Consider the following 144179-nt stretch of genomic DNA (forward strand, 5'->3'; position numbering starts at 1 on the left):
ATTTTTCATTGATATTATTGAAACCAATCACAACAATGATCAAGCATTTTGTAAATTGCTTATTGGTTCAGAAAACAAGTCTATCAAATTCAAATTAGATACTGGTTACAAGTTCAACATACTACCAAAGAATGTTTTTGACTCGGTGAATTTGACCCTTGCATATAATCTGATACAAACTGATCAAAAGTTGTCTGCCTACAATGGTAACTCCTTATGTTCACTTGGTTGCCTAGAGCTTCCTTGTACCTACAAAGGTCAATCACTGAACCTTACATTTCATGTTGTCGAGACTACCTCCCCTTCCATTTTAGGGATGCGAACATGTTTAGATTTTAGTCCTATCAAACTTGTATATTCCTGCAACTTGGATACAGTTGATAAGCAAGCTATTTGTGGTAAGCCCGTGAATGTTAGTCAGGTTTTGTCAGAGTTCTCAGAAGTATTTGAAGGTATTGATCTTTCCCCAGGGGATTGTACAATACATACTGACCCTGATGTACACCCAGTAGTACACCCACCCCGGAGGGTACCTTTGGCCCTTCAAGAATAATTAAGAGCTGAGTTAGAGAGAATGGAATCTCAGAGTATTATTTGCAAGGTTACTAAGCCTACTCAGTGGGTTAGTTCACTTGTTCTTGTTGAAAAGCCCAACGGCAAACTCCGTGTTTGCCTCGATCCAAAGGACCTTAATAAGGCAATTCTTAGACCCAATCATCCAGTGAAAACGGTTAGAGCGTCTGCTCTAGAGTCGTGGAGTAAGGAGTTGATCCTTACGTTGCGGGTTCGAATCCCACTGTGGGACGTGGAGACCGGTCCTTCGGATGAGACCGTATAAACCGAGGTCCCGTGTCGCAGTAGGTGCTGGCACGAAAAAGATCCCTCACTGCTCAATGGCCGTAAGTGCCGAGTATAAGTCAGAATTTGTAGCCCTCCATCGGCAAGTGGTGGCGTCTCAATATGAGTGAAAAATTCTCGAGAGGGACGTTAAACAACAAGCAATCAATCAATCAATCCAGTGAAAACCCTAGAGGATGTCCTTCCCCAGCTCTCGAAAGCCAAATTCTTCACCAAGTTAGATGCTAGAAGTTGGTATTGGACCATTAAGTTGTCAGATGCATCGTCTTACCTCACTACGTTCAATACGCCATTTGATCGTTACAGGTATCTCAGACTCCCTTTTGGACTAAAGTCCTCACAAGATGAGTTTCAGAGAAAGATAGATGAATGTTATGAAGGTCTTGATGGTGTCGTAGCTCTAGTTGACGATATTTTTGTGTTTGGTCAAACTAGAGAAGAGCACGACAGGAATTTGTGTCAAGTTTTTACAAGGTCAAAAGAGAAAGGTGTTAAGCTAAACAAAGATAAAATAGAGGTCGGGTCACAAAGGTCAAGTATTTTGGTCATTTACTTACTTCAGATGGTGTGGGTCCAGACTCTAATAAAGTCTCTGCTATGCGAGACATGAAACCCCCAAAGGAAAAGTCTGAAATAACAAGTCCTCTTAGGATGCTACTTGCCAAAGATGTGATTTTTTCATTGGGATAGTGCCCAAATTGAAGCATTTTACAAGGTCAAGGACCTGATCACTAATAGTCCAAGTCCTGTATTAGCTTACTTTGACCCTCATAAGGTCACCACACTGCAGAGTAATACATCAAAATACGGTCTCGGTGCAACTTTAATGCAAGAAGGCAAACCCATAGCGTTTGCATCTAAGAGCCTCACACAGAGTGAAGTGCAGTACGCTCAGATAGAGAAGGAAATGTCACGCAATTTTGTAGATGAAACATTCCCATGTCTTTCTAAAGACATGGAAGCCCATGTGCACTCGGTACTGACAAACCTCCCTATCAGCGACAGAAAGCTGAACGAGATTGAGAGAGAATCAGATGCTGATGAACAATTTCAGTTACTTAAACACACCATACTTAATGGTTGGCCTGAATGCCATAGAGACTGCCCCCCCCCCCCCTCAAATTATAGAATTTTGGAATCACAGGGATGAACTCACCATCACAGATGGTATCTTGCTTAAAGGTAGAAAATTTTGATTCCCCGCTCCTTTAGAGCTAAAATTCTATAATGTATTCACATAGGTCGTATTGAGAAATCACTTAAAGCTGAACACTACTCGTAAAAGGCATTGTCCGCCATATTTCTATTTCATCGGCGCTATCCCAACAACTCCTATATAAGCCACAGACCTCTTAGCAGTTCAAAGTATTACGCTGTAGAGGTCTCACCTGAAAAGACGTACATCTTATATTGCCGTGTTACTCGGTCGCGATGAAATTTTCAAATTTTACACATTTTTTTTCGAGCCAGGAGAAAAGTAACATCAAATATACAAGTCAATGCATTATTTACAAACAGAAAATGCACATAAAACAAGGAGTAAACTAAAAAAAAATCTAAGACCATGAAATGAATACTACATGTCGGCCACAAGTTTCAAGTGTGCAATCGGGTGTAACGAAATCGAAGGGTTTATATACCTGTGTGACTGTGCCTATTTATGAGTAGTTTTCAGCTTTAAGAGGGCAGGTACGTCAGTATTTTGGCCCACAATTTTGTCTGATATCACTGACTAAGTGTCAAATTGTGATGTTTGTTTGAAAAACAGATACTCAAACCCCAAGCAACCCCTCCAACCACACCCAGTGCTCGATTATCCCTGGCAGATTGTTGCCACAGATTTGTTCTTGTGGGACAACAAAGATTTCCTAATTGTTACCGACTACTACAGTCGACACTTTGAAGTCGTCCAGCTTCAAGATACAAAGAGCAGAACAATTATAATATATGAAGCTTAAAAGTATGTTTGCTAGGTTAGGCATCTCCCAAAAAATAGTGTCTGACAATGGCCCCCAATATTCCTCTCAAGAATTTTTAAGTTTTTTCAAGAGATAATGACTGTATTCATGCAACTTCCTGCGCAAGGCATCCTCAGTCAAACGGTTTAGCTGAGAAGTCAGTGCAAATTGCTAAACGTATTTTTGAGAAAGCTAAACTTGATGACGGTGACCCATACTGAAGTATTCTTGAATATCGAACTACACCATTAGAAGTTGGTAATGCCCCATCAGAGTTCCTCCAAAGTAGACAGTTACGCTCAATTGTACCAACTCTTATTGATCAACTTATACCAAAGGTCATTGACCACCTAAAGTCAAGGTCATGTTAACCGAAAACCATGAACACCAAAAGCAGTATTTTGACAAAGTCAAAACCACTTACCCCTATTGAAGTAGGAGATAGTATTAGATTTGAACAGGATGACAAAACTTGGAAGTCTGCTACTGTGCTTTCAAAAGTGGATGATAGGTTATACGTCATCAATGCCCCTAATGGAGGTACTTACCGTAGGAATAGGCGCCATCTCATGAAAACAAATAAACCTACTTGCAGTTTTGGTGCTAATTTGCCTATTCTGCCAGAGGCTCAAACAGATGACTCAGAGTTAAGTCTCATTAAACACTCGCTAGACAAATCATCATCCCCTTCCCCACATGTTCCAAATTTTGAAAATATGTCAAAAAGGAAAACAAACCCTATATTACATGTACACGCCCAGGTAGAGTTTGTTTCCAAAAATAAAACCATCAATATAAGTTGTGAATGTATGTTAATGAAATTTTAATGAGATTTCTTTACATCAAATCATTCTTCAAACTTTATATTTTATTTCTGATATTTCATATGAATTACAAAAACATCGAAGAAAAGGGAGATGAAACATTATACGTACGAGCTATCTTAGTTCGTTTTATATAATGTTTGTAGTTCGTTTTTGAGTGAATAAAAACGTGGAGACACGCAACTGGTGTTCCTTAATATTTAGTGTTCTATAGGCGGACCTACTGTATGAACATTGAACAAACAACAATAATACAAGAACGACTTCAAAATGAACAAGGTTGTATAATATAAATCTCAAAGAACAAGGACACTTTAGATTGGCATTCGGCAGGAATCTGGGCGCACTCGAAAAGTGAAAATTTTATCTATCTGTCACATGAAATTTTAGCATTCTTTTGACGTATCGGTTCCTGTGAAATAGGAAAGGGAAATATTTTCCTGAAATTGTGTTTTAATTTGCTAAAAAAGAATAACTCAAATTTGGTAGACGAGTCATTTTGTACAAAATGTTACATTTGTAAACACGTTTTTCTTAACATTTGCTATCTCTGGGTCATCTCTCAATAGAAAATGAACTTTTTCGAAAAAAAAATTTCCAATGTGTAAATGTGGTGCTACATTGTTGTTTTAAAATTTCCATCGTGTGTGTAGCGATGATAGTTCAGTACTATGCGTTATCCATCTACTGCAATGGAATCGAAAAACTTTTGGTTCGATATTTACATGAAGTGTTAATTTTTTTTATGCAAGCAATCATTTCTTTTATTAGTTGAATTTTATGTACTGTTATATTTTAAAATGGGTAAATTCTGTTTCTGTTGCACCGAGAGCGAAACTTATTGTTTCACTCTACTGATACTTTAATATACAAATGTAGTTGTAATTGCATTTAACAATACCCTTATAATCTTATAGGTGTTTATTATTTATGTGAACCATTACTGTGTTATACAGTACACATTTAGTAATCATTAAGATACGTGAGCTCAAACAATTTGACAATAAATTAATTGCAAACTAATATTAATAATATTCTCCTATGTGCGTAACTTTGGAAAGTCTGTCCAGTTGTGGTCAGCCCCACAAATCGTGGACAACTAGATTATATACAAATGTTTCGTACAGATGATTCCTGCAGGGGAGTTAACAATGTTTACCCCTCCCTTTATTTCTGGAATAAACATTGCTCGGTACACTTATAATGAATGATATTAAATCTAAAGCTAGTGTGGTCATAAATTTTATAACGTGTATGTGTATTTGAATTGTCCATGTTTACCATTCTCCTAATTTATATAGATGAAACCATAACGTACTTGTAGGGACCTATATACTAATAGAAATTTAATATATACGCGCTGTAAAATTGCACGTATCCCTTTGTATGAATACTTTAAATAACAGAGAAAATATATAGTAAAGATTTGTCCCGAAGGGGCACTTGCTTCCGAGAATTTGAATCTTTGATCCACTCCCCCAAAATTCTATATGGCGTTTCAAGAAGTGACGTTTACAAATAAAAAGTTTTGTTCAGGCTGACTGTAAATGTGATGAATTACATGAAGATTGCAGAGACATTTTACTTGTATGGTGGGTGAAATGGGGTACTGCGCCGTGTTGGTCTTTGGATGTCACCCCTCACCAACTCCACCAGCTGCAACTTGTATTGTAGGGTAGCCTATCCCTCTCTCTGATTTCCCCATCAATCAGGTAATCCAGCAGGTTTCATCTATCTGTAAGCATCCGTGGTTTTCTCTGGAAATTTTCCTTGTCCTCACACTCACTTGAAATAAGAAATATGACGCCATGTTTTTAAAAGATTTTTTTTACCATAGCAACAATATTTGCGACTTACGACAGACAACCCTCTAGCAGTCCCAACCTTGCGACCAACTTTGGTTTAAGTCGCAAGTTGTCTCCAAATCTTGTCGACCAAATCTTGCGACCTTTTGTAAAACGCTACTCAGAGTTTTACATAGGAATACATTGGAAAAAAAATCTTTAAAAATTCTTCTGCTCAAGAACAAAGGTATTATTAGTAATAATAATATGAAAGCATCGTGAGGTAGTGTTAATTATATACCCCCCCCCCCCCCTTGCGAAAACTTTTCAATGCTGAACTGATTTTTGCGTTTTTCCTAACCATTGTGCTCAGGTGAGCGATGTGGCCCATATGCCTCTTGTTTGAATGGGTGGACAGGTTGAAGTTTTTGGAGCAGGTCCATCCCCAAATATCTCTTAGTCCTAACTTGAATTTATATTAATCTCGTGATGCACACTAGCTAGGAAAAAAAATAGTACGAGATTTGCCTTAATTAAAATTACATCTTTCCAAGTGAGTTTCGTAATCTTTAATAACCTCTGTTTAATTTAATGATTTAAAACTGTCACTGTCATCGATAGTATAATCGACAGGTTAACTGAGCTAACTGAGTTAACTCACAAGCGACGGTGCATAATTGTATTTAGACAAACGTGCCTGCTTATTTGGCCTCTTTATTTTAACCAGCGGTTATTTATTTTTTTACTTTGCAAAAAGTTTTCTGGGATTGATTTCGTCTTTAATTACGGATGCCCCTATGTCAGGCGTTTGCACGATAAAGATCCCTCACTGCTCAATGGGCCTGAGTGCCGATTAAAGGTAAAAATTTGAAGCCCTTCACCGGTATATCGTGAAGTCTCTGTATGAGTGAAAAATTCTCGAATGGGACGTAATCAACAAACCATCAATTAATCAATCAAGCTGGAAGTTCCCAAACCAGTTTCACGGTGACAGAATTGCGTAGGAAAGATCTCATCTCCCCGAGTGATTCGGTCTAGCTATGATCTCTGACCCCCTAATAAGTTCATACAGAATTGATAGAATCTTCAATAGCTTCATCTAATAAAAATATTTGCAAATGTTAAATATATATTGAATTTCTTTCTCTTAACTAAATGAGGAGAGTTAATATTATCAACGGCTTAAACGTTGCTTTAATATCACTTCCTTTACTATTTCACCGTTCACGGTAGCTCAGTCGGTAGAGCGCTCTCTTCGTGATGGGGAGGGCGTGAGTTCGAATCTCGGCCAAGACTGACCTACGTCGATACAAAATGGGTAGCAACTGTTCCTTCGCCATGCGCTCGGCACTTTGAAGTGAAAATTGCGTGTCCTTCGGATGAGACCTTAAAAACCGAGGTCCTGCGTCACGGCAGGCGTTAGCACGATAAAGATCCCTCACTGCTCAATGGCCCTAAGTGCCGATTAAAGGTTAAGATTTGAAGCCCTTCACCGGTATATGATGAGGTCTCTATATGAGTGAAAAATTCTCGAATGGGACTTAAAACAACATTCAATCAATCAATCTTTTACTATTTCTAGTCAACTAAAATCATTTAAGAAGATCGTTGCAAAGCCTCTCAAGCTTGATCGATAGAGAATGATTGTTCCTAATGACACTGGGCATATGATCATCTGGACACAATAAAATACCTGATATACATGTATAAACATATAAGCATGGTTTTGCAACCTTGATCTAAATATTAACACCCTGCCATCGAATGAAAAAGGCATTTTCAAAAGGAAAAAAAATACATAAAAACGTTACTCGGAAGGAATAAAATAAATTAATAAAATACGTTTCAAAACATTTTTTTTTCTTTTGCATAAATTCAATTGTTGTTTTTTCTTTTTTCAATCCCTCAAGATATCTTTTTGAAAAGTTAACAAACTTTGAAGTGGTAATCAAGGGCATGATCTGTCTTACAATGATGAATCACTTTTATCAATGAATGATAACTCTTACCCCCCCCCCCCCTTTTTTTTAAATTTATTTTATTATCAAAATGTGACAATAAAAATTTTAAAAAAAATGAAATAACTGTAAGTTTAATTTTCATAGAAGAATGGTTAGATTTAAGATTAGTGCAAATACATATCCTCTGAGTATAATGACGCCGCGCATGGAATCGGGGCCCATTTTGTAAAGTCAAAATAGCGTCATTCAAACGCTTAAAGTGTACTGAAACATTCTAATCAGAAATGCTGACTTTTTTTGCGAGAATCTTTTCTTTCTTTTTTTTTTTTTTGGATTATCTTGTCTTCTTTCATTCTTTTTACACTAATAAATATTTTATTCTGTTGATGACATATTTGTATTTTCCTTAAAAATGGCACATTTGCAAGTAAAACTATTTTTGACGTTACGTTGTCTAAACATGAAAACGTTAAAGCAATATGAGCTGCATTTTTTGAGAATTTTATTCTGTTAAAATGTGATCTTTATGATAAATCAGTATGTAACTTAAAACTTTATGATCAATTAATCTAAAATAATGTATTAAATTGTTTCAGAAGAAAAATTTCTGTACACTGGAATGTATAGTATTGTATAAGAAATCAATATTGTACAGGACGACAATAATGTAATTTTGCTTTAATCAAAGCTTAAAATTAGTTCTTTCTTCACGAATATAAAAAAATAAAAGTTTATAAGTTTCTTCTTTCTGTCATTGAAATAGTTAATTACAAAACTGCAGCAAAAATTTCCGACATCAAATTTGCAGCTCATATTGCTTTAAAAATTGAATGCGTAACAAATAACACTAAGCATCAAATTTTTGCACTGTTTTCTTTGAAAAGGTTTAACTTCTTTCTATTTTCTTACATTAAAATTTATTTATTTGCACATTTTGAAAATAAGATTTTTATCGATAACAAGGCTTCCTCTTTAAACAGAAAAGAGCTCACATCTTTGATATACGTCTTGTGAAATAAAATAATACGCTTATTTTTGTCATATTAACAAAACCGACTAGACACCAAAGTCACTCTACCATCTCTTCAAATACTTGCTTATACCTTTTTCAAACAAACATATGTCTACTTGATTTTCACACTTTATTTCTCCCTTCAGTTTTACCAAAAGAAATTGTTATATGGGAAAATATATTTCCCAAACATTCCATTTCTCCTTGTTACATGTCAAAATCACGGCATATTACGGAATGCTATTATTTTTATAAACACGTCGGAATCGGTCAGTATTGGAAATTTATTAATGAATTTTGTATGACATCATCACAGAACATTGTAGAAGCTTTGTGCAAATTGGCGGAAAGATCCATGTGGCCAAAACGAAAAAATTACTAGCGCCCGTCTTTTTGTGTTACAAGTTACGCAATTACGTTACTCAGTACTATGCGCGACGTCTTTATAGTTTATTATAAAGCACAGACACTCAAAGATATGTAATACACATATTGTATTCAATCATTGCACATTTACCCGCCTTACAAATCCTTTATTATTTAAAAACAAGTTTAAAATTTCCTCGTCAGTAGTAAAGAGATATAATGAGAGATGGAAATACTTTTTCAACTAGCAATATTTTTCATGGAAATAATTCTTTCGACTGGATTCGGTAAGTACATAAAACTTAATTTATCACAAATAAGGAGCCTGATCAAATGCATTTCTTTTCATTGATGAAATTTCTCCTGGTTTACATGTGTTTGACATTCATTTTGACAGCTCAGAAGAAAAAGAAGTGTAATATGTAATTAATGAATTTTTCCCACATATAACAAAACAGTTGCATTTATCCTTTTTTTCCAAACAAAGAGGTAATTATTTGGTAGAGTTAGAGATTGAAGTTTAAACATCACTTCTTTAAAATATATATATATATATATATATATATATATATATATATATATATATATATATATATATGTTAAACAAATAACTGAACTGTTTCAGTTGTGAATATTTAAAGTAAAAGTGATGAAAAAATAGAATTGTCATACCATATTCCACTTGGAAAGTATACACATTCAAACACATGAGTATATCAGCCTTTTTTACAGGTTTATTGAAGAATTTAAAGCCGACACGGTAAAATCATTGCTCAGTTTCCAATCACAAACTTCTCCCAAAACAATGTTTTTATGGCATTATCCACAAACATCTACTATTTTAAGGAATATTTTCTTATAGAAATTTTCATTATGTGAGAAATAAAACGAATTTCGATAGGGTAATTGTTATCATAATTTTATGACAACAACGGTTCTCCTCCGCGTGTGTTCTTTAAAGTACAAATCAATTGAATTTCAAAGAAAATAAATTCATGTAAAAGACATTTAAGTAACTCTACTCGTTCTACCAATTGTTACTAGCAGACCATATGCTTGATACAAAAGCCATCACAGTAAATAAAATATAATGTTAAGTCGTTTGCTTACTGGCGTTTATCATACATTTTTTACACATTGAATTGTCTATGAATTTTTCCGTTTGTCCGATCATGACAGAAAGCACACTATGGGTGTGACCGGTTGAAGGATTCTTACTCCTCCATGGCACGTGATCCTACCACCGATGTGTTTAGAGACTAAGTTTTCTCTGCTCCCGAGTTTAATTGATTTAGTGTGCTTTTGAGCTTTATAACTGTTCGTCATCTTCATATTTTAGTTTATACATGTTAGTACGAAGCATAGAAAATTGAGCTATTTTTTACGCAATGATAAAGGACTCATAACTATGGCAAAGAACACACAGGTTATAGTTATCATACAAAGGTTTTTTTTTTTTTAAATGTCCAGTTAGCGTGTGGTTTTCAACATCTATGGGCAGTGTTCCCACAAGTACTTTTTTTTTTACATTTAAATAAGTCTTTCTGCAAGATTATCATACGAAATATTAATGCATGACCAATTTGGTCTAACCATTAGACCTTGCGCAGCTGTGTTAAAGCTTCCCGAAGCTTTAAAATGCGTTCAAACCAAAATATAGTATTGCAAGGTCGGATTTAATCTTAATTTCAAGTTATGTATTTAAGGTTTCCTCGGCTATATTTTAACTATTTGTTATGATATTACATGAAAGTTGATCACGTAACGGTCGTTTATAATTTTTGATTGATTAACTGTTTATTGTTTTACGTCCCTTTCGAGAATTTTTCACTCATATAGAGACGTCACCATATACCGGTAAAGGGCTTTAAATTTAGACTTCACTCGGCTCTCAGGGCCATTGAGCAGTGAGGGCTATTTATCTTGCCAACGCCTACCGTGACACGGGGCCTCGGTTTTTAAGGTCTCATCCAAAAGACCCGGAACTTTCACTTCAAAGTGCCAAGCGCGTGGCGAAGGAACGGTTGCTGCCTATTTTTTTTTTTTTTTATCGACGTAGGTCAGTCGCGACAGTGATTCGAACGCACAACCATCCGATCACGCAGCAAGCACTACCCCGACTGAGCTACCGTGACTATTATTTTTGAAGTGGTTCACATAAATCGCTTTAGTGCAGCCGATTAACACGACAAACCTTTTTCTCAATTATTGTCTAAAATCAATAATATTATATTTTTGTAAGTATTTTGAATACGCGAAGTTTCAAAAAATCTTTATTGATTTGGGAACTGAGAGTCAAAATATAATCGCCATCCCAGTCACGGAAACATCGGCAGCCAGTTTTGGAACTAAAATATGGCCAACTACTGTTCGTAAACAGCGTTGATTCCGTATATTGGAACCCTAGAGAAATAGCACATGGTTTCCATAATAATTGTCGAAGGCTAATTAATTGGTCCTTTTATTCATGCATATACTTTGCTTGCCAGCAAAAATGTAATAAAATATGTCAAATAATTAAATAAATGACCAACTTTGCATCACTCTGGGTATGAATATTGGAGCCAGTGGTTATATTTTTCAAAGAACTGGGTACGTTACGTATAACAGGGCGGCCCTGTCTCCAACTTTGATTTCAGTTTTTTACGAACATGCCTACGATGTGTCCTTTCAAAATCATTTTATTTTTTTTTTAAATTATCACAAACCCTTTTACTGTCAGTGGTCTCTAAAATGGGGAGTTTTCTTTAGAAATTACAAATTTTGGTGTGAAAACGTCATCACGGCGTTACTGATTTTAACGTTACGTTAAAAAAAAATCTGTAAATTCTCTGAACCGGAAACTATTTACTTTAACCTGCCTTTTGTTCCAGAAAACAATTTTGAACTTTTATTTCACACAATCACTTTTTATGTTAAAACCACAAGAGGAGACCGGTTATAAGACTCATAATTGATGAGGCCATTCCAAGTTTTTTCTTTGTTTAACGTCCATCCTAAATTCGAAAACCTATCTTCCTATCCGAGAAAACACATAAACCAAAAGGGGAAAACACAACATATTCAGAACATTACTAGAATTTCTTATTATCATTTGAGACATCTCCTCTCCATAAAACTAAGTTAAACTACTAGTTTATTGAAACAAAAAAAAATTTAATACACCACCTAAAAAAGAGAGATGTCAATCCCAAAAGAGTAAAATGCATTTCAGAGATTCTTATTTGTTGATTTTAATTTGAGTTAACTTTGTGTTTGCGTTTCAAAGCTTTGTATTGATCAATTTTAATTTGTGTTTGTTTTTAATTTCTTAACCTCAAAACCAAATCGTCCGCGTACGCTGCACATAGAAAAAAAAGCTTGGAATGGCCTTATCATAACATAATCGTTACAGAGCTTGGAAAAATTTGCTTCAAATAAAAACCGTGAATCTCCGAAGGCTTTTAAAGAAGGGTGTGCGATTTGTTTAGATCATTTTTCGATGCACAAACTATTTTATATAGCCAATGCTAATAATTTAATTTTAAAGACAAACACACTACTTTGCATGTACATACTCATTATTTGATTAACAAAATCGAAAATTACGTGCCTAAATCTGCGTAGTGAATTCGACAGGAAGGGATTCAGAAGCCTGTAGTACACTCTAACGGGCATAATTCCCTAAAACTAAAAGTAAAAAAAAAATATAAAGATATGATATTGTGTGTATGATTTACATATGGAGTTTATCCACGTCAGCTATGGAAATCTGCGCGTGTCGTCTTTAAAGCAATGCAGCATGAAGCGGCAGACACTTGCATTAATATCGATCAGTAAAAGATCGATCAACGGTCACAGTCGAGTTGGGAGCCAAACGAAATTGGAAAGGGATGTATTTAGTTTTAAATCAAATTTTTGATATAATTTTTTATTGGTACTCATTACAGTACATGTATAACTTGATTATCAGTAACCCCCCCCCCTCCCCCACATTTCTATTTACATAGAGACAAAATACAAATATCGAAATGCAGAATAACAGAACACTCAGATAGAAGAATCAAAATTCACTTTCACGTCCCTTTTTATAAGCTACATAGAGAATTTATTTCTAGTTCAGTTATCAAATTATACGAAATCTGATGTTATTTTGTTACTTGTGAAAACAATAGCAAAACACGTCGCAGTGCTTTTTATAGATTTATCCTTGTCATTCCCGGATTATAACACTTAGTCTAGCTTGATTATGTTTCTTTTTCAGTCTAGTGTCTGATTAAAAAAAAATCTTTAGAAATATATCTAAAAAACTGCTGACATGAATTGCGAGACGATACATCTAGTCATCTACTAAGACTAAAACTGCATAGAAATAGATAAAGATTTTCTTTAGAACTCCTCCCTATGTTTACATTTTACACAACCATAGGTAAGATATTTGATATATTTCGGTGACAATTATAATTTTATCACTTCCTTTGGATACATTAACTCTCTGGGGCATTTCCTTCGCAATTCTGTGCATTTGTCCTTGTAGTAACGATAAAATACTTTTAATTTTTTTTTCTGGAACGGATTATCATCATATAGACGGACGTTGAATCTTTAAAATTCAGAGATAATGTGCACCGTTTTCACAGAGGCGATATTTTAAAGGATGCTCCTCCAGCCCCGATGAACATTGGAATACTGAACATATTTCCTATGAAATATATTATTATTATTTCATGGATAATCTGGATAAAGTCCTTTAAAAAAAACTCGCTTACTTCAAGATTAACAATAATGTACATGTAGTTAATATGTACATTTGGTTTTTATACAGATAAATAGGGATGGGTATCGGCACAAATTTCGTATCGTGATATATCACGATTTTTTCCCAAAAATATCACGATAAATCGTGATATTTTTACACGCATTTTTTAATACAATTTCAAATGAATTTCCATAATATTTCTTAAAAATATGCTATAAAAACATAACTTTACTTTTTAAATTTTCATTTATTTAATATAAAGCATGTTTTGATGCCGTTGTTTAACTGTTTTCAACATTTTTTACACTTCCTCTTATTGTCATTCAATAAATGAATAATTTATAGTTATGTACCAAATACCGGTATTTTAGTCTCCGCATCACGATACGTACATGTATCACGCAATAAAAAATCGCGATATACCGGTATACCGATAAAATCGCGCATCCCTACAGATAAATATCTATGGAGTAATCTTTTTGTTTTCATTTCAAGACTTTGGAATGCCTTAAAAATATATTAGGAAAATAATTTCTGAAAAAAAAATAATCGAGTTAAACCATCGATTATGGAGCGGAAAGGGGGGGGGGGTGTCTTGTCCACAAGTAATGCAAGATTGTTTTTGTATTTCTTACAGAACTGAGAAAGATAATCTTTATTTATAGACAATAAAAAAGGTTGATTGTATCATGTTTCACTTAAATTTTCGTAGAAAATGCCGAAATCGTACGTCACTGTATACGTTTTTTAAAGTCTTATAAACTCGATAATCTAAAATTCGTTGTAAATTATTAATTAAACCCGATTTTACTTTAAAACACTGATGTCAATATTCCGATCAGCATGATAAATTTATATATAATTAATAAGTGTAAATACATGTAAGAACTTTTCCATTCCCAGCTGCTGAACTTCAATAAGTAAATGTAGGTCGGCAGTGGCATATTTAGAAGTATTTAGTCACATATAAAACACTAGCTGATTATGCGATTAAACACTAGAATCCTTTCTGACATAATTAATTTTGTCAAATAAAAATCTGCAACAATACAGTGACAAGGATAACAAGTTTTGAAAAGAAATGTTCAAATGGTGACTGCTATACGCCAAGCTTCCCATCTACCTCCCCCTTTCCCCGCCCCAATCATTAGCTATTGTCTTTTGATATTCATGAATCCCAGACATATAAAAAATGAAAACGAATAAAACTACTTAAGAAAGCTGCTGATTTTCAAAAAAAAAAATCTTTTCTTGAAGTCAAATAAAGTCAGTGTCCACTATGAAGACGCCCGTTTTAATTTGAGGTACATGGAGGATTAAATGTAAATTAATTGTCTGAACCATCCCAACTTATGTCGTTAAATTACTTTTTCACGCTGTAAATATTGATTGAATATTTATCATAGTTGCGAAGACTAAAGAATTTGTTTCAAGTCCATATTTTCAACATGACTGCTCTTTGTGACGTCATTTTTTAAATGCATTGCGTCATTAATTTACATGTAATGTCCTATATATAATAAATTTCTCTGAGAAAGGTTTATATGATTTGCATATAAAATTGTTTTAAATTAATTTTTTTCAAATACAGAATTGAACTTAAAAGACAATAAAAAATTAATAAAGCCTTGCCTTCAGATATAGAATTAAACAATTAATTTCTTTAAAAATATAAATTTTATTGTGGAGAAAAGGTGACGTCTATCCAAAAATGCAGTATTTTTTACTTCATTTTTTTTTTGTAAACACGGATGTGGCCGCATTTTTGTAAGGTTATTTTTTCTCTTTAATATTACAAATAGTAGTATATTTGTTCTTTCTGCAAACATTTCGCATCCATACTCGAATGCGGCCATATCGAAATATAGACTTGAAGAGGAGGAAAACGTCCAAAATAGGGAATATTAGACCGGTTTTGAACGTTATATAAATGAAAGGGCACGTGAGTTGAGAAAAGTTTATTCCTATTTCACACACGGGGAAACCTTAAAAGTTTATTGACACAATTGATAAAATGTAATCGTGCGTTTAATTTTTGCCGATTTTACAGGGCCGAAAATCGGTCTTAACGTACCCAGTTCTTTTGCTAGAAGTGGCAATGAACTGTAAAAAATTAATTCATGACAATTACACCCTTCTTCACGATAAGTCTGGTCCACACACTTTAGACATGTATGACCTATTATTAGAACAGAGGTTTTGGTTTTTGTTCCCTACATACCAATAATTTAATCATGAAATATATGGAGATAACGAGCAGTAATCTGAGCTGACTATATGGAGAAATGGTGTACATTATGCTTATTTTCATAGCTAACATATTGTATTTAACATGGCGGTTTCTAATCAATGCACTATACAAAGAAAAAAAATTAAAAACAGAGAAAGAAATGTCATCAATTCGGAATAACTTCTTCCTCATATCGTTCTATCTTTTATTGTGTCCTGGGCCAAAATGCACTCTTTTGTTTACAAAATGACATAAAGGTAATATTGTTCCTTTTTTTTGGCTTTTGAAAATCTGAAGCGAATCTTCATTACATTGATATAGAAAATGTGAACTTGGGACGCTTTTTTCAAGTTAATTTAAAAATATTTCTTATTTTCGGACAAAGTTCTTCCTCATATGACATGATGTTGTGTAAGTTGTACTTTTGGTTTCCGAAAATAAATCATTAGATTAAAAATAATAAGATAGATCCCTTTGAACTTGAAAATCACATCTAGGCCAAAAGAACAAGGTACGGTTTCAATACAAATCTTACCCTGTGTTTTTCTTAAAAATAAAAGTGATGTAAAAAATTAAAACTTGTGCTTTTTGAATTATTGAAATTCCATGCAGAAAGATCATACAAATCTTTTTTCTCACATGACCTTCCAAATGCTAATTGTGACGTCATAAACTTGTGCATTTTCCCGTATTTTCTTAAAAAGTTGCAGAAGACACCAATTTTCAATCGAATTTTCTTTCAGATAATATTGTCCACAGGCATCGTCCACAAAGATTTTGAGATATGTGATTTTTCAACGAATTTTACACAACATATCTAAAAATTAACGTGGGCGACGGCTGTGGACACTATTTTCTTAAGGAAAATAACCCTTGAATGGGTCATTTTGAGGCTTTTTTCTGTTTAAAATAGAGAAATGCATCAAATTAATGACGTCATATATCCAGAATGGTACTCCATCATGCTATATTCTTTCCTGATTTATTACAGTCATATACTCAAACTAATATTTAAGCCAGTTTCAAAACTTTTTGAAAACATTAAATTTTTAGGGCACAATAAAGCTAAAACCATACCTTCTTCTTTAGTGAATGAGCCTCCAAATGGGGGAAATGCAGTTGTTTATGGCCTGGGAAAAGATTACACTTGACTGTTGACATAGCGTGAAGACAATATGATCAAATTTAATATATGTTTTATTTTAATCTTCAAAAAAAGTTAATAATTTAATTATGTGGATTTTTAGAACTATCACAATAGTATTGAATATTAATTAGTAAGGTCACGTGATCATTAATTCATGAATAACGTGTACAGCAGTTTTCTATATGCAGTTCAATAATATTTTTTGATCACAAGTTATCCGTCTACCGTCCGTCCATCTGTCTGACTATCTGTAAACTTTTCCGATTTTCAACTTCCTATCAAATACAAATGGACTTATTTTAATCAAAGTTTGAACAAAGCATCCTTTGGTAAATGGGAATTTAAATTGTTAAAATGGAGGGATAAGCTCGTTTTCAAGGAGAGATAATTAAGAAAAGAGTAAAAGTATGGTGGAGTCATCTTGTCAAGAATCACAGAGAAGGTGAAACTAATATGGAAGCTTTCTGAAGAAGTGTAGATTCTTATTTGTCCAAATCATGGCCTTCAGGCGTACGATTGGAGAACAATAAAGATTGATGTTTTGTTTGCTTATTGTTTAACGTTCCTCGAGAGAATTTTTCACTCATATGGAGACGCCACCACTTGCCGGTGGAGAGCTGAAAATTTTTGACCTTTACTCGGCACTTAGGGCGATTGAGCACTGAGGAATCTTTTTCGTGCCAACACCTACTGCGACACGGGACCTCGGTTTATACGGTCTCATCCGAAGGACCGGTCTCCACGTCCCACAGTGGGAGAGATTGAAATATATAAGGAAAATCTTAATAAATACTCTTCTCAAAAACCATTAGACCACAAAGTTCAAACTTATATGGAAAGTTTGTGAGGTTGGAAAAAATATTTTATATGTCTTGTTTTCTAGAATCACTAGGCCAGAAAAAGTGAAACATTCGAAATCATTCTGAGGTAGTAAAGATTCTAAATTGATAAAATCATGGTCCTCGGCGCGCTAGGGGGTGGGGGTCGGGGGTAGGGCTTGGCCACAACAGAAAACTACCTATCAATGAAATATTTTATAGAAATCTTTAAAAATCTCCGTGTCAAACACCAGAAACCCTTGACAACCAGAAAAAAAAAAATGAAAATTACATGAAATAATTCCTGTGGTTGAAGGATGAGGGGTTGGGGACAAAATGTATATGTGATGCACTGCAGTGCCCCCGTACATCACGGTGAAGAAAAAAAATTATCATGAAATCAAGTCATGATCAAGCTTCAGGGTCAAGAGATAAACACTTGTTGATAAGAAAGCCCTAGCACCATCCATTCAAAAGATAAGCAAAAAACTTTTTTAAAAATTAGGTAAATTTTTCAGGTCAAGATCAAAAATATTTGTACCCAAGAAAACAATTTGTCTAAAGAAATGCATATGAGATACTTCTGACCATTCAAAAGTTATGGCTAAATTTAAAGTTTTTCAAAAGGTGGCCAATTTCAAAAGTCAATTGCAAGGACAAAGGATCAAAAGTATTTGCTTCATGAATATTCTTGTCATTATTAATACGGATGTGAAGTATAAATGCCCTAGCAAAAACCGTTCAAAAGTTAAAAAGTAGGTTAGAGTTTGGAAAAATTTTGAATAGTGGATCGATCTGCAATGTCGAAGACGAGAAAGTACGTGTAAATTTGTTTTTTACCCAATTAAAATTCTCAAGGAATATACACCTATAAACTATGAAAACCTTAGCTTCAACCATTCAGAAGTTATGATCAAGGTTAAAGTTTTTGCGATAAAAACAGACAGTCAGACGGAAAGACAGATTTACAGGGAAAAAGCTATATTCTTCAGAAGTTTAGATAACGGGGACATTAAAAACGAGAGACCCACGGGCCGTATAGGTCAACTGAGTATCATATAACAACTTTTGCACAATTGAATTTGGTTTGTGTTGACGTAGAGGCTATGAAATTCAACATTTTGAAAGAGGCACCATTGTTCATCTTAATTATATACTTAGCATGCTTAGTTTGATTACTTAATACCCAGAGGCAGAGCAGAGGAACAAAGAAAAAATGCATCTCCACTATAGAATCTGTAGTGCCCAACCCCACAGAACCCCCTGACCCTTGGGTCACACATTTAACAATTTAGAGAAGGCACCTTGCACATCATTAATGTTTGTTTAATATCAAAGAGCAGATTTCCAAGCATTAATTCATTTTCAGTGTATAATCATTAGAGCCCCCCCCCCCCACCACCACCACCACCACCAACACCACCCCGTACCTTTGACCCAAGGGCCTTGAAATTCACAATTCTGGAAGAAGCACCCTAGTCCATTATAACTATATACTTCGATCATCAGTATAATACTCTGGAACAGAGGAGATTTTCAAAGGATTAATGCCTTTTCACTATATAATCAATACAGCCCCGCTCTAAGCCTAGAACCCCTGAGCCAGGGTCCACGAAATTCACGATTTTGGAAAAGTCACCTTTGCTAATCGTAACTCTGCACTTAGTTTATTAGCTTAATACGCAGGAGCAGAGGAGAAGATTTTAAAGGAAATAATGCATTTTCACTATATATTCAACAGAGCCCCACCCTAGCACCAGAACCCCTAACCCTGGGGCCATGAATTTCACAATTTATCTAGAAGGACCAATGCTTATTACAATCATTGCTTGGTATTCAGGAGTAAAGAAGAAGATTTTTAAAGATTGCATTAATTTTGATGGTTTTAGCCCCACCCCTCAGCCCCCCCCCCGGGGGGGGGGAGGGGGCAGGGTAATGAATTTCACTTTTTTTTCTTTTTTACCCATAGATGCTTTATATCAAAGTTGGTTGAAATTGGTTTAGCCCTTTCAGAGAAGAAGCTGAAAAAGTACAATTAATGTTAACGCACGACGACAGACGAAAAAAGATAGCAATAGGTAACCTGAGTGACTCAGGTGACCTAAAACCCCTAAAAATCAGTAACAAGCATATAAAAAGAAAAACACTCTAGAATAAAATTCAATTAAGCACATTTTAATTTCCTTAAATCCATTACCGGCAGAGCGCTCTCTTCGTAATCGGGAGGTCTTGAGTTCGAATCTAGGTCGCGACTGACCTAAGTCGATAAAAAATGGGTAGCAACTGTTCCTTCGCCATGCGCTCGGCATGTTGAAGTGAAAGTTGCGGGTCCTTCGGATGAGTCCTTAAGAACAGAGGTCTTGTGTCTCGGTAAGCGTTGGCATGATAAAGATCCCTCACTGCTCAATGGCCCTGAGTGCCGAATAAAGGTCAAAATTTGAAGCCCTTCAATGGTATATGGTGAGGTCTCTATATGAGTGAAAAATTCTCAAAGGGGACGTAAAACATACAATCAATCAATCAACAATAAATCCATTACCGTCGGAGGATTGGATTACGCTGCAGCAAAACATTGGATGAGCAGCTGCCCTTTTATTGAAAATTTTCATAATTTTTTAAAGAAAAAAAACATTAAGGTTAAGAAAAAAAGTTGAGTAGTGGTCTTCCCCTTTCCACTTTTCCCACTGATACTACATGTCTAAACCCACTTTCAATTCGTCTATCATATTTTGAAATCGTCAAAAAGAGAACTTATTTGTTTACATAATTGTCTTGTTTGTCCGAACGAATAGTACATTTTTTTTCAAAAAAAATATTAAATTCATCTAAACAAATATATATATATATACAATGTATATATATATATATATATATATATATATATATATATATATATATATATATATATATATATATATATATATTTGCTTCAAGGACATTTTTTTCCAATTTATAAAAAATTCCCAATTTATAAAATTAATGATCGTCGTAGATTTCTGTTAATTTTTAAGTTTTCAAGACTCCAAAACTGCAAAATGTCTAGTCGTACAACATAAAAAATGCAATAAAATGTATTTGCTTAAAATGAAATTTTGCTGTATATAAAAACTAAAGTAGATTGTTTATATGTTAACCCAAACTACATTTAATTACTGAAAATAAAGCTATCTCTGAAAAATTATCTAAATTGATGCTTATTCCAAATTAAATATATATACAAATAGTAAGTAGGTGTATTCCGTTAATATATTTTTATTAATTCAATCTCCTATGAAAGAATACTTTGTCCTTCATAGATAAGTTATCAGAAGGTAAAAGAGCCACACAGTCCACAACAGCACCATGTTATCCTCCCTGTGGTGCAGATAAAGCTGTTGATGGCGACAGAAACACGTGTATGAAGGACACCGCTATAGGCAAAAGATCTCCAGAAAAATCCGTATGGTGGACCGTAGACCTCGGTGGAAATCACAGTATTTACAGCATCAGTATAGATTTCAAAGACTATGGAGTCTACGGTATAGTTTCTTTTGTATATTTACGTTTCTTACAGGCTCATCGTTATTATCCCGCCACCCAAGCTGCATGAAACAATGTCTTAGCCAGAGGACACAGGTTTTGTTTGTTTGTTGTTTAACGTCCCTCTCGAAAATTTTTCACTCATATGGAGACGCCACCACTTGCCGGTGAAGGACTGCAAATTTATACCTATGCTCGGCACTCAGGGCCATTGAGCAATGAGGGATCTTTTTCGCCAACACCTACTGCGAAACGGGACCTCGGTTTACACGGTCTCATCCGAAAGAGCTGTCTCCACGTCCCGCAGTGGATTCGAAGCCACGACGTAAGGATCAACTCCTTACTTCGCGACTCTAGAGCAGACCCTCTAACCACTGCGCTACGCGGGCGACGAGGACACAGGGAAAGATTACTGAAACAATATGTGTGGACCCTAGTTCCTAAACAGGCCCTTAGTATTCATTGTTTTACAGAAGTATGCCGTCTCTTAGATTTTTTTTACAGTGACCTAAAGGACATGAATATTTAAATTGATTTTTTGAAAGAAATATTAATTAGCCATTTATATAACCTTTTATTAGAAAAAAAATCTATTCATAGATAACAGGTTGTCGACATGCACTTTGGCGTTTGCTGACCACATGAAGTGGGAAGAGGTTCTTATGCAAGAGTAATGCCGAACAAAGATTATAATCTTCAAAAAATAAAAAAAATCCAAGTGAATATATATAAAGTGATTATAAAAACGTACATATTTTACTATAATTAAAAATAAAATACTTATGCGTTTAGTTAAGAGAATTTTTTCTACATTTATGTATATGCCACCCACATTCTTCTGAAGCAAATTCACTTTTAGAAATATTCTGATTTCCGAAAATTATCTGATTGGGTTTAATGTGAAGCCAATACAGCACATATCTTTGGATTAAGGTTTTGCCAAAGGTCAACATGTCCAAAAATTTATTTTTACAATAGCTCAAAAACTATGTGGTTTATAGTTAAAACTTTTACAGATTATAATTTTATCATTGATTAACAGATAGAAAGATTGCCTTTGCTGAAAAGGTCATTGTATCGGACATAGAACTTTCGAAATGATGACTTTAAACTAGATTGCCGATATTCTTGTTTCATCAACTTGTTTGTCAATAACTTACCTCGTTTTAGAAATTGCTCACACCTAGAGCATGCAATGGCGTATCGAATTAACTGAGAGATATAAACCCCGTATACAGGTGATAGGGATATATTGCTGCATAAGTAAGGGAAGTTGACGTTTGAAAAGTTAAAGTCATCACGGTTATCATAAAGCTTTGTTGTTAGATTGCCATTAACGTCTTTTTCTGTCGCCCGCGTGGCGCAGTGGTTAGAGCGTCTGCTCTAGAGTCGCGAAGTAAGGAGTTGATCCTTACGTTGCGGGTTCGAATCCCACTGTGTGACGTGGAGACCGGTCCTTCGGACGAGACCGTATAAACCGAGGTCCCGTGTGCAGTAGGTGCTGGCACGAAAAAGATCCCTCACTGCTCAATGGCCGTAAGTGCCGAGTATATCACAAAATTTGCAGCTCTCCACCGGCAAATGGTGGCGTCTCCATGAGTGAAAAGGACGTAAAACAACATACAAACAAACAAAAAACGTGTTTTTCTGATAAAATATCCAGATAGGAAACAGATGTGTCAGACTCTCTGTGGTATCTCAAGTCCACTGGGATATATCGTGTCGATATAAGAATGGGAATAACCATTGTTAGTTGACAATACATCATCGATATATGTAAAAGTCGAGTTGAAGGCCACAGCAAGTGTTTTCTTCTCTTCACGTAAAAGATTTTGAACAAATTCTGCTTCATATGAATACAAAATAGTTCGGCTAATAACGGGGCGCAATTGGTACCCATGGGAATTCCAACAGATTAATGAAAGACCTGCATGGTCTCCAAAAACCACAAACATGCCAAAAACCAAAGTCTCGACCTCCCTTGAGGGGAAAGAAAAATAAGAGCAATAAATTTCATCACATCTCCTCCCTTTCCTTTCACCACATAAAATTTTGAATTAGTATAATTACTAAGATTGAGTCTACATGTAATGTGTTGTCTTCTCTTGCAAAATTCAATCAGCACACTTGACAAGTACACGTACAAGCATAATATATCAATTTATCAGGTCGGAATGTTCAAGGTTCACAAACTATAAACAATAGCCTGTAAATACCCTCCAAATATCTATTGCTTTACTTGTACAATTGCAGAAATAAATCTTACAATTATCACTAGCAAAAATGTCCTCATCGACCGTTTCGGGTATTTTTGTCTACTTTCTGTTTCAGCTTGCAAGCAATCAGCCTCATGTTAATATTTAGATTTAAAAAAGTCGCTTCAGTCTATAATCGACAGCAGAATTGACATGCTGGTGATGTTAATGGAGTCACGAGTTTCCTAACTTTCCTGTGGACCATTATAACTACCTGCGTGTTGTAATGTCTGCCTGTTATGCCCGAAACCTGAACTAGGGACAACACGTGTGTTCAGTTTCACAACTTTAATAGTAATCATATAATGTATCACGAACCCGATCAAATAAGCATCAAATAATCATATGTTACATCTCCCTTTCTTTAGAAAGATTAATTAATACAAAAATGAAATCAAAATTCAATTCAAATACATACATGAAATGAAATTTGACTTATCAAATAGAAATTCAGTTAATCGTCAATGTTCAATAAGACAATTTCTGAAATAATTAAAATAATTAATTCCAATAGATAAACCTAATAACTGAGTTCACAAATGTCAATACACAGTACTTCAGAGGTCTAAGCGGTTTGGTTTCTTCACAACACGACCGTAAGAAGTAACGACAGGTTTAGGTGAATCCGCAACTATGGCAGCTTTGGGAGAATGTTTGTTCAGAGTGTTTGGAGGTTCATGAGTATCAATCTCAGAATCGCTTCCTGTATCCGGTTCTTGTTCCAGATCCGGTACATGGTTAGCATTAGCGTTTGTTCGTCTGAGGTGTTTTCGGTTACGTCTTAGTCTTTGATTGTTGCTAAACTCAACGACATAGGATCTCGGCTGTTTATGTTGCTCAACTACTGTTGCAGGTTTCCATTCCTTACTGTTTGAGTTTTCAGGGGGTGCAACTCTTACTGGATCACCAATATCTAAGCGTGGTAACTCTTTCACATACCTCCTATCATGATAGAACTTCTGCTTCTCTTTGATATCTTTCATTTGTTGATTTAGGTTTGGTCCTGTGTTTCTGGGCTTAAGCAGCTCTGTGCGGGTTGGTAAGTTGTTCCGTGGTCTACGACCCATTAAGAGTTGTGCCGGTGATAGGTTGACAGATTCCAACGGTGTTGTGCGGTAGTTCAACAAGCTGAGATATTTATCATCTGACTTTCTCCATAGTTTCTTAACTGTCTGTATTGCTCTCTCCGCTTCTCCATTGGAACTTTGGAAATGCGGACTTGACGTGATGTGTTGTATTCCATATTGGTCACAAAACAAATGGAATTCTCGTGAATTAAATGGAGGCCCATTGTCTGACCGCAGTTTCATTGGAATCCCGTGACAACTAAACGTAGCTTTCATAGCATTAACAACCGCTGATGTTGTTGTGGATTTCAGTTCAATCGTGTCAAAGTATCTGGAATGGTAGTCCACTATCATAAGATACTTCTTCTGTTCAAAGTCAAACAAATCACATCCAACTTCCCCATAAGGAATCTCAGGTGTATTTGTTGGCTTAAGTGGTTCACGACTCTGTTTGTTTTGGTACATGGCACATTTTGAACAATTCCTGACTTCCTCCTCAATGGCTGTATTCATGGCAGGCCAATACATGACTTCTCTTGCCCTCTGTTTGCACTTGACAATTCCTAAATGTGACTCATGAATTATTTTCAGCATGTGGCTTCGTAGACTTGGAGGTATAACGATCCTCAATCCTTTGTAGACTATGCCATCTGTGACTGATAACAAATCCCTAGAATCCCAGTACTCTCTGACGCTAAGAGGTGTCTCGGATTTAATGTCTGGCCACCCATGTACTATCATGCTACAAAGGTCTGACAATTCTATTCTGGTACGATGGGCTATGTCCAAGTAGCGATCTGGAGTGACATCTAACATGTCGAACATATTGATGTTTTCTAGAGTCTCTATCTCCGGATCAGCCTCGGGTAAATACTCTCTGGATAGAGCATCAGCAACTGTCATATCCTTTCCTTTACGGTAACGAACTTTTACGTTATACCACTGAAGCCTCAGCAGCATTTTCTGCAACCTCATTGGTGTGGATGCTAGTGGCTTCTGGAAGATCATTTCCAGTGGCTTATGGTCATTATAGACAATAGTTTCTTTTCCAAATATATAACAATGGAACTTTGTTGCTGCATGAACAATGGACAACATCTCTTTTTCTATCTGCGCATAGCGCTTCTCTGTGTCTGTGAGCGAGCGAGATGAGTATGCGACCGGGCATCCCGCTTGGATTAGCACTGCTCCAAGTCCATCCTTTGATGCATCACACTGAATCTCCACTGGCTTGTTGACGTCATAAAATGCAAGCACAGGTTGTCTACTACAAAGTCTTTTGAGTTCACTGAAGCAGTTTTCTTGCTCATGATGCCACGTAAATTCAGTTTCTGACTTCACTAGTACTCTGAGTGGTGCATCAACTTGACTCAAATTTGGTATAAATTTGGCTAAATACTGAACCAGACCTAAGAAACGTCTTACTCCTTCCTTATCCTTTGGCCTTGGCATGTCAACTAGAGCTCGGACTTTGTTCGGGTCTGGCTTAATACCATTCTCTGTAATCAAGTGTCCTACATATGAAACCTGCGGTTGTCTGATTTCACATTTGTCATAATTAAGCTTCAGGTTATACTGTGTAGCTCTCTCAATGACTCTTCTGAATATCTGATCATGCTGTTCTACATCTCTTCCACCTATAAGTATGTCATCCATCACTGCTGCTGCACCTTCTATCCCTTCAAGCATCTGATCCATGATATGCTGAAAGATTTCAGGAGCGGATTTAATGCCAAATGGAAGACGCAGCCATCTGTACCTTCCTATTGGAGTATTGAAGGTTGTTAGGTATGATGATTTCTCATTCAGCTTAATTTGGAGGAATCCTGACTTAGCATCCAGCTTTGAGAAAACACGGGCATTTGATATGTTTGAAACGATATCCTCGACTGTTTTCATGGGGTGGTGAGCTCTCTTTACAACTTTGTTCAGGTCGGATGGATCCAGACAGATTCGAATCTTATCGTTTCTCATTGACACGACCATCGAACTGACCCATTCAGTTGGAGTATCTACCTTTACAATGTAGCCATTCTGTTTCATCTCCTTAAGCTTTTCTATGATCCTTGGTTTCAGTGATGCTGGCTGTCTACGAGGTGCATGAATAACTCCCTCAGCGTCTGGATCTATTTCAATGTTGTGTTCTCCAGGTAGAGTTCCAGAAGTTTTAATCAACTCGGGAAAGTCTTTGAACTTGTATTCTGGATGATTATCAATCCCGTTATCCAGTTTCTGAATCCTTTCAATCAGATTTAGTTTTTATGCGACATCACCACTGATAATGTTCTCTTGTTCCAACTCTACAATTTCAAATTGTGTATTCACTTGTCTCCCCTTAGGTTTGATTGGAAGGTTAACACTATATAAGGGACGGATCCTATGATTAGTGTAGGACTTTAAAACTTTAGTGCTCTTGTAAGTAGGTGCATGAGATCCTAGAGAGTCGAACACTGATTTGACAATGATTGAAGACTTTGCCCCAGTGTCTATCCTGAATTTAACAGGCTTACTGTTAATGGTTGCTTTTACTACCCACTTATCATTAGTCTTGGAACTGTCATCCTGTGCACTGTATATGTGAAGTACATCTTCATCTGAAGAATTGGTTTCACTATCTGTCTCCTGTAGTGCATTAACTCCTTTTGTACGTTTTCTGCACACGGCTATCCAATGGTCTTTCTTGTGACAGTATTTGCACGTTGATCCGATTGCCAGACACTGACCTGATTTTGCATGGCCTTCTGTCGGGTCAAGCCCACATCTACTACACTTTTCCTTTTTTGCTTTGGGTTTGTAAGGCTGTCTCTTGTGTCTTTTTGTTTTGTGATGAGGTTTATACTGATATACCTTTTTCTGTACAGCGTACACTTGTGAGACCTGTTGAGTAACTGCCTGATCCTCACATCCTCGAATGAGTTTGAGCTGTTTCTGCGAGTTTTCATACTGACGACCAATACTGAGAGCTTTTGCAAGTGTAAGATCACTACCTTGATCCAAAAGTCTTTCTTGTACCTTAACATGTCTGACTCCTGCTATTATAGCGTCTATCAGGACGTCATCTGGATTTGTATATTCACAGTCCATAATGATAAGCTTTAAGTCTTTGACAAAGTTATCAAATGGCTCACTCTCACCTTGTTTTCTCTGTTTCACTTTGAATCGTGCTGCCCGTTTATTTTTCCTTGGGCGGACGTATGCCTCGAATTTGTCGAGAATTTTGTCGGGTTTGTCCTCGTCTCCAGACTCCCACTCAAATGTCTTGTACACTTCACGTCCTTGTTTACCGACCCAGATTCCCAGCCATCCTGCTCGATCTTTGTCCTTAGCAGATGTAAGTGGTCCTTTGAATACAAACTGTACGTGCTGTTTAAAGCGACAAAATTCTTGATACATGTCTGGTGCTTCCCAGTCTAAGCGCGGCGGGTCGAACTGTGCAGCGGCGGCCATCTTGAAATTTCACATACACTGACTGACCTGATAATCCGAAGTATTTTGAAAATGCTAACAGTGGTTTCTCTTGAAACGGCAATAAACTTATGCAAAAGGTCCTGATTGACTGCCCTGACACATCTAGCACTTCTGACACCATGTAATGTCTGCCTGTTATGCCCGAAACCTGAACTAGGGACAACACGTGTGTTCAGTTTCACAACTTTAATAGTAATCATATAATGTATCACGAACCCGATCAAATAAGCATCAAATAATCATATGTTACACGTGTAAAAAAAAATATCCAAGTAAAGAATACAGGTTTTAGATTTAATGATATTTTCCTTACATTTTCGTATAAATAATTCACACATGTGTTTTAAGTAAGTAAACAAACTGATATAACACACTCCATATGTTCAAGTATGCACTTGGAAAAAAGTATAATTATTTATCAAATATGAATGTAACAATTCTTTCAAAAGAAAAAAAAAGCATTAAACCGCAATAAATTATAAAATTAATCTCTTTTTCCATGAAAGTTTCTTAATTTGTTGAGTGTTAACTTGAAGACAATATTGAATTTCATCCATAGTTAATCTATCGTACAACTTCCATACTGAACGCACCAATTTAGCAGCTGTGTAATATATGTTTCTGTGACGTATTTTTTTGGCTTTGGAGAGAAGTATGGTTGGCATTTTGTCGTTTTGTTATGATCTCTGTACATATATGTAAGTACAAGTTATGGATAAGCTTGTTTTGCGTCTTTTAGTTTTAATGTTTCGAATTGAAGCATTTTCCCCGTTCCACACACAGAACCAGGTTTTATGCCCCTGTATCGAAGATTCAGGGGGTATATAGTTTTTGTCCTGTCCGTCCGTCCGTCTGTTTGTCTGTGTATCTGTTTGTCCGCAAAAACTTTAACATTGCTCATTACTTTTGATTGGTTGGAGCTATAGCTTTCATATTTCAGATGAGTATTCCTTTTGACAAGACCTTTTTTGGGTACCATCATATTTGACCTTTTGACCTTGGAGTTTGACCCAATTTTACAAAATTTTATCCATTTTTTACCTTGGCCATAACTTTTGATCAGTTGGTGCTAGGACTTTCAAACCTCACATGTGTAATCCTTGTGACAAGACCTTTCTTTGGATACTAACAACTTTGACCCTGACCTAGGAGTTTGACCTACTTTTGAAAAACTTTAACCTTGGCCATAACTTTTGAACACTTGGTGTTAGGGCTTTCAAACTTTACATGTGTAATCCTTGTGACAAGACCTTCATTCGGATACCAACTACTTTGACCCTTTGACCTTGGAGTTTGACCCACTTTTGAAAAACTTTAAACTTGGCCACGTCTTTTGAATGGTTGGTGCTAGGGCTTTCATATTTACATGTGTATTTCTTGTGAGAAGGCCTTTTTTTGGGCACCATTAATTTTGACTATTTGACCTTGACCTTTATGTTTGACTTACTTTTGAAAAACTTTAACCTTTTCAATATCTTTTCATTGGTTGCTGCTAGGACTTTCATATTTCACATTTATATTCCCTCGGGACAAGACCTTACTCTGGGTATCAACATATTTCATTTGCATTTGAGAAAGTATAAGCATCGCTATAAGTTGCCATACGGTTGCATCAGTGTTTCACAAACACATCTTGTTTTTTTTTCTTTTTTTCTTTTCTTTTTTTCTTTTTTGGCTTAAGGTACACTGTGTAGACGTTTTGAGAAGTGAAAGATGCTTTTTCAAAGGGCGAAAGGTAAAATTTCGATTGTATAGTATTAATGTATTATCAAATCAATATTTGTAAAATGATCAGCGGAAAAATAGGTGACCAGCATACTCCATACAGTGTCAACTCTATGGGACTACAATGATATCGAGTTTTATGTAATATTTTTCTCCAATAATTTTGGATTTAGATATAGAGTATACTACGTGGATATAGATTATGATACATATTTAATTATTATCACTCAATGTTTTAGAATAAGACGATTGATCAAAAGAATATATGATTTCCATTAATAATTAATCCTCAACATTGTTCAAGATAACTAACTGCTGATGCAAATCAAGATCTGAATTGGACTGGATCGAGACAATTTTCATAATATCTGTCCTTGGTCTTCTTTATTAGACCAAGTATTAATAATTATGCTTTTGACTTTTTTTAAGTGTTGATCAAGAATTCAAAAATTTCATATTCTATATAATGTAATTATACATATACAAAACATCAGAGACAGCCATGAACATATTTTTGTATGATTTGTCGTATAGAATTTATGGAGTTACCACTTCACAGGAATCCAGTACCTAAAAATTTCTTATTTCTCCACTTTTTAATGATCTTGCAAAGGTAAATGATTCTTCATTAATAAAAGTGTTTCATTGTATTGTCTGTAAACATTTTTTTTTAATTTTTCGTTTTCAAAATGCTACTCCTTCCTTTAAAGTTTCCGTAGGAAATTGGCACATTTTTTAGTTGAATTTTTAAAGACAGATGGTCACGAGAAAATTCAAATAATTTAGTTTCACCAGCATTAGATAATTATTTTTTTACTTTAATATTTTAAGAGCCATTCTCTGTAATGACTTGAACTTTTATATTGGAGCTGTGGCACGCATAGTCTCAGAATTTCTCCAAACTTTCTATGATAAAAGTCTTTGATACCGTAAACTCAAATAGGGCAAAAATTGGTTGCTACGTGTCATGGTTACAATAGCAACATGTCCATAAGTTTGAAAAATGGCATTTTTCAACATGTTCAGAGTCTTACATTTAACGTTTGGAGCAAGCAAACAAATGGCAATGAATGTTTCTGAAAGTTGAAGGTCTGATGATTAAATGCATGATAAACATGTTTGGTAAATTAACTGTTACATACGTAACTATGGAAACAAATTATTCAAAAGTAATAATTTTATATAGTCATACACGTAAGAATAAAAACAATTATAGGATGAAATGCAAGCAAATAATAGACAAGAGATCCTTGTAACAAATTAGATATTTCTTATAGTTTGGCAATGGTTGCCATGGTTTTAATAACACGAAGGGATTTTAAATTTACTCATTTACTCTCATAGTGTTTTCATCTTATCCTATCTTTTTAAAAAGCACATTTCTATATAACTGATGATCAATTTTTAAAGGCGTTGGTGTGACCCTAATTTTCATATTTCAAAAAAAATTCAAATTCAATTCTTTAAATAGAGCGTTGCTATGGAAATAAGCCAAAATATGCATTAAAATCTGAAAAATATTCTGTTTCCTTGGATACGTTCCCTTCTATGTAAATTCCAAAAAAACTTTTATGATTGATATTTATGAACAACTAACCTGACTTTCAATTTTGACTACCACCCAATCTCTAACTGGATGCAAAAAGCTGGAACATTTTCCTTCTTGGTAACCATAGCAACAGTGTTGTATTATCAACAAACTTTATCAATATATGATATTCAACTTTTGTTCTACCAGATAAGTATTATTCAAGGTGAGTCAAATAATATGTTTATAGATTAAGAATTAAATAAATTCCTGAGGCAGCAAAAAAAAAAAATATCACTTTAAACAACTGGTACTTTGTTTCCAGGGTTACACTGCAAAGTAACAATTAACTCAATTTTTCTTTGTTGTCGGTGTTGCAAGGTCCTAAGGATGTATATGTGCCAGTCATAAATTTTATTATTTTTCCTCAAGTTAGTAGCATTAACCCAATCTTAGCAACTGTTTTTGGATGGTTACACTGTGTTACCATGGCAACCATGAAAGTTATTTTTAGAATAATATTGCCAATACCTAATTACTTAAGGTCAAATATTTTTATTGTTTTTCTTAAGTTTTTGATTGAGTTTGATCATGTAACACCTATCATTAGTGAATATTCAGCGTTTTTCAGCATTTTCGGCATCTAAAATGTATTCCAAATGTACCCTTGGTTACCACTTACTTAGAGATAAATTCTAAATAGTTTTTTATTGCATAAGTGGCAACAAGGTGTCATGTTTTTGTGAGAATGGTTTGTTTGTTTTCTTAGTCTTTATTAAGGTTTAATAAAGATTCAAAGTAGCTGAAAATCTCAATTTTTCCAACTTTTCTGGCTGTTTCCATGGCAACCAGGACACATAGGAACGGAAATTTATTTGATATACGTTTCTGTTGTAAGTTGTAATAACGGGCAAAGTTTCATCAAAATCGGTGACCATGCGTGGCAAAGAAGTTTAAGTGATTAAGAGAATCGCTATTAAATGTTATTGTTTATACAAACTCAAAATGATCTTACAAGGCTCTAGTCATTGGCTGAGACTTAATCTCATTGTTTATAACTTTCACTCATGGGACTCATTTTTGTATGATACTGTCTGATTTTTTGCTCTGTAGAAATCTTCAAATCCATCAGTTTGATGATGCAATAATTCAAATATTTTACAAACTAAATGAGATGTAGGAGACATTAGTATATAGGGAACTAAACCTGCATTGCTATTGAGCTATCTTTATTGTTGTTGTGGTAGAGTCTCCCTCAATTTCAGGCAAGTCAAGCTGTGGTGACCTTTGGATGGGTGACCGCTTTACATTACACAATCATATATAAAATAGAGAGACTCAATTTAAAAAAAGGTTGAGTCTATAATAGTGTCTGTGTACACTCGCATGTGACATCTGACAACAAGAATTTTCCTTAAACCAAATTAATCAATGATTTGATATACACCACTTAAAAAGTGGAAACTGGTCATGGTCCATGTTGGATCAATGAAAAATGCTTAGATTATTTGTCAAACTATTTTTTTTACTCACTTTATAAAATAACTTGATTTCTTATTACTTTGTTCATGATTTAAGGATTTCTATACTACTCTGGGGATTTTAAGAGATCATTGGCAAGGTTATTGTGATATCTTTCAGATGATACATGTATTATGTATTGTAAAAAGCCAGCAATTAGAAAACTTAAATAACTTACTGTATTACTTAAAGGCTTGACAGGCTATATACCAGATCATTTTTTTCTCAACAGAATAATGCATTAAGGCGGGATTCCTCTCATATTTTAGTATTTAAAAATCAATGAATTTTTCACAGAATTAAGAAAACAATAGCACTAAGTGATGGTATCATTTAGATTAAATTTGCCCGTATTATATTAGAGGGAAGGTCAGGTCAAGGTCATTACCTTTTCCCTGGACATTAAGAATAAAAAAAAGTACTGTTGCCTACTTCTATTTCAAAATATTAAATGTTTTTCTTTTTGCATAAAGAGATATTACCATCTAGGGTCTATAGGATGATATTACCAAATAGACATAAATAATTTCACTAAAATGGATATTGGCTAATCCGAATTTTCTCTATTTTTCTTAAAGAACTATATACGGTAAGGGCGTATTCCTGCCCCCATAATAGTCAAATTTTGAAAATCTCTTGAAATGAGAAAAAGTGCATATATTGTATAAAATAATCCAAATTAAGACAATATATTATGAAATTGGAAAAATTAGTTGGCTTTTCTTGTCTCTGTGACGTCACAAACTATTTGGATTTTCGTTATTTTTAAAATAGAGGCCAAAATGCACAGAGTTTGTTCAAATTTGACTATAGTATTTATAGAGCGCAAGCTTGCTCAGGTACCATATTCACATATTTCATTGATATTATCATTCTACACATTATATCAAAAGATCTAGTCTGAGCAGACCTGCGCTCGATAATTTCCAATCAAAATACCGACGTAAAATACACTATTTTCTCTCAAAATCATTGCAATTTGGAATTTACGTCATTTTATTGACGTCATATCTAACTAATGATGTCATAGTTGATAAAAATATGTAATGCTTTGAAGTCTGCAAATATCCACCTGGTTTAAAACATAATTAAAGATTTCTCCATTAAAGTTTTATTTTGGGGGCAGATACTGGCCACTACAGAATATAGTCCTTTTCAGGATATTTTAGTTATTTTTATATGCTTCCTATATTAATTTTTCTTCAAGTCTTTGATTGTGTAAAATTTAAAACTAAGTTCATTGGTCTATAATATTTTTGAGAGGCAGAAAAGAAGATATTTTCATACGCCATTCCGCCAAAAATATAGTCCCTTCTAGATTTCAGTTTACCATTCCTATTTAAAGTTGTACAATTGTGATGAGGAAAGAAAAATATGATCTTTTAAATCTCGTACATCTAAATATATAAAGCATATAAGCAGATATACTTTGAATATTTCATATAGTCAGAAACCAGACAAGAATCCCTCCTTAATGTACATCTCCCATTCAAAGAAGTGGGACACATTTCTTGAATGATTAATGGGTAAAGCAATTGTTTAAAAGCTCAAAAGGTCAAAGGTCATCTGATTCACTACTATATTCAACTTTTATTGCCTCCAGCAAATATCTCGAAAAGTTGCTTTTGATAGTCTTTTAGTATTTTAATACCTTAATAAAAATGATACATGTATAACAAACAACTAACTTTTAGATCAAAGGATGAATGTCATTGACAAGTAGTATTCGGCTGTACTGCTAACTAAAATGATATAATTAAGAATGGTATACTTTACAGTAATTAAAATTGAAAGACAGGTTAATCTGTAATAATTTAATGACCCTCATTAGTGATTTTCAGGACAAAGCTCAGCAGGTTCTCTGCTACATTAGCAATTCCATATGATGCCCCAGTAGTATCTCAAGAACCTCTTGCTTGACATTTATTTGCAGAGGCAGGTTTTGACTAATATTTAATACTCTTTACATTATAAATGGCTAAGGTTTAAGCATTTTTTCAGCATTTTAAAGTAGCACATGCCCCTCAACAAGTTTTTTTTTTAAAAAGTTAATCAACCTATTTAGCAATCCATTCAAAATTAGGATGCAAAATAAAATTGTCTTGCAGTAGTATGTAGCAGTAGAAATGGTCAACTGTGAAATGATATTGTTTTGTACGTAATATTATACATATATTTACTACTGTGTTCAAACTAATTCCATACAGATAACCTTTTAAATTGACTTTAAACATCAGGAATTGTTTAATAAAGATAAAGTATGTTTTTCAGCCACATTAATGATGTTTCTTTATGATTCTTTCTCTGATACAAAATATTTTATACTGGTAAGAATTAATGGCTACAGTCGAACAAATGTATTAAACAAATTCATGTAGGAGAAGAAACAATCCTAAAGGAATTTGAAATTTTCTACAGGACATTTTTCTCCCCGGAAACGAAAGTTTTACACATATGTATGAATTTTTGACCTTGACTTTTGACCTTTTTCCTCAAAATCAATAGGGGGTCTTCCTTGCGCCATAGGGAATTGTGTTATAAATTTTTTTTGCAAAAACTCAAAGGCTTCTCGGGGTGTCCCTCGGAAACGAAAGTTTTCAAACAGACATACTTTATGAATTTATGACCTTGACCTTTGACCTCAAAATTAATAGGGGTCTTCTTTAAGCCATAAAAGGAACAAAAGAGTTACAGACAGACAGAAAAACAGCTAGGCGGACGGACAGAAAGACCTAAATTAAAATTGCCTACTTTCAGTGAAAGCTGGGGACAAAAAGATATCACTATTTTTTTTAATTTGAATTAGGATGTACCCTTTCGATATTTAAATTTGTTCATGAACTCCATGCAGTACATATACGTGATTGTTGAAGCAGCTGACCAAGTTATACTCAATACAGAACGGGAAATAAACTGTTTATTTAAATCGATATTAAGTCTTTCGATATAATAATAAATTTACAAAATTGAATTTAATTTTCATAAGGTTTATATTTGTACCCTTCTATATGCCATTGATTTTCTCATAGTACGCTGCGAATCTCACCAGTCAAGATGAACAGAAATAATTACAGCTCCAGCATTGGCACCTGCAATCTCATCTTCTTTCTTCCTCTTGCTTCCATACTACATGCTAAGTAACAATATTAAAAAAAATGGTCATAGCTGGTACGTTGTGACATAAGTACCCAGCCAACATAATCAACATAATTAAAAACAAACTGCGTTTCAATTATTTAAATTATCCTAAAAATAAAGTGAAAGAAAAAACCAGGTTACGTATAGGATTCTAAAATAAGAGGAAAGAAATGTAAAAGAAAAACCCTATCAACATAATCAAAAACAACTGCATTTCAGTAATGCGGCTATCCAAAAGAAAACGCGTAATAAAGGAAGAAACGAGAGTCTCATAAAAAATTCTAAAACAGAAAAAGAAAAATGAAAAGAAAACAAGGCCAACAAAATTAAAAACAAGTTACATTTGAGCTGTATATGTACCTAAATTAACAAAAAAAAGTCTAGTTAAAGAAGAAACCATTGTCTCATAAAGGAATTCTGCTTGGGCGAAAGAAATTAGCAATTACAGGTGCTGTATTTTTTCAAGAAATTTGGTAATAAAAGTGATCTGAATCATTCCATTGTGGTTTAAATTATTTCATATTATCCCAACATAATGCAGAGAGAAAAATACTTAGTCAGATAAATCACTACATTTCTATAGTGAAAACAGTAATTTGAGAAATCAAATAAATGCGACTATCTACAATTTTCTTTTTGCGGGTGAACATTGCATGTCGTTATTTTTCAAGAAAAGGATATGCGTTAATTATTGAAATTTTATTCATTGCATTTAAAGAATTTTAGATAGTTTGTACAATTGATATACAGTTATACACATAAATTATTTTTATTCAGAAAAAAAAAATCAACATAATTCAAAAGTTTGTTTTATGTAAAACAATTAGCATTTCCTGAAGAAAACAATGAGATGTTGTTTTACAATGCTTTGAATTTTGAAATATTTTCAGAGAATAGACAAAGAAGCCGCTTTGCTGGATTTTCTATCTATATATCCAACACACCTAGTAGAGAGGGCAGTAGCCTCTGTTACAAGAACACACTTCCATTACCTCCCTTAGTGTTTAATACAACATGTATTGGATATGGTCGTTACGTCATCTATTACAATGAAAGACTGGACGGAGTTACATACCCTGAAGAATACGAAATTTTAGCTGCTATTACTGAGTTGTGTGAAGTTAAAGTACAAGGTAGTTTGAAATTTAATTTAGTAGTACATGTATCGAATAGTTTACTTTACAACCCCCCCCCTCCCCCAACCAATTACAATCTTTAGCATTAAAAACCTATCTGAGCTAATGCATATGAATTCTTTTCTGTGCTTGTTTTGAGTGTTTCTATTTCCCATTATTATATACAACTAGATGAAATCCCGCGCAAGCGCGGGTAATTGAATTTATACCACTACCGACAGAAAATATATTGTAGTTTCTACTGACAGTGTACAGGCTTATAGCAGGAAGAAATACTTTGTTCAAAATCCCGCATGCACGTCTCCAACCCCCTCCCCCCATCCCCTTTTGTAAAAACTTGAAAAAATAACAATTTCATTAGTTGAAGTTTCTTGTGAAACTGTTATACTATGTTATGGATATTGTTCTTCAGATGCTCTTATTTCATTCAGGATAAAAGCAGCGAATATGCACATTTTACTAAATAATTGATTGGGGTTTTTTTGGGGGGGAGGGGGGAGGGGTTAAAAATTCACAGGTACTTGGGTCTTGTTTTACAAATATTTATGTACCTTATTGATATGTAAAAAATGTACTTTACCTTTTTACAAATCAATAAGGTACATACATATATATAAACCAAGACGCAAGTACCCGTGTAAAAATTAGCTTTTAACGCCCTATGAATAGGCCGAGTATTTGATACAAAAGACTGTATTTAGAAAAAAAAACTGAAATGTATTGATTAAAGCACAAAACTTTACAGCTTTAATTGTATTTGAGCAATATCTTATTCATTAATTTTCTCTTTTCATGTAAGCAATTTTATTACGAAGTAGAAATTGTGCCTCGGGTTTGTTGCCACGATACTCTCAGTGAGGAATATATACACATTTTACCGATAAATTTATTAGGAAAACCTAATACATATATGTAATAATCTTTCGATATATAAATATATGCAAAACTTATAGTGTTATCAATGATTTACCATCATTTAAAAGATCATGCGCAAATAAGCTTTTTTATGTTCCTGCAGCTATGATCAAATCGTTTTTTCTTTTTAACATCGGGCTCGATGCTATATGATGTTCTAGAAGCTTCCGTCAATATTAAGATCAGTGAATGACAAAAATAATTTGCACATTTCCCTTTTTAATCGGTTATCACAACTTGTTTCTTTTATGTCATTTAAATCAAGTTTTGCTTGAATAATTCAGTGATGACGTCTTATGAAATAAATAAACGATTGATTGTTGTCAGTTTCATTGAAAATTGCCAGAAACTGAGATCCGCCAACCGGAAAGGCCACCGTACTCACGTTTTGCTATTTCATGGCTGTTTATAGAAAATAAAAGTAGACTTTTAATTTAATGTACGATACTTACAATGCGAGTGAAATCTATATATAGTTTACGGACATATTGTATCTAGTGTATTCTTAGAGGAGTAAGTAAAATCTCTGGTGCATCCGTTTCGGAGTTTATTTGTAAAATTTATTAATTTATAAGTATAGATAAAAGGCAAAATGAAAGGGACGAGTTAATTTTCTTCGTTAAACATATTATTTATGTAACAAATTTTTAAGAAGCTTTTAAAACTACAGGGAATAAATGCATACATGTACCACTTCATTAAATTCAGTGAAAACTTTTGTTGTGACCGTACTTTACTTAAGTCTCAATTATGATATGTAAAGAATTGTAAAAAATAAGTTTTTAGCCCCTTTTCAATATTACTTAGTCAACAAAATAAACTGGTGTGCGCCATTTGCACACAATTTCTAAAATATTCTACAAGAAATTAGAATTTCTCAACCCATCCCCCTGCATCTTTGCTGTCATACACTATAAATGGAATACATCTTAGCATTTTTTCTGAACGATCCCTAATAGAAAAGATAAACCAACAAGACACTGCGTTTTTAAAGTCTTTGCGGGATCTTCTGCCTTGATTGAAAACAAATGTAGGATCTTAAAATTGATAAATTGAAAGTTTGTTTAAATCTAGCGCCCTTCTTTGTTACGGTAATAGACTAATCACCTAGTCATAATATTCAAATAAATTTCTTACCTAAAAATACGAAGATTTGGAAAATTCGTTTCCACTGATAAAAAGTATATCATTCTTAAAGTGCATGTCTCTTATATCGTTTCTTTCTTAGAAAAGTACTAAAAAATGAAGTCTTTCTTCGAAGATACATAAACAATTCTTCATATTCAGGAATTTCCATGAGAAGTTTCGGGTTTGATTTCAAATTCAATTTATTCTTACAAGTCCGAAGCCAAGTCAAATGAGCTAGATTTTTTGACAAGGTTAGACAAAATAATAGCAGCAGTGACAGTGAATAAAATGTCATTTAAGCAAGTAAAGGACGAAAAGGAAAATACACAAAGTTATGAGGTCGGAAAAAAACTAGCAAAAACTTTTAAAGAACACATAAAATCTTTGTCATTAGGTTATGCAGACTGACCCCCTTAACAGGTTCGCTCCTGAGCTTTTGAGCAAATTTTTGTATTAACCTATATTTCAAAAATTCTGCATAATGTTTTACTTCTTACAATAAATTTCGATTCTACAATATCAAGTATTTAAAGTATGTTAAGTTTGGATTCATATTTTTCCATGCAGCTTGCACACAAAGTTATTCTAGGCCGTGAACTGTTTTCTGCTGGTCCTATATTATATATTAATATACTATTATGAATTTTATCATCATATTTGATAAATATTGCAAATATATTGCGAAATCAAAAAAAAAAAAAAAAAAAAAAAAAAAAAAAGCTTTAACTTAAGCGTAAAATTAGCACTATTTTAGTAATATCTAAAAATAAACATCACAGACCCCACTTTTAATTTTCTTTTCTGAATATATTTTTAACCATTCTTCTTAAATTCAGTAAAATGACATTATTTTTAAATGATTTTATTGCTTGTTAAAATTTTTAATGCCAGAAAATTGATATTTTTGAGTGTAAAAAAATCAAATAATTGAACATGCGAAGTAATTTGAAAATTTTTGGTTGTCACAAATTTTAATGTGTCTATTCAAGATTAAGTAAGACTGTGTTTGTTCCCATAATTTATTTGAATAGAAAATATTGGAGGAAAAAACTCTGATGTTTTGGAGGTCCGTGTTTGCTCTGCACCTATTTTGTAATGTTTAATGGACTTTTGAGCTTGAATACTGTTCATTATCTCCATATATTCCACTTAAAAACTGATTTATGTGTAAGACATATTTACAGTGCAAAAAGGTCAAACTCAATGCTCCGTAGCGCAAAAACAAGCGCATTGACCCCCATTTTTTGTTTTGATTTTTAATTAAGCTATATGTGTAGATTCTAAGAATATACTTGATAAAAAATTCTCATTACTTTTGATGACAGGATCCAAACTCCTTAAGTTTAACAATCCATAATTCAAACGCTGATATGCCTGCCATAAAATAGGAGGGATAAATCAAAATAAATTTCAAGATAAATGCAAAATATCAACACTGTATGTATAACAATAAAAAAAAGAAAGTTGGATGGAGGGTTTTTCTAACGAAATTTTCCCTTGCAATTCAGCATGGCTTTCTCCTGTGGTAAATAAACACCAATCATGGTAACGTGACTAGGAGAAGCCACGCTGATTGGCTGTAAATTTAGACAATCGTGACATAGATTAAAAAAGACAATTGATCCCAGGATAAATAGTCTTTAAAAAACACAAAAAACACAGCAATTACCAAAATGCAATCATGTCACATAACGAATATTATAAAAAATAAAACAGATACTTATTCTTTCTCTCACATAAAGGATATTAATATTTGTAAATACTAATGATTTATTTGATACTCTTAATAAAACATGCTATGAGTTTTCAAATAGTAAGTCAATGGTTATGTCTCGACAAGAATGGTTTTAGAAAAGAAAGCCAAAGAGGTTTTAATTGACTCATTAATAAAACATTTGCATTGCAAAGATTTAAAACATGCTAAATTTCTGATTCGAACAGGTTGTTCAAAAGTAGGAGTTTATGGAAGTAACTGTAGCACACCTTGTCCAATCAATTGTCAAGATGGGAGTTGTAACATTGTCAACGGATCATGCCTGGGGTGTGCGCCTGGATACATCGGACAAAATTGCAAAGACGGTACGAGAATTGCGATAACGAACATGTGTAGTATAACATTATATTAATGCATAATTAATTAAAAAAATATATTTGAAAAAAAACAGAATGTGTATGGGGTCGCCACGGCACAGATTGTAAAAGACATTGCTCAGGACATTGTAAAGGAAACATTTCATGTAACCATGTGACCGGAATTTGTGATGGAGGGTGTGCAGCTGGATGGATGGGGAAGCAGTGCGATCAACGTAAATATTATAGGAAAAGTTCCCCACTCCTTCATTCAATAGCCAATGTTTCCTTAGTATTTTTTCTCATGCGCGGATCTAAAGGGGATTGGGGGACCCACTAAAATTTGCAGAGTTTTAAAAAGTATATATATACTGAAGCAAATAAAAAATTACTTTGGACCCTCCCTAGAAAACGTGGACCCCACCATCACAACCACGAAATAGGAAAATGGATTTCCCCCTTTTTTTGCTTAAGAAATTTTTGGGTTAGAATTTTTTTTTACTGGGATGGAACCCGCCCCCCCCCTCCCGGGGGGGGGGGGATTCTTGGATCCGCGCCTGTTTCGGTCTTAGAAATTTCGTTATTATTCAATTTAAAATGGGAATTTTTTATTTAAATGTTTAAACTTCAGCAATATTTGAACTTTGGTTGTATTTGCAATGATACCAGTAAGGAAAAACTCATATATACCTATTACATGTAACACGCGCACATTGATGAAAAAATGTATAATTTGCACATATTTAAAAATAAGATAAATAATATTTCTTGTTTCAATCGATACTTACATGAAAAGAACATTTCAACTTTTAATATAAATACTGTACAAAAACAAAGGGAAAAGGTAATAAAACCACTGATTCTACAGATATGTCATAAAGCTTTTTCCAATATATATATATATATATATATATATATATATATATATATATATATATATATATATATATATATATATATATATATATATAAAAGCACTTCTGCATATTTTATCTGTATGACAAAGATTTCGAAATGTTTAAATTAATCTCTGAATAAACCCATCATAGAATGTAACAATGGAACCTTTGGTCCTGGATGTATTCATAACTGCAGTGGACACTGTTTGAATGGCACCTATTGCGAAAGAGAATATGGTTTTTGTGAAATGGGTTGTAATGCCGGATACGCTGGAAATCTCTGTTATGAATGTAAGTATTTGTTTTCAAATTTAGGGGTTCTTTTTGTGTTTGGTTTACGGTTTTTATTTTTTTTAACAGATTGTCTCAAGGGATTCTTCGGACAAAAGTGCGAGGAACATTGTAGTACAAATTGTATCAATAGAATATGTGACCATATAACTGGGGCCTGTGTCAAAGGATGTTTAAAAGGTTACACCGGAATGAGATGTTCCAACTGTAAGAAAATTAAAAGATAATTAATTATGTCTTTAATTTTAATTCATGCAAATTCTTTTCGAAGTTTATTGTTTTAAAAATATGTTTAAAAAAGAATGTTATTGATAATTCTACAACAGTTATTGTCGAGATCAAAGGAATGTCGCGGACATTTTTCTCCAATAAATCACGAACGTCATCCAAAAAAAAAATCAGATCAGAAACACATTTCAAAACTGTACAGTTTAAATGAATATCTGAGTTTAAAGTCTAAAACTTATTGAGACTATATCGATTTGTCGTCTTCCGCAGTCTAAATTTTGTGTATTGCCTGAAGCAGCTACTAAATGTCGGTTTTTACAGCTAAATGAAGCTTTTCTAAGGACCTCCCCACAACACTTATACTCCGTGATTTAATTGATTAAGCAATAATACAGACAACTGATTTTGTTATTTTTCCTTCATAAAATTATTTAATATATGTTACAAAAATATTTATAAATAATAAAAGGATATTATTAATCCAACGAAAGCTCAAATCGTCTGCATTCGATTGCAGTCGATACAGCTAAATGAAGCTGTAGATACACAAATGTAGATACAAAATTAAACAAACAAATTTACCGTCTCTTGGTAAGATCAGCCGAATTTTAGAGCTGTTAGTAAAATAGAAATAAAGTCCTGTTGTCGTGAATGATGCAGGATAACCTCCTCGGTCTCGAAATGCTGTTTGGGTTATAAAAGCCTCGGCTTTTGTATTTCAAACGACATTTCTCGACCTCAGAGGTTATCCTGCAAAATTCACGAAAACGCAGACTTTATTTCTTAAATGTATTGTTCTTGACTGTGTTGACTATGTCTTCTCTTTCAGTATGTCAAAATGGGCATTTTGGTGAAAACTGCTCTTATCTTTGTCCACCAAAATGCAACCAAACATGTCACCATGTACTCGGATCATGCCTTGAAGGTTGGTGGACCTTTCCTGAACCTTTATTTATTTATTCACTTGAGAATTAATCTTACCTCGGGAAATTTATAATCTTTGTACTCAGGCATTGTTTTGAGAATTATCATTTAATATTTATAATCAATTATAATTTTTAAAATACTGTAAAGGACATTCAGTTAAATACTTTTCTATTGAATCATGAATGAAATAATTGCTTTCTCATATAGAAGTTAAGTACGCTGTTACTTCTAAATATTCAAGTGAATTTAAAAAATGCATTCATTTGATGGAAGGCAATAAAAAAAAGTTAAAACCTGTTTTTATAGGTTATAATTTTATATAATTTTTATTGTCAAACTTAATTTTTTCAATACGATTGTAAAAAGCAATTTTACGAACATCAAACCTATACCAGTTCCTCAAAAATCAAAAACATGTACATGTGTATAAATATAACATGTATAACAATAAAAGAACATAAATAATGTGTCAAAAACAATTGAACCATACCAATTTTTTTTTTATTATTGACATAATCAAAGCAGTACATTCATAGATTTTTTTGTTAATTTGAATTAAAGTTTAAATTCACTTCATTAATCATGAATGATGTCGATGTTAGAATTTGTTATTTCTTTTTTCAAGAAGAAAAGACAGATCCTCAAGTGTCAGAAAAAAATCATTCCGTGAATGCTTTAACTTTGGTTGGAGTTTTAAGTGCATGCGCTGCTGCTATTATCATTTTTGCACTGGCTGTCATTTTTGTAAGGTAAACAAAGAAAATATAGTTAAATTTCTTAAATAAATATTTTTTCATTAGATTATTTTACTCTTTGATCAATTCTTATACTAAAAAATCCACTCAAAACATGATTATTACCAAATATTGATGAATCTCTTATTACCTATAGTCTTATTTTTTGAATATTTTAAAAAAGTCAGGCTTAATGCCATTTTTGGTTTTCTTTATGTCTTGTATCAAATGATTACCTTTGACTCTTAGTGGGAATATATATTTTACACTGCTTTTAAGAATGAATATTTTTAAAGGTTAAAAAGGAAATCATCAATAAAATCCACGAAAAGGATGACGATTTCACTGAAGGAAACAAGTTCTACAATAGAATTAATACCAAGAAACCTGGTGACAAAACGTACACACAAATGTCTTATAATCAGTTGAATATAAAACGCATTTTCACTGTTTCCAGTTCAAAGCTATATTATTCCCAAAACAACATTAATTCGTATTTTTATTCCATAAATATATCGTCCTTGAGAAAAGTAGTTTTTTTCTTTTCAAAAATGTTGAGGGTTGTTTGCAGTCCCAAATGTAATATAACCTTTTATAATATTTGTTATGAACTTACTTTAGAAAACAGCAACATACATGTACCTAATGTCCAAAACCGAGTGGATATTATTCATGACACAGCGAAAAAAGGGCGTCCAACTAACAAAACTATACCCGTGAGGAATTTACATACAGTTATAGCCAAAATGTCTGCAGCCGAGAACGCAGGATTCAAACATGAGTACCATGTATTACAATTAGATATACTTTATATTCGCTATATAACATATGTGATGTCATGATAATGTATGAACTGGTGCAATTAGAATCCGTGAAATTTAAATGCATAAAGAATAACTCATAAATAGTTTTTGACGATTCGACAAAGGATGACTGCACTTAAGGACATGCGACAAAATGAACTTTTAAATCAAAAATATTTCTCTTTTCATCGCAAGGATGGTCAACATCCTATCTACAACTTTATGTAATTACGTTTAATAATAGTGTGTATTTCCGAAGTTCGAATCTGTTTTCAAAGGCAGTGGTCATCACAATTTCTTGAATCTCCGTTCGATAATGTAGACGCAAACTTTTTTACTGACTTTTATACATAGTCAGCGCATGTTCGTCTATCGTTCTACGTTTAACAGTAGTTGTATATTTGCATAAATAACAATGTGTCAAAAGGAGATCAATAGGCAAACATGCGCTCATGGTTAAAAAGAGAAAAAAAACTGCTTCTTCTAACATTCGCTCTCCCTGTTGTAACCAAGGATTGTGACATGTTGAATATTATTTGCCACGTGATTTCTTAGCTCAGGTAACTTTGTGAATACTAAATTCAGTCACGTGACTTGTAAGGTAGCATGTTTTGTGCTAACTAGGACATTGTGTTCGAACACGTTAAGTCATCTGGCATTGATATAAAATCGGCTTTAATTACATTGACGTGCTCATATTGTTAATTTCGTTTTGAAACCTTTGTCAGAAGTGTATTTGTGCCATAGAGAATGGAGAGGGAGATTGTAAAGAGTGATCACGTTCTTTTTTCTAAACATGTTATTGTTATTTATCAAGTCTTATTTTAAACACAGTCTTACAATGTTAGCTACACCTCTCATGCATATCTAATGTTCAATCAAGGGCAAGTAAGTGTAAATTCACTATATTTGGAGAACAGTAAGGAAAAAAAACATTGAATCATTTTATTGTATCACAGTCTAAAATCATTTAAAGATTTAAATATGGTTCCAAATTGAGAGGATTCTTTCAAAAACATACAAAAGTGAAATAAGGTTTAGATATAAAAGCATCGGAAGCAACCGAAAAAGACCAAAAAACAGGCGTTAAGTGTAGTCATCATTTCGTGGTGTATGTAATATAAATTCAGATGTATATAATGAATGATTTTTTAATGCAGTCTTCTGTGTCTTTATTTTATAAAGAGAATCTCGCAAAGTAATTTTTAAAATTATTCCTTGAATTGACAGGAAATTCCAAAAGGCGAACTTTTTCAATGTGAAGAAGCTAAGAAGCCAGGCAATAAACCGAAAAATAGATACACAACTACTTTTCCATGTGAGTACATGAAATAAAATTACTTAGTTTAGAATTTGATTTTTTCTTGCCTTGAAACGAATAATATATATATATATATATATATATATAAACCAGACGATCACTCCCGAGTTGTTTTGAAAACTGCCTCCACACAAGAAGGTGACTACATCAACGCAAATTATATGGAGGTAAGAGTGCATTTTCATCAATTCACATGCATATACATTTTTATTCCATACGCACAGATATGTCCCATAAGAATATCGTTGTGTTGTATAAGGAAAATTAATTTAAATCTTAAATATCAATAACATATGTTATCATATTACATCATTGATATGAATTAAGGTAAAACAAAAATTTTTGTTATACTTTTATTCACTTAAATATTGTAAAGAAAACTTGAAATTCTGCAATATTTTTTTTTTCAGTACTAGTAATGCAGGGTGTGCCATTTTGCGTAATACGTATTGTAGAATATTATTTTCTGTTACTTTTTTTGCTCTTCTACATAAAAATTATAGCAATTTACAATTTCATATTTAGTTCCTGACATCTTTTTACAATATGTTTATATTACGTTAGAGATGACCATAACATAACTTCCTCCTAACCAGTATTTACTTTTTTAATGACGGATTTCCTTATACCTGTTATAAGCAAGATTCACTGTACATTTTTTACCAGCTACTATTATTAACATATTCCGTTAAATTTGTCATAAATCATATTATATTTCTTTAAAAAAAATGACATATTTTTGAAAATAGAATCCTACCGGTAAAAGATCCTACATTGCAACCCAAGGTATGTCCGAAAAGCTGTTATTAATCACGTTTCTACAGTAAAACATGATTACACAGATACACAATAAAGTTTTTTAATCAGTTACATATTATTCTAGGTCCCAAACAAAAGACAATCGGTGACTTTTGGAAAATGGTGTGGCAGGAGGATGTTTTCGTCATTGTCTGCTTGACCAACCTAAAAGAAGGAGGAAAGGTGGTGATTTACTGACCAGTCTAAAAATTCTTTTGTTACTTCCAGTCGCTCATAGTTCAAATTTGGTGTTGGCTATTCAACATCCCTTACATATGCCACATCAGTCTCTTTATCCAAATTGTGGTGTTCTACAAGAAGTATCGACAATAACTGAGCTATTTTTATTGCCATGCAATTGCCCTTAAGTAGAGCACACATTATATTTTTAAAAATTTGCAAAACATTGACCATGTCAGACAGTGAAGGATCACCTTTCAAAGAGAAAGACGGCAACAAGAAAAGAAATTGATAACCTACCTGTAAAGTCTTTGACATGCAAAACAAATATTGTTCAAACTCAAAATCTTTTGTTGACAAGGCGTGGGAAATTTTAGATGCGTAAACGTGGTACGAATTATCAATGTTGCAACAAAAAGTTGGGAGGTCGTGTGGGCTTTTCATAAATATTTTCATTTGAATTAAAGATAAACATTGTTTTTGAAAAAAAGGAAATTCACCTCCTCCCCAAAGCCTTAATAATACTCGATATTATGTTGAAGATTAAACAAGATAAAAGATATGTACTGAATGTTTCCTTTTGGACAGTATTTTGTCGCATAACATGTACCTGTGATATTTCAACTTGTTTGAATCTTTTGTTTCAAAGTCTTGAAAAAAAATATTCTTTTAGAACAAATGTGCCCAATATTGGCCAGCTATTTACGATAAAATCCAGACTGGGTCCATCAACATAAGACACCTGGAAGAGAGAATATATGCTAATTATACAATACGACGATTTAAAGTACAAAACAATTTGGTAAGAAAAAAATATCACTAAGAAAAATTATATAAGTTAAATGAAACTCAATATAAGAAACCTTACATTCTATAATGAACTACTATTATATTTGAAATTGTATACATGATAAAAATATTAATTGACAAATTACATTCTACAAAAAGGATTGTCCTCAACGGTCTAAGCCATATGTATCAGAAAGTAGGGTCCCTTATTAGTGTGGTAGTCAGTATAAACTGAGTCTGACGACTACTAAAGTACAAAGACTGAATGTGTTTTCTTTCGGAAGAAGGGGTACATATAGTTAAAAAACTATCAATAATCTTTAGCTAACATTAATATTTTACAGACTGTCTTACCCACTCAAATTATCTAAGGCAGACAAAATTACCAATTCTGGCAGGGACATGCTTTCCACCCAACCCCAACTACCATTTACAATGCACAGTAAATACTTTAATGAATAAAAATCCAAACCACTTACCCTTTTGTGTTTTTCTGATGCTTTCAGACATCCTTAAAGATATGTTTCCTCTCTATGGCGGTAAAGCATCATGAAAATACTGCTTAGAGTGTAAGTCGACCTCAGAAGTCTTCTTTGATTTAGTCTGATTTACCTTTCATTTTTTCTTCTTTATCTGCAGTCCTCACAGTTCACTTGAAGCAAGGAATGACAGGACATCAGAAATAATAAAGTCCAATGAAAAATCCATGTCTATGCACACTCCTTTTATATACCCCCGATCCATCGTACCGATGCGCATGTTCATGACGATTATTAAATGAATAAGACTAGTTTAGATATTAAAACTATAGCATGATGTGTAAATATTTCTAATGCCTATTAATAAATTTCATTTGTAAATGTCATGTACTTTGAAATGTCATTTCGGCCAGATTGATATTTGATCATTTTATTTGAGGTACACCATAGAAAACATGATATTTTTTTAATTTTTCAATTAAATGAAATATGGAGGCCTTTGATGAATTATTGATAAAATTACTACAAGAAAACTTTTTTGGTAAAATATTGACAAGAATAAGATTTAAATATACTTAATTGTGCACAGAGTACTGACCTACAGCACATAACAAAAAGGGGTTTCATTATAAAGAAAGCGGGTAATATTTCCAAATGAAATTAGTTGTTTAATCATTATTCGATTAAAAATCATTAACCGCCATACCACATGTAAAATTAAATATCGTCAGCGCAAAGCGGAGCATTCCCTTGCAAAAGAGAATATATATAAATCAAGGCAGCATTTGCCATCGATACAGATGCAAATTACGTCACTTCCGTTTCGCACAAGGAAATCTAATACATACACAAAAACACACACACACACACAAGCACGTTTTATATATGTATCCCTTCCATCTCCGTTGTGATGGGAGAATTAGCTGCCTTTTTTTTTTTTTTGAGCATGTAGCCATTTAAAATGAGCAATATTTAACAAACCAAAGGATAAGAAAAATTGTTCATCTTTGCGCGTTATAAGATTTGAAAATGAATGATGTAGCTAAAATTAATAAACATTAAACAGAACATTATTATTAGATACGCAGTTTTCTTTTTTTTAGGCCCATTTCTTTATAATAGCATAATTCATGCAAATAATTAATAAAGTGATTTTGATGACACAATTGTGATAACAGTGGTAATGAAACAAATATTATTTTCGTTGTTTACGCAAATAAATATCATTTTGTTTTAGAGGTAATACATATAATCTAGTTTTTATCCCATTTATGAAAGAGAAAACTTTTTATGTAAAATAGCTAGCACTTCGAGTTTTTTTTTTTTTTTTTTTTTTTTTTTTTTTTTTTTTTTTTTTTTTTTGCTCTTTTAAAATCTGAAAAAAAAAAAGTGAAACTGCTTAGTTTTAGTTCAAAATGCAAAAAATTACATTTTCACTCGTATCTTAAATGACGTAATATTCTGCCTAGTCAATGCATTATGTCGTCATAAACTGGTCATTTTCCCATATCCTGAAAATTTATACAGAATCTGCCAAACTTATAAGCTATTTTCAGCATTTTTTTTGAAGCGCCAGATCTAATCTAGTATTTGCAATTTTATAAAGATGGGACTGCTACTGAAAAGTAAAAAAAAGTTTTAATATTTGGATCGAGGGATGCGTTCGTATCGCCTTTCGAAAATATTCTATGAAACCTGTTTTCTTAATTCAAGACTAGACTTTGACCCTTGCGTGCACGGGTTGACATTGTTATGAATGCATCCATGTGCATGTTATCGGACATTTACAAAATAGATACATCGACACATTCATAGTGTAAGGTATTTTTGAAATAAACAATGAATGTGAATATAATTCTGTTTTTTTGTGTGTGTGTGTTTGTTTGTTTTGTTTTTTGTTTTTTTTTTTAAATTGTTGCGTAACGGCGTAGCGCAGAATGGGTTTGACCACCAGTTAGCTATAAATCAAGTCTTGAGTTCGAATCACGCCGGACCTTACATAAATTTCACTCTTCCAAACAAATTTAATAAAAGAAATGGATGTTCATTGAAAATATGACAACAGCAAAGAGTTGAGCACACTGGTGATAAATATCAAGCAAAGTAATGAAAATAAAGAAATGTGCTAAGCTGGTATTTTTACACAATCAGTTATTAAAGTAAAGATGTAAAAATTTTTGTAACAATTTTAACACTGCAGGTCTCAACTTGTTCAAAATATGACCTCAACAATAAAAGAGTTAAGCACGGCTAATACATATACATTTTATATACACAGGTAATAGACAGGTATATAATCTGTAAAAGACTGTCTGTTTTGATAAAAATTAATGTAATATCCTTGAATTAGTACATAGAAAAAGTAATAAAAATAGAAGCTTAATTGAGAAAAAATAAAAAACAAATTGGTAATCTTCAAGTACCAATGAAGTTTAAAATATATAAAACAAAAGACAGTATTCTTCCGATTTATCGGTATTAAAGGCCAAAAATTCGAGTCTATAATTTTAATATAGTAGTTATTGTAATTTTTGGCGGAAAAAGAATGCCTACTTCACTAAGATGTGATTCTAACTGGAGTTGTAACACCCCCCCCCCCTTCAGTTCCCCTCAAAAAAGCATAAAAGAAAGGAGGGATAAAATAAATCGGGTAGTTACATTAATGTTGCTCCTACGATCATGAGCTTTTTGCCTCCGTTGAGATGGCCAGAAATATAATTAACATATAATAAATGTGTCTCCGAGATGGCGAATGATTACCCACGTGGCCACAATATCACATTTGTATGGATATAAACTCAGAAACGATTACGATAATACAAACATAGGCGTCAGAAGCAAATTGAAAGTCGGGTGGCTATTTGAAAGTTGGGGGGGGGGGCTTAACCAACGAAAAAAGGTAAGCCCCAATTTTCAATGCCTATATTATGTCTATCTTTGCAAAAAAAGACCCCTATGACAAATACGACGTGTAAATTTTCATTGGAAATTTGCTATATATTCTGTTCATATATATTACTGATTTCTTATTAGAGAAATTATACAATAACTAATATATCTACTTAGTATTTACTTTTGTCTTCTCTGATTTGAACACACTCTCGACCAACGGCTCATACATTCGTGTGTGAGAGAGAAACGAACGACAACTCTGCAAGGGAGATTGATTTGAACACCGTGATTTAGCGTGAATGTAATGCGCACGCGCAAGATTGTAAAATCCAAAAAATCCAGATGATTTCCGGAATTTTTTGAGGAATTTTCGTTGATTATTTATTAGCGAAGCTTAATTGAGAAAAAATAAAAACAAACTGGTAATCTTCAAGTACCAATGATGTTTAAAATATATCAAACAAAAGACAGTACTCTTCTGATTTATTGGTATTAAAGGCCAAAAATTCGAGTCTATTATTTTAATATAGTAGTATAGATATTGTAATTTTAGAAAGCCAGTTTTTCCAGAAGTACCTGAGTTTTCGGAGTAAACTATTTTTTATAGGAAATGAAAGCACAAAGTCTCTACTTTATATTTATGTTTGAGTTTAGTCAATACATTGGTGTATCTACGGGGTCATTTTATGCACAAAGTTAACCTCGCTCTAAAAAAAAAATTGTTTTCTACAAAATACGCGACCAAATCAGCAAAGTCTTAGGAAATGGAAAGGCTAGAATAGTTGTCTGATTTTATCAAAATACCGTTTAAAAAGAAAGAAACTTAACAATTGAGAAAAAGAAAAAACCTCTTATCGAGTTAAACACTTCAGTTCTGGTCTCTTTAACGTCGTGCGTACACCTACTGTCATTCTATATCCACAGGTCACAGTGCCTCAGTGTTTTTGAAAGGTCTAAAAATGTATATTTCTCTAGAAACAATGATCAAGGATACTGAAGTAGTAAAATCTTTACTCACATTGGAATTAAATGCAAATAATGCATTTAATAGATATATTTCTTCTTCTTATATTGTTATGTGAGAGAAGGAGATGTCTTGAAAAGCTACATTTCTCCTCTCCCTTACATTCTCTCTACAACAGAAAAAGTATTTGTGAACTACCTCTAACTCTACACAAACCCCCACCCCAAAAATAAGGGTTTGCTTACCAAGATGTTTAGGACTTCTTATATAGCACCACCAAAATACAAAAGGGATGTATATATAACACATAATAAAACATTTTTAATTTCAGTGATATAAGAATATTTCATTGCAGAAAAATTTATCGCGACGTAGATTATACAAATTTATTTGTTAAATGACACCTTCGATATATATTACCGGTAATAAAACATAATATATTATGTCACTATTCGGCTTCCGTACTTTTTTCAACAAAACGTTTTAGTTTAGGGGCAGAACTATAAAGCTAGCTCTTTTTAAAATGGTTCCTAAATCGTATTACTTTGTTTGTATGTTGTTTAACGTCCCTCTCGAGAATTTTTCACTCATATGGAGACGCCACCACTTGCCTGTGGAGAGCTGCAAATTTTGTCCTATACTCGGCACTTACGGCCATTGAGCAGTAAGGGATCATTTTCGTGCCAACACCTACTGCGACACGGGGCCTCGGTTTATACGGTATCATCCGAAGGACCGGTCTCCACGTCCCACAGTGGGATTCGAACCTGCGACGTTACGCCGCGACTCTAGAGCAGACGCTCTAACCACTGCGCCACGCGGGCGACTCGTATTACTTTGAATGTGTATTAAAAAGAGGGAAATATTTATATTAGAATATATTCCCGATAATGCATAGAAAAGTCGTGGAAAAAATCTTTTCATTCCTGCAACCTAATAAAAGTAACAACCCTAGGTTCTGCAGGAAGCAAGAACTTGACAGCTTGTATTGAACTCGGTACAAGCTGTCAATAAATAAAACTAAAAAAAGAAGTATCTTGAAGGTCTTATTTTTTTATGATCCTTTGTGAGTAGTCATGATATAATGATTATCATTTAAACTTTCTCTTTTAAAATATATTACTTTAGGTCATTTTTAAACAAAAATAATGTGTTATTTATTGTCTACAAATATACACTCACTGTAATTTCCTTAACGATTTACAGAAGAAAAAAGACCGTGAGGTGTTGATGTTTCATTATACGAGGTGGCCAGACCACGGAGTTCCTGATCCTCTCAGTCTCGTTGTGTTTCATCGCCAGGTGATGAAAAAGTCCCCACAAAACCTAGGGAAATACACACTAGTACACTGCAGGTTGTACTAAGATATTTGATTTGTGAAAAAAATGCAAAATTAAATCTGCAACTTTGTCTATGTAGACGTCTGTCTGGGTTGTTTTGTACCATTTGTTAATTGATTTTCTTTTAAAAGGACAATCGCTAATTAAAATACAAAGTTTAGGTCATAAATTTCTTCTGCTTATTTATTCTTCTTTAAGCATCAACGGTCTATGGATTTTTTTTTCTGTTTATTTTGTATTAAAAATATCGTTTAAGTTAATTATTCAGGCAGCAGAGTGATTCCTTTATCATCGTAATTTTTTTTTATTAAATTATATAAGCTAATTTTGATATTTAAACGTAAACAATTTTCAACATAGAATATACTGGTATCTAAAACAATATTGGAAACAATACTAGTTAGATTTCATACTTGTAATATACTTTTTGGTTTTAAATTCCCCCAATATGTCAATTTCGTCTCGTCATCATTATTCATCATTATTGACCTGTCAGACTTAGCACAGAAAATATAAAATTTTCGTCTTAATTAAAATTATAGAGAGATAATTCAAGTTGACTCTTTTAAAGATATGACGATAAAAGATATAACTTTTATGACAAAACATAGCGCCGGAATCGGGAGAACAGGAACGTACATTGCCTTAGACGCCCTCTACCGGGAAGGGGAGAGAAATGGTAAAGTTAATGTACCGATGTACGTCAGGACAATGAGAAAAGACAGAATGAACATGATACAAGGCGATGTGAGTTTTTATGTATTGCTGATGTGTATTTAAGTTTTCCTTTTATCAAAATCCTCGAAAGAAAACTTCATAGTTTATAATCCTCTTCATTAAATAATCATAATCTTCTACCATCGGTACATTATTTTATTATATTCACGGGCTTAAAGCATAATTAGTAAATTTAACAAGGAACAATTTTTTACTTTGTCAACTTCTCGCAAATGTGTCTATAAATCTATATCTAACAACTAAAACTTCCTTCATAAACAAAGAGTTTGCTGTAGGAGCCTCATTTACTTCCAATTAAAACCATGATACCCTTCTGCATGTTTCCTCATTATTTATCAGTTTTACAGTGAATAAGGACGAGTCTATTGATATGGATTATATTTATTCAGCAAATAGACATACTGTCCATTAAAGGTGAATACAATGAACAAAACTTCCTGTTAAGTAACCTGCCTTTATAGGTGAAGCTTGTCAATTGTCCTGAAATGTTTCCCTAAAATTACCCCAAATATTGTTTCCTTCTTGGTGCGTTTTCTTGACAGATCTCATCTTAAGTTTAGAAATAAACGCCGAATTATATTCGTGTGTTTTCTAATCGGTTCACTATTGTCAAATAAAATCATTTCCCTGTCCATATATACTATAAACTGAAATGTTTTAAATTACCTTTAGATCTACTAAAGCTTATCAAAACATAATGTATATGTGCGCAGGCTTCCTTTATAGCTACATATAACGAATATCAAGTTTAAAATATATTGGTTAACAAGTTCTTTATAAAGACATGGATCTTTTTATGATCATTAAATAAAGAAATGTGCATAATGTACACGTAAAGTGTGCATAGAGTGCCGGTTGAATAATAATTTGGATGCAGCTATCAATAATTCCCTTACTCATGTAAATGATGTGAAACTTTTCCACAGCCGTATTTTACATGCTGGATATTTAATGTAATTAAAAAAGAATTACCATTTTTATTCCTAATACTCGTATAACAATGTCCATATTGTTAGTTGATTCCAGACACTGAAATGGATTCATGGAGTTATTTGATAAGAAATTCATCCTTTTATCACCACAATGAAAAAGATGTAGGTAATAAATATTGTTTGAAATTCTCTTAATATTATCCTCTTATCTTAGGACCAGTATAAGGCAGTTTACCTAGTTCTTTGTGAATCGTTCAATGGGAAGTCCAGATGCCTAACAACAGAGTCATTTTTACGAGATCTACAAGAACAGTCTTGTTATAGCAACTGTCGAGATGTTGCAGGAAAATCGTCTTTTTCATCAGAGCTTCAGGTGGTTACTTACTGACTTCTCTGACTTTCGGATCCGTTATCTGTAAATCGTAAAATACTTAAATTTAATTGTTTAATGAAATCAATTTAGAAAAATGATTTTTGAAACAAGAAAGGTATAATCTGAATAAGTGAACAACTATATTTTGAATATTGCCTGTTAATAAGTAGAATTGTATAGGCCTACACTAAAAAAGGTAGCAATCTGAGTCATTATTATTGTTCTTAGGAATTACTATCTCTGCGCAAAGAGTATACAGAAAAGGACTATGAATCTGGAAGAAAATACATGACTGCAAACAACACTGAAGAAGTCCTTCCAGGTATACAATATAATAAACAAACCATATTGCACAAATTATGTACAAAGCATACAATATTACTCAAAGTATATTAACTGTTTTTTTTAATGTTTCGTGAGTAGTGTAATAATGGAGTAAATAGTTCAAAGGTGAATTCAATTAGAAGCAATTATTATGAATATATGCAAAGTCTATCGTTGTTTTATCATATTCGTGGTTTAAATTTCAGTGGAAGAATTTCTTTGCTATCTGTCATATACAAAGGGACGCAACAACTACTATAACGCTGTTCTACTTCAGGTCCGACTTCTAATTGTTTGGAACTAAATTGTTTAATTATAATTTTTATTATACTATATAATTTAAGTTCTAAAGTTTACTTACCTAATATACATAATCTTCATTGTCCTTTTCAGAACTTAATGCAACAATCATATATATTAAAAACGTTTGACCTTTTCATTCGAATTTTGATAAGTGGGTTGAATGAAAAAGAAAGAAACATCTACATTTCTTTAAGTTTAAACTTTTAACTTTCAGTCCTTCACAGAAAACGACAGTCTTATCAGCGCTCAGTACCCACTTCCTGATTACACTGAAGATTTTCTCAGACTCATCAGAGATTTTGATGCTCGTGTTGTGGTTTTCATGTGTCCACTAAAGGACTTGAAATCCGTAGGACACATTGAAAAATATATATAATAGTGTTTCTTAAATTATGTAAAACAAACAGAGAGCAACATATATTTTTTAATCCTTTTTTTTTTTTTTTTTTTTTTTTGTCAAATATATAAGACCTTTATGATACTTTTGTGACAAGAATCTAAAATGTATAGTAACAACTTCTTTCTAGGTAATAATTTCTCAAAGAGTCCTTTGAAATACAATGTTTGATACTAAAAAAAAGCACTAATTAGTTTAATAATTTGACTTCAGTCATTACTTTGGCTTCCATATAAATCTGAACACAAAACCGTTGGGAGTTTCTCAATCAAACTTTCATCTTCAACAAACTCTACAAATTTTACGTCGAGAAATATAATTCTACAGTCAGAGGTGAGCTGTGTGAATAATGTCTCCAAATTTAATTCTCACAATTTTGAAATATTTATTTGATTTATTCAATGGCGTTTTTCTGTAGGGATTAAGAACCATGGCAACCACAGTTCTAGAATGCAAGGCATGGAAGGAAAACAGGATGATAAATGACAAACGAGCCTTACTGGACTTAGTCAAGGAAACAAAGGCTACAAAACTCAAGCAAAAAGAAGGGAAAATTCTTATTCTATCCAGGTACACGTATCTTTGGGTAATATTCAATCTTTTGCATAAAATACAGCAATAATATGTGCATTAGGATCATGTGGTTTGGTAACATAAAAAGATAGGGCTTATTTATTCTTTAAAATTAGAAGATTTTACAGTAAGTCATGTTTATAGCGAAGTGCAAGAGACGACAAAGTTTACTTTACAAGACGTTTTATGACCTTTGAATCATTTCGATTTAAGCGTGGTTTTATTCTAAGTGTGTTCGTTATATGCGTGTTTAATTGATTGACATGGCGTTTATACCACACTATTTAAAATGCTAATGGTTGACAATAACGTGATGTGTTAGATGTTGTTCCACTTTGACAGTGATGGTGCCACACGTTGTGGAGCGTTCTGTGTGGTTTATAACGCTCTAGAACAACTATCTATGGATCAGGAGGTGGACATCTTCACTATCACACGGCAATTTCAAGTTCGTAGACCCGAGTTTGTGTCTACCTTGGTATGTATAATTAACCATTCCTGTATGGAAAATCATTAAGGACCATTGGTTAATATTTATCAATACCTAATTTGAACTGACCAACAAAATGAATAATCATTCTGCTTCTTAATAACGTTATATGTACCCGGGAACATTTCAATTTCTAAAGGCATGTTTAAACCTCAGGTTAGTAAAAAATTGAAAAAAAAATGGTTTCATTTTTTACACTTTGCCTATTACAGCATTATAATGCAGAAGACAATTAAATATGTAGTTATATGCACATCCCGAACTCCGTTTGAAAAAAAAAAAACCACCTGTAAATATAATGAATTCATACCATCAGGCCTCGTACATTGTGTATGTCGTGACATAATACCCTTTTTCATACTTATTCAGAGGATGTAATTTATGGCAGAACTGATAGTTTATACGTTTGACCTTGATGTACCGAGTGCACATCTTTCCAATGCTTTTTTATATCTTAATTTCTTGATTAATTGATTATAAATTTCATAAGTGATATAAAAATGCATATTAAATGTTCGAGATGATTATATATTTCGTCTAAAACTTTTTTTCAAATAAAGAAGTAAAAGAATTCTGAAGCGTTGTACATGTATGATATTCTATTCGTTTCAGGAGGAATACCAGCTTTGTCATGAAGTAGTGGCAGAATTCATACAAAATGATAGTGTGTATGCAAATTGCTAAACAAATACAAGATCTGCTTAAAAACAGATGCCTTTTTTTCAAAATAAATGTACCACTTCTTAACTTTGTGCTTGTTTCATTAATCTTCCAAAAGGAAGAATGAAATACCAAAACCCCCCGAGTACAATGATTTTTCAGTGAAGACAATAATCAGAACGATTTATGATGATTAAGAAAACTTGAATGTGCTAATTGCTTTGCTTCGTATTTATTTTGTTGGTAAATTTGCATTTTATGATTATTTCTTTTCTCTTTCTTTTTCCCTTATTTTTGGTTTAAAATGTGATTGTTTTTGTAGTAAATCGAATAAATTTGCTTGTTCATTCATTATTTTATACTTATTCAATAGATTTACTTTTATGAATTGAATGTCATGTATTGAAAGAGCAAAAAATGACAAGAACAATACACATACATGTATAAAAGACCTGCATTTTTTTTTTTAATTTCTTTACTATTCTAATATATACTTAAAGGGTAAATGTAATAAATCTTCCATTGTTTTTCTTCAGACATTTATGAAAGGGTAACATCTGTATAATTCAGGTGGATATTTGATATAATTTTACTTTTTTCTATACATCTGGTAACATACATCTATATATTTGGGAAACATGCAAAATAATTTATTATAGAAAGAATGGCGTTTGTCATCAGACTAATTATGTTTAAATGTTCTGTACTTTGATTTCAAATAGTTGACATAGGATTGCGTACAAAGATAAGTTTTGAATCTTTCTTATTTTGATTCGAATATGTCTTAAAATAAAACTTGAATTAGGTTTTCAACCCACTATACAGCTCATTTCGGGGTATTCCAAAAAATTCATTTTCTTAAGGCACATCAAATTAATAGAAAATCAAGTATAGAAGCACATTCATTTTGCGAAAATTTATTTTTTTTCTCTGAAAAAAGAAACTCGTCGTATTGCATAATAAGAGCGATAAATCTTGTCTAAAAATATTTTCATATTTTCACATTAGTGTTTGCGGATGTTATTTCGATATATTTTCCATCCTGCTTAATAAATCAGAATTTTAGGATCATAAGAGTGTACCTTATAAATATGCATGCTGATTAAATGAATAATGGAGTAGGTGTTGTTGCTTGATATATAAAGGTAATCAAATTTACATGTAATAGAACACCCAAACATTGGTAAAATACTAAAAATAACTTTTCTTTTAAACTTTTATTAGCTCACCTGAGCCGAAGGCTCAAGTAAGCTTTTCTGATCACATTTTGTCCGGCGTCCGTCTGTCCGTCTAGCTGTCCGTCTGTCTGTCTGTAAACTTTTCACATTTTTGACTTCTTCTCAAGAACCACTGGGCCGAATTCAACCAAACTTGCCACAAAGCATCCTTGGGTGAAGGGGATTCGAGTTTGTTCAAATGAAGGGCCACGCCCTCTTTCAAGGGGAGATAATTAGGAATTAGTGAAAAAAAGGCATCATTTAAAAATCTTCTTCTCAAGAACCACTGGGCCAAGAAAGATGAAACTTATGTGGAAACATCCTCAGGTAGTGTACATTCAATTTTGTTCAAATCATGACCCCCGGGGGTAGATGGGGCCACAAAAGGGGATCAAAGTTTTAATTAGAAATATATAGGAAAATATCTTAAAAAATCTTCTTATTAAGAACAGTAAAGCCATGATTGGTCATATTTATATGGAAGCATCCTCAGGTAGTGAAGATTCAAGTTTGTTCAAATCATGACCCCCGGGGGTAGGGTGGGGCCACAAAGGGGGATCAAATTTTACATAGAAATATATAACAAAATATCTTTAAAAATCTTCTTCTTAAGAAGAGTAAAGCCATGATTGGTCATATTTCTATGGAAGCATCCTCAGGTAGTGAAGATTCAAGTTTGTTCAAATCATGACCCCCGGAGGTAGGGTGGGGCCACAAAAGGGGATCAAAGTTTTAATTAGAAATATATCAGAAAATATCTTTAAAAATCTCCTTCCTAAGAACAATAAAGCCATGATCGGTCATATTTATATGGAAGCATCCTCAGGAAGATAAGATTCAAGCTTGTTCAAATCATGACCCCCGGGGATAGGGTGGGGCCACAATGGGGGATCAAATTTTACATAGAAATATATAACAAAATATCTTTAAAAATCTTCTTCTTAAGAACAGTAAAGCCATGATTGGTCATATTTATATGGAAGCATCCTCAGGTAATGAAGATTCAAGTTTGTTCAAATCATGACCCCCAGGGATAGGGTGGAGCCACAATGGGGGATCAAATTTTACATAGAAATATATAGGAAAATATCTTTAAAAATCTTCTTCTTAAGAACAGTAAAGCCATGATTGTTCATATTTATATGGAAGCATCCTCAGGTAGTGAAGATTCAAGTTTGTTCAAATCATGACTTCCGGAGGTAGGGTGGGGCCACAATGAGGGATCAAAATTTTACATAGAAATATATAGGAAAATATCTTTAAATATCTTCTTCTTAAGAACAGTAAAGTCATGATTGGTCATATTTATATGGAAGCATCCTCAGGTAGTGAAGATTCAAGTTTGTTCAAATCATGACCCCCAGGGGTAGGGTGGGGCCACAATGGGTGATCAAAGTTTACAGAGGAATGTATAGTAAAAAATATTTTCTCAAGAACAGAAAAGCCATGATGAGCCAAATTGATTTGGAGGCATCCTTCGGTAGTGTAGAATGAAGTTCGTTCAAATGAGGGCCTCTGTGGGTAGGTTGGGGCCACAGTGGGGATCAAATTTTTACAAATGAATATATTGGAAACAATCTTCTGCTCAAGAACAACAAAACCATTTATTATATTGATATGAAAGCATCATCAGGTAGTGTAAAATTCAACACCCCCTCCGGGTAAACTTTTAAATACTGAACTGATTTTTGTTTTTTTCCCCTAGCCAATGTGCTCAGGTGAGCGATGTGGCCCATGGGCCTCTTGTCATTGTTTATGCACACAATCCACATTGTAATTCATTCCATGATCTGCAATATCATAAATACATATTTATATTTAAAAATATGAAGATAGTGTTGGGTAGTGCGCTTGAAATGTTAACGAAAAAGATATTAAGTAAACTATGAAGTGTCAATCATTTCTTTAGTCACCCATTTTGAAAGAGTACATTGTATTAAACTGTGTAGCTATGCAACGAACTCCTTCTTCAGATTTCATTGTTCACTTTACAAGAGCTTTGTCTAGGTAATCCAAGAGAGACAGACAAACAAACATATGCGCCGAATAATATAGCAATCCACATTTTTATTTCAGTTCTCATAGTTTTTCTTGAGAGCTCGTAAATTTTCAAGGTTTAAATTCGTCTAATAACTAAAGGTGGTTTTCATTAGTTTATTTTTCTTTTTCTTTCAATTAGTATTCTATTTTCATAAACAATTGCAAAGAATAATCAATGAAAGGGTATTTCGAACATTGCCCATACGCCAAATTCCTACTTATATTTGAATAATTCTGCAGAAGTTAAGAAAGCAACTCATTAAAATTATGTTTTAAGAGGGGTTGTCAACGAATAATAGGTTAATTGAATTCTCAACTAAAGCGCAAAGTTGCAAACTTTTAAAAGATGAGTAGTGTGTCATCAAAGTTTATATTTAAACTATTTATTATGTTTCATACACTGTATGTACTCCATACTTAAAGGTGCTTGGACACAGATTTGAACCTAATATTTTCTCAAATTTTCTGTATAATATCACGACTTATATGTTGCAATAGCATTTCACTTGAAAATATAATTACAAACTTATTTTATATGGAAATTATTGGAACTACGAATTCCGGGATGCGTTTGATAAACACATCTTTGCACTTACACAAATTTTAACTTTATCCTTAATATTTAAGAAAAGAAGCGATTTTGCTACGTATTAATGAAAAAATATTATATCTATAATCCAGAAAATTCAGAGTAGAAATGTTCAAAAGCAAAACCAACTCACCAATATTGTCAGTCCGTGCTCTGTGATGTGTACAGAGTTTAACAAATTGAACACACCCGTGAAACGTAAACTGTTTTTTGTAAACAGGGCACGAGCTCTGTTATTGTTAATGTTTACGATTATCCTGGTGTGTTCAATTGTTAAACTCTGTACACACCATTGAGCACGGACTTACAATACTGTGAGTGAATTTTCTGGGTTATAGTTTTAATATTTTTTTCATTAATACACAACAAAATTGCCACTTTTCTTAAGAATTAAGAATCAAATGAAAATATGTGAATGCGCAAGGATGTGTTAACCCAACGCGTCCAGAAATTTGAAGTTTTAATAGCCATTCTCTGTAAGCATTTAAACTCTTATATAGGGAGTGTGGCACGCTAGGTCTTGGATTTTTATGAAACTTGGCACACATTCCTATATTGATGTATGAAACTAAAATTCATAATAAAATGGTTGCTATGGCCAATGGTTACCAAGGCAACCAACATACATTTTTCATGGCCTAACAAACGCTAAATTTTAATAAGAAATGATCCTTTTTGAATAATTAAAAAGTCTTTAACAGAACAAGATATTTACATGGCTTTATCTTTTTGCCAAAATAAATTATTTTAATAGTTCTTTAGATTATTTCTAGTATTTGAGTAACTTTACCTCATAGAAAAAATATCCCCCGTTTTTAAGTAGGATTTTTCTGGGGAAAATTTGTAGATTTTAGACTTTTTCGAAAAGCCTGATATAAAATTTTGCGGACATTTGGAAAAAAAAATAAATACATTGGTTTGAAAGTCCATATATAGTTCTATTAGAAACTGCAAAGACACACTTGGTATTCATATTTCATTTTCATGTTACCATGGTTACAAACTTATGCTTTTTTAAAAAATTCCAGACAAGGGCAATGGGTATCTACAATCATTTTCAATATAAATACCTGAGTATTTTATAATGGATTAAAACCAAATTTAGATATATGGTACACAATAGCAAAAACACAGAGAAAACCAATTTTCATGACAAAAGGTCAAAGGTCAAGGTCAAATGGCTTGATTACTATGGAAATTTAAGGAATCTAAACACATTTATTTTCGGTGTCATAACTAATACTTGTGTTTTAAACAACATAATTTGAAGAAACAAATTACAATTCTGGTGGATAATAACTAGCATTACATAAATAGGTAAATACAGACAGGAGGTTCAAGGTCACAATGGTATATAAAATTTGCCTTTTTGTTCCCCACTTTCACTGAGTGGGGTTACTAATTTGGGTCTTTCTGTCCATCCATCCGTCCTTCTGTCTTTCTATAACACTTTCGTTTTGGCGCTATGTCTCGAGAAGCCTTTAAGCCTTTGCTATGAAAGGAGTCTTCTACTTAAGGATAGTAGTGTGGTCCCCTTTTACACCCTTGGTTTACCGGTTAAATATTAGCATACGGTATTTCTTTTGTTTCATTGTGTATAACGAAGTATTTCTAATTAAAACATTGTGTATTTATGATGAATAATTAAACATATCAGAAAATACAAGCCTATTTTTTAACACCTATTACACTAAAAAATGCCGGAACATTTTCCCCCGATCAGACTACGGTTTCTCTATTACATGGAAATGGGCGGAGACATTTAGATTAGATACTATACTTGGTATTATATATTCTTTCAAAGACGAATTATATGTTCAAGATTCACAATCAATTACAAATGCAATTTTCTATTTACAAAACTCTGGCAATAAAAGCTATAACAAGATGAACCAAACAAGTCCATGCTGATCAATATAAAACTAAGTACGTTTCAACTGAGAACTAGCACGTTTACTGGGGGCATTTACCTGTAACGATACAAAACCACCTGGCTTGTTATGATTCTAAACAGGTCATAAAGAGATAATCGCATGAAAATGAAGTCGGCTAAGAGATTCAAAGTCATAATATTTTTACTTAGAAAACATAGAGCACAAGGTTGTTCAACAAAGATATTTTCACTCAACCTTTACACATATAATACACACATTATATTTCAAACTCGACTCTGAACAAACCTGTGCTCGGTGTTTACGAAAGCTTTGAAGTGTGTATATGTCACTGATTTCTTTTGATATTCTTGAAAATCAAAGGACCCTACCTTCAACGCGCAGCTTCGTATGCTGCCTATATCTATTGTTTGACATTTTTAGATGATGATTCAAATAATAAAGACATTAATTAATAATAAAATTTAATTTTTTAAAATTTTAATAAATGTTCGAAATTTGACGAGTAACCGGGGACCACAGATAAGCCTTATTGAGACTTGTTCTTTTACATAACAACTCCCAGAGGCTTAAGAAAGACCTCCATTGATTTTAAGGTCAAAGGTCAATGTCATGAATTCATAAATTCTGTCTGTTTTAACACTTTATTTCCGCGCGATTTCTCAAGAAGCCTTCAAGCTTTTGCAATGAAATTTTATACCACAACTCCCTATGGCCTAAAGCAGACCCCTATTGATTTCGAGGTCAAAAGGTCAAAGGTTAAAGTAAAAAAAAATGTATACATTCTGTTCGTGTGTAAAACTTTCATTTCCGAGCCATATCTCAAGAGGGTTTCAAGCTTTTGCAATGAAATTTTATATCATAACTCTCTGTAGACCCGCCCGCCCCTCTTAAAGTGTCCCTTCCCCACACTCCTACTACCCTCTGACCCCCATCCCTCTAGATCCGTACATGCTCTTTTTATTCTTAAGCAGGGGACAAAGATTCTTTAAATTAGCTTGTTAGTATAGCATTTATACTTGGATATTGTGAATGTCGTATCCTGTTTTATATACAATGGATTTTACTAAAACTGGTATTACATTCTCACCTTTAATTAGCTTGATGCATACTGTGAAAATGCCATGAGAATGTTTTTAAGATCATTTATTGATAAAAAAAAAAAAAAGTAGCGAAGTCAATATATTGAAAGCCTATACACTAAACATCTTGAGTGATTTGTGCTACATGCATGTGTTGTTTTTGTAGACAAAGTCCATGTTCTAACATTTTTTTTTACCCTATTCAACACTCTGCAGTCAAAATGTGTTTTCCTGTGACTTTTTTACAGAGAAATTGACAAAAAAAACCTACATCCATTTTACTTTGCCATATTATTCTTAAAAACTTGAAATTTAGAGACATTGGTAATAATTCAACCCAAATATGCCTGGATTTTACGTAATAGATCAGCTATTTCCAAAATTTAATCAATAATAACCTGTTTTTAAAAGCTGCTGAACTTGTTCGGATAATAATTATGTTTTTGTGCTTTCTTGAATTTATGTCGGTTGTTAAACTTGAGTTGGTTAATTGGTAAGCTTGATGGAATCGTGCACCATATGGTGTGTAATGTAAACATTATTTCTAAACTTAACCCATAGAAAATTTTGAAAATAAATAATCTGTCCCTGCTTTCTTCCTACGGTTTTCATTTTTTAAAATGAATATTATAAAGTAACCAATGACCAGGACTTACATGTACTCCACCCCTTCCAGAAACCATGTGAAAGCACTTACCCCACATACATTGGTAAGAGTCATTTGTGAGAAAAACACGGGTCCCTTGTAAAAAGGTAAGATGCATTATTTATAAATACGAAAGAAAGTGGTTCATTCATAAGTGATTAACCCCACCTCGCCACTATTCCTGAGGTATAGATTTTTTGTGTTTAATGTTATATTTTTTTTTCTTTTGGTAGAAAGGGGGGGGGGCTGCTTGTCAGAAATTTATATTTTCATAATTAATAAAATACAGCTAGACAGATTTAATATTAATTTATTAATTTTACTGCTATAAGGTTCAACCTAAATGTATCTTAGTCTAGAGAAATTATAAACTGTTAACTTTAAAAATGATTCAGACAATTTGTATATCTATGCAACCCCCCCCCCCCCAACAAAAAAATTGAAAGTATAATTTTGACTGGTTGACAGGAATCAAACAAAACATTTTTATTTTTGGCCTAAACAATTCTTTTTATTCTTTTTTTTTATTGGATAAAGACCTTTCCCTTAAAGAAAATTCCTTGATCAGCAACATTATCAATTTCTTTGTAAATGTTTTCAAAATCATTTAATAAAAAGTTCAAATCTGAAATATAAACACACAACTTTTTTTCTCTTTTTGTAATACAGATGAAGGCAAATCAGAGGAATTAAAAAGATTGAGTTTTCTGTTACATCCCTCACTAAAAGCAGGGGTTTTACATTGTAGGTGTGGATTTTTTTCTACAGTAATGTTGTTTGCCAAAATTTAAATATCCAATTATGAACTTCTTTGAACCATTAGTGCATACAAATTTGACAATCTATTTTCATGGTTGTGAAGGACAGATTATTTATTACCAAGATGATCCAGGACAGCTGATTATTTATTTTCTGCTGCACTGAAAAAAAAGTCTGAACAGAGACATATTTTCAGGTCCCTGGTCAGAAGAACAAAATAAAAAAAAAGGTAAAAAAAGGGAAATGTCCAAACTCTATTTCGTGTGTGTGTGTGGGGGGGTGGGGGGTGGGGGGGGGCAGGTACTTGTTTCAGTCATGATTTTTAATCCCAATATAGTTTAATAATAAATACTTATTATACTAAGAGTTAAAAAAAAATATTAACGAAAAATGTGCTTGTGGATGGGGGTGGGGGTTGTAGCACTTACAAAGGATAGATTATTTATTTTCATTAAAATGAGTCATGCTAGGTCTTTTAAGGAGAAGTATTACATGACTGTTTCAAATTATGATTTATATAAAAAAAATAAACATAAATTAACAGGCAGTTAGTTATTCTAATCTGATCTGTAAAGTAGCTTTACACTGCTTACAGGAAATTATATTCCTTGACAAGAAGAAGGATAGAGAACACTCAGTGAAATGCTGCCATAGTTTATAAAAAAAGCTCTGGATGCAGGATGTTGCTGGGATACCACTATGACAGGTCACCTCATTAAATATGTAAAGCATGGCTTTTAAAGTTTTGTGTAAGTTATGATTTTCACAAGATTGAATATGTTTACCTGCTAATGAAACATGAGCGTCTGTTTTATTAAATCGTAGTAATATGTAATGTGTATATAATAATATAGAAATTCTCTGTGTTATCAGTGATTGAGTAAATTGTCATGGACTAGAGAATAAAATATACAAGACAGAATCCATATATTAATTTTTTTTTTAATTTGATAAAATGAATTTATTAATTATTATGCTAAATTGTATATAGAGTACACATTTTTAGCAAGGATATTTAGGTTGATGCCCATTTTTATGTTTTAGGGTTTAAGTTCTGCTAATCAGTATCTATTGCTGTGTGTCTTGAACTTGATACCGTACTCCCTTCAGCTTTAGATTATACATGCTGTGCACTCCTGAACCATGTCAACATAGATAAAATTTTTGGTTTATCATAGAAAAATATTGGACTGTAGTGAAACATGCAAATTAAATTGCTAAAAAGTTGGACAGTATTTTGTTTGCTTAATATGCTCAGGTGGTCTTAGTATCTGAATGAAACAATTTTAATAAAATACATTGAAGATTGAACAACTGTTTTGTATATTGCTAATTTTTTTTTTCAATAAAATGTTCTACACCAAAAAAACAAAATTCAAATAATATACTTTCACTGTATATGTTTTTGGACATGAGATTTTGTAAATTGAAAAAAAACTGCATATTGGAACATGGCATTACATTAACATTGACGGTTACTGAGTGTGTGGCAGTTAGGCAGGTTCACTACAAGTAAGAACCTCGGTTAACGTCCCTACGCTCCTTATTTACCTATATATTAAGCGGCGCTAAGTCAAAAGTATCTTGCCGCGAACCTCTAGAATGCTGGAGTAAGTCGCTGGTTGCCAATTGAGCACCTGACTGGTGATGAAAGTGCCTGGGTTTTAAATCCTGGTTTGGTCAGTCTCATTTTTTCTTCTTTCCTGTTACAAGTGTGTGTAGATGCCTAAATATTACACAGTTGATTTTCTGTGCTGTATCTTGCACACTACTGAGACAATGCATCAACTTAAGTTGAATTCAAGTCTCAAGGTTGATACACTTATTCTAGCATTATGTGCATGGAATTTGGAAGAGATGACTTTTGAGCTGATGTACCCAATTATCAGACATTTTATAATTAATTTCCATTTCATTGCATATTGGAATAATGTTTAAATATGTGTAACACTCATATACACATCTTTAACATTGTGTGTTCAGTGAGGATGCAACTATTATGTAAAGCCCCCCCCCCCCTCTTTATTTTGCAGTTGCTGCTTTTCCACCCAATTGACAATTCACGACAACGCATATTGACACTAAAAATTCTAAAATAAAATATAGAGTAAAATACAAGAAAGTAGTAGTTAAACATTGTTTTACTATGTATTATTTCCAAAACTGATACCGATATCGTGGGATACATGTACAAGAACTGGTTTTAACTCTGACAGGAGAACCCTAAACATTTCAAATAAACATATATATTAAAGCATATCTATACCTTCATGGTAAACAAATTATATTACACATATAAAAAGACGATTTCAGGCTACATAATCTCGATTTCAGACGTATCTAAAGTAAACAACCCGACTCGAATGTAAACCGGAAATAACCTTGTGGAACATTTTCCTAAAGTCACGTGATCGGCGTGACTAAACGGGGGAATAAATACGGTGTTCCGGCATAACTCGAAACGCGGCTATTTCCAGTCAGTTTTGTCCAATGATTTTTTTTTTTTTTATCTCTCACACTAAAGAGCTCACAATTATCAAAGGGAGATAATTCAATTTTTAAACGAATGTCTGCTATTTTAATCACAGATTTCTCATATTTTTGACTGAATACCAACAATGTTTTTAAATGCCTTTTAAAATTAGATTCATATTTCTTATTTCTGTCAGTAACATGAATTGAAGTAGCCGCATTTTTTTTTTTCAGAAAAAATCAACTTTAGTCACCTTTTCCATGGTAACTACTCAACATTCATATGATCTAACAATATTTTTGGAGTAGATTATGAGGTGGTAAATTCCAGCCAAATTTTAAAAAAAAAAAATCTGTGACTATGCGTGCCACAAAAGTTTAAGTGGTTACAGAGAATTGCTATTAATAACTTCGACATGAAAAAAGATTTTTATTATATTTTATTATGAAAGGCTATAGCAATATATAAGTCATGAAAATATACCAAAAATTTGAGAAAATATTAACTTCAAATCTGTGTCCATGCACCTTTAAAGAGAAATCACTTATTTAATGATTGATAACACTTCACTAGAAGGAAAACACAGTAATACGGGGAAAAGTAAGTCTTAACTCAAGTTTGTGTATTTTAAAAAAAACAACAACATTAACAGTCGAGTTGAATGCATTTTTATTCTCACATGCATTTCTTATACCGTCATAAAGTCACGAGGAAAACAAAAAAGTCATTAGGCTGATTGAAAGGGGAAAAAACCTCTACTTGAGACTGTGTATTTAAATTTCAGATTATGTGTGTTGGTTGAATTCGCAGGTACTAGCTTCATTCTAAAGGAGACGTGAGGGCATTGTTTGGAACATTGATCAGCTATTGTATTTAGCTTGCTGCATAATAAAAAGAAGTTTGAATAACTTCCTTGTAGATTTCAATTCCAAAGAGTACGTTTATTTAAACGACTGGTACTGATTTCGCACAATTTGATATTAAATGATTTTCCGTAACATACATATAATGCTAAATTATGAAAAGACATGTATTCATTTCTTTTTTAGTTCTTTAAACAGAATTATATACGTAAATCCACTTAGAATATTTAATTTAATGTCAAGTAAGATAAAACTACATGTATAATTAAGTGCTATCCACAGATATAGACGTTAAATAAAACAAAATTAAAATATAAAAGAGAAAAAAATAAAAATTTTGTTCCATGAAAGTCGCAAAAATTCGCGATTCGTTTGTAGATCTAAAAGTGTAAACCGTGAACAACAAAATGATTATAACACTCTAAGAAAAAAAAAATACTAGGCTTTTTTAAAAAGTTATTTTCCGTGTAGTTTTAATGGTTTCTCCATTTAAAAAATGGATTGGACATTATTTAATGAACTTTTTATTTACACATCTAAGTACAGAAATTATATCTCTGAGCGTAAAATATAGAATAACATAGACTAACGACGAAATCTGATTAATTTATGACATGGCATTGTCACTAAAAATACAAAATATCTCATTTCAGACTATTTTGGTGAAATCGTGTTTCTCAAAACTCGTCTAAGAAAGAAAACACTCAAAGAAATGGTTTGTTCTTGTTATATTCAATTCACAAGTTTTCAAATTCTCGTCGCCAAATTTATATAATAACCACTAAAAATAAATTCTGTAAACTGTATATACACCTTTTAAAAAATTAAATCAGTTATATACTAACCCGATTGAACACTGTCGGCCACTGGCCTGTTTAATTTGCACACTTTTATTCCCCCAGCAGAATTTTAACATCTTATTTGGTACTGTTTTTTTCTCTCGGAGAAATATCTTTTTTACGTTAACTTCTCTTTGTTGTGTACACACCAAAAAGTGATACTTCTGATATGCATGGACTTTCATATCAAGTGTTAATTGTAGAACAACAGCGAGTCTCTTTAATTAAAGAGAAGTTGGTCCGTAAGTCGCAGGGTCGAATCCCAATGCCGGACGTGGAGACCGTTCCTTCGGATGAAACCGTGTAAACCGAGGTCCTGTGTCGCAGGAGATGCTGGAGGTGCTGGCACGAAAAAGACCCTCAATTTGGGGCCCTCCACAGTCAAGTGGATGCTTCTCAATATGAGTGAAAAATTCTCGAAAGGGATGTTAAACAAACAAACAAAATTAATTCTATTTTTTAGACATTGAAATGTGGTTGGGACTAATTTCATGGCTAACATTTTCCTTTTGAACTAACATGAATGTATTTAAAGAATTGTACTTGTTACAGCGAGTTTACATTGAAACTAAAGATTCTTCACAAATTCTTGTTGTCATAAAACTGATTTTACAAAATATATAGGTATTCATACATTTGGGAAAAAATATTGCATTTTTCAATACTTATAAAGTATTAGTTCTAATACATAGTGTAAAAAGCTTATGCTATAATTGCAAGACCTCATAGATCATTTCCTATATCTTATCATGCAATTGGTATCTGAGGCTAGATTAAAGGAAATGCAATTTTCTAAAAAATGAATTCATTTTTGTACTTTTATGGGATACAAATGTCAATTTTTTACAAGACGTTTCTCTTTCTAAGAATTTTGAGGACCTTAAATTATTATGCAAAAAATGAAAATTGTTGCACGAAGAGATTTCAAGATTCAAATCGGGAATTTTAATTAAATGATAAAAATTTAAGATTTATTGTTCCCGACTGACGAGAGTATAAGCTTCAACTTAGGATTAAAACAAATTCTTTATTGGTTCGGAGTCGCCCTATTGGCGCATTGGTTAGAGCGGTTGCTTTAGAGTCGAGGAGTAGTGAGTTAATTCTTACGTCGCGGGTTCGAATCCTACTGCGGGACCTGGAGACCGGTCCTTTGGATGAGACTGTATATACGTGTCGCAGTAGGTGCTGAAATTAAACGACCCCTCACTGTCCACTGTCTCAGTATAGGTTTAAAACTTGCAGCTCTCCACCGGCAAGTGGTGGAGTCTCCAAATGAGTGAACAATTCTCAAAAGGCACGTTAAACAAACAAACAAAAAATCATTGCTTCGGTTAATTAGATTCCGATTTAGACGTGCAAACCTTGTGTGAAACACTGATCAAACTATAAGATTTTGCTTATTGTTAATTTATTTTCATGACTTCCTGGTAGATTTCTTTTGTACATAGTGCCAAGTATTTAAACTTCAAAACATTTAGCGCATTTATAAGAACATTTTTTTTTTCGAATACGTACTCGTATATGTAAATATAAACCATGAAAAGATGTTTGCTAAATTCGTCATTTTCATTTATTCCTAACATATATTATCATCATTATTAAAAAAAACCTTATTTTTATTTTTTTTTTCTTTTAAACTTGCATTGTGTAATAAATAGCTAGATGGGAAAACTTCGTAAAATGCATAAGTAAGCTTGCACTTAACAACATAATTATTAGCTCAACATTGAAAAGAAAAAAATGTATGCTACTATAAAAAAAAAATCAGTGTTGAATGTTCGTGAGATAATTATTGCCTATTATTTATATAACCATAAGTCTCTGATTTACAATTTTCTTGTTTCCTTTCGCAATTTTCGCTATTGAATTGAATACTGGTATCAGCAATGATTTTTTTTAAACTGCAGAATCGTGTCCTTTAATTTTTATTTTACATCTTGGTATTTATATAAAAAAAGGTACCCGTAAACGTAGCTGAAAATTATCTATACCCAGTCTGTACATTACGCATAAAACAGTTAGAAAAAGCCTTTCTTACTCAATAACCTTTGACGTGCTTGTAATTAAAATGACAAATCTTCGAAAAGATCTTTTCTGTCTTGAAACTCGTTGTTTTGTACTAATGAACTGGAACGTTATGTAAAACATATATAAGTTAAAATGTAAAGTAGCATATTACAGAAGAATTTAATATCGACTTCCTCAATAAGCATGGGCACCAACAAGTCTATCAATACAAATCGATTGATTTCCATTTTGAAATGTCTTCTTTTCATATGTAAGTAAATAATCTACATCTTAATTCTTATCTTACAAATGCAATAAAAAAATAATAAAGTGCAATATATGTATTTTTATGTTATCATAGAAAATGTCTTTCTTTCACATATATATATATATATATATATATATATATATATATATATATATATATATATATATATATATATATATATATATATATATATGACGGGTAATCAAAAAGTTCGTGGACTGATGCGATAAAATTAAAACTATGCAGTCGTTGATTACAAAATTTATAGGGAACACAAAACAACAAAAGGTTAAGACGTTTAAGAAGTGTTGAAAATTTCAGCATGATATGTTGATTATTTGCCAAACTATCATTAAATAAAAAGGACATTATATAATCACCCGGCGCTGTCGTCGTTCAGTTTCATGACGTCCAACAACGTCATTATTTCTCAATGCCCCCTCCTTCTGCCTCAATATACTTATCTTGATGAGATTCTCTGAAGTAAAGTAAAGACCTAAACCCGTCTTGTTTATATGACTTTACTATGTCATGGACACCTGATTTCAATGCATTAATATTTTAGATATGAAATCTATACATACGAAAAGATCCTCGCTTGATTTTGCCAGCATAATTTTCTTGTCGGAGTTCAATGTCAACCAATGACCAACGTCACTTTTCGACGTGACTGACTTTGGACACCGTGACTACAAATCAACATTATCCTTGTGTCTCTTTTATTGCTGATCTGTTATGGTATTTAAAAAATAAGTACTCTGGGTGTATTTTATTTCTCTGTAGCCTTTTCTTAGTCTATGCCAGGTTTTACAGGGGCTGAAACTTAATAGAAGGTTGTAAAATGACACCCTACCCCTTTCGAAGTCATTTTTTACCCCTTTATTGTTTGGACATTGAATATAAAATTTACGATAAAATTTCATAGAATATAATGAGGTAAAAATTGCAACTCAACTTTTACGGAAAAATTGTGTCATATCACACGAGTGATTTAATGGGACTTTCAGATGACAAATGGTCATATTAGAAGAGTTTTTCCTCAGTTACACTCAGGTAGAAAATACGCCATGTTCGAGGTTGCGCCGTCTGGACATACCATTGCTTACAAAAACATTTACGATTCACTTAAAAATAAAACTTATGATTTATAGTTTATTTTACAGAAAGAAAGATGATGTTTATAAAATGTTTAAAAATTTATTGATGTACTTATAGCTGTTTTCATTTTATGGTGCTAGTTCACGAAATTTTTTATAACCCCTCGTATATATAATGTATTAATTTTTTTTTTAGTTTTGAATCCAGTGCAAAGTGAGACTTACTGCTGCTACTACTACAATTCCTATTCCGGATATAAATATTATTAATGTGAATACTATTACTACTACTATAGGTAGGGCATGAATTATATAAGTATTAATATTGTGTTCACCAACAGAACTACTATCCACGCATCTACTTGTATACTAAAGTCGAATCGTTATTCTTAACACGAGTTATCTTTTCCTTACAGCAGGTATTGTAAAACTTCCGGTTTAAAACCTAACCTGGAAAAGAATATCGCAGATGACAATCTGTCTGTTTAGAAATTAAAGATTTCTTTCCTTAAGTGTTTGAATGATATCATGCACTATAATAAACTTAATTAAAGGCTTGACCGAAACCTTTAAGCAAGAATGTATCACTTATTACGATAACCTCCGAGAGAGTTTTGGCCTGACGTAACAGTCTCTCTCGGGTGGTATCATAATAGGTAATATATTCTCTATGCACTTCCGTTGCGTTTATCTAAGGATTTTTCAACGCACTGACTACAATGCCGTTTTAACGAGAAATTGTGGGATTCTTACGAGATGCAGAGTCAATCCGATAGCATGAATTAAGACAGAAATATATGTAGAGACAGTGTGAACCGACATTTATAAATACATGTTTTTAAACCCAGAGAGACCAGTGGGGTTACAACGTAAACAAACCGGAGTGGCATACCTTTCTCTCTTACAATGTATAGTAGGGTATTTTTGTGTGGAACGATTATTTTCGGGTTTTCACGATTTTTTCCTATGGTACACATGATGAATAAGTATAATAAATATAATTTGTGAAAAAAAAATGTCCAACAAACCTCGGGGTTTAGGGGTTTAATATTGGGGGGGGGGGGGGCGGTTCCTGTCCACAAGTACCTGTGGTGTTGGAAACAAAACTCGAGATTAATTTGAAAAACGTCTCTGGAAACTGTGTGGAACATGTCGCATCATTGATTACGGCATCACGTTTTCAAGATATTCTACATAGCAGGCACGTATAGTCGTAGCATCGCTTTTCAAAAGAAAGAAAGGGGGTGTTGAAAAGGCAAATTAAAAAAAAGAAACAATTGACAAGCAAATAAAAAAAAATAAGATGGTTTTAAAAGATATTTGATGAAAACCTATAAAAAAAAACAAAGAACGTATTCCTGGCGAAGGGAGGGAGGGGGCGTCTCTGTTGTTCTCACGAATTCTCCGTAAAAGAAAATCGAGTAAGACACCATACTGCAACAAAAGTGCGGAGGGGAAGTAAAACCAGCCTTCGAATGAGAATTGTCATACTTACTTGTAATAAGCAGCAAATGACCAGTTATTCTCAAGCGGGGGGGGGGGGGGGGGGGGGGGGGGAGGGAAGGAGGCACTGCTGACTTGCATACTGGATAGAAACAATAAAGATATGACTTCTCTTTAATATGTAATAGTGTGGGGAAAATGTTAATTTTTAATCAGTGTTCCTGACTGACGTGCTCGGTAAAGTATAAAATGGAAATAAAGAACAAGGTACAATTTTCTTCGGAGTTTTATTGGTCATTTTCATTTCGTAGTCAAACTTAAATGGCCAGGATAATTACTTCAACATACAAGAAAAAAAAATGAATATAATAGGTAATCGTCATAATTCAAAATAATCATTTTTTTACACTCAAACAAGAAATGATAGGAATATATTTTAGGATAATGTTTTATGTAATTTGCGGAAAAAATTTTAGGTCTATAAAATTTGTTCTAAACCATACTATGAAGCTTTGTGAAGTCATGTTCTCAAAAGAATTAATCTGGTCTGTTTTCTCTTTAGCTATACTTAATTTACACCCCCCCCCCTCCCGCAAGCTTGATAACTTCATATGTATTTGTATACATGTAATTGTACTTCTTGTACCATGTTGTAAAGTGAATAAACTGAACTGACCGTTATGATTAATCTTAGTTAATTAGCTGATACTGTTCTTTTGCGATAACCTACAATTACTATAAACAATTAAGTATTGCAGTAAATTTTCAGATAATATGGGATTGTCTGTTTAAAATATAATTAAATATATACACTGTATATATGTAGCACATAACATCGCTTTAAAAGTGAAGGGGGTGGCAGAAAAATTATTGACAGCATATCTCCTGAATAAATATTTGACAAACAAAAGAAAAATTATCCAAATTCCAAAATTCTATTTCGTGACTTCGCGGAGGGGGGGGGTAAGTTCCGATTTTTTCTTTTGGTAAGAGAAGTAATCGGATACATAAACATTGGAGGATCACCAGACTGCAACAGAGAGTGTGTATTGACGGCTTTTCAATAAATATTTTCATACTAAATTAATAGTAAAACACATTCCGAGAAAAAAAAGAGAGGGGGTTATAACACGTCTCTATGTACATGTAATGCATCTATAATATTCCAATAAAACTATTCTATTCAAATACGGATTTTGTACTATTGAATATATTTCTGTTTTTGAATATTATCTTTTTTGCAACTTCTTTAGAAACTTGTACAAGGTCCGTTTAATCGCAGCGATGCTTGATTTTAAAAAAAGACATTTTCTTCTTTTACGTTTCATATTAAGCAAAGTCTAATCTTTTATGTGATGAGTTGTGGAAATTTGATGCCGTAATCATTCGACATAATTTGCAGAAACATTCCAAGACTGTGGTCTCGCATTTTGTTTTCAATATCATCTCGTTTAAAACTTTGCCAATATGGTATATACGTTAAGACTAAAATTATGATTTGGTCAAATCTTAACATTTGATACATTCTATCAGATCATACATTTTTCCAAGGATGAACTTCAGACTCACTCGTTTTAACTTTAATTCCTTAAAAATTTTATTATTTAAGACTAATTTAGTCATCCTCGACATTGGCTCTGAAACCGGAAGTTTTACGATACCTGCTATAAATAACAGATAAATCGTGCTAAGAACAATAAAACTAGAAAATTAGGAAAATAAAGTTTAGGACGTGAAAGAACGATATATTTTAGTCTGAAAATTTTCACAATTAGTAAAATATACCCGATGATACATATATATAGATAGATTATTAATCTCTTAAAACATTTTCATTGAAATATTGATATCAATTTTGATTTAATTTGATTTAATGTAACATGAATGTTGGCGGTTTGTCGAACAATGAAGAGTTCCACAAAGTAATACCCCCGGATGTACACAGGTATCTAACTGTCTGTGAGTTGGATAACTCTTATCAAACACTTTACAGTTACCGATATTCCAGTACTCCTTTAGCTTTTTTTTTACTTTTATAGATGGTAATAGATAAGGAATATAGATAGTATTAATGTGTTTAAAATTACATGTACTTCTACAACTATAGCAAGTAAGATATGAGGGAATTAAAAATATTTGCAGTGTTGTTATAATATTTTTTCCCCTTTCTTGATAAAGAGGGTAAGAGATTAAAGATATATATGTTTACCAATCACATCAGCACATTTCACCTGAAAATAGAGCATTAGCAAGTAATAACTTTCCTAAAAAGCTTGTTTGTAGTGAGTGATATCTAAAATTTAGCATCACAGACCTCCACTTTTAATTTGTTTTTCTGAATATATAAGATAATTTTAACTATTCTGCTTTAAATTCAGAAAAAAAATGTCATTACTTTCAAATTATTTTATTGCTTGTTAAATTTTTAATGCCATAAAATGACATTTTTTGAGTGCAGAAAGGTCAAATTATTGACTATGAGAGGTAATTTTACACTTTTTTGTAGTCACAAATTTTATTGTGAAATTCAAAATGGGAAAAACAATTGTGTTTGTTAATGTAATTTATTTAGATAAAAAATAAGAGAGGAAAAACTTTGTAAACTTGATTTAAGTGTTTGACGTAATTACAGGGCAACAATGTCATATGAAATGTTCCATAGCGCCAAAAGAAGCGCCTTGACCACCATTTTTTTGTTTTGATTTTTAATAAAGCTACAATGTATGTGTGTAGATTCTAAAAATATACTTGATTAAAAAAAAATACTAAATACTTTTGAAATCAGGATCCAACCTTCTTAACATGGATCTATAACCAGTGCTTTGGGGGGGGGGGGGGGGGGGGAGTAACACAACATGAAGCATCAATTCAATAGATGAAAAGTTTGGATAATTTTAAATTGACGTGTAAAATATAAACTTGTTTCAAATGAGCTAACATCTTTACAGTCTAACAAAAGGATGTCCATCACTTACCTTTCACTTAGATTTGTTTTTATTGTGAATTAGTAAAAAATCTGCAAGTTATTAATAAGTACAGACTTAAATTCTGAAGGTAGAGATACTTAATATGGATTGAAATTAAACATCCATTGCTTAATCTAATAAGGATATTTGACATATGTTGACCTGATTCAAACTTCATTTCTGCTGTTTTGCTAGACATGAATGATACTGATGCATTCGAGAATAACATAATGTTATATAATCTGTAATGTCAAATGTGATAATAATGATATCAAGATTGACTTTAATTTAACATCCAATGATCTGGTCTTGTTTTTGGTGATTAGTACGTTCCCATTAATCCTTTCCACTAATCCTCGACCGTCACGGTAGCTCAGCTGGTAGAGCGCTCGCTCCGTGATCGGAACGTCGTGTGTTCGAATCACGACTGCGACTGACCTAAGTAAAAAAAAAAAGAAGGTAGCAACTGTTCCTTTACCAAGCGCTCGGCATATTGGAGTGAAAGTAGAGGTTCCTTCGAATGAGACCTTGAAAACCGAGGCCCTGTGTCAAGTTAGTCCATGGCACTATAAAGAACCCTAACTGCTTGGTTTCAACCGAAGGACCGGTCTCTACTACGTCCCGCAATAGGATTCGAACCCGCGACGTATGGATCAACTCCTTACTCCGCTCTAACCACTGCGCAACGCTGGCAACGACCACAATTTTTAAGGATGTGATGATGTGCTAAATTGTCCGCATCGGAGGCTTGGCTCTCTAGAACATGGCCAGCTTGGGAGGATATGGTGGGCCATAGACTACATCAATAGAAGTAGATGAAGAGTGATGTCATCCAGTGCTGACCCCACATCACAGGATGAGACCACACCTTTCAGTCAACTGAATGGTCACTGAAAGGTCTTGAAAAGTGACCGCAGAGCTTTGCTATTCCGTCACCCTCTCAGTAATCTTTCAGTCACGTTTCCGTTAACTGAATGGCAGAGTTTCATCCTGTGGGTGTTGGTCTTCTTCGCCGTGTTTAAATATACATGTATGAAACATATGTAGATTAATTTATTGTTAAATTTTGCAATTCTTATTTCATGATGAGCAGAAGTCCTCCACATTTCTATTCTATGAAATACAATGTAAAATATGTAATATGAAATATATAATCCAAAGACCCCATCACAACTAGAGGTCGGTTTTAAAACAATCATTCATTTGTAGATGCAGTAACTCATAAGTTTAGACACTATTGACACTGTACTTGATTGTAACATGGAACTATTTATTACTCTTATTTTATTTCGATCAGTTATTCTTCATCAGGAGGAGTCGCTGGAGGTGTAATTGGGAGTATTTTAGGACTTGTCTTCCTCCTGTGCCTCGTGGTCAGATGTGCTAAAATCTGCAAAAAGCCGAATTGTGGAAACACGACTGTCAGACCAATGCAACCAACAGTGTCTTACATCAATCCATGTATTTAAACCTTAACACTGTATACATATTACCGTTTGAATGTTCTGTCTAATACACGGACATATAAATACTGAATCACTGAAACATTTTAAGCTTTATGTTATACTAAATCAAATAAGACTGAAATTAAACGTTTTCTAAAGAAAAAAAATAAATTAAAACTCTCTTATAACATAAGAAATCGTATGAAAGTAATAATGAAGAAAAGCACTAAGGAAATGATTATTTAGAGTAGGCATAAAAGCCGTTTGGAAAGTTTATGCACTCTTTTTCCTATCAATTTTTGAAGATTTTTTTTTAATTTCAGCTCGGAACACATTTGTTGGATGCATGGCTTATGATTCTGACGCTACTTCTAGCACTGTATCTCCGCCACCCTATGAAGGACCCTCGGGATCTACACTTACTGTGCAATCAGTTTAAAGTTCTGCTTGCATGTCTCCATACAATATGCAGCCCGTGTCATCACAAGCGGAACAATTACAAGGAACATCTAAACAAGCTACCTGATGTACTACAGAGAGAGAGAGAGAGAGAGAGAGAGAGAGAGAGATTAGAACATATAACTATTTTTGGTTACTTAAACCAAAACCGTTTCCTCAAAAGTCCATATAAACAATACAATCAGGAGCAGAGCAAACACGGGCCCATTAAACAGGAGAGGTGGGATGAGGTGCCATGATGGAGTGAGCATCTCCTGCCGACAGGTCACACATATGACACATGTGTACATATTTGATCAATTTAATATAAAAGATATTAAAGGCATACAATGTACTATCAACAACTTTATAATTAATACGATTCAATCTTTTCTCTGATCAGTCTCCCTTACTTATGTATAAATATACTATGGATGAAAAATTGTTAACGGTTAACCAGTTATTCGGTCAATGCAATGATAATTGGTTCAAAAACTAAAATCGTTCAGTAAAAAAAAATCAAATATGTGTAAATTAGAAGACAATTTCCTTAAGATTAATTGATTGAAAAATAGCTGATTGTTTACAAAATATTATTTTTACAGTTCAAACACCATTTTGTTTCCAAGTATGCATAGTATTCTCGGTAATGATATTAGCTAAATCCCCTTGTATTTAAAATAACGAGTATCTTATCAAGTTAAATATGAAGGTAAAGAACAGTAATCAAGCTCAAAAGTCTACTGAATAAGTACAATTGGGAGCAGAGCAAACACAAACCTTTAAAACATCAGAGGTTGGATCAAAGGTCATGGAAAAGCAAGCATACAAAAAAAAAAAAAAAAAAAAAAAAAAAAAAAAAAACTTTACAGGTGGGATAAGGTGCCATGGAGGCGTAAACATACCTTGTGGACAGATTACACCCGCCTTGTGTCCCTTGTTATGACCGGGGAAACGGGAAAATCTTTAGACTTTCAAGTGTTAAAATAATGGCCGAACAATTTGTATGATAAAAGTCGATCAACATTCGATTTAACAAAGGACTGATTTTGCTGTCGTGGTCATTGTATTGACCATAGAATTTGCAAAATGTTGACTTAAAACGAGATTGTTGATTTTTTTGTACCATCAAGTTATTTGTCAATATATTGCCTCATTTTAGAAATTGTTCCTACGTAGATTATGCTCATGTGTAATGAATAGATTTAAAAAAAGGTGATAATGGCATATTGCTACATAAATAAGAGAAGTTGAAGATAGAAAAGTGGAAGTCATCACAGTTATCCCTAGAAATTTTTAAAGACATATCATTTATATATCATTTATATATCATATATTTATTTAAGAAGAAAAACAATTGGATCTCCACTTCATGTTATGTAATAAACAATGCCGAAGCGAATAGGTTCTTAGTGCAAATATATTTTTCCCTCTTTGTAGTTTGTTTAGACTAAATTAAAGAGTGTTAAAATGTCCCAAACACAAAGGTATGTACATCAGCGCAAATCGATTTTTTCTAAGGACACTTACATCATTTTCAATATTTTTAAGTTTTATTTTTTCGATATAAAAATGTCATTTTCTTTAGAATCATTAGATTTAATGCTCTTAAAGATAACTTACACACAAAAAAAGCTGCAAAACTCAACTTTTTCTTTTGAAATGATTAACTCTAGCAAAATGTGATATTGACCTTCAGAAAACGTGATTATTTGTCATTGACCTTTTGCATCATAGAATATCCACAATACATTAGACCTGTCAGGCGCACGAATCTGGCACTACTACGTTTCTTATGACATGTAAATCGTAAATCGATATAAATATCATTTTCTACCCAGAGTTGTCTTTCTTGGCGCCCCCAACACCACTGTCAAGGCTCGTACAAGATTCTTGTTAAAGTTTTAATAAGTAAATAAGTTAATAAGTTTAAAATTCAAATCATAATAAATTAGCGAAAATATCAATAAAGCTGAAAGTTTATCATTATTTTAAACCTAGCATTCCTTAAAAAGATTTATTTTCTCGGTTATTAATGAACATTTTTGTTGAGTAGTAATAAAAACTTAGGGAAAAATACTTTAATGGGATGATAGATTAAAAATGTTCTTTATACTGATACATATTATGATTTAAAAGATTTTTTTAAATTTAATTTTTCACCATTTACAATTTTTCCAAGAGTCTTGTATACCAACTGTTGACAGAGGTGTATAAGGGAGCGTAGCAGGAACGACAACTCTGGATGGAGAACAATATCAATATATAAATAATACAATTCAATTTGTATTAATCTGATTAAGAAGTACCATTGATGTCAAAAAAAGCTTTATTTTTTCCTTCAAAATTAAAATGAAACAAGAGCATCCACCAAAGCAATTATACTGCATGGTAGATTAATGAGTTATATTTCCTCATCCTCTCAAAGTATTGCAAGCATGACAGAAGATGGGGAATATCACCCTTGGAAAAGAATAATCTTGAATATAATGTACTCACAGCATGAACATCAAATGTTTCTAACTTTGTAACAAAAGTATCTTCAATGCAGTGAAACCTGTCTACTCTGATATGCACTTGGACACACATTTTGTGTCTGAATAAACAGTATGTCGGATTGCACTGTGTAAAGGTAATGGAAATTAGTAGAATTGGGAATGAAATTGAATGTCGAAATACATAGTGAAACGGATTGCACAGGTGTCGGATTAAACAGTTTCCACTGCAATACCATTTACAATAGTGCAATTTTCATTTTGATTATCTACCCAGGAACGTCATGTGGCAGAGTTTGTAAATTAGAACTAAATATTTTTTTTATTTCTAATTTATTACAACACACAAACAGGTTTAACTTGGTACATTCAGTATAGAAAATTAACAATAATTTATTACTTCAAGAAATAGTTCAATCAAAAATCCTCTTCTAAAACAATTATTCACAATCTTTCTTCCTAAATATACAAATATTTCAAAAAAAGAATAGGTATCTCCTTATGATCATCATATTTTTAATTTTATTTCTTTTATCACAAATGTGTCCTTTGATTATGAGTGGTAGTCAATCTGTTGAAAGTAAAAAAAAAAAAAAAAAAAAATACTGATTAAGAAATCTAAAAGAGTACTCTTTATATGTTTTAGAAATTGTCTCTTTGCCGATTAAAACATTCATGGAAATGTCATGAAGTAAAAGATATTGATTATTCAGATTTAATGTTTTTACCTAGTGACGTTTGATCAACATCATGGTCTCTCTGACAGATGACCCGGATGTAATTATAGGATACCATGGATTGGTCCACTCTGCCTGTGGCCAGGGACCGTTGAGGAAGGCGTGGTATCCCGCGTTAAACCACCAGGCGCCTCCATAATAGTTAGCAAGGTTATGTGAACCAGAATAGTCGCTATCTCTGTCTTTGGTAGAAAAGTACATCGCTGTCGCATAAAAGATATGACTCTCAGTGTTTGCCATACTGTCACCTGTAAAAGTAGAGAAAATAAATTACAGATATATTTTATTCATATCAATTTTATCTTATTTTTTAATAATACTGAACTACATCCCAGACAGATAAAGCTTTCTCATGCCGTCTCTTGTAAAGAGAAATAAAAATAAAAATAAATATTAAAATACAATACGTAATTCATATAGCATCCTATTCTGCGGTAGGATTGTATTTTAAACCATTGGTTAGATCAATATTCTTGTAATGGATTTGACTGCAGAGTACTAGCTTTACCTGATCAAAACATAGGTCTCAAGGGGACCTGCAGGGGATGCTTACACCTCCTAGGCACCTGATCCAACTTCTGGTGTTTCCCAGGTTCCTTCTTCTGCAGATCAATTTGGCCTACTGGATTGATGATTATTCGTTATCTTCAACTTTACATAGCACCTTTTCAAATATAACAATTATTTCCAAGCGCTTTGCACTTTTAATGAATCTTAAAAATTAACAGTGGATCATTTTCTGTGTAAATATCGATAAAATAATTCTAAGAATGAATAAATGAAATATTAATATGTAATATAATATTTTTTAAAATGTATACAATACAACAGGTTGCAATCTTTCAAAGTGATAACACAGTGTAAAAATGATGTCCCAGTAATTGTTGTAAAAGATTCAATTATAAAAACACTGTAAAAACCCACTATCTTTGCTTATTTTTATCTTTCTTTGATCATTGAGCTATCATGAACATTGTTGACATGGAACATATATACTTGTCAAAATTTCTAAGTCCCCACTTTTTATTATTCGAAAAATTTAAAAACATTTACATCAATTTATAAGTGGCCTATAGTTTTGCCAAAAATTTTATATATTTTCTTTCAAGGCCAAAAGAATTCTGATCGAATGTGTAATAAATCTAATGTGACCGTTTTGTTGAAAAGCATGAAGTACGTGTTCCATCTTGTATTTTTCATTTTTGTCCCCCGCTTTCAATGAAAGTGGGGGATATTAATTTGGGTCTGTCTGTCCGTCCGTCCGTCCGTCCGTCTGTATTTCTGTCTGTCTGTAACACTTTCGTTTCCGCACGATATCTCGAGAACCCTTTGAGCTTTCGCAATGAAATTTTGCATAGGAACGTTAACTTCCTATGGCCTAAAGAAGAATTCTATCGATTTTGAGGTCAAAATGTCAAAGGTCAAGGTCATAAATTCATAAATTCTGTCTGTTTTAACACTTTCGTTTCCACGCCATATCTCGAGAATCCTTTGAGCTTTTCAACGAAATTTTACATAACAACTTCCTGTGGCCTAATGAAGACCTCTATTGATTTTGAGGTCAAAAGGTCCCGTTTTTTAATTATTATTTACATGTATTGTATTAAAAGTCGCATGGCACTATTTTTTAGCACAGGGGCTTTTGGAGAGTTATTACGTATAATACAGGTTGTCGGCGGACAGTATATTCTTATTACATCTATTAGAACTGTTTAATAAAGGCTAAATTAGACACCATGTATTGATTAAAATTCTGACAATATCAAACGTCAATATAAACATTATATGTGAGTTAATGTTTGAATTTAATCTATAATCAAGTACCTCCGTGGTCCAGTGGTATGATGCTCGCTTAGCAAGCGAGAAGTCCGGGTTCAATCCCCGGACGATTCTCTCTCTCTCTTTTTTTTTAATTTATTTTTTTTTATTTACTGAATGATACTATTCAACATGTGAAATGAAAAAGTTATGATGTTTGACGTGCACAAACTCATAAAATCATTATTACAGTGTTATAAATTAAATATTCTGTATATTAAAAATAATCTTCTATACACATATTAAAGAATAAGCAATGAAATCTTTATATCCATATTGGCATTTTTTTTAAAATTTGCTTCAATATACATGTATACATTTAATAATTCTACAAATACAGGGGGCAGTGTGACCCCCCCCCCCCACAACACCTCGAACAGCGCCTGCTCTTCCTTTTCCCTAAGCGGGGGACACAAATTCTCTGAATTAGCTTGTTTATTTTCATTTTTTTTAGTTTCTATGTGTTTTCTACCTTAAGTTGATTATGAAAAACAAAAAAAAAAAAAAACAAAAAAAAAAATATTAAATGTGGTGATTGTCCACACAAGAATGTGAAAGTGAAGATGGCATGGTAAAACTTGGTTAACAAGAGGTCTGTTTTCTTTCACCGTATGTGTTTGTTTTGCCTACAACCTTTAAAAATATCATACTTAAATTTCTTACAATTATTAACATCGCTTGATTTCTTAACTACAAAACCACCCTGGGTTTATCCAGAAGTTAACTGGAACCGGAAGTGTAGTCCTTCCTCCTTGGCTAAACGTAGTGTAACGACACATCATCAGGACCGCTAAATGAGAATTACTCACTATTGTGGAAAGAATTTAACTGCATGTGCAACTGCACGACATACATTAAAAAGCCATGTAAGTCTCCTCAGTGTCCAAATTGTACGGAACAAACTGGAGGAATGTGGAATTGGGGAATGCATGCTAGAAGACCTAATGTACTGTAGGATTAATATTGTCGGCAAGGCACAGGCAATTTCGGTTAGCCCCCTTGCCATCCACATCTCAATAGTAAGAGCATGTATAGGATAAGATAGACCGGAAAGTGAGTGCTTTTTCAGTCGCATTATCTAGCGAAACTAGAGGGAAACCTAGGCAACACATGGAATAACCTTGAATTAAGATTTTTTTTCCCGTTATAATTGTGTGAACTCTGATGAACAGATGCCGTGCTGTTAATTCGTTTAAATGGAGGATAAATGCAGGATTGAATGTTGCGAATTTTTAATTCTGGTGTTCCTTAACCTTTCTGCATTTTGTTATTAAGCGATTCAACAACATTAGATTAAGTGTAAAAAAAAATATGTTTTTCTAATTCTTGTTCTATATACTTATTAATTAATTTTGATATTTTTGTCCAACCGCCTTGAAGGACTCTAGGGCCTAAGTGTGGCCTCTCTTTTACATATTATGATTGGAAGACAGACTCAAGGCACTGGGTGGCCCCACTATAAGATGTGGACTTTCAACAAATGACAGACTGTATTTGTAAACAAGGTCATTGGATCCATATCATAATTAGTTACTTTTAACATACCTAAAGTTCCTGTGGCAGGTTTTTCCAGAAGGATTCTGTACTTCCCTGCTTCATTGGAAACAGAGACTTTATCGTACAGTTCGTACAACCTTGTACCATTCTGTACAGTGATAGAAACATATAGGAAACAGTCCTTTACTTTTGTTAACTGATGGATTACGTCATTTCCTGTTTTAAGAAATATTTCAAATTATTTGAAAATAATGTAAAAGGTAAAAATAACGAACAGTGATAAAAAAAATATTTGTTTTTCATTTAAATATATGTTAAGGAAAAATCAAATTATTTTTTTTTTTATCTATAGACATATGTGCTAAATGTCTCTTTCAAATATTTTGCCACAAAGTGATTTTTTTTTTTTTACTTCTTCTTGTCAATTAAATCGACTGATTAAAAGTAAGTAAACACAATAAGCGAGTATCGTTGAACATATATTATCCAGTCTTATAATATGTGTCAAAACAACGAATTTTTTTTCTAAGACCATAGCGGATGAAAGCCCCTATTTGAATTTACTATTTGAATGAGATTTACACTTACCAACCCAGTAATCCTGTTCCGGGGAACCAAAACCATTCTTGTATTCTGTCCAGTTCCTGTCAAAGGTCAGGGATCCACTAACTCGTTTTTGGATTGCCTTTAAAAATAAATATGTAAATTTTAAAATCATCATTCTTCCAAACATTTCTTCCAAACATTTGTATGATCAATATGCAAAAGATGTAGACTCAAACCATGTATATTTTTCACCATCCTACCATGCTTTGAACAACACAAACAGTAAGTGCAAATTGTAACAAACACTATACTTTTGAAATATTTACATCCACTGAATGTCTTCTACTTTATTTGAAAATCTTTGTTGTATATCAGTCAGTAAACAGTAATAAGCATATCTTTGAATAATGGCTCTTCCATCAATGAAACATTCAATGGCGTGCACATGAATAATACAAAGTATAATCTTCTTAATCCTACTTTAGATGATTATTTATAAAGATATAAATATAAACAGTAAAATGACTTTCTTTGTTTCTTCGTATGGTGATTAACGTTGCTTATATTGCAGAAAAGAATTACATGATCTGCTTACGTTTCTGCATTTTTCTGCAAAAGCTGCAGCAGCATTATTTTCCTTTCTAAGAACCAAAGAAAGTCATTTTATTGTTTGGATAATGTACATGCACATACCGTCCACCCTCCGTCTAATGTTTCCATGTCGCAGTAAACTCTGACAGGACGGGAGCTGGTCCAATAGGGGTAAATTACATACACCCCTGAATTAGTGTGACCATTATCATGAAATTCCTTACAATCAGTAGGAATAACTAAAAAAGGGGAGAATAAAGAATGTACAAGTTTAAATTGCGTTTTGATGTACATAATGCAGGGGGTGCTCGCTCCTCTATGGCACCTGATCCCACCTCTGATGTTTTAGAAGTGCGTATCATAGGCACTCCCCAGCTTAATTGTTAAAAAATATATATCTACTATAAACATAACAAGGCATGAAACTAGCCTCCATGTTGGATTCCGCTTAGGGGCACTTTCTGACTAATAGCGAGAATTTCTCGCCTAAGTCGGACTTTTCTCAGACATCGGAAGCTGTCATTTATTGAAATAAAATAAAATCAGGTTGAATCTTGCAGTACGTTCGTCGCATTCACGCGTTTTCTAACATTTCTCTGCAAACCAGGTCTCCTCTGCCGGAACTTAAAGGTTTATGGGGGTATAGATAATTCGATCGTCGTTTACCTTCAAAGTGCGTCTCATGGAAAGCTAACGTTGTTTTTCATAACGAACGAATGTACCGTGAAATAAATATAATTTTACATCAGTAAGACCTTTCAAGATTTTATATACATTTTCAGGTCCATAAAAAGCTGTTTCAGTGTGTTTGTGTGTATGTGTGTGTGTTTGGGGGGGGGGTCAACTAAACAACAATTCTTTGACAAGAAAAAATATAATTGAAGGAGGACAATCGTAAGTTAGGTTTGTCTTCTATTACATAGTATCAGTATATTCCTGTATTGGCAAAATTATAGGGGCGAAAGGAGAGGGCACGTTTAAGCAGATGAGTCTTCAATACAGAGGTGGATTTGACCGGGGGTGGGGTGAGGGTAAATGTATAGTAGATAAATATGATAAAATAAAGCGGATATTTGCAGAGGAAAGTTCTGCACGAAAATTGTGAGTTATATTGGAAGAAAAAGAACTATACACAGAGAAAAGACTTGGCGCTTTTTTTTTGTTGTTGTTGTTGAAAATTCAATGATGTTACAGAGACACCAAAACAGAATAATACAATTTAAAGGACAATTTGATTCTAAAGGGGGTGGAATTTTTTTCGAGTCAAAATGTTTATTTTCATGTCATTGAAGGACAGAATATTTATTTCCAAGATGATTAGGGAAAGTTTTTTTTATTTCTATTACACCAAAAAAGTGGGTAGGAAAAAATAAAGAAAAAATGGGAAAATTAGAGTGTGTGTTGGGAGCGGGGGTTGAAGGTGGGGTGAGGTGGGGTTACCATCACTCAAAGTCAATTAATTTATTTTCTTCCTAGTGGAAAATAGTTTTTTTTTTTTCAACACTTTCAAGGACATATTTTTTTTTCTCCAAAATCTGCCAGCATCTATCAGAATCAAATAATTGTCCCCTCAGAATTACGCATCACGAATTGAATCCTTTACTGTAGTTGTCATGTGCAAATTCACACTTTATAATCTTGCACATGAAGAAATTAATAGTTTAACTCTTTGTGTATATATGTTTGTGTTTATATGTGGTTGTCGCAGTGAAATCAGCGCGAGGCGGGGCTCAGGAACTTCATTGTAATGACGTATTCATAGTAAACTAGTCTATTAAATGACTGCTAATCTAGCTGCCTTTGCATTTTTTAACTGGACCGAAGCTGGTTTTTGGTCAAAACTAATGCCATACATGCTATCATTCTCAGTGGAACACTGTTATAAAATCGACAAAGAGTGAGCTGATGAAGTTAGTTTCAGCTTTGTATATATTAACGGTGATGTGAACATGCCAAAATATATGCTTAGAAATAGTTACCCTTACAAAATATTTAAAACATCCAAACCACTTGTATAATATTTAAGTGAAATTTTTGAACTTTTTATTAAACTTTAGAACTGTCCCATTTTATTATAGCATATTTGAATGAATCCATCTATAAGAAATAAGTCCCCCTATCAGGATAAAATATACATGTACTTGTATATTTATTTATTTTGCAATAAAAGTTATACTTTACATGTATGTAAGTAACACACTTTCAAGAGACGAATCCGGAGACGAATCCGGGATTTCAAAGGGGGGGGGGGGGCGGTCAAAATGATTAAGTGGTAATAGAAACTAAAAATAACTGCAGTAAAAATTAGTATTAAAGCATAAGTTTTATCAAGACTTTCTTTTATATTGAATATTTACTCCCTTTTCTTTTTTTTCTTAAAAATTTGAAAGGGGGTGAACCCCCTCCTCCCCCCGATAGATTTGCTACTGTCTTCATGATTGCTTATGTATATATTTATTTATTTAAATAAATTTATTTTTTTATTCCTGGTATACATCCGCTTTATTTTATTATATTTATCTACTATACATTTATTTTTTTTTTACCGCACCCCCACCCCCGGTCAAATCCACCTCTGTATTGAAGACTCATCTGCTTAAACGTGACCCCCCCCCCCTCCTTTCGCCCCTATAATTTTGCCAATACATGAATATACTAATACTATGCAACAGAAAACAAACCTAACTTAGGACTGTCCTCCTTCAATTATATTTTTTTGTCAAAGAATTGTTTAGTTGACACCCCCCCCCCCAAACACACACACATACACACAAACACACTGAAACAGCTTTTTATGGACCTGAAAATGTATATAAAATCTTGAAAGGTCTTACTGATGTAAAATTATATTTATTTCACGGTACATTCGTTCGTTATGAAAAACAACGTTAGCTTTCAATGAGACGCACTTTGAAGGTAAACGACGATCAAATAATCTATACCCCCATAAACCTTTTAGCTCCGGCCGAGGAGACCTAGTTTGCAGAGAAATGTTAGAAAACGCGTGAATGCGACGAACGTACTGCAAGATTCAACCTGATTTTATTTTATTTCAATAAATGACAGCTTTCGATGTCTGAGAAAAGTCCGACTTAGGCGAGAAATTCTCGCTATTAGTCAGAAAGTGCCCCTAAGCGGAATCCAACATGGAGGCTAGTTTCATGCCTTGTTATGTTTATAGTAGATATATATTTTTTAACAATTAAGCTGGGGAGTGCCTATGGAGCGTATCTGCTCTGCTCCTGATTTGTATTGTCTGTATGGACTTTTGAGCTTGAATAATGTTCATTATCTCCATATATTTTACTAAGACGATTTTGTACGAAAAGACAAATCAACCTAGAGCGAAGGTAGATAAGAATGTATTAAGAAAGTATTAAAGAAGAGATACGCTGTATTGGCAAAATAATAATAATTCAGTTTTAGATTTCCAATATATTATAATAAATAAAACATTTGAAAAGCGTCCTATATAATAAAACTAACCCTAAGGCGCTTACCAATTAAACTATATCAAAATAAATGTACATTATAGTGCAAAGAAAAAGAATGAATCAGAAAAAGGCAGAAAAAAAAAAACAATAAAATTGTAAATCGGATAGTTACATTACATAAAAATGTTCCCGAATTAATAATATTTAAAAACATTACAAACGAGTTAGTTTTATGAAATTAAAAAAAACACATTAGGTTAGAAATTAAAAAAAAATTAAATAAAAATCATAGGTGTTAAAAACACTGGAAATGGATGTTAAAACGTAAAATCTTTAAAGCTATTGTTTAATATTATGTACAATTTTAGATTTTCTAGAATTTTATATCTTTTTAATGACAACAGCATTGATCTCTGGATCAGGTGGCTTCACAGCCTTATAAAAAAGCTATGTGATTGTAAGTATTTTGAATAAAAAGTAATAAGGATTTTTAAAAATAACGACTGATATACCAGTATTCACTTTCATTTCAAATTAATATCAAACAGCAATTTTGTATTCCTTTAAAATCCTTAATCATCAATACACTTTAAAAGCGTGAAAAGTATTCTCGGTATCTTCATCGTCTACTAGCATACATAAATCACATTTATGAGTTTCTTTAGTATAATAAATTCATTATAGTTTAACTTTTAAAAATTTTAAATTCAAATTCTTTGTAAATAAAAAATAAAATAAAATACAGTTTATTTTTTAACAGAGGTAATCATATTTGGTGTGTGTCTGTGTGTGTGCTTATGAGAGAGAGAGAGAGAGAGAGAGAGAGAGAGAGAGAGAGAGAGAGGTGGGGAGTGAGGGGAAGAGAGAGTGAATGAGAGAAAGAGACAGATGGAGAGAGAGAAGTAATGGATATGCATACAACGAGAATAATATCTCCATCCGGCCTCGTCAGACATTCCGGAAGAGGAAGTGAAGATCTTCTTGTGGACACGACACTTCTTCAACTTAGAATTGTACCCGTAGAAATCGCATTCATTCTGACACATAGCAGAACACTCACACAACGAGTGAACACTGTATTCTCCTAAAAGTTCTTCATTTGACTTCTTATTATCAAATTCCGGTTTGGCGTTATAGTTCTTTGAAACATTGGTAGCTTGAGATAGCCTCAAAAAGACAACAACGAAACATATAACAGAGAGAAAAGTCATATTGCACTGTATGTTTAACAATAACGACAACATTACTGTCTGTATTTCAAAATTGATGTTGACTTATTCGCAAATTGATCTGGTTTAAATAACAGATCCTTTTTCTTTCAAGAAAGATAATTGGCTTAGCCAATAACGTATTATGTCATTTCCACTCGCTTAAATATTTATTTTGTCGACGAAAGTGATTGGATCTCGCTTAAAAGGGAATGGCAAAATATGATGTAGAGCTAAATATCGAATTGAAGATGAATATTTGTAAGGAGAGGAACTAGTAAGTTGTAAGAACTTGTTTCCAATCCTTTTGATTTATTCAATATGATATGTTCAAAGCAATATTCGTATCATGATATAAAGATCACATGATTTCTTTTCTAAAATTATTGCTGATTTCTTATAAAGTTATATAGTGTAGTTAGCACTTTCGGATTTAAGGGGGGCGTGGGGGGCGCACGCCCCCCCCCCTAAAATTTTCAAAGTATGACATGACTAATATTAATAATTGCCATACTTTGGTTTTATAATTATTGGTCAATTAAAAAATGGTTATTTTATTTATATAATGACATAGTATCGGTTTTCTTAAAAATCAAGTCTGAAAACCTTGCATTCCCTAGGCTATGAATATTATTTCATAATTATTCAAACCGGAAAACGTCTCCCGATTTCGTTTGAAGGGTAGACTGCACTTATCAATTTCCTATCATGATGCAAGGAAAAATACTGCAATATTTAAAGGCTGGTCGAAGGTAAATAAATGAATTTTAAAATCAGACGGTCTACGTTACAAACCCGTCCACTGATTGATGTATTTATTTATCAAATGGTGTAACTATGCAGTTCATAAATACCTTAAAATAATTTGTTTATAACCCATTATAGTGTACACACATCTTTTTTATGCAGAAAGAAAATGCATTTTTTATATACAAATCAATGTCGATAATAATAGGTGAAATTTATTTCTTCACTGGAAAATTACATCCAAGAAGAAACTTTATCGCCCGAAAAATTACGGACGAGTATTTTTAAACCATTGCGGGGAATTTTCAGTTTATCATCTCTGAAAATATCTTGTCTATATAGAAAGACACAGTGGATATTCCTGGTGTGAAATTTATCAACTGTGTTTAATTTTGCAACTTAAATTCATACCCTTTTAATGTATAGTATGTAGTTTTTACAAATAAAATGCAAATCAGCTGAACAGAAATCGGCCGAAGTTACCCATGCATGAATACGGCGTCAGCTTGTAACTCAGTTCGACCAACGAAAATGACGCAATGCTATTTGTTACCAGAAAAAAATCATGACCACCGTCCGTATAAAAAAAATTATTAGGATAAGTATTATGTACAAGAATACTCCGTAGAAACTAGTTCTATAACAGTGAAAAAAAATCATCTGCTCTGTTTACATGCGGTTTAGATGCCTGCGCATATACATGTATATACATTTGTAGCATGCCTTGACAAATCGGTAAATCAGTCTCTAGGCACCATGACCTGGTGCACTTAAAGTCTTCAAATTAGGTACATTTTGAAAATTACTTTTTTGTCAGCATTTTTTCACAATCTTTTAAGTTGTACAACAGAATAATTTAAATTAATATATATATATTTTTAAATTAGAGATGACGCGAAAAATTTCGTTTATATTTGCGCATCGATCGAAAATACCTCGTGTGCCGTCGAAGTTACTCAACACACATATCTTGTTTTTTTGGTTTGTGTGTGTGTGTGTTTTTCTTTTATAAAGTGAAATATCATAGTGTACATAAGTAATCAATACCATTATTTTTGTGCCTGGTTTTACTCTTAAAATTCACGAAAACCCAGGAGCCCCACCAGGGCTTCGCCCTCGACCCACTTCGGGCCTTAAGGCGGCCCCCAGACCCCCTGCCTGAACAAAGTTATCCACGCCCCCCCCCCCCCCCAATCACAAATCCTGTATCCGCCCATGGTTAGTGCATAGTTATCAAAAAGATAAAGACGGACATTTTGAAATTGTAATAAATGACGAAAAAAAAAAGATATCGAAATCGTTCAAGACAACAGCCGATGAACCGCCGACTGTCGCCCGAAAAACCCTATATTTGCGTTATTAACCGTCGGTCATTGGTCCTTTTTTGATGTGACTAAGGTTTAATTTTTCAAAAAAATGTTAATAAAAACTTCCTTTCATATTAGTTTATAGGAGTCCAGATTTGATTTATACAACTTCTAGAATATTCTTTAGCACAGTAAGTCTGAGGTTCTATTTTACAGCAGTTATATTTTGTGTTGAGCAAAGAAATGTGTTTGGTAGAGCATTTGCTGGACCAGAAAACATATCTTCGCCTGTAAGGATATTTATGAAGAAATTTTCCTCACGAAGAGCACTCACCCCACTCAGAACAAACTTGAAGACACAAAATCTACATGCAGGCTATAATGGTACATTTTTACATAAATATGTAACGTTGACTATAATAAAAGTTTATCATAAAGTTTTTTATTTCGTTACATGTAGGTTACATGTATCATTAAGGTATTCAATGTATAATGAAGGGATATTGAACAATTTTGAATCATTTTAAACTAGTTAAATATACATTGCTAAATAATGGTGAAAGTGAAATGAACCAAGTTCACATGACTGATAACATGTAAGAAGCCGGCCATTTTGCACTTTAAACTTTTTTGAAGAGTTATCTGCCTTTGATAAAAAATTTTTATCAAAAAATTTGAGAAAATTTTAATTTCTTCAAAACATCTGTGGTAAATGATTTATTTTATTTCATATTTTAATAAATGGAGAGTTTATGCATATTTTCACCAAGAGATTTGTATGAATTCCAAATTACTTTTTACAATATCTTAATTATACATATGCTGCCCATAGACTTCAATGTAAAATTCATGGTGCAATTAATTGAACAATAATCAAAATTTTATAAATTCCTTTGGTGTAGTATTTTTATTTGATAACACATTCAAAATGCTATCATGTTTCAATCATTAGACCATTCATTTATTATGTACAAAATATGGTCGTTATACATTGAATAACTTAACGCCTAAGTCTAGTAAATATTCGATTACTGAACACGGGGGGGGGGGGGGGGCTCTGGTATCTTTTATTTCGAGTCAAAAGGGATATAGCGAATCAACTTAGAAATGAAAATTAATATTATTAATTGATTTAACGTCATCAATATATTTGTTTAATTGAAGGCCACAGCAAGAATTTTTATCTTTTCATATAGACATTAGTGAATATATCTTGCATCATATGAATACAAACAGTGTCTGCTAATAAGCGGCGCACTTAGTGCCCATAAGAATTATGAGATTTTTGGAAAAAATGATCCCCTAGAACTTGATAGATATCGTCCATCAGAAACTCAAGCATCCTTTTAAGTCAATTTAGGAAAACTTCTGTATACTATCAGACTGCTTTTCAACAAAATAATTTTGCAAATGGCCGATGACAAGGTAAAGAAATGAACGTTACATTTTTATTGAAAAGAATTTTTTCTTTATTTCGAAAACATTAGACCTTTTTTTTTTTTTTTATTGCGGGGTATATTTGTATGAAGTGTTTAAAATTCTAACCTTTTGATTTTTTTGATTTTATTAAATTTTTGTAATTTAAATTTTCGGATAATTCATCGGGTTTTTAGCATACACATCTGATTTACACAATTTCACAAATATACTGTTGTACAGTACACCTGAAGTTTCTCCTTCACTTGCAAATATTTTAGAGAGAATTAAAGAGAATAACTTACTCCTCCATATCACCTGATCCCATTTCTGCTGTTTTAGATGTCCTTGTTTGCTCTGCTCTCGATTTGTATTATTTCAGTTGACTTTTGAGTTTTAATACTGTACGTTATCTCCATATTTTATTAGTAGAACACTTACTGGAATCCGCTATGTATCTTTTTGTAAAGATTTTCATGCAGTTTGGATTCCAGTACAGGTATTAAAATTTAAACTTAATTGTTGGGATTATTAAAAATATCAAAACCTTATATTTTTTTTTTAGAATGCACTCCTTAAAAAGGGAATTATGAGTATAAGTTATGATACCAGCCTAATATCCGTGTTTCGAATAATGCTGGAACACCGCTTTTATTCCGATTTTAGTCACAACACATCAAAAATGTCACTCAACGTTACTTCTGGTAATATTTAATACTTTGTTTATATTAAAAACATGATTTTTTTCATCAAATCTGTTACTGTAATGCACACATGGGGTTGTCTAGAAAATCTATTTGCACACACCACTTTTGATGTCCTGGTGCAAAAACTCGAGTCGAGACGTCAATTGCAGAAGTGGACAAGTGCCACTGAGCAAAGGTACGAAAATTACGTTGTTTTATTGAAAATAGGGCTACCATATTGGATAATGATTACAAAAATCAAAAACTGATGAAGTTACCTGTACTATGATACATGTATCTTTAAACAAAATCCAATTTGAAAGAGCTACAGGGGAAAGGGGGGGGGGGTAAGATTTCATTTTTATTTATAAGAGATAATGTAAAGTTGAACAAAATAGAAATTAAAAACATCTATTTCAGTTACAATTAATTTAATTGATGAGGATATTGACACACTAGAGTTGTTTGTCCTAATGTTATCTCACAGACAGCTACAGTTCTGCAGCTAATTGTAAATGAATTTTAGAGAACTCCACACTGCAAAACGGATAATTTTAATAGATAGGGCTAACGCATAAACACATATACATGAAACCTGACTGTGTCCATTGCAAATATCATAAGAATAATCCATACTAGGTCTTTAAATGAAAAATATTGCATAATTCAAATTATGATTTATATAAAAACAAATGAGCATATATTAACATGCAATTTTTATCTGATTAGTGAAGTAGCTTTACACTGCTTCCAGGAAAGTATATTCACTGACACGAAGAAGTATAGAAAAGAACACTCAAATGCTGCCATAGTTTATGAAAAAGCTCTGCATGCAGGATGTTGCTGGAGAACTACTAAGACAGATCACCTCATTGAATCTATAAAACATGGTTTTGAATGTTTTGTGTAAGTTATGATTTTCACATGATTCAAAATATGTAGACCTGCTAATGAAACATGAATGTCTGCTTTATTAAATCCTCATAATGTAATGCATTTGTAATAATATATATATTCTCTGTAATCTCAGTAAATTGACATGGACTAGACAATAAGATGTACAAGACAGAATCCATATTTTTTTTAATTTTTCTATATTCTTAAAATGAAGTTCTTAATTATTGTGCTGAATTTTTTTATACAGTACACATTTTTAGATTGCTTAGGCTAATGCCTATTTTCATCTTTTAGGGAGAAGAGCTTGTTGAAGTCCTGCCAATCAGGAGCTTGCTGTGCTTCTTAAACCTGATACCAGACTTCCTGCAACTTTGGATGTTACTTGCTCTGTACTCCTCGACTATGTCAACAGAGAATTGATTTTTGGCATTTCATAGAAAAAATATGGGACTGCAGTGAAACGTGCAAATAAATTGAAAAACAGTTGGACAGTATTTTGTTTGCTTAATTCTTTCAGGTAGTCATAGTATCTGTATGAATGAAATGTGGAGATAACGAACAGTATTCAAGCTCAAAGTCCATTAAAACAATACAAATCGGGAGCAGAGCAAACACGGACCTCCAAAACATCAGAGGTTGGATCAGGTGCTATGGAGGAGTCAGTATACCCTGCCAAATGGTATTTTTGCTTTAACATTATATAAAAAAAATCTTAAAAAGCTATAGTCCTTAACTATCAACTATTTTTGACATACATTGTGTCACTAGTCTGTTTTCAAACACTGCACGTCCAAGTCAGTGACGTCATACACGATCTGTTAGTACATCGATATTAATTACTCAGTGATTACACAGTTAGTATTATATAACAGAAAAAAAAACCCAGTCATAATCAGCTCATGATGAGGAATATTGTGAAAAAAGAAGCAATAAAATGATCTTTGCATGTTTGATAGCGAAACTTGTACGTAGTTATATCGTATTTCGCTTATATTTGACGTCATAGTTGTTTTTTTTCTGTATTCGAGAAATGTAAACAAGAGGGGTTTTATACTGCTTATATCTTGTTCTGTTTATGCGGTTTTAATTGCAAAAATAAAAAAAAAAACTAGGCGAGCTTGTTGCAAAGCAACAAATAAGTCTTCCGTCTAAATTCCAAAGAGTTGAGATGGAGATTGAGAGACATCTACAGTCAAATGAGCAAGAATGAGCCATCTACCATTACTTCCGGTTTGACCGGAAGTGACGTCATTTTGACGACTTTTAATGATCTCCTTAGCTGCTACTTGTTATTTTGAACAACTTTGCTTCTAGGATGTTATACAAATTCTCAATACTTTTTGAGATATTAGGAAAACATTTTTGGCCCTTCTAGCTCCCTAATTTTAGGGGCCAGCCCCTTATTGTTGATATCCTTTGAAAGATCGTAACATTCTACAGAACTTTTGTTCTATATGTTTTAACAAAATATTTTCCAGTAAAGAGATATTCTCTAAAAAATACTAAAAATTTTGATATTCTTAATATGCCTGTTGTCGGAGCATACCGAGCGTCAACGTGCGGCACTTCCGGGAAAAATGATCTACTTAGTACAGATCTATTAACATTGCTCTATCATCACTGAAAATATCAAGTTCCTATTACAAGTGTTTTTTTTTTTTAGAAAACGAGCGGACAAAGTGAACCTCTAAAAATCACTAAATCGCAGAAATCTCCGGACCGGAAGTGACGTCATCAAAATAAAAAAAAATATATGTCTAGATTTTTTGATGTTCTACCACTCCTGAAAGTTTCATGAAAATCAAACAAGCCGTTTCCGAGAACTCGCGTGCACAAAATCGGTAGAAAAAAAAAAAACAATAATAAAAATAGTGAAAAAGAAACCTAAGAATAACAGTAAGGTCTTCCGCTGAAGACGGAAAACCTTAAATATAATCCCTATGCTGTGTGACAAAAGAAACTTTGCTTCTAAATTTTCAAACTCCATTTATATTCTGATATATCTGAGATGTACCTATGAGTTTGAATATAACAATAATAAAGCTCAATGTCCATTTAAACAATAAAAATCGGGAGCAGAGCAAGCACAGATCTACAAAATATCACAGGCGGGATCAGGTACCATGGAGGAGTAAGCATCCCCTGTCGACCGATCACACCTGCCGTGTGTTCCTTTTTATGATGGAGAGAAACGGAAAAATAAAATTCGGTTTGATGTTTGTTTGTTTGTATGTTGTTTAACTTCCCTCTCGAGAATATTTCACGCCACCACTTGCCGGTGGGGAGCTGCATTTTTTGTCCTATACTCGGCACTTACGGCCATTGAGCAGTGAGCAGTGAGGGATCTTTTTTGTGCCAGCACCTACTGCGACAAGGGACCTCGGCTTATACGGTCTCATCCGAAGGACCGGGTAGGTTTGATGTAAATAATAGCCTAACAATTAGTATGTAAACCTCAGTCAGCATTTGACTTAATGGTAGATTGTATTTGCTGACAAGATCATTGTGTCGACCATGGAATGTGAAAATGAAGAGGATTGAAGAAACCCATTTCTACTAATGCTCTTTTTGCTTCTCATTTAGTATGGAGACTTTCACTAAACTGAATATATTTCGTACTTGAAGGAATACAAAATGCAATAACCCTGCTTCGTCATCTTTTGAATTTAACATTAAAAAAATGCAAAAGAGAATAATATGAAAATAAATGCAAACCCTGTCAATTATCTCGATAAAAGAAAGGAACACAGAACGTGTTCTCCTACCATTAAAAAACATTATGTAAATTACAAGCTATATAAGGACTCTGTTTCCATGTCACAAAGCTATAACTCAAGCACTTTCTGTCAATTTGCTATTTCAAAGTTTTGTTTCATGTTTTAAAATTTGTTTTTCGGAACTTGATGTCGATATTCTTTTCTTTTGAAAATCACCAACATACAGCATTGTTTAAATTCAAGCAATTTAACACTTTTATGAATGATTCACTTTTAATAGATATGTATATTTTTAAAATACCGAGTAGGGAATGAAATAAGGAGATAACGAACAACACGTTAGCTCAAAGGAATGTACTTATATATTGATTGGCACAGATGCAGAGGTTTCCTTTTGAATATTTATTTGTAACGAGGATATCTTTATTACTTTAATCTAGCCAGGAACTATGACAACATGGGCACCACAAAGCGGAGCGTCCCCCTGCAAAGAACATATCTGTAAATCAAGACAGCATTCGACATCGATCCCGATGCAAATTACGTTCCTTCCCTCTCGCACATGGACAAATTAACACACACCAAACAAATACTTACACACAAGCGCGTTACTATATCCCTCCGACTTCGTTACGAGAGTATTCTCTGTCGATTTTATACATAATCGTTTTTATTTTTAATTCTTACATTTATCAAATGAACCTTATTATGACTAAGTAAATTTACTTTCCAAGAAAGCTCTGACTTGAAAACACACAATCCCTTGATTTTTTTTTAATTTATTTTCCCAGTTGGGATATGTATACAGGACTATACAAGGGCAAATATCTCTAATTTGCTTGAGAGAAAGATAGAAATATATAATGCAATATTTATATAAAGATACACATTTTAGAATTATCATTGTAAATAGATGTGCACTTTCTCTTGTCAGAAGTTCTAGAGATCGATACATGTATATGTATAACACTCCCTATCACCAAAGCAGTCATTGAACTTATTCTCAAAAACAAATGTTGGTCATATGTAACAAAATGTGTCTACTATCTTAGAGAGTAATTTTGTAATTGGATACTTCTTTCTCTGTAATCAGACTTTCCTAAACTAGTCTTGGAAGAGCTCGAAAAAAAGAGCCAAAGACTGGAGCCAAATACGTCGAAGGAACAGAGCTATGCATGAGGGAGATAATCCTTAATTTTGAAAAAAAAAATTATAAATTCTACCACAGCAATTAAATATATACCAGTATATATATATATATATATATATATATATATATATATATATATATATATATATATATATATATATATATATATATATATATATATATATATATATATATATATATGAATAAAAGATTAAAAAAAAAAATTCCTGTTATCAAACTTCCTGTTTCCTTTTTTTCTTAAAACATATCATTATCGATAGATCTATAAATATAATAAATTTAATATGCTTTCTTATATGTATATGTCTTTCTTATAACATTCACCACTTTCTATTTCATTTTCACATTATGATTTTTAAATGTGTACAAATAGAGCGGTGTTGCGTACGTAAACCAAAACTTATAAATACACATGCCAAGATAGTAATTGAAATGCATGTACAGCCGCGAACCTTTTTCATACTCAGCGCAAGATTGATTTTACATGAACAAACTTACTAATAAAGCCTTACCACAGGTAGCTTAAGAGAAGAGGATAAAATAATCTCTATTATTCTTGTACTAGGGAATGCATGTTATTCTGTGGTAAGCAGTGGAAGATGTAAGGTTTGATGGGGAAGGGTAATATAAAAACACAAAAACACACATTAAGTTCTATTTCGGTGCTGCAAAAATAGCTCTTAATAAATTGCAGACAAGGCTCAAGAACATACATCAAGGATTGTCTTGTCTATATTCTACATAGCACTGACTATACATTTATGCTGACAAACGCAGAATCTCTCCCGATGCCCAGTAAATCATATAGTCATAAATTGTAGCTTTAAATGAATCCCATACTTCAAATTAATGCTGTTATAATTGCATTCATATGGAATGCACTTATAATTTAATGTTAAGCAAAGTTCATAACCTTCACATTCAATTTCAGTTTCTCCTTCCAATCACGTACACCGTTCACGGTAGCTCAGTCGGCAGAGCGCTCGCTCCGTGATCGGGAGGTCGTGAGTTCGAATCTCAGCCGCGACAGACCCAAGTCGATAGAATGGGTAGCAACTGTTCCTTCGCCATGCGCTCGGCACTTTGAAGTGAAAGTTGCGGGTCTTTCGGATGAGACCTTAAAAACCGAGGCCCCGTGTCACGGTAGGCGTTGGCACGATAAAGATCCCTCACTGCTCAATGGCCCTGAGTGCCGAGTAAAGGTCAAAATTTGAAGTCCTTCACCGGTATGTGGTGACGTCTCTATATGAGTGAAAAATTCTCGAATGGGACGTAAAACAAAATACAATCAACAATCCAATCACGTACTGTTTCTGTGTCTGTGTTTATGACACCCCTTTCCCCACTCATTAAACCAAAAAGAAATATTATGTCTTTTCCTTAAAGACTCCAGCCACCCATTCGATGCTTTGAATGAATCATTGTTAAGTTGAGACGCGATTTTTTTTTTTTTTTTTTTTTTGCCTGTTCCTGAAGGAGAGGTCCACTGACACATATTCTACGTTTTGTGGCATCCTGAAACCATGTCCAACACAGTTCATTTATTTCCTCATTCCCTGTAACGTGACGGCGTCTTTTTCTTTCAAGACCGACATTATTTTCTAAATCCTCCAAAACTTCATGTTTTCTTTTTAATAAATTATTAATTTGAGTTTTTCCACACTTTAAAATCTCCGATATATTTCGTTAAGACAAACCTTGTTTACTAAGCTCAATAGCTGTGGTCTTATCTTTAAAGGAGAGGACTGTCCTCTATCTGTCTTCTGTTTCATTTAATTTTGATTACTATGCTTGATTTTTACTCAGAATACGCACAGAATATAAAGGAGGTATAGCAACATGTGAGGGTTTTTTTTTTTTGCATCAATATACATGTTCATACATATATACATTTTAGTAGCCTATTGTTTTGACTTTTCCTACTCAATTACATAGCAGCTTTTCAAAGCACAATGCTTGCGTTATGTTTTTAAAACTCCATCCATTTTTTTATTGAAAAACAAGATGCACTGACAAATGGAGTATTCAACTGCGGTCAACCGCAAAGAATATATAGGAGCATTCAACAGTGGTCAACTGCAAAGAAAATATAGGAGCTTTCAACCGTAGTCAGCTTGAGAGCTGTACTTTAAGTAGGATTGTCATTTATAAAATAATTGAATTCTTAACTTAATCTTAAAGTATCGAGCATTTAAAAGATAAGATCTTGAATTCTTGATAAAATAAAACAATTCAAAATTCTCACCAAAAATTTTAGAATTAAAACATTTTTCCATACACTGTATGTACCCCATTATAATAGAAAATCGCTGATTTTATAATTGAAAACGTTACAAAGAGGAAAAACTAACGTATTACAAAGAGTGGTAATTAAATTTAAACTCAAATTTCTAAAAAAAAAAAAAAAAAAAAAAAAAAAAAAAAAAAAAAAAAAAAAAATCAAAATCACACCACTGATAGTTGAATTTACGCAGTCTTATTCACATGTACGTCTCTCTTATCCCTCATAAAAATGATGAAGAGAAGTAAAAAAAATCTTCATTTGGCTGATTTTAAAAAAAAAAAAACCTTCTCGAGGCTATGAATTTAAGTTTAAGATAAACAAGGATTATGTGTCGGCTGGGTTCATATGTACTAGATTTTAAAGACGTGCGGGCGTTGTTTTAAACATTGATTGGTTATTGTATTTTGTTAATTGTAGAAAAATTTCATTAACTTCCTTGTAAAATGCTATACCAAAAAACGCAAGGTATTTAAATATCTTCAACTAGTTTTGGACATATGGATTAATAATTTTCCATAGCATGCATTTAAACCTAAACTATGAAAAAAGAGGGTTTTTTAAACAGAATTCTATGCTTAGATCTGTAATTGTCAAATGAGATAAAAATGAAATGTAAAGAGCTTTCCAAAGATAGAGGTAAAAAATTAAGAAATAAATCCAAATTAAAATGTAAAACGAAAACATTTGAAATATTTCCTCATAAGAATTGCAAGCTTTCGCACGAAGATCAAACAATAAATATGCACAATGTATTCCGTTATAAATCTTTATTAAATAAAACTAGAATGAAGAGCGCAGTTGTTTTGTATTTATTTATTTATTTCATTTTTTTTATTACAATGTATTGATTATAATATCGATCTAAAAGAATTAACTCTGAGCAACAAATTGATCATCATGACCTTCTTTAGAAATTTCTTTCAAAAAATTGTTTCTTTTAAAATTACTCTTTGTTCGGACATCCCAAAAATCTTTTCACTGATTAAAATTGTAAGCAAACTTGTCATCATCAAAATTTACGTCAAACTATGAAGGTAATAATTGAGGCATTTTGTTTCAAAAAAAATTATTCTTCATAGACGTAAAAAATAAGATTTCCCCAGTTTGAAAAACTACATTAAATGTTAATTGATAGACATTTTTGTCAAGTTTTTGTCTAGTTTCTTAACCCTTTACAGAAATAAAGTATCTGTAATTGTAATAGAAAAATAATAAACTGGAGGAAAAAAAGACGAAATATATTTGATTTATCACGTGGGATCTTCGGAGAGAATAAATGAAATGTAAAAATAACGAAAGCTGATCATGCTCTAAGGCTCTTTCAAGCAATACAAATTGTGAGCGGTTCCATCATGTACCGCTGAGATTATAGATGGATCAGGTTGATTGGAAGAGTAAGCGTCGCCTGTCGATAAGTCACACCTGCCGTCTGTTCCATGATAAGGGGGGGGGGGAATATGTCATCATATAATAATACTGAATAAAATGTTGGTTTAAAGATGTCTATTTTAAAATATATATACTCTTTTTTTTTACATTTAAGAAATCTTGGGGTTATAAATCTAAGAAGCGTTCAGCAGAGCTAAATTCAATAAAGCCCTTACCCCTTTCTATGGAAGCCCGTTGAGGCCAGTTCAGAGAAAGAAATATTTTTTATTGCGTTTAAACGCAAAAGATTGCGATTAAACGCAATCTTTTGCGTTAAAACGCAATACTTTTGCGATTAAACGCAATGTATTGCGTTTAAACGCAATATACATTGCGATTAAACGCAATACTTTTGCGATTAAACGCAATAATCTTTGCGTTTAAACGCAATAATCCTTCCTTATAAGGATTTGTTTTGTATTTAAACACAATGATACTGTAGTTTCAAAATCAAACATGAATTAGTAAAAGCTTATAATTACATGTACATGTACTAGGATCCCACAATTCAACTTTAAGAAGATCCGATTTCTTCTGTGTCTTTTTGCAAAATTTTCCAGTTTTTAAAAGATGTAGTAAAACAATGGCATCCTAACAACCTGAATGTCTTTAATGTATTAGAACCCAAAACTCTTAATGAAGTCTCTGACCAATTGCTTACGTATATCACAACTTATAGAGAATGTTTCAGTGGTATTACATATGTAATAGCACTTGTCAATTTGATACATGTAGTGCACATCGATCAATCTGTTTTCATTTGATTTTGATCTCATATATAAATCCATCACATATGTTCTTGTGTTTACTGTATGCAACCATAGGAAGGGTTATGAATGTACATCAAACTTCATCATGTTGTACATAATTCCAACATTTCCTCAGTCCTTTCCAAAAATCCCTTTATACATGGGTTAAACTTGTGACCGCAACGTAGGGGACAATTTTTTTTACAGAGCAACTGACCAAAACTTCATTAAGAATGTAGAGAATAATAAGCTTAAAATATGTCTCGTTCTTAGGTTGCCTTTGTTTTTACAACCCCAACTTTTTTTCTCCTCTATAAATTGTAATTAGTGATTTATCCTTTAAGAGAGCGTTTGCTCGGAGAATCCTGATTCTATAAAGCTAAACAATACGCAATTTCCTCATAAGTAAAAAGAAAAAGAAATAAAAGATATAAGTATGCGTGGGTCCACTGTACTCTGCAAGGTTTGATACAAATGACTGCCTTGAAAATCAAAGATTATTGCCTTTGAACTGAAAGATTATTGCATTTAAACACAAAAGTATTGCGCTTAAAAATTATTGCGTTTAATCGCAAAATTATTGCGTTAATCGCAAAAATATTGTGTTTAATCGCAAAAGTATTGCGTTTAATCACAATATTATTGCGTTTAATCGCAAAAATCATTGCGTTTAATCGCAAAAATATTATTGCGTTTAAACGCAAAATTATTGCGTTTAATCGCAAAGTTATTGCGTTTAAACGCAAACGATTGCGTTTAATCGCAATCTTTTGCGATTAAACGCTAAGTGTTTTGCGTTTAAACGCAATATACATTGCGATTGAACGCAATCTTTTGCGTTTAAATGCAATGATTATTGCGATTAAACGCAACGTTTTGCGTTTAAACCAATAAAAAATATTTCTTTCTCTGAACTGGCCTCAACGGGCTTCCGTACCTTTCCGGATTATACATATTTAAAATTTTTGTTGATATTCTGTGTTCTTAAAAACATATACGCTACAAAAAAAACCTTTTTCTCAAAACAGATTCTTTAAAAAAAAGCGTATTTAATAATCAATATTTCGTATATTCCATGGTCGATACAATCACCAATTGTTTACAATTACAACCCATGACTTTTGAGCAAGATCACAGTTCGTTTTCTTTATTCTATGATCATGGTGTTACATGATAAAACTCAATCAACAGAAAGAAAACAGAAAAAAACTTAAGTATTATGACATTGGCAATACTATATTGACACACAAAAGTAATGCAGCAAGAAGTTTACTTCAGTTATCTATTTTTTTTAATTAAATGATATCCACAAATATGAAAAAAATCCTCAAATAAGATATGAAAACATAAAATAAATTGGATGTTAATTGATAATTTTTAAGTTATTACACAAAAGCAGAAAAAAGGAAAATGAGCTTAGAAAAAATATTAAGATAAAAGAAGAAAATCACTTGTCATCTTAATAAACACCTTTGTTTCTGATCTTGTAAAGATAATACAAAAATGTACAATACACGTTCGTATGTTGTATGTACATTCTATATTTAAAGTAAAAAAAGTTATCAAGACGCACTTCTCTATGAAGATAAACACTTAATACAGACAGAAAAAAATAATCTAAGTTTAGATTGAATTAATCAAATTCAAAACATTAATTGCTGCTTTTCAATTTTTTGTTCTTCATATGGAATGGTGACCGAAAAATCCTAATTTTTTCTTGCTGAGCCGTTCAAAAACCCATTTAAATACTCTTTACTTCAGAAAATGTACACTAGGGTGAAAGATTAACAATATATTTCTCTCTTTTAATTAGATAGATTATAAAGGAGATGTGTAGGCACTAGATGGAACACTGGTCAGCTATTATACATTGCTTGCTGGGGGGATCGCTAGAATACTTCCTTGTACATTTCAAAAGACTAATCACTGCCAAGCATAATTTAAACGTCTAACACCTAATTTGGAAACGTTTAAAAATAACTCTAAAGCATGCATGTACCCCTTCATTATGAAAAGGCGTGTTCTCATTTCATTTATTCGAGGTCACTCGAGTCACTCAGGTGACCTTATACTATCTATTTACGACTGTTGTCGTACGTCGTTCTTTTGTAATTTTTAAACATTTTCACATTTCATAAATCGCACAGTCAGTTTCAACTAGTAATGAAATTCACGACCCGAGGGTCTGTGGTTTTGGAGATAGTTTGGGCCTCTACTTTAGCGTAAATCCATTAACTCTAAATTAAAAAGTCTCAAACATCAGTTACTAGAAAAAATAAGGCAATGAGAGCAAGGTTACTTATTCCAAAATTGAGAATTTCATGGCACATGAGTCAGCTAGATATTTTAGAAATAGGGAGAGGCTCTATCGATAATAAAACAGAAAAAAAATCATTTGAATTCCTCTAAAACTTCATGAATATCTAACTAAATGCAAGGTGGGGATGAGTAAGGGTGTTTCTTCATAATTATGAAATTCATGGCCACTGGGTCAGGCTTCCGTGAAAGGGAAAATCTCAGTTGATGATTTTTTTGAAAATGCATAAATCTTTAAAAACCTTATTTTCTAGTCTTCTTCATTTAGCAGAAAAATTGAGTGCATTATTATAACGAGCAAGGATGCTTTTTTTTTTTAAATTCATAGTCCTTGGAACAGCGGCACTGGTGAGGGCGAAGCTTTATTGAATATAAAGTAATGTATTACTTCTTTAAAATAAATAGCCAACTTACTTAAGCTTAGTGCGAAGTGATAATGATCAAGGATAATTCTTTCAAATTTGTGAAATTCTTTGTCTCTGGGAAAAGAGATCTGGTCGATATCTGTTCAACCGTATACTCTTGCTTTTAGTATCATTTTCGTCTATCAGTTACCATCATAATAGTTCAGCCTACTCCATGACTGAAGGGCGTGGGTTCAAACCTCGGCTGTTACAGACCTATGTCGATAAAAAAGACATGCGCTCAGCAAATTGAAGTCAAATTTATAGGTATTCCAGATGCAACCTTAAAAACTGATGCCACTGTCTCACGGTAGGCGTTTGAAGGATAAAGATATCTTACTTCTCAATGGCAGTGATTGCCAAATAAAATCTGAAATAGCATTTGATCATTCAATCAAGAAATCATTTATCAGTTTAATTTGTCTTATTTGATAATTCTTTGAATTCTTTTTTGCGTTGTATTATAATGTTGTAATATGGGGATTGATAAAGTTTTTATCTATTATCTTTTGCATTCTTAAAAAAAATGGACGAATAGAAAATTCATTTTTGTAGAGAGTATATGCAGTTTAGATTAATATCAACACAAGAATCTTTGTTGTTTTTGTTTATCTAGCAAAGTTAAAAGCAGTCGTTGTATGGAACATTGGTAAAATATCATACTATTGTATACGAGGGGTTATTACATTTATAACATGACTTCCTTTTAGGCAGAACCAACTGTAAATTTAAACGTTATAAACTTTTTTGCACATTTACAAAAAAAAAAAAAAAAAAAAAAAAAAAAAAAAAAAAAAAAAAAAAAACAGCAGGATACAAACACATCAAAATTATTAAAATATTTCTGAATTCAAAAATATAATTCGAAAATTTAAAATTAAAAAAATGAATGTTATGTATTTTATTCGTAATTGTATTTTTTAATGTAAACAAGCATTTTATCAATGATTGTTTTAATCCTTCTGCGTTTTTTATAATTAAATACTGAGTTCAATGCTGGTATTACAAATATAATGACTCAACAGTTAAAATTTGTTTTTCAATCCTCATTTTTAACATTTATTTGAGAAAAGGTACATGTGAACCTAGCTAAAATTATCTTTGTCCAATCTATAGAATACGTGACATATAATCTGTCTAAGACAGCACTAATAAAAAATCCCCGTTCTTTCCAATATCCATGTCACCTTGAACGTGCTTGTAATAATTAAAAAATACTATCTTTTGAAAGACTGTTTTAGGCCCGACACTCGTTGCTATGTACAATTGAACTGGAACATGATGTAACAAATATATAAGCTCAAGTGTAAAGTCTCACATTACAGACGAAACTTACACCGTCCGCTTCAATCAGTATGGGTACCCACACAAATTTCAATAGCAATCGTTGGTTTTCCATTCTGAAATTTATTCTTTTAATTTGTAAGTAATTTATTCTACTCTTCTTTTTTTTTTAAATCAAAGTATTATTTTTCCCCTTTCCCTGTGCTCTTTATTTTCTTTATAAACTTTTTGGGGTTTTTCTTTGAAAAAATATAAATAAATAATATTATAATAATGTATATATTTCATTTGTAGTTTTGAATCCAATTCAATGTGAGCAATACTGCTACTACTATTATAATTCCTATTCCGGATATATGTACTATTATTGTATCTACTATTATTACTACTACTACTATAGCAGGTGAGATGTTATATTGTGTATAATAATAAAAATATCATTTAAACTTTTATTTGTGTAGTGCAAGTAGAGAATTTGTAAAATTAATGAAGATATACGCCGAAGTATAAAATATACTAATCTATTAAATTAAAAAAAATCATTTAAACTGACTTAAACTTTGAATTTCTGTAATTATGTAAGTAGCGATTTTGTCCAAGCTTGAAAAGTTCCTTAAAACAATACCTCGAGATAGTTTGTTATTCTTTCCGGAATATGTTCATCAATATAATTCGAAAACACTTTTATTAAACATTTGGTGGAATCGTTTATCTCTGAACACCTTCGGGAAAGGTTTCTGTCGGAAAGAGCCCAAGCAATGAACCATTATTCTTTGTTCTTTTTTTTCCCTCAAATCTCTGATTTAATATTCAACACGGGTTTTATAACTTTAATATTTGACAACATATCGGACACGCATTTTCGGAAACTCACATGTGAAGGTTGGAACATTTGGTGAATTAATAAAAACGTTAAAATTGCGGATTTTTCGACCGGTTTTCCAAAAAAAAAAAAAAAAAAATAGATGAGGTAAACTCGAGAACAACTCTGAACTTTCATATTATTGCTGATTCGTGTTTCGTGTATGTGCTCAATATGAAATTCGACATTATATTTAATTTTAGTTGGATCAAAGATTTACTAATTTTGTTGATCAATCGATAATATTGAATTCATATAAACAATAAAGTTTAATAAATAACACAAAGTAAGCTTGAAAAGAAGTCCAATCTTCGCTTATAACAACAAATGTGGAATGGAATCCGAAATGCATATTTTCTGAAATTGAATCATATAGTTTCTACTATTAAAAAGTCCATTACTCAAGACTAGTAATATATAACTTATGATGCCATTAAGGTGAAAACACTTGGAATGTTGCTAAAACGTTGTCAGAGCTCTCAAATTATTTAATAATTGAATTTCAGTTTTAGGTTTTACACTATTTACATTTACATGTTTTAAGTATACTTGTTTATACCATCAAATTATTAATAATCGATAATTGTTATTTATTTATTTATTTTTTGTTGGTTATCAGAAATCGATTTCTAACTTAATTTATTAAATCTGTATGGACTAATTTAATTATAAACATTTTTTATTTATATTTTTGATACTCTTTATAGAAATCTACATACATTCACTGTTGTTAGCGATACCTAATCTGACTTAAACTGTAAGCAAAGAGAGGTAAAGAAGGGATACTTTCCGACGAGAGATTTAAAAATCAACCACATAATAATGACCTAACTCGCGATCTAGAGTAAACTGTTCAAAAAGATTCATAAAAATTAAGCACTTGGATAATAATCTGCAATTCGGCTCACCCAATTTTGTAAAATTTGAATCTTGATCTCGGACGCAGGTGCGTCAAGCCCATTTGTCTTGAGGAAACTCGATATCGGTACATATACATGTATACTTTTACAGTTATTCTTTTTTTAACGATCAATTAATGAAATTTTTTTTTTTTTTTTTTTTAATTTCAATTCATTCTTACATAATACAATCATTATTGTATTTTCTCCAGTACTAAACATGTATCATGTAGAAAGGACTTGTCTGGATCATTTTAGTTGAATTGGATTGTTGGGAGGGGGGCTTCATGAAAGCTGAAACCTTCCTGACAGCAGAATCGTGGAATAATTGAAGTTAAATTAATTTTTTTTATCTAGAAAGTTGCCTTAAATCTTCAAAATCTTTTTTATTGATTTTCAGTTGAAATTTATTATATCTCCTATATTAAGGGATATAGATACTAATACAGCATCGAATAGAACTTTGTATTACTAATTCTACGAAGTGATTATAGATATAGCTCATTTTATTTTTCTCAGGTAATACTCAAATATGAATACTGCAATAAAGCAAGTAAAATTTAAAGGATTAAAAACATTCACAACTTCTTTTACTAAAACAGAAATACAATGTGCTCTTTTTTGTGATAATGTGTCATTTTCATAACTTTTTCATTTGCAGCAATTATTCTTCATCAGGAGCAGTTGCTGGAGGTGTAATTGGGGGTGTTGCGGGGCTAATCTTTCTCGTGTGCCTTGTAATCAAATGTGTAAAACTCTGCAAAAAGACAAATCATGACATTATCGCTGTCAGACCAGTGTACCCAACAGTGTCTTACATAGGTTCAGGTATTTAAATCTTATTTATTAATTATGATTTAACGTTCGAAAATACTTCCAAACCTGCTAAAAGACAAGTATTTAAAATAAATGCTAGCAAAGACAAATTTAAAGAGAAAAGAATTAATTGGAGTAAGCAAAAATAAAGCAACTTATGATATGTAAGCTGTATTGTGTATCAATACACATTTTGTTGAATCATTTCTTGTAAATTTTCTTTCCAGCTCGAAACGTGTATGACTACTAGATGAGCTATCAGTCTTCACCTACTTCTGCATCTTCTCCACTCAAGCAAAGATCTTTAGTCGTAACCAATCTGTCAACAAATAACATTGAGTGAAAGATTTTTTCAAGAATTTCAATGATAACAATTATATTCATTAAGTTTAATGAACTCTATGGGTTTTTTTTAACCTCTGAGTATGATTAATGTTTGTTATTTTCGCATTTTTTAATAAGAATTAGATAAGAGCAATATTTCCTGTTTGCACAATTTATTTAATTCAATATATCAACATGCATTGCCAGTGTAATATAGAAAATGAACTCTCATAAGCTTTGATATAGCTGAATCAGTTTATAATTCCTATTTTGACAAAAAGAATTTTGCTGTTGTTGTTGCTTTCGTTTGATATGTTTATGATTTGCTTGCTTATTTTGTAGTTATATATCAAATTATATATTAAAAGTGGTTTTTTTTTATATTTTCATAAATCCATTAGATTGTCTGTATTTTAACTAACGCTTTTAAGAAAAAAAAAATCAAAAAGTGACATCGTACTTTTTTTAAGGAAACTTGCAACACACTTCACTATCTTTGATTACTTTCTTTGGGGTTAATGACAGGTACCTCATTTTGAAAATTACATGGAAGAACTCCATATTTATATTCTGAAATTAGTAATATGTGTGTCGGATTATCGCTTCCACAAACTCAGTAATAACTCGAAACTCTTCATTTAATAAGAATTTCAAAACCTGTCGCTATCCTATCAACAGCTTTTTCTATAAGTTTTGCCTGGCTTTCGATGTAGCAAACCCAGTACATTAATGAAAACGCCATCATGGGCAACTGCCCGGAAGTTAGTTTTACTTAATATCTCGGGAAGCACGTGCCGAGACTTTCCGACCCTATTGTATTTTTTAAATTCATATAAAGTACATCCAATTAACAATATTTTCTGAACACCAACTGAAAACTTCCTATTCCGTGTATAGAAGTAACGGGAATGGTTTCGTGCCTGGAATGGCTATAATCTTTATATTATTGCTGAGACTTCTAGTTCCCACTAGTGGATTTGGTATGCTTTAAACAATTATATATTTATATATTATTTTTTATCTCCTTGTTATAGAGATTTAAGTTACAATAATAGTGCACTTTTTTTGGTTCAGTAATTGGAGAGATTGTTAAATCCTGCAAGTAAAATAAAATTATATGTGTCGAGGGGAGGGGGGGTAAAGTGGTGAAAAAAATTCGTTAGTGACGTTGTGGGAGGTAGCAGGTAGTCAGACTACAAGTATATTACCTATGTTCTTCATAATACAGTAAAAAAAAATCAATTATAATTGATGTTCAGAATGAAGGATATACGAGGGTTGTTCGAAAAGTTCGTGGACGATGTCAATCTTTGTTATACTACTTTCATTAAATTTAAAATAAGCAAAATATCATGTGTAAAAAATATTTGTTTTGTTGATGTGTGAAGTTTCATTCCATTCGATTTAATAGAAATCAATTTACTTCATTTTAAAATCAACATGTTTAATAACCCCGGAGCACACTTAATTAACAACATTATAACGTCAAAAATATAGCGTCATGAGGTTCTCAAAATATTCTCCCTATACATTTCAGACAGACTGGTTCAATATCTGCTCATTAAAAACGTGTCTCCATCAATTGAAATTTATTTTGCTAAAAATTGTTTCAGTAGCATATTTTTGTTTGTCAATGTTTTTTTTTTCTTTTTTTACCGCTAAACTATACTTTCACATGATAGACAACTGTAAAGCGCCTTTCTCTTTCCAAGACCTTCCTAACTGAACGTTTTTGGTTAGATTTTTACAGATAATCCGTTTCCTCAGAGATTGTCCTCGTCTGAAACAGAGTCTAGATCATTCAAATACCGCCTGGGCCATTTACATACATACATACATGACTCGCTTTTTAGCTATTTCATGCTTCTTACAACATTTTTAGATTATATTCTGACGTTTTCCAGAGCACAACAGAAAATTGTATCCTAAACTGCTGCTCCGTGACGTTCCACAACGTCACCTTTTTCTCCATTTTAATTGAGGACTACCTATCTTCAGAAATTGGTTTCTTTTTGAAGAAGGAAACTATCAATTTATAATCTGGAATATGAAACGATGTAACAATTTTTCATTTGATCGTCCAGATTATTTTTGGTTTTGGGCCATTCTACACAGGATATAACTACTGACATTATTTAGGGTATTGTTTGAAAATTACTAAATTTTGACTTGCTCCGCGAACCAATTTTCGCAGTTTTTAACTCCTAATAAGTTTGAAATAAATCATGATATTTTTTTAAAAATTTAATAAAAAATCATTTGAATTTATTGTTAAAATATTTCTACCAAATTTGGATAACATATGACGTTAAATAAAAAAAAAGATATGAAAGAAGTCCACGAACTTTCCGAACAACCCTCGTATGTATATCTGCATAAAATTATGAGCAAAATAAAAGTTTGGCCAAGGGGAAAGATTTGATTCAAGACCAAACTGAAGATATTGTTTCCCCACTGACCTTCGGAGTCTAAAAAATACTTCAATGGGTATTTGTTACCTCCGGCTCCGTATGGAACTTTGAGTCCAGATTGAGTCAAAAGGTGACAAAATATATTCCGAACAAGGGTTATATCAGACAAACATCACTTAAGAAAACCCTACTTATATAAATAAAGAGAAGGGCATTGCTGTATGCTTACTTAGGCAAAGACATCAAATCAGAATGAACGACTGTGTGTGAGTTGACAGTTTATAAAAGTTGTTGTACTAGTATCTTTGGTACTTTAATTGGATTCAGTAGAAGAGAAATAGACATAAACAATACAAATATTACAACATAACAACTGGCAGTAAATACAAAATTTACAACATGACAACTGAATAAATTAATCCTCTCCTAAATCAGTGACAGAAACAGTTGATAAAAAAAATTAAAGTATTCTGTTTGATTGAGAAAATTAAAGTTGAAATTTATGATGCAAGATGAAAAATTATGCCTACTAATTTGAATCTTCATTTTTTTTTTTTTAATTTTAACAGGGCCCAAATCAGTAGTCAATTAACTTAAGTTTTTACAATTGAAATTTTTTCCGAATTTATTCCAATACCTTAAACAATTTTTTTAGTGCTAAAAGGTGATCAAGTACTAACTTGTTTTACCTCAAACCTTTTAGGATGTCTCCCTGGCTTTTACGGTATGAATTGTCAATACCGATGTAGCGGTCAATGTGTCAATGATGAGAACTGCAGTAGATATGACGGAAGTTGCTCTCTAGGGTGTAAAGATAATTATGATGGGGTAGCATGTGACTTTCTTCGTAAGTACTTCCACATTTAGTCTGTAACAAAAATGAAATGAAAGTATAAAATAGGATTTCAACATTTTTTAATTACATGTACATTGAAATATAAATGATTCATCTGTTGCTGGGGCTCTTTGTGTTCACAGCAAACCACTGTTAAAATAGTACTTGAACACATTTTCATTATTTTTATATTTTCCAGAGGCTAGTTCCACCAGTTGGTCAACAGTAGGACTTGCCATAGTTGTTGCAGTATTTTCTGTATGCTTAATGGCTGCCCTAATTTTCTTTTATTTGAGGTATATTGAATGCACTGAATGTTAAATAATTTTGCAATGAGTTGAAATTTAGCAAAAAAAAAAAAAAAAAAAAAAAAAAAAAAAAATGGAACGAAATACGATTGTGTTTATGATGAATTGTAATTTGATAAATCAAGCTATTCAAACTTTGATGATAAGTTCTAACTATAAGTTGTTTCAATTTATTTTCAATAAAGTTCCCTCTCATTAAAAGAGAACAATTTAAAACATTCAATTATTCACATTTTATATAAAACAATACCTATACATTTTAAAGAAAATAAAATGGAAACTGTTACTATATAAAAATTTTAAAATTGTGATACATGTACATTGCATGTACTTATTTTTCAAAGACCACAACAATCCATAACCGCAAAAGAAAGAAAACCCAAGTTTGCACCTAAATACATGAAGAGTGTTCAATCCTCATCTCCAAAGACCAATGGCTCAGATGACGACAAACACAATTATCAGGACCTTGATGACGACGATAAAGACCCATACGAATTAATCCAAGCATCTGCGAATCTGTGTGCTTATCTAAAAATAGAGCATACAACATAAGTATGAGGGAATATTGCCTAGTTTAATGCTCATAACAACTTGACAACATATTGAAATAAAAGTCTGTAGTTTATTCAGTTGCATATGGTAAATTGAGTACATGATCAGTCTCTAAATCAGCTTTATAATGACACCAGCTATTATCATTCCGCCGCTTGAAAAAGCAGGAGGTATAGTGATGGGGATGCCAGTTCGTCCGCCTGTTGCACTTTCGGGTTACCATCTTTATAATTAAGCGCAACTCCTTCCATACCACTGAATAAAATTTAATGAAGCTTTCACAGAATCTTGTTATATAGTGCCAATGTGCACATTTTATGTTACTTTTTGATTGAACATCTTTTTCCGGTATCCCATAGCAATACATAGACAAAGCCATTCTTTTTATATATATAAATATATAAAATAAGGGTACACATCTCTTTTTTGCAACTACTCATATACCACTGAATGAAATTTAATGATACTTTCACAGAATCTTTGTCACATAGTGCCATTGTGCACCTTTTGATTTAGTAAACTTTTTATCAGAGATATATTTTGTGTATCCCAAGGCAAAACATAACAAAACGCTGCCATTCTTTTTATAAAATTGGGAGTATCCGTCTCTTTTCCTCAACTCCTCAACTCCCCCTATACCACTGAATGAAATTTAATACTTTCACAGAATCTTTATTACAAAGTGTCAATGGGCACCTTCTATTTTAACTTTTGATTTGATACATATTTAAGGTGCACTATATCAAAACTTTCTTTCTAAAATATCAGAGGCACCCATTTCTTATCAGCAACTCCTCCGATACCACTAAATAGAATTTAATGGTACATTCATAGAATCTTTATTATATAGTGCCCTGATGAACCTTCTACTTTGATCGGACAGATATTTGGGCTTTCTAAAAGCAAAAAATAAAAAAATAAAATAAAATAATAAAATACATACAAGGGAGAGGGGGTATCATTTTGAGAGCTAAGTGCTCACAGTACCTCTAGTTTATATTTAATGAAGCACAGTGAAAGAGTGTGAAGTTTTCCATGTTAGGTAGATACATCTATAAACATTTATTAAAAGGTTTGATGGTTCTATTTATGACACGTTCTTTAGTGCTTTGCTTGGTTTACCTTTTTTTTTCTTTTCTTTTTTTTTAAAATGACATTAATTTCAAAATAAATAAATCATTCATAATCAAAAAGTAAATTTTAATCACCCTTGCTCATAACAATTATGATTTTTTCAATTACTAAATGGATGGATTCAAAAATATTGGTCAGCAAATTGTAATTTGTTGAAAAAAATTAATTTATCAAGACATACATGTATATATTTATATTTTTTTTTATTTTAGCATCATACTATATGCATTGTAGTAAAATTTCCGGTGACAATGAAATACACAAATGTATAAAAAAAAAAGTTTCAGAATGCTTAACAGTAGATCTTCATTTGAGAAAAAAAGAAAATATGACTACATCCTAAAAGATCTTCTAATACATATGATTAAAAAATATTGTGTTTTTTTTTATCCCCCAGACATTTATTAGGGATATTAATGATCAGGATCCGGTTGTATCAATATTTAATGAATAATTAAAGCTTAATTAAACTGATCATTTTTAATGTGTCATTAAATTCCGTTGTATCAATGTTTTAATGAACGAATCGATGCATTAAAGCTTCATTAACTTCTCTAATTTTAATGAAGCCAAGAGGGCTTCTTTAAACGCTCATTAACAATGGCGGCCACCGTAATGTTTGGTCAGTTGGGTAGAAGAAGAGCGGATAAGGTTTTTAGAGAACGTTTTTCTGTACAAAACATGAGTGAAGAGGAAATTCGGAGGCGGTATCGATTTGGAAAGGAATCAATAAAACAAATCGTGGACTTACTTGACCCAGTAATCGGCCATAGGACTAGGAGGTCGCAGGCATTATCAACAGAATTACAGGTATATAACTGATAGAAAAAAACTCACTTTGTCATGTACTGTCCATACGAAAACAGTCAACAAACACCACAACCTCCCATTTCCTTTGTTTTTTTTTTTAGTTGATTACTTCACATATTGCGTCACCTTGGTGGCGGATCCCATATAGTACAAGAATAATTAATAATTATTATACATATTATACATGAACGTGATTATACATACATACATCTCATATTATTTGAATAATCTTGTTTGATTATACACAGGTGAACTGTGACGACAAAATTCTTGAGTGATTCTAAAATATTAGAGTTATTCCCCTTTGTGCATATCATGTAAGCATGTCACAGGTGCTTGGAAACTGAAGATCCGCAATTATATGCTAGTATTATTTTTTTTTAGGGGGGGGGGGGTTCTATATATGTCCTTGAACATGTATAAAACACCAACCGACTGTGTCTGGGATATCAAAGGCCAGCCGAATGTAAAAATATTCCGTTTTAAAATCAAAATGCTGTGGCTGTTTTAAAATCACGTTTTGTGATACATTTAGTGGAGTCGTCGGTGGGCCGCGTTCTGTAGTATTTGAATCATTTGAATCATTTAAAATCTTTCATCTAAGATTAATTAGACAATTTACGTAATATCTTCATTGTATTCGCCATCATTATGGAAATATACCGCATTAATGAGGTTGATTTATTTATTCAATATTATGAAAAATGGAGAAGGCCCACATTAATAAAATCTGTAACATAAATTACTTAAAAAAATGAACTAATATACATGTATATGCATATACACTGTACTACATTTGTATGAAATCCACATGCTGGTTTTTGAGGTCAATACGATGATTTAGACACCTGAGGAATACAATATTCACCGAGCCCGAAAAAAACAGCAATAATTGTTTTATTATATGATTCAATGATAAAATTACACACACTCATTAAGCAGTCCAGTACTAGCCGAACATAATGAGAGAAACAGGGTTAAAAACAACAGTTGTATTATTTTGGAATTTTTAATTCTAGTTTAGGTGCAATGTAAAAAAAATAAATGTCAGGCATATATATAGGATTGATTTTGAAAAAGGGGGAAAAAGTGACAACTTACCTAAAAAAATCTTTGACTAGCCAACCCTCCCAAGGAAAGGAATTCTCCTGACTCAAATTTTTATTCGGTGGGAGGTAGAGGTCCATAAAAGAGGGAGGGGCTTTCATTGAAATATTTTATCCTTAAAATTTAAATTAAAACTTTACATTCTCAAAATGAAGGGGGAGGCGCAGACTTCCTGCCCCCCCCCCCCTAACCCAACCCTCACCCGAGAATCTATGTGCCTTAATGTTATGTTCATATGAGTGGAAGTCAGGTGCAAGTGAGATAACTTTCCAAAACTATTTGCATCAATTTGGAATTTCCCTAAATATTTTTGGTCCAGTGTAGAATGCATAATTCCTGATATTGACCTGGAAAGTCACGTGCAGGTCAATATAATGTAGTATTTTTCTAACATTGTTGGATCTCAGCCAATCAGAGATGGGAATTATTCAATCATATATATATATATATATATATATATATATATATATATATATATATATATATATATATATATATATATATATATATATATATATATATATATATATTACATAAAAATATGCAATTTCTACAATGGTAATTTTAATTGTTAATATGATAGGTCTTCACCATTTTCAAAAAATTACATTTCAAAGTTGTGCCTTTATTTGAAAAATATATAAATAAATAAAAACAAACTTTTGCCTAAAACCGACCCTATTTTTCATAAGCATAAAGTAGTAAATCCATTTTTTTCTTAGACCCATACCAAAATAAAGTAGTGTAAATTGGAATTTTCTTGGATATTATTTTACAAATAATTTTAACTTATTTTAATTTAACTTATCTAACATAATGCGTGTACACCTATGTATTTTTTCCGCAGAAAAGTAAACATGAAACCAATTTGCAGATTATAAATTGCGCATAAAAAAGTCTACAAATTTTAATTTTTTTTTTTCAAATTTAGATTCTGATTGCCTTGAGATTTTATGCCAGTGGAAGTTTTCTTCAAGTTCTTGGTGACACAACTGGGGTCGACAAGTCAACAGTCTCTCGAATCGTTCTGAAAGTGTCGCAGGCACTGGTATCTCTTGCGCCCAGATTTATTAAATGGCCAACAGACGAGGAGCTAACCAGCATCAAGAGTGATTTTTTTAAATTAGCAGGCTTTCCAGGTGTTATAGGCTGTATCGACGGCACTCATGTGAGGATCCAAGGACCGTCAGAGAATGAACCAGCATTTGTGAATAGGAAAGGTTACCACTCAATCAATGTTCAAGCTATCTGTGATAATGCTGGTATGTAAAAATGAGATTTGATATGAAATATATACTTCTTTTTACGTAAGCTAGCGAGAGATTATTTGTTATTGCATTTATATAATAATATAAAAATTGTTTTAATATCATTACATAGGATAAAAATTGAATATTAGTGAGTACTTTTTTAAGAACCGAAGCATATTATGATACAGTTATGATTGTGAGTTTTTCGGAAACATTTTGTACAGTAAAAGTAACCCAAAATAACCTTGGAATAACCCCCCCCCCCCAATCCTCCCTGGGAAACGCGCACCTCTCATGAGTTGGTCAGATAAAGATGATGGAGAGTACCTTGTTAAGATGTATGCAACCCTTCCTAGCTGTTTCGCGTTTGGATAGTCTTTTTTATTTTTTGTCTGATCAATATTATTTTTACTCGACATTTTTAGCACGACCCCTTGCCCCTTACAGTAAAATTCATGGATCCGCCCTAGCACTTGTAGTTATTGTGCCTTTTTGATACAGGTAAATTTACCAACATCGTGGCAAGATGGCCAGGTAGCACGCATGATAGCCACATATTTAACATGAGTGGAATAAAGCAAGATATTGAGCGGGACTTCCGCTCTATCAATGATGGCATCATATTGGGCGATAGTGGGTATGCCTGTAAACCATATCTTATGACACCATACCTCCGACCCTCCTCTCAGGCCGAGGAGCGCTTTAATACAGCGCATTCTAAAACACGCGTGACCATTGAGAGGACATTTGGCTGGTGGAAACGACGGTTCCACGTCCTTCATTCTGAAATCAGAATGAAGCCAGAGAGAGTGTGCACAATTATTGGTAAATTTATAATTCGTTAATATACTGTCATTTATAATTAACCATGCGCCTGATACAGAGAGAAGGAAGCAATTCAGAGAGTAAAGATCATAAGTCAAAGGTCAAAGTATGCACAGGTGAAATTTCAGGGTTTGACATTAACTTTTATGAGTACTAGACCAGTCGGGCTACTTCCCATAATTTTTACTAGCCCTGACCGTAAAATCACTAGCCCTGACCAAACCTGCATTTTTTTTTTCTTAAAATTGCTAATTTTAATGAGGTAATTTTGAAATTGTTTCAAACTAGCCAATTGAGTCGGGTTTATCAAGACATGCGAGTATTGTAAGCTTTAAAGATCATTCAACGAACTTTAATAATTTTTTCATCTTAAATATTAATAAATTAATTGCAGAATATATTTTTTCAGTAACTTTTTATACCATATTGATACTGAAGGACGCTAGTTTCTACCGCGGCTTGTCTATTACAGCCGTGGCTGAAAATAGCAATTGTGTCATACAGAGATTTTTTTTTATAGAATGATATCTGTGTTTACAATCGCACAAATTAAGAAAAATTCTTAAAAAAGTTTATTGAATATTTATTTGAAAGACTGAAATGGGTTTTAACAGGTATTTTATTAACACGACCAATCGGTCTAGTTCACGTACATTTTACACGACCGGACCACTCATTTACTAGACTGAGTCGGTCGGACGTGCCTTAGTGTCAAACCCTGGAAATACTGAACCTTATCCTCTTTCATTTAAAAGTTATGAGCATATTAAAGTTTATGTTATAGTATAAGTGTATTTGTGACAGAGAGAAAAATTGACAGACGAATAAGATTACATGTACATCATAATCTTATATGAAATGCGTTTAAATATAGTTTGACAATGAAGTTTAAATCAAAAAATTAAAAACTTTACAATGTATGTATGCATTTGTTTCCATAACTACACTTTAGGTGCTTGTGCAGTTTTGCATAACCTGGCTATAATGTACAACGAGCCACCGATGGATGAAGATATAACTGTTAATGGAAATATACAAGGAAATTACAATGGACCCGAGGATGGAAAGAACATCAGGAATTACATCACACAACATTATTTCTAGATAGGACAGTACTTCATTGGCTAAATACTCCCATTCTACTGACGTAAATTTTATCTCTCTAAACAGAATTTTAAACAGGATTTTAAAATTTGAAGAACCTTCACTACAGAACAAGTTAAGGACCCTCTAGACTATACACTGATAATAATGTTTTTGGACACCAAGAATATTATATCGTATAAAGGTGTAAATACTGAGTTTTATTTTTATATCATTTTCAACACAGGGTAGTAGTCTAGCCATATACAACCAGGAAAAATGTTCAAAGCCTACGATGTATTGATTGAAAGAAATCACTGTCGATCGCGCACTAAATCGGGAAAATACATGAACATGAACACGAAGTCTTCAGTTAATTTATGAAATTGATGCTTAGAATTCTTTAAAAAAAGAACTATTTGATAACATGATTCATATATTTATTAATCTTCATTGGATAAATTTAACTCCAATCGCAATTTTTTATTCATTAATTGGTAATAAATTGTTTGCTCCTGTATCTTTTTCTTTTGTTCTACCAAAACTTCGTACTGCATTCTTGTAACATCTTCGGGCCTTATTCTCTTACGTTGACCTCGATCATTTGGAGTTCCCACTTTTTTTGACCTACAATGCACAAGGGTAAACTTTTACAGTTGTGATTGTGCATGCGGGATTGAAATTCAGCGTTAACGTATGTATGTAAATTTACCTTTTTATGATTAAGAGTAGCTTATGAAGATCTTACCAAACTAAATACATCTATTATGTATTAGTTCATATATTGATACACGTCTATGCATTATAATGTACATTTGAAGAAAAAAAAATTAAAAAAAAAACATAATAAATTTGGGGTAATTTTATGATTAAACCATGAAATGGTGAGCAAGTTATTGTATTTTCTACGGTTGAACTGTTCATTTAAATTACTAATTTTCTAAGTTTTATTACATGCTTGACTCCACACATGTCTCCATGCTTGTGGCTGCAGTACTAGTTTTATTTTCTATGCTGGTTATTTCTTCCACCATCTGATCGGGCGAGCAATGAGTCTCCTGGATTGGTGTGACTTGTTCTGGCTGAAGTTTTAATTCATTTTGCTGGTGGTCAAGTGGAATCAGCAGATCAGTAAGAATTGAGACGGTATTTGGCGAGCCAATCAAATTGATGTTGCTTTCATCTTTGGTTACAAGTAAAAAAAGAAAAGAGATAATACTAGTACTACAGTATACCATAAAGGTTTTAGATTGACATCATTTCAAACCACCCTCATTGCCATGCGCAGACCTGGGGGGGGGGGGGGGGTCCAGACCCCTTTGAAGTTCTTTGGAAGAGTCATACATGTATATATATGAAGCTTGAGAAGCGAAGAAAAGACGCTCAAACAGCCCCCCTCCCCAACTTCATGTTAATTTTGCGTTCTAAATTTTAATTCAACAAAACAAATTAAATAAATTATAATGAGAGTAAAAATGAATTTGATGCCCGCATAAATTAATTTTTGCTCTTACCAATTCTAATCAAGTCAATCGTTGTCATTTGCACACCTGTGAAAACTACTGTAAGCAAAGGAAGAAAACTCCAATTTGTTTGTCTATACTGCCTGACCCTTTCAGAACCTCTTCGCAGAATTATATTACCGGTAAATGTTCACTATTACTTTACACAATATTTCTTATGACGTATAGATGATTTTGCAACTTGATTCCGATAAACTTATATACCCCCCCCCCCCCCACCGAAAATTAAAAAAAATCAAACCCTTATTTATCAATCCTTGTATCTGGTCCATATAATATTTAATATAAGTAATTTGTATTTTATATTTCTTGCAAATTGAGAACTTTCACTTACCAGGTGCCTGAGTCTCGAATCCGGATAATCCATTAAAAGTTGGAGAATCTTTGTAGATATCAACGATCTTTTCGCTGACTGTCGAAAGAGGTTTTGCGCAGGGTCCTCCCCCTGTTTGTCTCTGTGAAAGTTTGTTCTAGCTGAATTCCTTTTTTGCCGTCTGATGCATATTGGTCCATTTGGTTTTAATCTCTTTAGTAGTGCGACTTGAAACTCCTATCGCATTTATTTGCGCTGTGATATTATCCCATACTTTTTTCTTTTTCTCATTGGTAACACTATTGGTTAATTTGCTATTAATGATGTTAATATTTCTCTCCACCAGTTCGGCTAAAAGTTGAATTTCACTAGAATCAAAATTTTTCCCCCGATTTCTATTACATTTAAATTGAATTCCTTCGGTCATTGTAGCACAATTTTTTTTATGAAATTACGTTTCTTTATGTTATTACCTTCAAGACGCTCACAGACTTCATAAAATGACGTAATTTATTTTTTTTGCGTCATAATTAAAAACCGCGACCATTTTGGCGGACTTTTAATTGGTCTTATAAGCTCATTTATTAAATAATTGGTACGTGTATATGTTAAACAAAGGAAACGCCCACGGAAACGCCCCCGGAAGTGGAAACGCATTGCATTGCGGGATATTACCCTAATGTTAATAAATCTTTAATGAATTCTTAAATATTTAATGAATCATTAACTAATAAGACTCTAGTAAAGGTTTTGTACAACACGTTTTAATGCCTTCATTAACTAATGCATCATTAGGAAGTTAATGATTCATTAGGCTTAATAACTCATTAAAGTTAATAAACCGTTGATACAACCGAATCCAGTTCTAAACCTTGATTGAGTTCATTCATATGAAAACATTGATTTTTTTTATTTGTTATTTTACATTTATGTCTTAATTCTGGTTTGAAAAGTATTGATATGAAAGAAATATTATACTGTAAGTTCCCCAAAAATAACCTTTATGTAAATTTAGTCAGTCGTTTAATTCTAAGCCAAACAAGAATTTTGAAGTTTTCATAACACAGCAAAAAAAAAAACCAAAAAAAAAAAAAAAGAAAAAAGAACGACGTGATCCTTTTTACCTTATTTTGTTGCACTTCGTTTGTTGACACCTGATATGTTTTTATTAATTTTTTTTTAAAGTTTGGCACACAATAACTCAATCAAAGTTTGTAGAGCAGTTGTAGTTTTGATATTTTTAATTATTTACAGCAAGTTTGTCGTATTTAAATGACTTTAAAATATGAGTATTTGTTTATGTTATATATATACTGTATATAAAAGTATCTGTTTATTGATTCAAACAATAATGTGAATTGACTGTAAAATGTCAAAATAGTCAGTAATTTGGTGATTGACATAATGATTTCATCTACAAATTGTATCAAGAATTTTCGGCAATTTATTTTTCAGTAAAGAGTGATAAAGTTCATTGATAATTATAAAATCGTTTTGTTGCACTTCTTACTGTAGAAAATTCTAAAATTAAAACTATAGAACACAAAATGTCATAAAGTTTTTTTTCAACATCACGTTGTAACAAAATTGTACATTATTTATAGTCCCAATGTTTGGTTAGAATACATAAAATTGTTCAAACTTGGCTTAAAGATTTTGATATCTTAGCCCCAACCTTTAGGTCCCAGGGGGTTAGGGACCATACAATTTACATTTTTGCTTACATTTTTACATAAATGCTATAGGCAAATATTTGTTGAACCTGACTCAGCAGTTTTAGAAAAAAACTGAAAATGTTCAAATATTAATGCCCGATGAATGACGATAGACAAGATATAGATAGCAATAGATCACCTGAGTGACTCTGGTAACCTACATTTCAAAAATCTTTGTAAAGAGATTGGACCATAAATAAAGCCGTCAAAATCCTATGTTTATTGAATGAAAATACTAAGTAAATTATATCCTGCAACGAAAAGATATCCAAGAATACTCGAATCTTTGTTCTGTTTGTTTCTTTGCTTTACATGCCTTCGAGAATTTTTCATTCATATAAGGACGCCACTTATTGCCAGTGGACGTCATGCCATTGGGCAATAAGGGATATTTGATGTGACAATGCCTTCTCTGACAGGGATCCTTTGCTTATATGGTCTCATCCGATACTAATTCTCCCGTCCCACAATGCAATTCAAATCCAAGACGTAAAAGTTATCTCCTTCCTCCGCAACTATAAACCACAACTCTGTAACCACTGCAACAAGCTGGTGACTGATGAAGCCGTTTTCTTTGTTTGTAGATGCAAAGAAAATCCCAGAGTAAGGGCCATTTTCCAAATTATGCCAAGAGGTATCCAAACAACTTGCAAAAATAGAACTATAATACGTTTAACTCTAGTATTAAATTGCGTCTATTTTTCGGACCAATAGAGTAATTATCACCACCAAAAGAGAGTCTTATTTATCACTTTTTATGATAAGGATACATTTAAAAGAAGTAGCTTCACTGTAACACCAAGAACTGAGCTCCTATAGAGTATCTGCTATATTACCATGCAGGTAACATAAGACACAAACAGAGGTAGTGACTATTCCTCCACAAAGCGCCCGGTATTTGACGTGAAAGCCACATTTGAAGGAAGTGGATGGGACCTGAAAAACCTAGGTCACATGTGAGGCAGTGGCACGATAGAGAGAATGTCTAAGTTTGAAGACCTTTGACGGTATATGGTGTTCTTTCATATAGTGAAAAATTCTTGATATATATTTTTAAACAATCCGAAACATAGATTTCAATTTGACACTGAGACAACAATCCGAATTATCCTGTGCTGGTGACCTGAACATTTAAACCAATGACCGACTTTTTATCCCCTGTGCATTTGAAAGTAAACTTCCTTGATATAAAATGACTTCTTTTTACCAATAATTGCACCGTATGAGGCTAAAGTAGGCCACTGTTGTGCGGAAGAAAACGTTAGGCTAGCAGAAGTACGTTTCTTGCACTAAAAGTATGTATACTAACAGTGTGGAAAGTATGTATATGGGAATACTAGCATTCCTTATGATGGGGAATGCAGGGCAAATTCTAGGCTATGGTAGGTATAAGACTGTATCAATTTGTTAGGCTAGAATCTCATTTGGGGTAAGAAAGAGAGAATGCACAACAACGTCAACTGGTCCGATAGACATACATTTGACAGGTTTTCAAAATTCGTATAACAGAAGACAAAGAATAGGGAAATAGAAGCATTTGAGGCTTATATTGTACGTATATCACATTTCATCCCTTTACTAGTGGAAACTAGTCATCTCAATGATTTTTCATTTTCAACAATTTATGATCTTTTGATAATTATTAAGTGATCGCATGAAAACAACAAATGACATTTCTTATAATGTGGTCTGGCAATTGCTAGAAATCTGAAGTCTAACTACAGTTGGATCTACGATGTGTGGAAACTGCTGATAAAATATCCTAGGGAAACTGGTTTGTAAAATGCAATATGATTGACTAATGTATTGATGTTTGAGGCAGTTAAAGATGACGTTTACTTAGGGTTTTAGTTGACAGAAACAGAATGCTGTAAAGTACAATATGTAAAATCAAAAATTGTTCTAAATAGACAAAAAACATGTTAAAACTCAATATCAAGTTTAAAATTTAATACTTTTTTATTTAGATAAGATATGCAAAAGTAAATATATGGTGATTACGCAGAGGCAATTTTTCATTTTTATTGGAGTAAACGTCATCCTTAAGGTAGGTCGCGGGCTTACGAGAAAACATATCCTGAAAATTTGATATAATGTTCCTTAGTATTTGCCGCATATTATCTGTATTTTTTAAATCAAATTTGCCTACGTGGTTTTAATGCTATATACCTGTAGACGCGGTATAGTTTTGGTACTATTTTTAAGCTTTCCTATTGGAATATATTGTAAAATAATGTTTTTTAACCAATTTTACAGAAAGAGTTTCTTTAAAAAAAAAAAAGCGGAGAACTTTTTAAAGACGTAGACGAATTCGTCAGGAATTTCAAAATGTCAAGATGAGGTAAAATTAAAACTATTAAGAAAAAAAATCAATAATCCTTATATTTGAAATATGCAAGATCTAAAGGGTGGCATAGATGCACTCTGTAGTATTATTCATCATTTCACTTATTGCGAAAACGTATTAGGAAGACCAGAAATTTATCTACACTAGTATTGTGAAATTCATTTTCTGTCCACGAAGTCAGAATGAACGGTATATTGAAATGAACAGTCTTCGTGCATTAGAATATTGTAATTTGCAGCGACAACATCGCGAGTGATGATATATAAATCCATGTATTTTTAGAATGTTCATGTTCATTAAGATTTCAAGTATAAAAAATGGATTTTATCGCTTCCTTCGAAAAAGGTGAAAAAAACCACACTACTGAGGAAGGGGGTTGTTACCGACAATCAGTCGCAAGCCGATATATCGCCCTAACTCTCAAACATTTGTTAATTTTTCATTGGCTAAATGTAAAATACTTGCATTCAGTTTATACATAAACATATTTTGTTATGTAGAAAAAATATGTATACTTGATTCTTGTAGTACGTGTATAATAGTATATTATTATCTGTTTACAGTGTCAAATAGGTCCGATAGGCCGAGTGTTTGATAAATTTATTTTAATGCATTTACTATATAATAAATCAAAGTTACTTGCTAGCCTGCATAATTATATACATACGTGTAGCGACTCACCAGGATTGAAATACAAACTAAACAATAAACAATTTAAAAAAAGAAAAGAAAATAACAGGAAAATACAGGTAATTAAATTTCACCAGTTATAAGTGTTGAGGATTGATTTTATCCTAAAAATATACAAATATGTTTTTCCCCGGCTTTGATGGCAAACATGGTGTTATACGTACATGTACGTTCCCTTTGTACTGCAAATTACATGCGCACATACATGTACAACCTTTCAAGATCTAGAACTGCTAAGCAATTTACGGTAACTTTCTTTTTGCATACCATAACTTTTACACTTAATCATTTTGATTGACCTTTAGCAGTTTATCACTTACGATATAAATAATTCCTTGCATTTGGTATCGTATTTATTTAAGTTGTATTATAGTTTGTTCTAGAACATTATACATAATCACAACAGAATTAAAACTTACAATAATTTTTTTTTCATATATTGTACGAGGTTTACGTACAATATCATGTACTTTGTATTAATTTACAGTTCGTATAAACTATTGATAAAGTAATTTTTAGAGAATTAAACGGAAAGCATTGGTGACGTTACTGACACAAAACGAAATTTACACAAAACAACCGCTTGAATAGTCGAAATTGAAGAAAAGATTGAAAGCTTTTGATTGTGACGTCATAATAGAACGAAGCAAAAACACAACGCTTCGTGACTTCTTTCTTTATGTAACAAGGAAATAAAACAAAATGCATAAATTGCTTTAGAATGACTTCTCATTTGTTGATGATTTAACTGTTGCAAACATCTGTTTTACCGAATCCGCTAACGTGTCGCCTAAAAATTCAGTTTGCTACCGTTAAATTAGCATTAACGTTCGCAGATTACAAATGTGAAGACAGTTATTTCCTAAGTACACGTTCTTTTAGATTAATAATGAATAAGAATATCCAGAAAAGTGATAATGATGCTACAGTATGTCAAGTGGACAAAAAAGATTTTTTAACCATTGTGTTTGTCCCTATCTCTTTTTTTTTTTTACCAAAGATTTCATCTGAGTTCAAATGATTTGTAGTGATTTTTTCCCCGTAAAACAAAACTTAACATCTGAATGACAAAGTTATAGAAAGACAAAACTGGTGAAAAACTAATTTTTTTTACTGAAATAGAATTGTAGATCTGATATTTAGTACATTTTCTTTAAGGATTAGTCTATTTTTGGAAAGAATTTCTCAATTTTAGAGTTACTACACTAAAAAAAACATTAGCAGGGCTTTCTTTCTCTTGAATATTTTATTTTTTAGAAGAAATAAGGAATTATTAAGAATTGATCCAATGTGTATATTGACACAAAATACTTTGAACACCAGATTATTCTCAAATTTAAACATACAAATAAGAACCACGAATTGTACATTCGCTTTAGAATGATTTATACACAAGAAAGATAAAGAGAGAGAGTGTATCTCAATAATTGTTGGAATGAGTGCAGTTTCCAGAAAATATGGTTTATGTACTAACTACCTTAAGAAATTATAAACATGTATGTTTACAAAGATTCCTAGATTTACCTAGTGAGATTTAAGTTTTGCTTTCTTATGGTAAATAAATATTAAAGTATTTCATGTAAGACATGCTTTATTTTTTTCACTTTGTAAACAATTGGTTTCATCACGTAATAATTTCATTTATGAGGAAGTTTTTTTTTTCTGATAATGAGATATATAAATGAAATCGAGAAGAGTCAAAGACAATTTTACATGTTTAAAGGAATGAAATTGAAAAAAAGGAGAGTGGGCGCCAGTAAAGAAGGAAAACTTCACAGAGGTCATGGGTCTCATTAGTTACAAATGAATATGTTTAAGCAATTTTTATTAGCACGATACAATTTATGTATAAATTTAAATGAAATTGCAACATTTAATTCCTTTCTTGTCTAGGCCATTCCAAGTTATTTAATAGGAAAATGAGAACTAAAATTCCGTAAGTGGTTGATTTCCTTATGGATGACATAAAATACGTGACCATATTGTTAACGTAATATTTCAATGTACGACTTCCTAATAGTAAGAGTTTCTGGTACGAGTTAGTGAGATAAAGTAAAGGAACCTTGAATGGTGTGTTAATTTGGGTATACGGTTAAATCCGGTAACATAGTGGTCATCTTTCACGACATCACAGATCCTTAGTATATTTTACTGGAACGGTTTTTCTAATTATATGAAGCCGAAAAGCTAAAAAAGAGACCGGTCAAAAATTCGGCAAGAGTGACACTGAGCAGCTCCAGTCGGATAATCGAAAAATCAGAAAAAAAAAACATTTTTTTATTATTATTTGATACATGAATATATTTTGTATATTTTGATGTTAAATCATGTCATAATAATTAAGATATTTCAATTTTATATAATGAATCTTTATGGTGAAGTAAGGAATTTGATTCGAGTAATTAGTATATTTCCCCAAAAAATCTTTTTTGATGACGATTATCTTCTTTGACATCAGATATTGTCTCTGGTGTAAGGGAACGACAACGATATAGTTCTATTTACTCAAATTGTTTTCAACAAATCACGTTAAAACTTCGTAATATATCAACCAACAACATACTTTATCAAGCAGAAAAATGTATAAACAGGCCCGTAGCAATAATTTGTTTCAAAAGTGGGGGACCAACTTCCCAGGAAAATCTAACACGCAAATAAAAAAAAAGGTGACCAAAAATGGGGGGTGGTGCAACTTTCCAAAATTATCTAACAAGCAAAAGGGGGGGGGGAGGCATTTACTGTCCAAAACTTGAAATTTGCCTGTGCTCGACCTTACAACATCAAAAAATGGAGGCCAACCAGCATCTAAGGGAAAATTTACTATAGCAAAAATACTATACTCAGAAAAAAAGTTGGGGGGGGGGAGGGTCCCCTGCTCCCCCCCCCCCCCCCGCGTTCAACGGGCCTGATAAAGATCATACATTATTTTTTTTAAAAGATATGGACTCAGTCTCCGGAATTTCGGGACAACCTTCGTATATAGTTCAAATTAAACAGCAACAATGATTATAGTGAAACTTTGTTGTGTATTGACTAAGAAAAAACATAATAGGGTTTTGAATATCAAAGTTAAAATACCTACAGATTTGGTTAAACTCACTTCGACATGTCCTTGGTATTCGAGGTATCGAATTTCAAGATAACAAAGTTCAACTGTAATTCATATTTTAATTTTTTTTTATTTATTTCTTTGAAGAGGACCTGTCAAAAAATAAAACCACTGCACAAAGTACGACGTATCCTTGTTCTGGACACTCCTGGTATTGTCTTCAGTTTAATTCCAGTTCGGCTGTGGATAGAAGTAATATTACCTGTATGAGGCCTGAGCCAATCAGCCCACGTGAATACCTCTACACTGTTTGGTGGTTTGTGGATCTGGGTGGCATATTTAGTGTCCACAGCATTCGCATAATATTCAAATTATACGATGGATATGGTATAGTATTATTTTTATATCAAAATGCTTCAAATTGCTTTTAAATTGAACACTAGTACTTAAGCAAAATTGGATTTTGCTTCGCTAGCGGAAATACTTAATTTGATACAATTACTCTTATAACCTATAAACAAAAATAAGATGTTTGAAAATAGGGAAAAAATATTGTCTCTCAATTACTAATGAAACGTTCAGAGGGATAAATAAAGTTAAAGATAATAAAATCCATAGCTTTATCATTCTGTTATCTGCTTTTGTTGAAGCATCTACATGTAATTATGGCCAATTTCTTTGCACGGCATAATTTTTTTTGTGGTAGCGATTTTCTACAAAGTGTTGTTTTGGCCCCAAAGCTATACATTCTCAATGCATATCAATCGATTTTTAGCTCACTTGAGCCTTCGGCTCAAGTGAGCTTTTCTGATCACATTTTGTCTGTAGTCCGTCTGTCCGTCTGTAAACTTTTCACATTTTCGACTTCTTCTCCAGTACCACTGGGCCAATTTCAACCAAACTTGCCACAAAGTATTCTTGGGTAAAGGGGATTCAAGTTTGTTCAAATGAAGGGCCACGCCTTCTTCCAAGGGGAGATAATTAAGAATTCGTGAAAAATTAATGGCATCATTAAAAAAAGAACCACTGTGCTTGAAAATATGAAACTTATGTGGAAGCATCCTCAGGTAGTGTAGATTCAAGTTTGTTCAAATCATGACCCCTGGGGGTCAGGTGGGGCCACAATGGGCGATCAAAGTTTTACATAGGAATATATAGGAAAAATCTTTAAAAATCTTCTTCTCAAGAACATCAAAGCCATGATTGGTCATATTTACATGGAATCATCCTCAGATAGTGTAGATTCAAATTTGTTCAAATCATGACCCCCAGGGGTCGGATGGGGCCACAATGGGCGATCAAAGTTTTACATAGGAATATATAGGAAAAATCTTTAAAAATCTTCTTCTCAAAGACAGCAAAGCCATGATTAGTCATATTTAAATGGAAGCATCCTCAGATTATGTAGATACAAATTTGTTCAATTCATAACCCCCCCCCACCCCCCACCCCCCATCCCACCCCCGAAATACTTTTATATTTAAACTTTTCAACCTTTTAAGACTGAACTGATTTCTGCTTTTTCCTAGCCATGGTGCTCAGGTGAGCGATGTGGCCCCTGGGCCTCTTGTTTTTTTTTTGTTGTTTTTTTTTACCTCACTTGAGCCAAAGCTTTAGCTTAAGTGAACTTTTTTGATCAAAATTTTTCATTTTTATCTTCTTCACTAAGAACCACTGAGTTACCATTAAACAAACTTGGCACACAGTCCCTGGATTAAGGAATCACATTTTCAATTGAGGGACCACACCTTTTGACAAGGGGAGATAATGAAGAATTAGTGAAAATTTAATAGCATCTTTCAAAATTCTTCACGAAAAAGATCCCTCACTGCTAAATGGCCCTAAGTGCCGAGTATAGGTCAAAATTTGCAGCTCTCCACCAGCAAGTGGTGGCGTCTCCATATGAGTGAAAAATTCTCGAGAGGGACGTAAAACAACAAACAAACAAACAAAATTAAAATTCTTCTTTTCAAGATCCACTGGGTCATAAAAGATTAAACTAATCTGAAATCTTGTGTACATGTATTTATTGTAGATTCAAGATTGTACAAATCCTGACCCCTGAGGGTAGGGTTGGGCCACAAAAGGTTATCAAAGTTTTAAACAGAAGTACATACTAGGTACATTAAACACTTCAAAAATCATTCTCTCAAGAACATGCAGAAAAACCATGGGTAGACATAACTAGATGGAAGTATCGTCAGGTAGTGAAGATTAAAATTTGCTTAAATCATGACTCCTTAGGGTAGGGTAGGCTGTGGCCGCATGGGCGATCTAAGTTGTTTTTTTTCTGTGAATCTATAAGAAAAATTATCTTTAGAACATCAAAGCCATGATAAGTCATATCTATATGCAGGCATCCTCCGGTTGTGAAGATTCAAGTTTGTTCAAATCACCCCAATTTACCCCATCCCACCCACCAACTCGTGGCCATGTGGGGGGGGGGGGGGAAGGGGCATAATGGGCAATCAGAGTTTGACTTATACGTTGAGTATATAGGAATAAATCTTCTTCTCAAGAACAACAAAGCCATGTTTAGTCATAGTTATGCATCCAAGGGTAATGTAGATTCAGGTATCATGAATTTATGACCCAGAGTGGTACCATGGGGGGAAAATGTGCGATCGATGTGTTACATAGGAATGTATTTGGGTGGGTGGGTGGGGGGTTTAAAACATAGGGCCATAGTGACTCAGGTAAGCTTTACAGCCCATGGGTATCTTGTTTCTACTCATAGTAATTTTCATTTCTTCATTTCTTATAGCGTCACATTTGATTATTTTTATTAAATATAGTTTTATAGTTTTCTGCCCAGTTAACATCCTCTAAACTAATTAAATTCTCTCAAGTTTTGAAGATAAATTTCTGATTAAAAAAGCAAAGAGTGACATAAAGAATTCGTGTCGTGTGTGAAAAAAATACGTGTGTAAGGAGTAAAACTCAACCCACCGAGCTCATCCTTATGAAAAAAAAAATGAAACTAGATGCCATATTTTATGTTCAGGATATAAGTTGTTTTTCTTCGTTTTCATCACTCTGCTCATCCTCCATCGAGCACAAGTCCTCTCTAAGCCTACTTAACCTACACTTTAAGGATATTTATCTTGTAATCTTTGTTTACATATTTTTTAGCTTTCGCTCAGGAAGGATATATTGACTAAACAACTCTGAAAATGAGCATTTGTCTGACAAAAAAAATTTATTATTATGCATTAGATAGATTTTCTCTTTACCTCTGTGAACTGTCAGTTTTAATCCGGAAATGTTTACTAACACATTAGAATAGAAATCAAGAAAAAGAATTATTTTAAATTGGATTATATAAACGCTAACAATATTTTGATTTTTTTTTTTACATGCTTACAAAAATCAAAAGATGACTAATTAATGATAAGATTTTTTCCTAGCGGTGTGCTAAAAAATACTGTTCATGTTTTATATACATGTAATCATATCCTTTTAAGATCTGCGAGTCTTCCAAATTTTGAGAAAGCCCCAAACTGTAATAATGCTGTGATATCTGTGTCTTCTTCAATAAGGCCATTCCAAGTTTTTTCTATGTTTAGCGTCCGCATGCGCCTTGGTTTTTGACACCACATAGTAAAAAAGCAAACAAAATAAGAAGCCCTAAAATTGATTTTTCTGGTCAAAATCTCTTAAATTCTCTAAATTATATCAATTTCTGTAAATATTTTTGTACAATATATCATATTATGTTTATTTTAATCATTTAATACATTGATTTTGCAAAAGAATAGTTTGTTGTTTTTTTTTTTCGAGAAAATTAGATTAATGAAATTAAATGTTTTGAATGACATCATTTTTAAGACTTTAAAGTCTGTGTTTTATTTTTGGCTTGTGTGTTTTTTGCGAATAGTTAGGTAGGTTTTTGAAAGATGGGTGGACGCTAAACAGAGAAAAACCTTGGAATGGCCTAATTGTAAATCACAGCACTTGAACATTGGTCTCTTTACAAATATTAGCCAGAATGATTCAAATTTGTATACCATGTATCGAAATTTATCTTGAGGACAAATAGAAAACTTCGAATGAAAATTTTATATCCTCCATATATTTACTTAGAAAAAAAATAATGAAAATGTTAAAACCCGTTCTTTACAGTATACGCTTTTTTTAAAACTAAGAATGATAATGTTACAAATTGCTATATTCAAATGCAAACAATCCACTGAAATGGAGATTTAAGTTAAGTTTGAAAAATACTGGATTACTTATAGCGAGCGCAGCGAGCGGCGCGAAGCGCCGCTCGTCACTGCGAGCTCTTAAAGCTACGCCTGGGCGAAGAGGAAATTCGGACTTTGCACATTGATCCAAATGAATTTTTTTCCGCAGTTACCTGTGGTCCCATAATGCTTAGCGAATTGCATCTCGACGCAAATCACGTTCTCGCGCTAGCAAAAAAATTTAACAAAAAATAAAACCACCTTGATTTAATGGATATAGAGTAGGTAAATAGTAGATTAAACGTTCTTGATTAAAATTAGCACTGATCAGACTCCGTTTTGGTAATGCAGCATTCATACGACGTCATATGACGTCAGAGTCTAGACGTAGCAAATATCACGTGCGGTTTGACGAGCCCGATCTCAATCAAAACTGAAAGGTATCTGCGCTGGCCCTAACGGTCGCACCGTCAACATATTATTTGTTTAGTAAGTAAATAATGATACGTGACCACAAAGTAGGCAACTTTATATGCAGGCACTCTAATATATTACAAATATGTGTTTTTTTTTATTCTTTGATTGGCAGGAACAGGAATATGAATATATATTGGACATTAGCTGGACAGAATTTGCAATTATGCGAGGCATCGATTTTTATTTCTGCGGGGTTTTTTTTATCTTCCCGTCTTGTAAACTTATAAATAGTGCAATATTTTTAGAATTAAGACAAAGAGGTCGATTTGCTGGATTTTCCGTTTACATGTCAAATACCACAAAGAAAGAAGATGGTTCACTTTGTTACAAGAACGATCTAGATTTACCTCCCTTGGATTTCAACACAACATGTGTTGGATACGCTCGTTACATCTTTTACTTTAACGAAAGATTACCTGGAGTTTCGTATCCAAGTTGGTATGAAATGCGTTCCTATACAGAGCTATGTGAAGTGGTCGTCCTAGGTAAGCAGACACATTTGATAATTAATAATTAAGCAATAAGTACATTAAATTTTAACGATTCAATCTGTACTATAAAATAATCCCTAAATGCAGCTTCTTTAACGAAGAATGATGGCATACATGCGGATAGATAAATGATGAATAAAAATGGCTAAATATATATATTTTTTCATCTGAATAGGTTGTGCAGAAAAGGGAGTCTATGGTGTAGACTGTAATTTGCAGTGTCCGGAAAAATGTCAGGAAAAAAAGTGTCACATCGTTAACGGAACATGCCTTGGTTGCCAGTTGGGATGGACTGGAGACTTTTGTAATCAAAGTGTGTAATAAACTATAGAACTCGCGTTTTAAATATCTACCTAGGACTGTATTATGCATTTACTTTTTATTAAGTTATTTTTCTATATAGAGTGCCCGTCTGAGTCTTATGGTCTTGAATGTAAATATCAGTGTTCAAGTCATTGCCTGAATGGCGTCACATGTAATCACGTGACTGGTCAATGTGAAAACGGGTGTGCTGCCGGATGGACAGGAACACAGTGTAACAAAAGTAAGAAAAAATTAAAACTTGTCATTGAAATGAAATAAATGGTAAATTCTTAAAAATAAAAACCCAGAAAAACTGTACGTATTCTTAACTGTTCAAGAAGAAATGATAATAACCATGGAATTAAAAACAAATAAATGAAAACCGTTAATAAGACAACGAGAAATAAAACTGAATTCGTATAAATTTCATTCATGTAATATGAATTTGTTAAACTTAACAAACAAGTATGATAACTTTTTATAAAAGCATGTCATGCCGGAAGATATGGTCCAGACTGTACCTCTAACTGTAGTGGTAATTGCCGTAATGATGATCCATGTAATAAGAAAAATGGACACTGTGATGTTGGCTGTCTGCCTGGGTACAGGGGGGAACTCTGCCATAAAGGTATGCTTAATATGCCAGTACATGTATAAAGTGCCTGAATCTACAGTTAGCTAGCATGAAAAGCAAATATACTAATAACCTAAATTATATCTATAAAATGTACTCTTGAAGTATTCCTAGTAATTTTTAAGAAAATAATTAATAAGCAAACAAAAAGGGTTTTAATTAAAGTTCAACAGGATATATTTTTCTTTTAAAGTTTGTTCTCCTGGGACATTTGGACACGACTGCGTAAATATCTGTAGAGGTTATTGTCTTCATAATGAAACTTGTAGTCCTTTTAATGGTGTCTGTAGAAAAGGTTGCGCTCTTGGGTATTACAAACCCCACTGTCGTGAAGGTATGTAAAATAGAATTAAAAAAATGAAATTAATATTTTTTTATTTACAAGTTTTCTGAAAAAGGTGTGTAAAATGGAATTTAAAAAATACTGTCATATTTACAAGTTTTCTGAATTTTTCTTATTAATAAAATTAACTGACAAGTATTCACTGGATATGATCTACATTAATTTGTTAACAATACGATAATATACTTAATGTGACGGGAATTTTACATCTTGAAATGCACTTGTAAAAAGAATACCTATAAATTCCCAAGCCCAAATCTTGTATCCTGTGTATTTTTGCCAGGACTAAGTAAATTCGAAATGTTTTCTTATCAAATGATTTTTGAACATGTTATTCATACATTGCAGCTTGCCTCGATGGTACATTTGGCTCGAATTGCTCGGAGACTTGTTCTAAGAATTGTATTGACATTTGCAGTCACGTGGATGGTTCCTGTAATTGTGTACCTGGTTATACAGGATCACCAAACTGCTCAACTGGTAAAATATTTCACATTGAGAAATAAATATGAATAGTGATAGTTTCATGATTTATAGCATTTCATTTAGTAAGAATCGAGAGAGAAAAAAACTTAAAAATGAAAAGTAATTCAGACCTCCTTTTCTATGGATATCAAATTGTAAAAAAAAAATTGATGGCGGCTCAAACTATTGAAAGGGTGCATAAATAAAAGAAATTCAAATTTGCAATTATGGATGGGTATGCTAAGTCTGACCATATGCAAAACAAGAAGTCTATCACGATTGGGTTTTACATTATACACAGTACCGAAAGCAAAAAAAGTGGCGGAGATTATATTTGCTCCTTTAACCTCACATTTTATGCTTTCTTAATGTACAATGACAAGGTGAAGATAATGAACAGAAATCTTCAAACAATACAAAATTGTGAGCAGGGCATAAAACTCGGACCACTGGATAATCAAGGGGTGTGATCAGGTATCTAGGAGGCGTAAGCATTCCTTGTTGACCGGTCACACCCGCCGTGAGCCTTATGTATAGATCAGGTAGACGAAGGATTCCGTAGTCAAATTCAGTATTAAGACAAAGGCCTAACAATTGTTATGAAACACTTCAGCCAACATATGCCCCAATGACAGGTTATATTTGCTTACATGGTCATTATTTACGAAATGCTGACTTTAAACGAGATTCTTGTAATTCCTATAATATCAAATTATCTGTCAGTAGCCAGGCTCGGTTTAATAATTGATTGCAGTTGGAGCATACTCATAAGTATCGAATAAGTTTGGGAGATGTAAACACCATATGCAGGTGATAGTGGGATATTACTACATAAATAAGGAAAGAGCTAAAATCTCGTTTACCATACAATTTAGTTGTTAGTTTGCTTTTATCCTCTAATACGTCTATAGTCAGTAAAACATCCAAATATGAAACAGATGTAGTAGACTTTGTGGTGTTTTTTACCTCAAGTTCACTGGGGTATATGAATGGAAGTAACTCTTGTTAATTGATAATACGTCGTCGATGTTTCTAAATGTCGAGTTTAAGGCCACAGCCAGTGTTTTCTTTTTCTAATGTAGAAGTTTTTGAGTAAATTGTGCTTCAGAGGAATATAAAAACATGTCCGCTAATAAAGTATTATTAAAATCAACCAAATCTGTAAGATTGGTTTTTTGAAGGAATTCCATATCTTATTCTTTTTTTAAACCAAGAGGACTATTTTTATCGGATTAAAAAAGCGAACGCCCTACCACTAGGCTACTATGACCGGTTATAGTAATTGTAGTAATACTTGTGTTTCAATTTTTGTAATTTATATATATTTAAAAGATTTGGCCAAACGTTCAGATGAAGTGCCTTTATGAAAGAATACTACAACAAGTTATATGTTTATGTAAAAATTGATACATTGTTCTGTCGATCGATTTTTCTTTACATTTCATATTGTTACGGTTACTAGAAATAAAAAAAAAATGTAACTAACAGTACTCCTAAGATCTGTTAAAATATGTTTTATTTATTTTACCTAAGTAGATCTACTATTCTGTGTAGTTATCCCAATGCAATTAGAGTGAAGGATACAAAAATATATGGTTTTGAGCTAAAGATATATTTGTGTGATAAGCTACCAAAATCGAGGTTTCTTCACAGAATGTTCCCAGGGTTTATATGGAGTAAACTGTCAACATAGATGTAGTGGTCACTGTTTACAAGATGAGACATGCAGTAGATTTGATGGAAGTTGTTCTCGGGGATGCAAAGGACTCTACGTTGGTGTTGCATGTGATTTTCTTTGTAAGTTTCACTGTAATATTTCTTTTTCCTTTTTGCCTTGTCCTACTCTCTTTTAATGTTGTAAATATATAGTAACTGAAAAAAATGTACTAAAGTACTAATGTATATCTCTTTCTCCAGACGACACTTCAACAAGTGCTTCGACGATAGGACTTTCCATAGTGGTAGTACTACTTGTCGTACTTTTGACTGCTGTATCCGTTTCTTTCCAAAGGTACACTGTAGTATTATTAATGAACAACAAAGTTGTTAAATTTGTTGTATAATGTGAAAAATCAAACCAAAAACATGGGTATTAATTTGATGATTCTAGTACGTGAAATTACTTTTTTGCAGTATCTATTGAATAACAGATAAAATTAATGATTAAATTTTTAGAAACAAAGATACAGGCTATTATAACTCTAAAAAAATCGCACAGTGCTAACAAAAATGCACTGTGTTCTTTCTAAGCACAGGGGCCGCAAATATACTATATTTTATTTTACGTAAGCACTACATATATAAAAAAGGAACGGGGGACCAACGCCAGTCCAAATTTTGGGGGGATCGATCTCAAAAAATATTCCGTTTCTTATAGATAATACCTTGCAGTCTATTCTCTACCTTGCTGTCAAGAAAATAACAAATGAAATCATACTACAATAGTTATTCTTTAATAAAAATAAAACGTAATTCAATTTCATAGCTTTCAATTTGGGTTATATTAACTCGATGTCCACTCGTATGAATCGATGTTCTTTAGGTTTCCACTTAAAAAGAGGAAAAATTTGCAAATTAAATTGAGTTTTGAAGTCTTTCCAAAACTGGAAAACGCAACGAAAACCATCTTTTGCAATTTAAACATTCCATGTATCAGAGAATGATGGTGGCTTTTTTCTACACAATGAAGCGCGAAATGAGAACAGACGACTATTTGAGAAAACCCATGGAAGTTGGAAGGCGGAAAGTGATTGGTCAAAAATGTTCGGGAATCATTTCCCAAGTTAAATCTTGGAGGCGGAGTTAAGCTAATCTAGTGGAAAATTTAAACTATATCAGCTTTCATGACAGGATAATCGGTTTGTGAAATATGGCTTAAACGCTTCGTACATGATCTTTATAATATTTGATAATATTTTTTATTAATAAAAGAATAAAAAGTAATAATTATGAAGAAAAAAATTCATTGCTGAATGATCCCAATCTTAATTCCACTACGTAAAATCAAACATAGTGTTCTAACGGCCCCTGTACTTCTTAGAACTCAGAATATTAAACAAAAGATATCAAATGGACTTAGGAGAAATGGTGCTTTCTCCATACATGAGTTTGATAAAATTACAGTAGATTCGAAATATTTCGAACAAATATCATTAATTTTTTAATATAGTACAAAGTGAAAGTGTAATTTTTTTCTTATAGGAGACAACACTGTGTGACTTTAAAGAGGACAGCACGACAGACAGAACAGAAGGATGAACAGAATGTTAAGATTACACCACCCTCAACGACAAAAGACGTTTTATCTGATTACGAGGACCTTGATGATTCGAATATTAAATGTTCATATGAAAAAATAAATATGTCTGACACCATGTGTGCGTATCAAAACCTTGAATTTACAGGATAAGGTTCGAAAAAAGGGTAACATTGCAATATTTTACCCATTCAGATTTCAAAGAAAATATGTACGCCATTAGAATTTATTAAGGGTAAAGATTTAATTTTGATAAAAAATTCTGTGTAACTAGTTGTTTGTTTGTATTATTCATATGTAAGACACTTCTAATGTTTCCTCTCTGCTAACGATCATGTACATTAATTCACAAATCAGTTTATAAGAAATTACTTTCAATTTTCAAAAATGCCAAAATATTTTTTTTTTGTTCTTTGTTGGGCTGAATAAAACTCTTCTTTTTTTTAATTCAAATTCAAATTAATTTCAAATGTATCATGTTATCATAAAGTTTAAATAATAATATTTTTGAGACACACACATGTACAAGATATCATTTTGTCAAAGATAAATTTAATGATATTTTTGCTTCGCGTTTCAATTTTTTTTATAATCTCGTCATTAAATAAAATATCAGAAACATTAGAGGGCAACTCTTCAGGCTAAGTACACATAAAGAAACAACATTTTCTTTCGTAACTTTGAATGTACTAGTAAAATACCATTCAATGGGGAAAAGAACTTTTTAAATGTTATTAAAAGCCAGTATATCCATATACATGTATTCTTATAT

At 32.6% G+C, this 144179-nt stretch overlaps 5 protein-coding genes across 5 annotated transcripts; 4 read left to right on the forward strand and 1 right to left on the reverse strand.

Moving 5' to 3' along the window:
• The first annotated feature begins 3196 nt into the window (after positions 1-3196).
• LOC133193209 (multiple epidermal growth factor-like domains protein 10) lies at positions 3197-42583 on the forward strand. The gene is made up of 6 exons (XM_061329175.1): positions 3197-3356; positions 20993-21214; positions 36808-37050; positions 41038-41175; positions 41262-41402; positions 42426-42583. Exons 1-6 carry the CDS (start codon positions 3197-3199, stop codon positions 42581-42583), a joined length of 1062 nt encoding a protein of 353 aa, XP_061185159.1.
• Positions 42584-47260: 4677 nt separating this feature from the next.
• Positions 47261-58809, forward strand: LOC133193210 (receptor-type tyrosine-protein phosphatase alpha-like). The gene is made up of 12 exons (XM_061329177.1): positions 47261-47350; positions 48021-48149; positions 53678-53826; positions 54424-54559; positions 55697-55855; positions 56084-56177; positions 56386-56456; positions 56697-56831; positions 57093-57212; positions 57298-57449; positions 57795-57930; positions 58555-58809. The coding sequence occupies exons 1-12, from the start codon at positions 47288-47290 to the stop codon at positions 58624-58626; spliced, it is 1416 nt and encodes a 471-aa protein (XP_061185161.1). The 5' UTR covers positions 47261-47287; the 3' UTR covers positions 58627-58809.
• A 25080-nt stretch (positions 58810-83889) lies between these two features.
• Positions 83890-92995, reverse strand: LOC133193211 (fibroleukin-like). Its single transcript, XM_061329178.1, has 5 exons — positions 92704-92995; positions 88453-88589; positions 87802-87898; positions 87262-87429; positions 83890-84146 (listed from the first exon to the last, which is right to left on the reverse strand). Exons 1-5 carry the CDS (start codon positions 92993-92995, stop codon positions 83890-83892), a joined length of 951 nt encoding a protein of 316 aa, XP_061185162.1.
• Positions 92996-119142: 26147 nt separating this feature from the next.
• LOC133193212 (putative nuclease HARBI1) lies at positions 119143-123638 on the forward strand. The gene is made up of 4 exons (XM_061329179.1): positions 119143-119352; positions 121391-121721; positions 122211-122534; positions 123487-123638. Exons 1-4 carry the CDS (start codon positions 119143-119145, stop codon positions 123636-123638), a joined length of 1017 nt encoding a protein of 338 aa, XP_061185163.1.
• Positions 123639-138201: 14563 nt separating this feature from the next.
• LOC133193213 (platelet endothelial aggregation receptor 1-like) lies at positions 138202-143409 on the forward strand. The gene is made up of 6 exons (XM_061329180.1): positions 138202-138400; positions 138810-138950; positions 139197-139337; positions 139613-139677; positions 140035-140166; positions 143353-143409. The coding sequence occupies exons 1-6, from the start codon at positions 138202-138204 to the stop codon at positions 143407-143409; spliced, it is 735 nt and encodes a 244-aa protein (XP_061185164.1).
• The last annotated feature ends 770 nt before the right edge of the window (positions 143410-144179 follow it).

The sequence above is a fragment of the Saccostrea echinata genome, unplaced genomic scaffold (assembly GCF_033153115.1).
Source record: "Saccostrea echinata isolate AGI-Se365-2 ecotype Australia unplaced genomic scaffold, CSIRO_AGI_Sech_v1 ptg000027l, whole genome shotgun sequence".
Classification (NCBI taxonomy): Eukaryota; Metazoa; Mollusca; class Bivalvia; order Ostreida; family Ostreidae; genus Saccostrea; species Saccostrea echinata.

Coding starts and splice junctions, on each gene's coding strand:
- LOC133193209 (XM_061329175.1), top strand. CDS start 3,197: ATGAACACCAAAAGCAGTATTTTGACAAAGTCAAAACCACTTACCCCT. Junction 3,357..20,992: donor CATCAATGCCCCTAATGGAG/GTACTTACCGTA, acceptor TGTCCTTCATAG/ATAAGTTATCAGAAGGTAAA. Junction 21,215..36,807: donor CAAAGACTATGGAGTCTACG/GTATAGTTTCTT, acceptor AAATATTTTCAG/AGAATAGACAAAGAAGCCGC.
- LOC133193210 (XM_061329177.1), top strand. CDS start 47,288: ATGGTGTGGCAGGAGGATGTTTTCGTCATTGTCTGCTTGACCAACCTA. Junction 53,827..54,423: donor TACACACTAGTACACTGCAG/GTTGTACTAAGA, acceptor GACAAAACATAG/CGCCGGAATCGGGAGAACAG. Junction 57,450..57,794: donor AAAATTCTTATTCTATCCAG/GTACACGTATCT, acceptor CCACTTTGACAG/TGATGGTGCCACACGTTGTG.
- LOC133193211 (XM_061329178.1), bottom strand. CDS start 92,995: ATGACTTTTCTCTCTGTTATATGTTTCGTTGTTGTCTTTTTGAGGCTA. Junction 87,430..87,801: donor GGAACAGGATTACTGGGTTG/GTAAGTGTAAAT, acceptor TTCTTAAAACAG/GAAATGACGTAATCCATCAG. Junction 84,147..87,261: donor ACCTGCCACAGGAACTTTAG/GTATGTTAAAAG, acceptor CTACTTTTACAG/GTGACAGTATGGCAAACACT.
- LOC133193212 (XM_061329179.1), top strand. CDS start 119,143: ATGGCGGCCACCGTAATGTTTGGTCAGTTGGGTAGAAGAAGAGCGGAT. Junction 119,353..121,390: donor CATTATCAACAGAATTACAG/GTATATAACTGA, acceptor TTTCAAATTTAG/ATTCTGATTGCCTTGAGATT. Junction 121,722..122,210: donor AGCTATCTGTGATAATGCTG/GTATGTAAAAAT, acceptor TTTTTGATACAG/GTAAATTTACCAACATCGTG.
- LOC133193213 (XM_061329180.1), top strand. CDS start 138,202: ATGTCAAATACCACAAAGAAAGAAGATGGTTCACTTTGTTACAAGAAC. Junction 139,338..139,612: donor GGGGGAACTCTGCCATAAAG/GTATGCTTAATA, acceptor TGAAACTTGTAG/TCCTTTTAATGGTGTCTGTA. Junction 139,678..140,034: donor CAAACCCCACTGTCGTGAAG/GTATGTAAAATA, acceptor CATACATTGCAG/CTTGCCTCGATGGTACATTT.